Consider the following 143051-nt stretch of genomic DNA (forward strand, 5'->3'; position numbering starts at 1 on the left):
AAAACTTATTAAATAAAGAAACAATTTCATGAATTGATTCTAACCACTTACGAAAACAATAAATTAACTTTAAAAAATATAGATTAAAGCTTAAAAAATCCTTTAATATTAAGTTAATAACTTGTACTAAATATTATTTCTTTCTGAAACTGAACACACCAAATTTGAGCTTTGTTTGTATTCTCATTTAAAAAATATGAGGGTGTAGAAAGAAGACATGGAGATATAAAAAAAAATAACCAAGTGAGTCCAATGAGAATTGAAATGAAAGGAACTTTGATCCCTTCTATGCACAATAATCATGTTTCATGTCATTCCAAATTAATCATTCATACTTTATTAAACTCTCAAGAGTTACTTATATCAATGAATCATTAAATAAACATTAATACACATAAAATATAACATCCTTAAACATATGATATTATTTCATTCAGAATTTATTATTTCAATGTCCCCCTAAACAACAGAACACTAGAGAAATAACAACAACACCAATAATAATAATAATAATAATAATACAAGTTTAAGAAGAGAGAAAAATATATAATAATTCATTAAAATAAATTCGTGTATTATTTAAATAAAAAAAAGTTATATATAATAATATATATACAAACAAACTGAACAAAAATAAATAAATAAAATAATTAATTATATAATATGTATAATATTTAATTATATTTTAATCTTTAGTTGGAGAATAAATGTTGATGTTTCTAAACTTGTCAATGAAATTATTGAAAACAGTAGTAAGAATGACATTAGTTAATATGTCGAGTATTTAACACTTTTGTGTTGACCTGAATAAATAAGAGTGAAAAATTACATTTGAACAAACTTACAAATAAAATACCAATGAAAAGTTTACAAATATTGAATAATCATTGCAACCAAACCACTTCATTAGTTAATAATAATAAGGCATGATATTCTGATTATGCTAAAGATTTGGACATAATACCTTGTTTAATATATTTTCAAAAAATCAAATAATTATCAAAAAAAACACAAGAGCAAGTGATTGATCTCGTGATGTGTAAACATTTACTCTAGTATGCATCAATAGATGGTGAAAGATTATATTTGTTGTAAGAAAAGTGACATTGACCTGGAGTGGACTTTTAGTATTGTAACAAGTGATGAATAGCAGTCAAATGTGTGGTCAATTGATTCTTTTATGTATTGACTTAACTTGTGAAATGCAAAGGTAATAATAGTTAAGTGCATAAGTCTTCTAATTAATTTTTTATATATAAAGATATCATCAATGAAATTGTCATCAAGGTTAAGTTTTAAATTGAGATTCATAGGTAGTGTAATTGGTTTATTACTTAAGAAAACTCGTATTATGAAGCAAAGATAAAATATATTTTCTAAGACCTTAATCTCTTGAGCCATAACATCTCTCCATCGTGAGAAATTGTTTGATGATAAAATTGAGGACGTGAAAGTTTGATTGAGAAATGTTTTGTACTCTCGATTAAGGTTTCCCCAAAAAAAAAAATTTTTTTTTTTTTTTGAATTGGATAAGGGTATAAGGTGCTAAAGCACAATTAGTCATACAAATAAGATAGTTTCGGTCTAGATATGGTTTAGATGATCTTTAAACAAAGACTTAAAATTCATCAATATTAGATATTGATGTTTTAGATGCATATGAAATTCATTAATGAACAACAAAAATATATGAAAGAAAAATAATAGTGGTGGACAAAGGTGGAATTACATGAGAGAGGAAAAGTTCCATAGAAGAAGTCATTTCCTTGAAAAGAAAAATTGTTTCATGAAAAACAACATCCTTAAAATTTTAAATTGTTTGATTTTTAGGTTATACAATTAGTATCCTTTATAGTCTCTAACCAACAAAAATTGATGAAAGGTATTTTGAATAGCTCAAAACAATTTTAAAAAAAATGGGAGTTAAGAAGAACAAATAATTTTGAAGATATAAAGTTATGCCCATAAATAAAGTGTTTGTGCTTTGAAGACATTATGACAAACCATCTTATGGCCATTTATTTTATTATTGAATCAGTTGTAATTGCTTTTTGCCACAGGTGACATATTTCCACTTAAGAGAGGATCACATTACACTTTTATTTCTATTGTCATTACATCAGTTTGCTTTAGCTGACTTCATAGGTTTATGAGGCAAGAAGACACATTTATTACTTAGATCAGACTATCTCAAATAATGGTTCCATTGGATAATGTCACATGTCAAAGCAAAATTGCTTGATGAAGAAAGATTAAAGTGCTTTCTTACTCAAACTCAGACTAATTCTTACACATACTTCTTATACTGCCAAAGTCTAATTGAAAATCTCAACTAAATCACCTTCTCTACCTACAAATGACAAACTAATTTGGAGCAGATAACGAAACTCCAATTTCAAACATATGTTGATTGCTTTACAGAGTCCAACACCATTTTTGTTGCTTGTTCCATATTGTCCCCCATTCATACCAGCTCTGTCACAACACACTTCTCCACATGCACCCACTAAAATAATAAAACTGATATTGTTCGCTACACCATTCAAGCTTCTGATATTACTGCTGCAAAAAATTTATATATTCATACTATTCAAGTAACTCACAAGTAAATAAGTGAATCAATGGCCCACTGACCCAGTATCCTACCAGGTCAATCATCCAAGGTTTTAAAATAAAACATCACTGATTCTTGTCTTTTGCCACACTTCATATTCGAATCAAATCTAGTTATAAGACAACCAACAAAAACGAAACGGAATTTACTAACTAGTTCAAACTTGAAACTATCAGGAAGAAGAGAGAAGTTTAGAAGCATTAAAGAGCTGCAATAGTCACTATAAAATGAGGCTGAATATTAACTTTTTTTACACGCGACGAACTCAGATTTCATTAAGCACAACCTTTCCAGAAGGTACATCAGCGCATATAAAGGTACCTTTGAATTACCAAATACCAATACCCCAACAAATGACCAATGGCATGCAAACTATAACACAAATTAATTTTAAGCGCAAGCACAATAACTGATCAAACATAGAAGGGTTTGCCAACGAACCATTGGGTACTGGCCTTTTTTTCTTTTTTTCCCTTTTTTTTCACTTCACTTCACTCCCCTCCCCTTTTCTCCCCAAGCTTCTACACAGACTACCCTTGTTATGACCCACTCCCCTCCCTCTCTTCCTGGATAAAAAAATTAAAAACAAGCTGAACCATTGAATCGGACTTCTAGTCTATCCTTGCATAATCTTTTCTTGTGCGGGATGTCGGAGGCATGCTTGATACCGGAGGATCCATTCTGCGCCCTACAGTATATACCAGCCAAGTTAGACTGATATACATCATAATGGATTTCTTTTTCTTTTTTGTAAATTAATACTTAATTTTGATGAAAACCAGAAAACAGAAGTGGAAGTGGATGAAGATCCTCAGCTAGCTTCCATGTTACCACGAGTTTCCTTTTATTTATAACAGTACAACATTACGTTCACCTTTTTATTCATTGTTGATTCTCACAATAATCATTTGATGTTCACCAAGTAAAAAAAAGTAATAAAGTTTGTCATTTAATAGTATGTTTGGATGAAAGATTTTGAGTGATTCCTTGTGCCCGGAGTAATGTCATTTAGTAGTATGTTTGGATGAAAAAAATTTAGAAGTTGATTTATATTTATAGAGAATTTGAAATGCTTTGACAAAATGTTTATTGGATAAAGAATTTTAGAAGAAATTAATAATCCCAATAAACAGAGAAAAGAGAGTAAAATTAGGCAAAGATTATATACCCCATGTCATACTGTTGGTGAATGAGTTACCCCTAGGAGAACGAGGACCCACACTGCTGAAACCAGAAGGAGCCTGAATTTTAATTTGATTCCAATCAGCAGCCTGGGGGGGTCTACCATGTGTATATCTCTGAACAGATTGGTGTCCAAAACGGCTTGGAGAATTATGCAAAATATGAGGCATGAGATGAAACTGCTTAGACAGAGAGGGTGCATATGCTGCTTGAAGATCATGCGTTGGAAGGCTACCCATCTCGACATTAGTAAATGATTGACTTGGTCCATTTTGTCTGAAGCACAAGTTAATGACAGTGAAAAAGGATCAATGATAGTAAAACAACGATATTCAAATTATAAGGGAAGGAAATTATTCCAAGGATTTTAATTCCTCATTAAGTTAAACAAAGAAAAAGTACATAAATTGCAATACTGTCAATAATGTTCCCACAATTTTACAGCCACAAGAGTTACCAACATAATTTTTGCTCAAAATCACATTTAAATTCTTTGTTACGCTGATAAAGGGAAATAGTTTCCCCCTATTTTAAAAGCATGTCATATGGAGTTACATCTGCCAATCTTAATCGGATGAGAAAATAAATCAACCCACCTAAGGAAAGCACGAATATAAAAGCACTTCAACCATGGAAAAAGTAAAGCAAAATGATAACAAATTAACAGCAAACAAACCACCTTTGCATGATTATTGGAGTGTTTGAGCTGGACTCATGGTTGAACCTTCCAAATCCAGCCCATGTTTCAGTAGATCCAAGATTCATACTTCTGCCAAACTCATTTGCCAAACAGCTTTCATCTGAACCATCCTCTTGAAGAAGTAATTCATCACTGGAATTAAATTAAATTTAATGATGAGAACATAAATATCATCAATTATCATCAAATGCCCTGTTACTAATTAACTTCAGGGAATGACTACTAGAAGATTGAATCCCATAACTAAGTCTGCTTCATGACTATCAGCGGCCAAAATCACCTGAATTTCTTCAGACAGATTTAAGTTTGGTGTAATTCCATCTAGGAAACCACAACTATCTTTTCACCAGTGTATCAGTTTTGTTTCCCTTTTCAACCTTTTGTTTTATATATTTTGTTAGCATTTTGTTTTTGTGAAGTACATATCTCAGATTCAAGCCACCTTATTATGATATCTTTTGTTTTATATATTTCGTTAGTATTTTGTTTTTCTAAAGTACAGATCTCGAATTCAAGCCAGCTAATTTTAATATCCATATTTAAAATAAAAAAATAAGAAACAACACTAATTAGTAATTACACATTAGGTCAATTTATTTGGGTTAGGAAACACTAATAAATGTTGCTCACATGGATAACATTCTAATTTATTCTGTCAAACTTAGATGAAATATTCAATTATAATAATGTCTCCACAATGTTATTACAAAACTACACCCTTGTTTGATCTTTCATAATATACTTTCTCTTCTTTCAGTCCAAAATTATTATTTTACAACAACAAAAAGTATATTAGTAATCTAAGCTCCTACAAAGGCCAAAATTATGCCTAAGTGATAGAAAGGAGATAAAAGCACCAGTATGACAGGAATTCTATATTAATCTTCTGTGGATACTGATATCAGTTTGTAGGTACATTGTGGTGGAATAAGATGGAAAAAATAAGGAATTTAAACAGAAAAGTCCAGAAAGGGTATTTGAAAGTTATACCCCCCCTAAGAGACCTTGATACTCTGCATTACTTTGCGATATCTGCCTAATAGCAGCATTCATAAAAATAATTCCTCAAGGTAAAATGTTGCAAACCTTCCTGCAGTCCCATATTCCTAAGAGTTTTCAAAAATTTGGATGATCCTGCCTTTTAATGAGGACTATATTTAGACCCTCTGAAGTGATCATGTATTCCTTTGCAAGATAAACCTTGTACGACCACCCATTCTTATGATAGAATAACAGGTAATGGCTGACTCTCAGCTGGAGCAGAGAGACATGAATTACGGAACTTGGAGATGTAAGTTGAATTTAAAAGTAACCTGGCCAATCCTTTTCAAGGATCTCAAAAAAACCAGAAGTGAGGTTTTCAATGACTTATTTTCTTAATGGTAAGGCTGTAAGGTTAAATCTCAAGGTAGACTAAATCCCCAAGTACGAGCCTCTTAGAAAATGGACTTTAAGTCTAACTTAGTCTTACAAAATCAGCATGTAAGGTGAAATTTGCATCCACTTATAAACTATAATTTGATCATATTTCTAACAGATATTGGATCTAAACACACTCATCTCATATCGAAAACTAGACATCTCAAGCATGGACATAAGCCCAACAAACTTCACTAAGATAGGTTCTAATACTATCTTATAAAGTGGACTCTAAATCTAATTCAACCTCGCAAAACCAACTTGAAAGGTGAGGTTTTCATCAATTTATATACTATAATTTGGTCATATATAGTTGATGTGGAATCTTTGTTGAAGATCCCACGTCAATTAGAGATAAGGCCAAATTATAATATATAAGTGGGAGCAAAGTATGCTAGTATCCAATACTGCATGGTAATCCCCCTACCGTCCTAACTCTTCTTACTTGGGCAAAGTAGATCATTCCCCAACCCAATATACTTTCTCTGGTTGAGCAGTTCCAATTAATTCTTTGCCAGTGTACCATCACCAACAACTCTTCACCTTCGCTGATGGATCTTATCCACACCATCCCTACATGATCATGTCAAGCCTTTAGAGAGTGGCCTCTTACTGCCTATGGGTGGCTTAGTGTTGATTGACAGTCAGGGGTAGAATAGCTGGAGGGGCATAAGCCACACTAGCAAGGCAAGGAGGCCTTCCATGCAGTTTCCAACACCAATCAATTGTATGACTCAGCTGATGGTAGTTCTTTGATATGTATTGTCCATATCAAGGGCACCTCAAATTGTTGTTCTGGTAGGCTAAAACAAAGGTACCACTAAGAAAAGGAAAACTGGCTGAATAGTTTGGATAAATTAAAAGAAGGGCAAACAAAGTTGTAGCCATAATAGGGGGACCAAGGAGACCCTAAGATCTGGTCAAGTAGTAGAGTACTCTGGGGCAAGGCACAAAGGGCAAAGGTCATAAAAAAGGTATTATGATTTTCAAATTCCTTCTTGACCTCTACAAGATTTGTAGCGGTGGGGATAAGGGCTAATTGAAGTCCTAAAGGGTAGCTTGAACCTAGACAACGTAGGTGGACATAGGATATCGATGTTTGTAAATCTGCAACACATCTTTGACACTAGTTCAAGGCTTCAATTTTCGTCTAAACTGAACATGTCTTGTTTGATGTAGACTTCAAACATCTCCTTCACAATGTTTACAACATAATTTTTAGGATTGGGAATATATTTCAGTATATTATAGGTATTTTGAGTGAACTTTTCACAAGTTTAGGAGTCAAATTTATGGTGCTTTGGATGCCATGTTCAATGACACAAAAGAGATCACATAACTAGAGAAATAATAGGCCGGAAACTGTGTCAAAAGACACAACAAATATAGATATATATAGGCTTGTATTATTACAAATAATTAGAGGATAATTTGTATCCACTAACTAAGAGATTTAGTTGCCTATAAACATCTATTCACTAAATGTAAATATTCTATCCTGATTTTCAACATCAATCATGGTGAAAGGTTGTGACGTTGTAGTTGAGTTTTTCTTGCCCCCTCCCCTAATCCAGATTCCTCTTTATTCTGTCTCCATTCCCATATACCCCCTTTGTTAAATGCTCCATGTTGACCCTTAACCCATTAATCTTTTGCATGTTATAAAAAAAATATTCAACTCGTAGGCATGATAGTCATATGTAGAAAAATTAATGTTGCATGAGATACACAAGAAGAATCCAAGATATCAATTTTAATTAAGAAAATAATTAATGACAATTAACTGTTTGGGAGTCAATAGGGTACCTGTAATTAGGGTCCCAGTCGCCAGGATCGGGCAATGAAATGCCTGTCTCTGCATTGTCATGACCCAATTCTGTTGATTGTGAGTTCAAATTAGCACCGGGCTTAAAACATGAAATGTTCGGATTAGCAGAAAATCCTCCACTTCCTCGTGGTTTCCGGTTTCCAGGAATACAATTTGACTGTAGATATGATGGCGAACTGCCAAGAGGTTGTGATGTTCCCTCAGTATGGCTTGTGCTGTCAGGATATTGACTTTGCCAATTTGAAGAAAATGTTGTTTCTTGAGTTTGAGGACTTCCAGAATGTCCCCAGTTTTTTCTTCTATTAAACTGGCTAATTGCAGCTGTCTTGCCTAAAGGTGATCCGTGAGAAGTTCCTCTTGCAGGAGATGTTGGTCCAAAGTGTCCTGGAGAAACAACTGAAACCTGACTATAGGAACTTGGTGGAGTAAATTGAGATGGGCTGGCACCAAGGGGCAGGGGAGCAAAATTTCCAGCTGATGGACTTATGCCCAACCCATTCCCAGGTTGGTATTTAACTCTTCTCCTAGCATCAGGACTATTCCCAAGCATTGACATACTGCCCTGATTGTGCATGTTCATACCAGATGGAGCAATAGGTGAATAGTAAGCAAACATGTTACTGCTTTCTCCATAACTTCCATAGCTGCTTCCAAGCCCAATACTGTCATTATAGCTCCCATGGCTTCCTACACTCCCATAACTATTAGCAGGCTGATGTTGAACCATCTGAAAATGTGGACTGCTATAGAGTGAAGCTCGGCTTTTGCCCTGAACCTGTGGGAACAAAATATAGTCATCTAGAATTGGATATAATTATTTCAGAATTATATCAAAAGCTATATTCCACATTTTGTGATAACTCAATTAGAAAAATTAAAGAGGAGCTTTTATCAGAATGGCAAAAAGGATAGGATTCAATTTACAAATTTCAAAATTGAAGGATGGGCATTGCTCAGAAAGATGAGTTAGGTATTAGGAATTGGAGATTATTAGGGAAATACTTTTGGGTTTGAATATTCACTCAAGAAAACGTATATGTAAGGCCGCCTACTTCACTGAGAAGTATAATGTTGCCATTGTTTCCACTAATCTCACTTTGGAGCCTTGGGGCCTACTTAGAAATAGCAAAAGTCTTCAACGGAAAATTATCCTTTTTTTTTTCAGTTTATCAGTGTTGAAAGGACTGGTTGTAATTGTGTGTTTAATCACACAGGTAAATCCTCTATTTATAATCATTTAAGGTATAATAATGGCTAATAATGGAGAATATCCCTAATTATCAGCAGTACATCCCTAATTACTAAGATCAAATCATGTCTTTTACTTCATGTTTTTACTTTATTTACACAAAAAGGAGTTGCTACTGTTAGTATGTGAGTTGGTTGGATAAATGATGTGAATGTTTTGTGCTGTTAATTTACAATATACAATTCGGGAATATAAAATTATTTTACTCAATGTCTAAAAAAAGATATTAGGCCCAAACTCAAATTAGGGTCTATTTTAGCAATTCTTGCCACCTTATCAAACCAGCCGTCATTAAGCTGTTGTTGGACCACACGGATGTCTAGTTTTGCACACTTCCTACATTTAAGATGTTAACTTCTCAAAGTAAGGATGTGTGTTAGAGATACCACCTTTTGCTAGCCGACCTATTGGGAGGAGCTTCCTCTCCCATTTTCCTTCTACTCCATAATTTGATTTTAACTTGAATCTCAACAGTGAGTATACATGTGGATCATGCCAATGAATACTGACCCACAAACACCATCTAGCTACAAGTATTCCTACCTAACTCATGAAGCACATCAACATGCCCACTAGATTATGGTTTATCTTTATCACAACTCCACGATCATATTAATGGTGTGCACTAATAAACTTTTCTATGAAGCTGCTCCATTTTTATTTATTAATTGTACAATCATTAGTTAAAGTATACAAATCCACAGACTTTATTTTCTCTCTGAAATCCTTTTACCATGTTTTCTTGTCTTTCACAAGTTAATGTAATTTTAGGAGAGGAAACTTGTCTATGTTTTTTAACATTGAACATAATGAGAATTATATAGATAGTGCTGGCGAAGTGAAATCCTAACCACTCCTGTTTACAAAATAAAAACAAAGATAGGAGGAAAATCAACTAACTAAATTTTTTCCAACAAAGGAAAATAAAATTAAATCAGAATAATCTACTTTGGATCTTAACAACCTAAATCTTTGAGACTCTTATTTGATATTTAAATTTAAAATAAAAGTACATCCCCCTGTCAACAGTTAAAACAATTATCTTATATGTATCCAATTATACTTGAGAACATAAAGACAGCAATATTTAGTGTAGTAGCATGCTCACATTAGGTGATAGACCGGCAGCAAACCAGTGTCCTCCTCCTGGATGATTATCCACCTTGATATTTTGAACTACGGGCTGTAAAGTAGCCATAAATAAGATGAACTTTAAATGAAGACTTTGGAATTAATGTAATGATCTGATCAAATAACTAACAACAAGATACAACAGCAACATCCAAATAAAATAGACCAATTAAATGATGGGAATATAGCAATAAATAACATGAGAACAGAACTAAATGAATGAATTTTGCAAAGTATTTATGAATACTTTGGTCTTCAAGCAAGTTTGTACTCCTCTTATTATGACTGATGAAATAATAAAAGTTCAGTTTGTTATTCCTGTTTGTTTTCTCTAAGACTCACTTATATAATCTTTTCAGAGTTTATCTCTATTCAACATGAGACTTCAATTTTTCCCAATAATGATAGAGATACGATTCCACTATTGTCATTCTATAAAATAAATGGGATTTTTATATATAATACATAGACCCAAGTCAACATAAACAAGAACAGGTCCAGCTCTGGCATATTCCCCAAATGGAAAAATCTTAGAACTATCTGTGAAGCTTTTAATTTTTGAATTCGAGGATGGTGTAGGGACTTTCGTGAAACTGGAGAATACAGGAAGCAGCAAAGCTGCCAGTTGTAGGGTCCGTGAAAAGAGACGGCTTGTTTGATTCAAAGCAAAGATAGCTTATATTGTACTCCTTGTAATATATCATATTCCACTAAAGAAGGATATAGTGGGGACAGAAAAGATAATCAGGGAAGCAGTGAAATAAAAATTGCAGAATCAGAGCAAAAACAGCAAAATGCTCTTCTCACTCTAAAGCAACAAACTCTTCTTTAACATCACTCTACCTGTGGCTGTCCCACTTATCCCAGCCAAAGGAAGCCCGTTCTGCCCTGATAAATTTGGAAATTTGACTAAAATAGTGCATTTCAAGATATTTCAATGTTTTTAGCTAGTTCAAAATAATAAAAAAGGAAACACAGTTTGCTGGAAGAAATAAAGATGGACAATGGGAGCTCACTAAGATCTACATGAATCCTTACTTCACAATTTTAATTTTCAAACTGCATATATCACAACAAGAATTGTTAGCTCTCAAACGCAATTCCAAGGCATATTGCACTATCTATAATTCATTAGTTAAACATCTAAAACACGGTACCCAAATATTATTTTTGCTCAAGTAGCGAAGCATTCAAGGAATAATTAAAGAACAGTCAGTACTAATAAACATTTAACCTAAACATAATAATATAGATGCTTAAAATGGAGATTTACTTACCATTTGAGGAGTCTCAGGGGGAGGCTTAAAAGGATGTGTAAAAGGTTCCCCAGTTACAAAAGGGTGTTTTGAAGCCTGAAAGAAATCAAACTACCATTTTAAATTTTGCATTAACTAGAGACAACTATAGTTTGAAAGATGGGTCAATGTGGAAAATAAAACATTCAATTATTACCTGAACAGGTGACCAGCGCTTTAAAGGATCCAATTCAACAAGCCCTTTCAAAAAATCAATAAGAGCCAGTCGTATTTGACTTTCTATTACAAGTTGAGTATATACAGCATTCATTAGTTCAATTGAGCTGAATAAGAGAAATAAAACAAGCACAGAGAGCGTAGAAAAGAAATCAAGTTAAGGCCTTCTTGGGAAGCTAACCTTTGACAATATCTTCTTTAGGTAGGTTTTTTCTGTAAGGATAGTTGGCAACAATTGCCTCTAGATTCATATGATTAAAATACTCTTTTCCAATTGATGGCTTCTTCAATTCTCTCTGAACAGGAACCAGAATGGTTGATAGTCATGTAATATTAAAAAAAAAAACAAAAAGAGAAAAAAATACTGAAGAGATGCCATATTGTTCATTTTGGACGAAGACCCAAAAGCAAAAAACAGTAACATATAAGACTTACAGTTTCGTATTCTTCCACTGTCAATGCTTGATAAACACTTCTTCCATTTTTGGAACTCTCACTGCTCTCTATGTTCTGGAGACTCCCAATGCACTTAAAGAATTTACTTGAGTTTTTGGCATCCCTTAGTACATAATCAGGTGGTTGTCCTCTACAATATATTTGCAACATCTATAATGTTAATCAAAATAGTGAAAGAAAACAAAATAAACCAACTAATGTGCAGAAAAAAACTAAATCTAATATAATTTCATATTAAAAAATCTAAAAGCTATTCTTCATTTGTTCAGAAGAGAGAGACAAAAGAATCTATCGATGTTAAAAGACTTCTACTCAGCCAACACAGTTTTGAAAAAAAACTTAGATAGCATGCTAAACTCTAGGAAAGAGAGAAACATTTTTCTGAAACAACACAAGTGCTTTATTTATATTGAGAAAAAGGAATCAATACAATAAATAAAGGAGATTTGACATATATATATATATATATATATATATATATAATCTAGATATTATTGATTATATAGGATAAGTTCCTTATTTCAATATTTATAACAAGACAACTTTATACCTTGGATAAGAGAAGCAAATGTTGTAGCAAAATCAAATATTTAAATGGAATACGAGGTCATGGATTCAGTAACTTGTGAACACCTAGTTGAAATGGCTTCTTAGAGAACACAAATTTGTACAATCTACAAAATGAAGCTGATTCGTGATAACCAAGTGGTTTTGTATATTGCATCTAATTCAATCTTCTATGAGAGGACCAAACATTTGGAGGCTAGCTATCAAACATGACTCTGGCAACATTACTACAAGCTTTGTCAACTCTGGTGATTAGTTGATAGCTGTCTTCACTAAATCTTTGAGGGGTCCAAGAATTGGTTAGATTGGTATCAAGCTAGGTGCATATCATTTATATCCTATATTTAGGTACAATTAATGTAATATGCCTATATACACCCACAATTGTTGTGTATTAAAATACAGCACAATGTCTTTGTTTTTTCTCATATTTTAACAAATCCTATTATGCATTGGAATCCATCAAATTTTCTTCAGAATAAGTTTTTCAAAAAAAATTATTTATTAAGAATTGGGTCTATCCTAATGACCTGCACCAGTTTCTCCTCTGGCAGTGCTATGTCTTTGTTGTTTTCTAGCGTCTTTGTAACAGAATGGTATAACATTGAAGTGAACTTCATCTCAAGTCAACATTTAAAGCAATGGTTATTCATTCAGTCAGGCTGGTGTTTAGCTAATTGATGTTTTACATGTGTTTCTTTGTTAAACAGATTAGATGTCACGATTTAGAGGAAGAAAGAGATACCCTAGTTGGAGGATAAATGGTAACAAAATATGAAGTTATTAAAAGCTCAATCATAGGTTTTTTAATCAACTCTTATAAATGCATTTCACCCGTAAAAGTGCCCCCTCCACTCCCCTTTGAAAATGTCCAACCATTTTGCTTACATATATCCTATGATGCACAGATATGATTCGAGTATCAGATACAACACGTATCCGATACGAAATGGTCTCACCTCTAAAATTGTAGGATACAATACATTTAAAATATGCAATCTATATGCATATATATAATTCACAAAATAAAATAAATATTATTATAACTTTTTAAGAACCATATTAAAATTGAAAATCATTATTAAATATTATCAAGATGTATATATAAAGTGAGTGAGATTTGTTTCTATCCACAATTATTGTCACATTGCTTGTGTTTTTAACTGTGGTACTCAAATATCAAATCTTGAAAATGATTTCATGGAATAAATCACAATAATTATATATTTTATATATGTTTAATGTTTGGAATAACATAAAAATAAAAATGATGATAGTTAAATATAAGACCAAAAATTAAAAAAAAATGACTACAAGAAAAAGTTGTGATTGTTATTTCTGAGGCTATTTTAGGAAAAAGGGGTAGTACAGGATCTTGGGACGTGTTGTCTAATTCAGCAAGGGTAATAAAGTCTTCTATTGGATCACGGTTTAACCCAAAGGACAATGCCCATTCCTAAAACAGGATTATTCGTTGTACACCAATAAGTAACAGTACTAAACCAACTTCTAAGAACTCTTTCTTTCTACGTATATTAACATTTTTTTAATTTTAATTGTTGACAACCTGCAGATACGTTTAAAATACGTATCTGAACGTATCCATGTCAGATATGTCCTCATAACAGATACGCTGGCCAGATGGATGTATCAGTGCATCACAGCATATATCATTGCAGGGAAACCATTGACATACAAATTGTATAGCTATGTAATTAAAATGTTTCCTTGAGAGAAAATGCCATACCCAAGAATTTCAATCATCCGTTTCAAAAGATCAAATTCTGAAGCCCCAGGGAATAATGGTAATCCAAGAAACAATTCCGCCACTATGCACCCAAAGGACCACATATCAATAGCTGTTGTGTATCTGATAAGAGTTAAGGACCAAAAAGAAGCTAGAAGTACAACAAAACAACCTGAGAAATAAAAAAGAAAACAGCATTTCTATAGAGTATACAATAAAATGTGAGACATCCCAAAGATCTTAAGTGTCCGTAAGTATATTTGAAAGCATGAGGATAACGAAAACCACATTCAAATGTTAGTATAACAAACATGTCATAAGATTTTAACAAGATTGAAATGTTAAAACGTACTAAAGACAACACATCATGGAATCATTCATTGCCCCCACATCCCAAAAAATGAAAGGAAAATATGGCACAGATTGATGGATAATAGTTCCATTTTATCTATAATTTAAAAATTTCTTAAATGATTTTCCCCAACTAAGCCATGCAAGTAACATAAACCAGTAACAAGTAAATGTAGAAGCCATAAACTTTTTCAAAAACTTTAATTCCTTGTCTAAAGCCATAAGGCAACTCAACTATAGCTCCACCTGCTGCAGCACATTTTTACATTAAAAGTAATTAAGAATACCAAGCTATTTCCTCAAGTATTAGAATGTAGAAAGATGGTGAAGTAACAGAAAGGTAAATCAATAAAACAATGAAAAGAAACCCCAAAAGTGAAAAATCTTGAAAAGAAAAGGCATCAGTTACTGATTCCATAAGTTAGGATACTGATATCCAAGAAGAACCTCAGGTGATCTATAGTATCGACTCTGCAATAACAACAGATGATAAGGGTAGGTACCAGGACAATTATAATTACAATAGTGATTATAAAATCCTACATTCTACAGTAAATATAAACCTGAATATAAGAGTAAACAGTGCGGTTTTCCATGCATGCTGATCCAAAGTCAATAATTTTTATTTCTGCTGGCTTCACAGTGCTACATATGAAACATAAATACATAAAATATCACAATAAAATAGCTGCAGCATACACAGAAAATCTAAGGAAAGGATTTATTCCTATGAACTGACAGACTCGCCTTAGAGAGTAAAGTGAAGAGTTATAACCATTGACTACAAAAGTAACCCTGAGATTGTGATTAAATGCATGCTCATGTATATAATATATTATGTACATATTTAAAACACAACTGGTGTTTTTTTAATAATAGTTATAACTCTTCATTTTACTCGCTAAAATGAATCCTTCGTTTTATAGGTGTTAAATCCTTAACAAAGTAGCTGCAGCATACAGTTGTTTATGAGCACCTTTATGCAAGAAACCAACCTCGTACATAAAAGTATGTTTTCTGGCTTCAGATCACAATGAATAATTCCAGCCTCTTTTAGCAGAGCAAGTCCGCATAAAATCTTATAACAAAAATTTCAGAAAATTAATTATGAAAATTCGAAACTGGAAAAAGGACCAAGTTGAAAGGTCATACAACGAATTGTAGTACCTGCTTAGAGAATAGCTGAACAATACCAAGGGATAATCCCCTAAAATGATTCATCTTGATAAGCTCATACCTGTATACTACACAATGTCAACACTAAAATACACGAGAGAAAAAAAAAAAAAAAATCTAGGATAGCAATGCAAAACCAATCAAATATGCATTATTAAGTAGAATGTGAACACCATTCAGGCTTTAAATCCATTTCTCATTCCAATGATTATAAATTCTAAAAGGAAAAAAAAAATGCCTGGAACTTACAAGTTTGTGTCCAACAATTCAAAGCAAATGCACAAATGCCGTTGATATACAAAATAATCATATATACGAACAATGTGATGCTTATCCTCAGGATCATACTTCTTATTTAACTGCAGGAAAAAAAAAAAGAGCATACATGAGTAATTTCTCACGGACTAACAAAAAATAACAAGCATCTTGATAATATCAAGTCACAACAGGAGTTTACCGTTGTTAAGATAGTTACTTCAACCAATGCTTGTTGATAGTATGCAGGTTGGTTTTTAATGATTTTCACGGCAACAAAACTGTTGGTATCTGAATCCCAGACTTTAGCCACTTGTCCAAATGTCCCATGGCCAAGGAGATCTTTGACAATATATCTGTACCAATCAAAATACAAAGTTTATAAAGACATCCCAAGGTTGCCAGAAGAGTAAGGTGGTATCAACCAAAAATCAACATTTAGCTTTGGTATTTACAAAGAAATATATATAATGACAACATAAAAACAAAGGATATGTGTTACAAACCTTTTATTTTTCTCTAAATGGTTCAGGACTAAATTCACTGTCAAGATAAGATCTGAGTTTACATTATCATAGCCATCATTAAGCACTCCAACTGACGGGCTGGTCAAAAATCTTTTTGGATTTAGATCTTCAGAATATTTAAACTGTGGATTGCATATTTGGTATGTTTGAACTATTTCCTTGGTCAATCTAGCCACCAACTGTAAATTTGAAGGTGAGCATCAGTTCAATATTTAGGTATCATAAGCTCCAAACAGCCAGATATAAACGACAATAAAAATAATGTATAAAATTTCCATCTTATATCAACATTATGCTACTGCCATATATGTAATTAGAACTGGACAAGACAACAATTCCGAGAAAAACAAAAGATAGATACATCTCTAAGGGAGAAGCGTGATATAAGAGCAGTTACTCAATTGTTTATTGGCTAGTTAGTTATTTGCAAATGGTTAAGTCTGTTACACAGCTGTACTATAGGCATTTACCTAGCTGTCCCTATAATAACTGTACCTATAAATACCTCAGTGTAACACTTTGATCATTACGCAATAATATCTGATATTTTCTTCTTCATAATTATCTCTAACCATTAGCCTGGTATCAAGAGTCTAAGAAAGTGGAATTTAAGCCTCATTCAACTCTGATTCGTAGTTATTCATCGTCACCGGCTTTTCCATTGACAAATCCTATGTTAAATACACTAGCCTTGTCTTTGTCCCAAATGCATCGGCCCGTTTTTGTCCCATATGCACTAGCCCTGTCTTTCTCCCATATGCACTAGCACTGTCTTCTCCCATATGCACTAGACCTGTCTTTGTCCCAAATGCACTTTGTCTTTGTCCCAGATGCACTAGCCCCATCTTTGCCCCAGATGCATTGGCCCTAACTATTCCCCAGACACACTAGCCTCATTGATATCCTTAATGCACTAATCTATCATCGTCTTCGCCCTATATGCACTGACCTCATCTCTATCCCGAAAGTCATCAACAAACTTAGTTTCAAGTTAAAAAATTTGTGGGCCTCCAATAACATCAGTTTAAATCATTCAAATGTGATTTTGAGAAGGACGAACCTGCTTTGCTTGTCATGAATTTTCTCTGGAGTTGATGACCATTCCCAATTATCTAGCTAAGCTATTTTTCTCTCCAGCATCACTGAGTTGCTATTCCAACTATTATCTTTAGTGTACTTCAATTTTTACGTTTTTACTTTTATTTTTGCTTGCATGGAAGTAAAATATTTTCTTTTAACAAGCTAAATCTTAGTAATCTTCAACTTGAGGAGAGTGTTACAAATGACAAATATATGAAGATAATATATTGGAATATTTTAGAGTATCTTAGATGATCTCTGAGAATTTATTCTTGTTTTATATTTTAATTTATTTACTTATTTAATTATGATCTTTATAACTATAGGAAGAAGTCACAATTTGGGTTTCAACAATCCTTTAATAAGAATGTCACTTGCCGTGATGTCAAAATAAATGGCATACGAATGAGGTCCCCATCCACATTCACTTTAGAAAATGTCTACTAATTTCTACATGCTTCATCCAGTCATAGAACTGGATTATAGAAAATAATAATTACATTTGTGCTGTTACACAGTAGAACTTCATGGAGAGAGCCAGAGGAAGTTGTAATGTAAGTTGTATAAGAAAATTATAATTCTATTATGTAAATCTTCAAGAATTCTTTTAAATCATAGAATTTCACAATCTCCTTTTGTCATGGCCCTATATTTTATCCTATATACTACTAGACAACATTATTTTTACTGCTCCAAGTACAGTAGGTAGATGTTAACTTCCTGTCAATAATAGATCCAACCCAATCCACATTGTAAGCACTTCCATGCCTTTCTGCTCAGTTTTCCTAAGAAATAGTCCTCAGCCCAGAGCAATTTTTAAATACCTCAAAATCCTGAAAATTGCCTTAACTTGTTCTTTATGTGCTCATGAATTGGCTAACGAAATTTACCACAAAGGCTTTGGCTAGCTAGGTTTGAGGTAAATAAATCAATTATCCCACTAATGTTTGGTACCATGTTGTTTCTATTGGATATTCTATGTCTTCACTTCGAAGTTTTCTACAAAGATCTATAGGAATTATAGTTGGTTTGCAACCCATCACCGTGTTTGTTTTTGAAAATCGAGAATATATAAGAGTGGGACAACCCTCACCTCACAGGCTAGGTTTTAAGGGGTTGGATTAGGTCCAAATGCATTGTCTAAAAGTATTCAATAACCATTCTAGTACAGGATGTGTCAACTTGGTTGTTTATGTTAAAAACTTTGTTATTACAACAAGTAATGATCTACATGACATCACCCAATTATAGCAACAAATGTGCCACCATTTTCAAACACAAGATCTTCATAGACTTCATTACTTCTTGGGGACAAAGCTAGCACAAGCGATGAGTGGTATTGTCATTTCGCAAAGGAAATATGCAATGGATATTTTCAAGGAAACAAACTTTGTCATGCTAAGCTTGTTGACACACCTATAAATCTAAATTCCAAACTTCTACCAAATTAGGGTCCCCTTTTAGATCCAAAAGGGTAAAAAGATTGGTTGGCAAGCTGAGATGTCTCATTGCACCCAACTAGATACTTCCTTTGCAAATGGTATAGTGATTCAATTTCTTAATTCTCATCATGAAGGACACCAAGATGTTGTCATTCATATTCAGAAATACATCAAATGAGCTCAAGGAAAAGGTCTTTTTGATGAAGACAAAGATCATACTCACATTGTGGGATATTTGGATACAAATTGGACAGATTCTCCCACTTATAAGAGATTCAACTCCAAGTATTGCTTATTATTGGTGGTAACTTAGTTTCCTAGAAAATTGAAAAGCAGGTCCAGTGCAGAAGCGAAGTATTGAGCCAAGGCTTCAATGACTTGTAAACTCATTTGGCTTAATCAGTTGCTCAGAGAATGAAGTTTGAAGTTGTTGCTTAGATGACACTCCTTGGTGATTATCAAGTTGCCTTGCACAATGCATCAAATCAATCACATTGAGGTACATTACCTCTTTATCATGGAGAATATCTTGTTGGGTGACATTATTACTACTAGTTTTATTAATTCTAACGATCAATTTGCAAATGTCTTCACCACATCTTTAAGGAATCCTCAAATTGGTTATATTTGAAACAAACTTGGTGCACGTGATTTTTATGACCCAACATGAGGGGCAGTGTTTGATATTGTAGATATCCTTAACTGTGGTAATTAGGAAATTCTAGGATTTACGTAGTAATGCTAACTAGGCCATTTTTTTCTCCATAATTATTACCCACACTACATAATAATACATTAGCTGTGTACATTATAACACATACATTTAGCTAAGTCATTTTTTTCTCCTCTTGAGAGAAAAAGAAGGCCATGTCTTACATTAAATAGAACCCAATCACTTGATCTTATCAGAAATCAACTTCCAAGCTAAATGGAATTATAGGCTCCAACCAAATGCACTACCAATAGTAGAATAAGTTCTACTTTGTAATGCACATTTTCTATGCTTAAAGCCTTAACCCAATGCATAAAGATTTAGCCTCCATACAGCAAACCACTAAAGATAGTCAATAAATATTATTCCAAGGATATATGGCACAATAAGCATCAACCAAACAGGGTTATTCAACGAAGAATCAGTAGCAAAAGGAGGTAGGAACAGATGAGGATCAGATTCTGAACATGCAACATACATAACATGCATATTAGACAAAAAGTGACCACAGACCTGGAACGTATATCAGTAGCTCATTTCAACAAAAATCATCAATTGGAAAGGAATTTGAATAAAAACACTCCAAATGAGTCAATGGATCAAAATCTTTAATCCAAAACTGAAGACAAGTGAATATAATCAACAAGATCAAATTGCTACTCTCACTCAGGAATTTCCTATCATTTACAAAAAAAATGTGATAATTCCAAGAAAAATATAATTTCAACACGATCAAAATTGTTGCTTAAGGAACTAGGAACCTCTATGTTTTTCTTTAAGTGACATGAGCACTAGAGCACAGGATCTGGATCCAGTAAAAAAGGACAGCATGGTATGCCATTATTCAATTCACTACATGAGTTATAATCTTAACCCGCTTCTTCCTTTTCATGTTTTCAACTGTTCTTGCGGTCAATAATGGTGAATACTAAGAGGATGACAATCTAGACAAAACAAAACAAGAGTATATCTCTATAATGCACAAAGTCCACCATACCCAGAAATCATACTTAACATACCCGCAATGTGGACTAACCACAACTAAAGTGTGTAATCAAGGTTTTGTTTCACTTGACTATTTTCAAAGTATCCGCCTCCAGCATCCCTAAATCCCAACACCCCATACTATTTTACAGTCAAAAACTCTCACTGCACATGATCACAAAAACACAAAAAGACAAGTTCAATCCCACACTTGCTTCCGCACAAAAAAATAAAGAAATAAAAAACTCACGGGCTTTCTCACAACCAGGCGAAACGGTTGCGGCTTCTCAACAGCAGCAGCAGAAGCTCCTTCTTGAGGCTTAGGCACACAAGGCACGAACGCAGAGCCGCGGGGACGCCACTCCGAGGCCAAGTCCGTGGACGGAGCCTTGTCCGCACGTGCGACCCCATCCATGACCCACACAGAAAGTTAACAGAAAAAGAGAAATAGAGGACCGAAATTCAAGTCAGAGAAAGATTCAGTTTCCCCAATTCCACTTCCATTATAGCTCTTCCCTTCTTCTCATTCCCCTCTCTCCACTGCGCAACTGCTTGCTACCCTCCAATCCAACGGATTTCAATCCCATCACGGGCCCAACCTCCACAACCGTCCCACAATCACATCCACCCCGAGATCCATCGATTGCTTCCTTTTCCCTTCTCTTTGGAATTGAATCCGATTGGGGCAAAAGGGAAATAAATCAAAAGGGGAAAATTATTCAGAAAAGGGAGAAAACGGATCGATCCCAACTGGGGTTTTGTTTTGTCAATAGGGGATTGGGTTATAATTTAGTTTCCTCGCTTGCAACGGAACGAAGAGAGAGAAAGCGAAGAGAGAGAAAGAAAGAAAGAAAGAGAAAGATGCAATGGTTGGTCTCGGAGAGAGTCAGGGCGGAGAGGGCAGAACGCGCCGTCTTGGTTCGGTCGAAGCAGTGATGACAAATAATTTTGTGTTTTTTTTTTTGTGGGAACAAAAATCCTCTTTTTAATGTTTCTTTGTTCACTGCGACACAATCAATCACACCACTTGCTCATTCCAACTCTCCCTTCATTTCCCTTTTTACCTTTTAATTATTATAAATTAATAACAAATCAATTTTCTTCTTTAAACTATTCTTCACATTTTCTAAAGGATTTAAATGTTAATATTTTTTAGAGATTAATATGTTTTAAAAAGCATGGTCAGACAAAATTATTAATTTAAAAAATTCTGAAATGTTGGATGATGTAAGTTTGTATGTATAGTTATTTAATTATGGATTTTCTTGTATGATAAATTTGTTAATTTTATAATAATTGTTTTTAAAAAAATTTAAATATATTTTAATCAGATGACATGACATGTTATATATATATATATGGGTGTGAGAGAGAAATAGTTTCATAAATATATTATAGTTTAAATATTATTAAACACTTACATAATAATTTTATATGCATGTCAATCAATATTACAATAAAATTATTGTGATATAACTAAATTTATTGCGTTTGAATTGAATACAAGTTTATTGTTTGTGTTATGACTAAATTAAGTCAAATTAAAAAATACTTAAATTGTGTAAATTCATCACATTACTTCAAGACTAATTTTACATTTTAATTCTTATTTTTCTTTTGCAATTTTGTAAAAAAACACATTTTAACCAATTGTAAAAATTAGAGTTAAAATGAAAATAACATTTTTAAATGTAACTTGGTAGTTTCTTTAGATATATAAAATATACATCATAAAATTATGTGTAATTCCTCAAATTTAGACATCTCATCTCATGACCATCTTTGTTTTACACATTTAAGTTTAAATGATCACTTTCAATTCTTCATAACTTATTTAAATCCTTCTCATAAACATCATAACCAAGTAACATTTTGATTCATAAGCAAATACATAGTCACGACTTCCAAGTACGTAGTCACCGTTTTCATGATCAACTACTACTCACTATGTCATAACTCACCTCTAAAAAGTTATTAATGGTCAGTCACTCAAACTTCTCATGTAGATAAGGATGGAAAAATAGATTTTATCTAGTGATATCACTTTCACATGATGCGAGAGCATATTCATCTCATGACCTCATCAGTCTTCTTTTACTCGTGCTCACCTAGCTTGTCTGGTCACGAGGAGAATGAAGTGTATAGATTTTTTTATTTTTATATCTAGTGTATGATTTTGTTTTATTTTAAATGATTGTAAGTGTGCGTTATGTTATTTGAAGAATATAGATAAAAAAACACTTATAAAATTCTAATCATAATCTAACACCTAAAACCTAAATCATGTTGACATGACATGAGAAGGTTTCAAATTTAAGATTCTCAATCATAAAAAAAATATTTGTTTTTCTTTTTGTATAGTAAATATTAAGAACACGGATAAGATGGATTTTTGAGATATGGAAGATCATTGTCCATAGGGATTTATTTTGGTATGTTGCGCAAACCCTTTAGGGTGCAACATAAACTTCTCAAGTGGTATGTCAAGGATCATAAAACTAATAAGCATAAGATAGTAGAATCCAATATAGAAGAAAGGAAGAAAGTGACTAAGGGTGTTTTCATGGGAAAAAAAAAACAAATATTCATTGTATGTAAAGAAAATGTGAAAATCAATGCAATAAAGTTTAAAAAACAAGGAAATCAATTTTTTTTTTTCATTCAAAACTTTATTCTAAGAGTTGTGAAGAAAGTTGTAATTAAGTAAAAAAATATATATTTATTTAATTAATTAGTTTTAATTTACTTTCTTACCTTTTTATTTTAAATTTAAATTATTATTTTTATTTAAAATAAAATTACAATTTAAATATAAAAAATATAATCAAAATTATAACAAAATTAATTATTATAAAATAACATATTTAATCATATTATATATAATAAATTGTAAAAATATTAATAAATAAATAAATTTATATAATAATTATATTAATTACAAAAAGTAAAGATAAAAATAAAAATGTTTTTTAATATAAAAATAAGTTTTTATCAAATATTTATAATTATAATTTGTAAATAAATAAAAAATAATAATTTTTAACCATTTTTAAACCTAAGGGTAAATTTGTAAACTTACATTTTTATCTATTAAAAAAAATTATTTCAATCACACTCATCACACCATTCACAAATTTTAATAAACTTTTTCTACATTTTTTCACTTTATTTACCTTAATTCAAAAACTCTAACTTTCTTTACACTTTTTATTCGAATCATCTCAAAATCACTTCTTCATTTGATTTTGAAGAAAAGTTAAGACAAGTATTTATGGAGGGATGAATCTTAAACCACACAATGATAACATCCTAGTGCTATGAATTACTTATTTAGTAGTGTAATTTTCCATGCAAAGTTATATTGTATGTGAGGTATAAACTTTGGTATGAACTTTGTTGCAGATTTGAAATTCACAAGAAACAATTAAAGGATCAATTTTTCTGCACAATATTTCCATGGCAAAATCTGCAGAAAAATAATGAATTCCAAAAAGTATTTATTCCACTTAAAAACTCTCAAGGCATGTCTCTTATTAGCTTAGGCTTAATAATTGTGTAACTCAATTAACATTTGTTTTATTATTATTTACAAGTAAGGTAACTTCAAATAATTAATTTAATAATTTGTTTATACTTTTAATATATTATTAAATAATTAGATATTACATTACATATCATATTACTTTTTTATGTATATATTTAATGAATCTATCGTATAAACAACTTAAGAGAGATTTTTTTTAAGAAAATATATTATATTTTTATGCATATACTTTTGGTTTTATTTTGAAAAATCCACCACATTATTAGGTCCATTTTAAGAACAAAAAAATTGAAAATATGTATGGAATAGAAAATAGTTGGACTGTAAAAAACTAGTAAAATGGAACATGAATAGATATAATCATTAACCTTTGTTGATAGAACACAATGAATAACATAAAGTGATTTTGGAGAAATTTATTTTGATAACCTTAATGATAGAGAAAAAGAAAAAAAAAAGGTGAAAAAGAGGTTAACATGGATAAACACATATGCATGCACTCTCTTTATCATTACTACAATGAGCACTTGCTCCTGCTCCATATTTCTTTGGACAATCAACCAAACAATTATCACTTTCACAATGGTCATACAATTTCACTTCACACACTTTTCCTTCTACCATTGAAATTGCTCCTTCTTTTCCTGTTTCACAAAACATACATAATAAATATGAGAAAAGCTCCATTAACACCATTCAAAAATAAAACAAAATATAATAATTTATTCAATGTTAGAACATGACAATTTTGTTTTTAACCAAAAATCAACTTCAAAACCTTAAATGACATACCAATCTCAATGGAGACAGCAATTAGAAGGAGCAAAACCAAAGACATCTTCATCTTCTTTCTCTTAATTTTATTAATTTTATTTTGGAATAGTACACTCTTTACCTCTCACACACACATATATATGTGTGTTTTTCTCTAGGGTTTATAATCCTTTCATTTTCTATATTTGTTGATAGTTTATATATTTACTTTTTCTTTGACTTTTCTTTATTTTTTTATCATTATCAAGTTATTTATATTATATTGATAGACATTTGTTTTCATTATAAAAAAAATTATTAAATAAAAATTAATTTTAGAGAAAAAAATAACTAATTACTATATTTACTAAATAAGATACTAATTTAAAAATTTAAAAAATTATTTTAGAGACAAAAGATAACTAATTACTATATTTACTAAATAAGATACTATTTTAAAAATTAAAAAATTTATTAATATTATTAATAAAAAATTTAAATTAATTTTTAATTTGGTATCTAATCAATTACGAATAATTTGGCTATCAACTCTACCGTCTAACTAATTAGTATTTCTCTACCGTCTAACTAATTAGTACTTAAAAGTGATAGTTAATTACATATAAGTTTAGAAACTAGTTTATAAATTTTTTTAATAATAAAAACTATATTAAATACTAATAATTGTTTTGTTCTGTATAAAATAATATCTAGTTTTAATTAATATAATAATTAATTATTATTTTATGTATAAAATGAGTATTTATTTAATGATTTTTTTATACTATTTTTTTTTTCAAAGGTTTAGAAAAATAGTTATTTAGAAGTAAATTAATCTATGCATATGTTTTTAATTTTTTTTCTAATAATGATGTATCTAACTTTAATTTCTATACTTATTCCTTTATTGTATTTAATAAATACAGTTTTAAACATTACCAGTTAATGAATATTTATTTTTTATATTGAAAATATTGATTATGTTATACTTATTTAATATATAATTAAATTTTATCTAGAAGTAAAATTGACTTTCAAATAATATTAAATAATATGTTTAATGCTCCACAAGATAATTGTTTATTATATCAACATATTTTAAATATTTACTTTCGTGCTGTGTTTTTCATAATGTATGTAGAAATTTATCAGACAGAAAAGAAAAAGAAGAATCATGTAGTTGTACTATATAGAAATATATTCATTTCGTAAAAACTTAATTTCGTATATATTTTATGTTCTTATTTTATTTTTAATTATATTTTAAAATTTTAATATTTTGAATCTTAAAACTACCAGTACATTACATATATAACAATAAAGAAAAAGGAAAAACAATTGTGGAAATAAATTACCCTTCCATTTAAAATAATTACATATATCACTATTCAATAATAGAATTATTATTTTTTTCTTCCTTTTTCACGTATATATATAATCTATATTATTTCTTTAACACTGTTTTAGTCAAATTATAAATTATATGTGAAATATAGAAAATAATATTACATAGTTTTTTTTATTTAAATGAATATATAAAATTAAAAGGAATATAAATATTAAATTTGAACTCATTAAAATAAAATAATATAATAAAAATGTAGAAAGCGTCTATGTTTCCTGGTTGTAGTTTATTTTTTTGCTAAGAAATTTTCTTGCATCTTAATTACACGTGTGATAAAAATGGTAGTATTATGAGAAGAACTTTGATTCAACTCGTTTCAAAATTTGGTTGTTTTTAAATTAGTGATTTTTATATATTTTAATTTATCCTCATTTAAACATTGATCCATTTTATTTAATTTATTTTTAATTATATATTAATTTTATTTAATTATTTATATTTATATCATTATGTTATTTCATCTGTTTTTATGTTTTTCTATTATAATATTTATTAATTGTTTTATTTTGACAAATGATATGATAAAAATAGTTTTAAAAATAATAAAGTCATTAATAAATAAAGTTTTGAATACCCATTGAAAGTTTTTATTTTTACTATCGAATAACAGATTTAGGTAATCAGATGAATGGAGAAGAATATTTACAAATTTATTCTGAACAATTATGTGTTTTTTAAAAAAATTCCAGTGCTAGAAAATCGCAAATTCTCAACTGATTTTTATTCTAATTGCTAGGAACTTTATTATTGGAGAAGTTTTACTTTATCACTCTTTTGTGCAGAATTTAAATTCATCTTGAGTGGAATTAAATTAGTTAAGTTGATGAACACTTCCTGTTGCATTTTGTTGCAACGAAAAAGCTTTGCCTAAGATAATCTTATTTTTTATTATGGTTTGAAGCCGTTTACATTGATATTTTGCTCACTCGATTTAATTGGCATGATCCAGTTTAGGGTGATAGGTATCTCTATTTCGATGGTTGTTAGATAAGGGTTGTTGTTCTTTTTGCTCATTGTTTTGGTTGAGTTTGTATTGCGTTTGTTTTGAGTTTGTGCGGGTTTGTTTTGAATTTGTACGAGTTTGTGTTGAGTATTGTACGGGTTTGTACGAATTTTTTAGTGGTAGAATTTTTTGTCTCTCTCATTTTGTTTGGTTTGGGAGACCTGATATTTGATTCATATTATATAGGTATCTATAAGGTTGAACCACTCCTCAAGTGGTTTCTATTATTCAAGATAAAAAAAAACAATTTATCCGATTGAATATTTTATATATCAAGTTATTCTCGTATTTGTAAAAATACTTTGACGCTCATCTCAAACACCTCCTTTAACCTTTTTTTATGATAGTTTGTTTCATCATACTAATTATATCCCATTTTCAAACCATTATTTTAAAAATTCTACTGTTCTCCCCCTTTAACTTAGGGCAATATAGCATATAATATACCAAGATGTTAAAATAAATAAATTATTCATGTTTTTTTATAGTTTGTTTGATCATACTAATTATATTCCATTCTCAAACAATTATTTTAAAAATTCTACTGTTCTCCTTCTTTAACTTAGGACAACATATATCATATAAAATATACCAAAGAAATAAATTATTCATGGTTTTTTTATGATAGTTTGTTTAATCATACCAATTATATCTCATTCTCAAACAATTATTTTAAAATTATACTCTTCTCCTTCTTTAACTTACAACAACTTATAATATACCAATATGTTAAAAGAAATAAACTATTCATGTTTTTTTATGATAGTTTGTTTGATCATACCAATTATATCCCATTCTCAAACAATTTGAATTTCACAAGCAAATTATTCCTACAAGATACATGAGTATTCTTTCGATGAGTACTCACTCTTAATTAACCCGTATGAATATTGTTTGCTAATAAGTCAATCTTGATTAATAATAATATCCTTTTAACACATCACTCCCACGTAGATTATTTAAATAGGTCACTCCTAACCTAAGATAAAGAGATTGTTTGGGTGTGATTGAAAAATCACAAGATAGCTTAGTAAGGATGGACGATACGGTTTAAAAATATGTTGACAATGATCTTGCACTTTTGCAATTCAAACTCTTATATTTTTCTTTTTCGAAAGATAGCTTTATATAAACATTAAAGAAAAAAAAAGGTTACAGTTTTTTTAACCATTTAGTTAGCTTCAGACTCACTTGAAAGTTTTTCTTGCATCTGAGCAACTTCGACGTAATAGATGCATTAAATATTTTTCATGTATGCATTACATATTGATACTTGGTTGGACCTATGAAGTCTTTATAACATCCCATATAATATAAAATAAACATATAAATATTTGTGAAATACGATATTAATTTAAAATTTTGTACATATTGTCTGAGCATGTAAATGTTTATTAAATGTAAAAGTAAGAATATATATTGTATAGTAAAAACATTTGCATATTTCATAATTTGTTTACATCTTAATGATAAAGCATAATGATATTTTATTTTTGTTATTTTATAATTTATTTACATCTTAATGACGAGACATTATCGTAAAAAAGGTGGGGAGTTTGGCCATTAAATTTATGAGAAAAATGGGATACTAAAAGATAAAATAAATAAAGTAAAAAATCACTTTAATAAAATAAATAAGGTAGAAAGATCGTTTTAATTGATCTAATAATCTCAAGATGGAAGAGGGAGGGGAGAAGATAAAACAAATCCTCTAGTTAATTTTCAATATAATTAGTGAAGTCAATGAAAAGTATTTGAAGTAAAAAAAATGTTCTTCTCTTCTCTATCTTGGTTGGGCCGAAAATTGGAAGGGAAATTGGGCTGGGCTCAATTCTTTCTTGTATACTACATGTGTTTGGCAATTACTTTCTGCAACCCAATTTTAGTTTAAAAAGACGAAAACGCCCTTGAATAAAATGGGATATATTTTGATTTTTTTTTTCAAAACAAATGTTTTGTATTATCGTTTTTTTTATCTGAAATGAGATTTTGATTTTTTTTTCAGATTTTTATTTCTGGAACACAATAATCTTTTTTAGAACTAAATTTTTAAAATGTATTATTTTCTACCATTTTCAGAAATTTAAAACTATGTTGGGAGAGGTTAAAAAAGATTTGAGATAGAAATAATTAATGATAGATTTAATAAAAAAATTATTGATGAAATTGAAAAATAGCGACAAAACTTAAAATAATGTCAAATAATGCTTAAGTTGTAATAATTAACCCATTACACTAAAATGATTGACAATAATAAAATATTTGAAAACTAAATTATGAATCTCTATTAATACGTTTTCTCACAGGAACATTTAGTCCATACATTATGATGTTTAAAGTTTACACAAAATAATTTAATTCTAACTGATACTAAAGTTATTTAATTTATATCTATACAAAATAATTAAATTTATACAAATTAAAATATTAAACCAAGGATAATATCAACCTACTAGTTGTAAATAATTAATTTACATCAAGATTTTAGGATGTCACAAAAAATCAACATAATTAATTAACTAGGAACTTAATTGTAAATATTTAAAAAAATACTCAGACTAAACCATATATTTTAAAGATATACAGGGACTAAGTTGTAGTTAATAAAATTAATTGATGATCAATTCATAATTAATGTAAACTATTTAGGAAATAATTTACAATTTAAGATCATTCAGGACTTTTATCCAATTATAAACTTTATTTAGGAATGAATTGAATTAGGAAAAATTTAAGATAAGAAATCGCAACGCCTTATACGAGTAAAAAATTATTTAATTTTACACTTATCGTACTTTTGACATTACTATTTTAATAATTTAATATAAACAATTATATGATGAATACAACAATACAATAAACTAGACAAAAAAAGATAATGAAAAGAACATGGTAGCAAAAAACAATTTAATAAACTATTTTAATAATTTGTTAATAACCGTTATCAAAAGGTCATGTGATGATAAATTTTTTAATAATTATAATTTAAAGTCAAATGACAGCAATTCCTTTATATCCGTTGTTTAAAAATTAATTTCAATTATAAAAATATCACCACGTTCTTTCCAATAACCATAATTATGAATTACTTATTTTTTTAATATAATAACTAATTAGATTGAGAAATAATCGATAATGTAATCAACTATCTTAAAAAATAATGGATTATTTGATTTTCACATGTTTAAAAAGTTATTAAATATTTTAAACAATAATCCATTAAAATTATTTCATACTTTTAGAAAAAGAAAGGCTTTTTATTTTAGTAATAGAAAATCACCTCTATATTAATTTTAAAGTAAAAAGAAAAAAATATAAAATCGAGATAAAATTGAATTATTTGTGAATAAAGGGAAAAATGGTGAAATAAGAGATAAAAGTAGGTGAGTTAGATGTGGTGATGACCTAACATAACAGTTGAAGAAAACAAAGTTGAACAATAAAAGCAACTGTCACTATTCCAACCATAATAATCCATAAATATTCTCCACTTGTCACGCTTTCAAATTTCAACAAAATATTAATTCAATTCATTTTCTAAACTAATCCATATTCCATTTTCATTTATTTTAACTCCATCTCAAAATCGACTAGGAACGGTAAAGTGGGACAGGTTTTTAGTTTCTCTTCTTAATTTTTTTATATTTTTAAAATAATTTTATATTTTTTAAATTAAAGTCAATATTTTATATAAAATTTTATTTATATTAATTTTTTTATACATCATTTTATTCATTAAAGTATTATATTTACTTTACTTTGTTAGCTATTAAACTTTCTTTGATTATAATATTAAAATTTGATTCAATTTTAATGTTTTTCATTATAATTTTCATTGTTCAAAAAGTAATATAATAACTACAACCAAATAAATAAATAAATAATTATAAAAAAAGAAAAATTTAAAAAAATGGTGGCCCATCAACCCATCTCATGATGAGACTAATTGTTAATTTCAATATGTATAATCTTGACAAACCAAACAACTCGATCTATTTTTAACTAAAGAAGCTAATGACGTGTCCGGATAAAACAGATTGAGTTGACCTCTTTGTCACCCTAATTTTGAGTTTGTTAAATTTGTTGTAATAATATTTAGTTTATTATGATATTTTATTCAAAAATATATATGGTAAAAGTATATCTGAACTTAGTTTTATGCATTTTTAATTTATTAGTTATTTTATAATGTTGAAATTAATATATAATCATGTTTAGAATCTGGATTACTGAAATCTATACATTTTTTATTTAATTTTTTCATAATTATAATTTAAGTATAAATAAATACGCTAATTAAAATTCTTAGTTTTAAAATCTTAAATCTATTTTTCTTTGTTTCAAAGCTGAGTTTATTTTGTTTTTGCAGTAACAATATCAGTTAAATCCACATACGACCATTATTGCGTGTCAAGTTAAATGTTAAATATTTTTTTTTCTAACATTCTCAAATTTTCCGTTTTTAGAAGTTTTTGAAACTCGCGTTTTTTTCAGTTTCGCTTTCTATTTATGTGGAAAAGAAACTCACGAGAAATTGTAACTTTCAATTAATTATATCAATGAAAAAAATTCAGAAATACAATTCAAATGAAACTTGCATTCCTATTCTCTTTAATTATTCCACATAATATATTATTAAAAAAACATTTTTTTTTCTCTTTTCATGTGTTTATTCTGGTCTTTTTAAATTAAAACTCTCATGTCATCATATTATCCATGTGGTTAAGGTTTAACTAATTGTCTTATATAACATAAATAAAAATCAGATTATCCATTATGTAAAACACACACATATATATATATATATATTGAAATTTTCTGTATATATAAATTAAGAAAATTTTACACAAATTAAGAAAAAACTATTTACACCCTAGTTACGTTATAAATGTTTAACATAATTTTATATATTTAATCATCTTATTTGTTCTATTATAAATAAATTTATATAATATAGAAAAATAATATTTTTTATTAAATATTATAAAATAATATGTTTCAAATAATTAATGAATATGATGAAAGAAAAAAAAGGAGTTAGTTATATTTTAAAAAATTAATATTTTTTTTGGTAAGTTTCATTTGATATTGCATTAGTCATAATAACGTAAAAATTCTTGAGATTTTTAAAAGCTTTTTCATAAATTTTCATTAGCACACACTTAAAATATGTGGTCTAAAAAGTTCAAATAAGAATGATTACTCGTTTTAATTCAACCAATTTTATAATGTACAAATGAGTATTTGTTTCAATCGTAGTCACTTTTATTTAATCTTATACATGTATTCTTTTATATCACCAAACCATCACCCATTAATACTATTGGAAAAATCAGAACTAGTTCTTTTTTTTTGGTGTAGATACAAAATGGGTACTTGAAGAAGTAATAAGCAAATAATTTGGGAAAATCATAACTAATCCTCTCTCTTTGATGTAGATACAAAATAGGCACTTGCGAAGACAATAAACAAATAATAGAAAATATAGCAAAAGAGAAAATGACACAAAGAATTTTTAACTTGGAAAACATCTTCCATTCTGACAGAGGATGTAATACAAAAAATGTCTCTACTATAAAAGTAGATTACAATATTTTGTTTCTCTCACTCTGAATATAACATTCAATCTCATCCAACAACTATGCTCTAGCATCTCAATATGGTGAATAGATATTCTATCATTTCTCTCTATATTGCTCTTCTCCTTTGTTTGCTTTTCTCTTCTTCACAAGTTTCATTTATATAGAAAATGAGATAAATGTTTATCACATAAAAAGATAGTTGATAATTAATGTTTATCACATTTTCAAGAGAAATATAATATAATTCCAAGACTTTTGGAATAATCATCATTGAATATATTTAATTGATCAGTTATCAAGATTCATTGGTGATGATCTCTCACTAAATTAAATTAAATTAAATAGGAATCCCAACAAATTAAGCACCAACATTTTATGATTGCAAATTCAAAGCAATCACCCTCCTCAAATTCCACCATTTCATCTTGAATATATATGCAACATAAAACAAATCATTGACTGGTCCATCAATAATTCGTGCAAAAGAATGAGATTTAAAATGCAAAGCTTAATGATTTATTGGCTGTGGAAAGGGTAAATATGCAAAAAGGCATGCCCCACTCAAATTTAATACCTATTTCAACACGATATTTTTTAAATTATATTAAAATCATTAAAAGTTCAACAAATATTTTTTTTTAATTAAACAATCATATCCCTACATATATTACTAGTGTTAAAAGAGGAATATCCAAATCTTATGTCTCACTCAAAATTTGATACCCATTTTAACGATAACCACTTTCCAATCATTAAAAAAATTATTTTGTAGATAGTGTTGACACGATGCAATCTTTTCTTTCCTTTTCTTAGTAAAAAAGGAAACTAATTTTCTTTCCTTACACAAAATGTTATGTTATTCAAGATAACAACACTTTTCTACTATTTTAGACGTATACTTAACTATTATCTTAATAAATATTTGAAGAAAAATGCATTATCAATCTATGAGGTTTTAGTCAAATTATTTTTTATTTTTATATTTTTAATACGGATACATTTAATCATCCAAATCTAAAAATAAGTGAATTTCGGATTGTAAATAAATATGGAATTTTAATATGAAAAAGACACATTCGCATATTTTCAGGAAACTCAAACTATTGATTTGATATATAGGAAGTAAAACTAAAATTGATTGAAGCAAAAAAAAAATCAATTTATATTTACTAAAATGCATTTGTTAATACCATTTGGTTTGACTCAGATGAGTCATAATTCAGCGGAATTTCTAAATACAATTTTTATATAAAAAAATACTTTCATTATTATAATACTAGAAATAGTTTTCGGTATATAGATGTAAATAAACATTTCTATAGAATAAAATGGTAGATGTATTTTTTTCTACAATTACATCGCATTAAATAACCAAAACAAATATGAATGTGACCAAAGAAATTACAACCATGTCGACATATTTGAAAAATAAATAATTTATGCTGAATAAAGTAAATTAATATATATATTTTTATTTTCATAATTTTCGCTGTCTGTTAGATTATAAAGTAATCTGCTTAGAATATTTTATTTTGCATTTAAATTAACATGATCAAAATTATAATTATGGGATAAATAAGAGATATTGTGAAACAAGATGAGTATCACTAAAAACATATTATATATATATATATATATATATATATATATATTCTATAACTATCTGCATTTTCCTTTTCTTCATTTTCTGATCAATTTTTACTATATAGAAATTTAATATACATAGATAAACTAAAATTAAAAAGTAAAAAAATAATAAGTGATAAAATAATAATAAATTGATTAATAATTTTTTTTTCTTTAGATTAAGTTTCTCTCTTTCTTTTTCGATTGAGTTTTTCTTTTTCTTCAAATTCTTTCTTCAAACTTAATATAAAATGACAAAATATTTTTTTTATTAATAAAATGAGAAATATACTAAATAAGAGTAGAATAAGAAAAAATTTATTTTAAAAAAAATATTATAAAGATGAATATATATATATATATATATATATAATAAACACTAATAAAAGATGATATAATATGGGAGAATTTTAAGATGAAATAAAAAGGATGAATGTTTTGCACTAAATTAAATTGTGCCTAATATACCATTAGACATTTAATTAGAATTAGGGATTTAATTAGCATTAGACATTTAATTAGGGAGGTGTTTGGGAGAACCATGGCTGACTTGTTGATTCTGTGTTCCTTGCAATTGCCGTCCTTTGTCTCTCTACAATGCCTTTGACCTTTTGCCATATAGCACCACCCTCTCTTCCACCAACACGCTTCTTCCTCTGCACCCACAACCACCCTCACAATTCCACCTTCCCCACGTTACCCTTCTCTTCTCACACCCTTTTCCACCCAACTCATTACACCGCCACCCTCACTTCCCTCTCAACATTTCCCACCATCTCTACACACTTCTCGTGATTTCCGCTTCTGGGCACCTTTTTTTTTCAACGCTTTCTATTCTCGTCCAAACTCCTGCGCTCTTTCCGTTTGGGTTCTCCTTCTCTCACAATTCTGTTCCAGAAAATGTCAGACATACGTAAAATGTGATCAGGGGATTGGAGCCGTGTTTTCGCCACGTTGTGAGGACTAATCTCTCATGCGTGAGTCAACTGCACGAGGTTTTGGGAATTGTGTTGTTGGGTCTCATGTTTTCTTTTTCTCGGTGGTTTTTGGATCATGGGTTTTGAGGCTTGTCACCTTCTGATCCCTTATTCAAGACCAGCCCTTTGCACTTGAGTTTCCGAAAGTTTGGAATTTTCCAAGATCTAAATGAGTTAAAAAGTGCTGTCTTTCAAGGACCACTGTAATGGAACCGAGAACCCCATTAGAGAGTTCTTCCAATTTTGACTCTTTAATGTTGGATTCATCATCACGTAGAAGTACCCTGTCCACTCAGTCCAGGAGTTCTGGTGTTAACAACTCCACCAGGGAAGTGAGTTTTGGCTACTCGGGATCCAAGGCTGCGATGTATGGGTCAAAGGGTGCTGATTCCGAGGCTCTCAGTATGTCTCAGAAGGAAATCAGTGATGAGGATGCAAGGTTGGTTTATGTTGATGATCCCGATAAGACAAATGAAAGGCTTGAATTTGCAGGGAATTCGATTCTTACTGGAAAGTACTCCATCGTCACCTTTCTTCCAAGGAATTTGTTTGAACAGTTTCATAGAGTTGCTTATATTTACTTCCTTGCAATTGCCATTCTTAATCAGCTCCCTCAGTTAGCTGTTTTTGGGAGGGGTGTTTCCATTTTGCCATTGGCCTTTGTGCTTCTGGTTACTGCTGTGAAGGATGCATTTGAGGACTGGAGGAGGCACAGGTCAGACAAAGTTGAGAACAACAGGCTAGGATTGGTTTTGGTTAATGATAAGTTTGTAGAGAAGAAATGGAAGCATATTAGAGTTGGGGAAGTTATTCAAATCAGAGCAAATGAAACCATTCCTTGTGATGTTGTGTTGCTCTCGACTAGTGACCCCACTGGGGTTGCTTATGTTCAGACTCTTAATCTGGATGGAGAGTCTAATTTGAAAACTAGGTATGCAAAGCAAGAGACTCAATCTAAGTTGCCAGAAAAGGAGAAGTTAAATCTGTTGATTAAGTGTGAGAAACCCAATAGGAATATATATGGGTTTCACGGTAATATAGAAGTTGATGGAAAGAGGTTGTCTCTTGGATCCTCTAACATTGTCCTTAGAGGCTGTGAGCTCAAGAATACTAATTGGGCACTGGGAGTTGCCGTGTATTGTGGCACTGAGACCAAAGCCATGCTCAACAGCTCAGGAGCTCCATCCAAAAGGAGTCTTCTTGAGTCTCGCATGAACTCTGAGATCATTATGCTTTCTTTCTTTCTTATAGCTTTGTGTACAGTTACCTCAGTTTGTGCTGCTGTTTGGTTAAAGCGCCACAAGGATGAGTTGAATCTCTCGCCTTATTATAGGAAGCTGGATTTTTCAACGGGGGAAGAGGAAAACTATAAATATTATGGATGGGCACCGGAAATTGTTTTCACTTTTCTCATGTCAGTTATAGTGTATCAGGTTATGATCCCTATATCCTTGTACATTTCGATGGAGCTTGTCCGTGTTGGTCAGGCATACTTCATGATCGGAGACTCGAGAATGTATGATAAGGATACAAAGTCAAGATTTCAGTGCAGAGCTTTGAATATTAACGAAGATTTAGGCCAAATTAAATATGTCTTTTCTGACAAAACTGGCACACTGACTGAGAACAAGATGGAGTTTCAATGCGCAAGCATCTTGGGGTTTGATTACAGTTCAACGGCAGCCAGTCTTGAGAATGAGCAAGTTGAATACTCTGTTCAAGGTTCATTTCTATCTTCAAATGTTTGTCTGTTCAAGTACAATTTTACATAAGTGCTTTTATTTTTCTTTACATAATTAATAGGATATTTTATGTCATTTTTACTGTCAGCGGATGGGACGGTCTTTAAGCCAAAGATGAGGGTGAAAGTTAATCAAGAGCTTTTGCAATTATCAAAAAGTGGATTAACAAATGAAGAGGGAAAACAGATTTTTGATTTCTTTCTAGCATTGGCAGCCTGCAATACCATTGTGCCTCTTGTTGTTGACACATCTGACCCTATGGTCAAGCTGATAGATTACCAGGGGGAATCACCGGATGAACAAGCATTGACTTATGCTGCCGCTGCTTATGGTTTTATGCTTATTGAACGAACCTCAGGTCACATAGTCCTTGATATTCGTGGAGAAAGGCAAAGGTAAATTTAATTGCTTTTTCTTTTATAATAATTACAATCTGCTTCTTTTTCTTCTGCAGACAAACATGTTTTACATTGACAAACTGAAGTAATTTGGTGTTAATGGTTTACTAATAATAAATGTTGTTTCAGCTTACATAAAGATATTCTGAAATATTTATATTGTTGGACTCTTATGTATGTCATGATAAAATCTATATAGTTGTTGATAATGCAGTTAATTCTTTCATGTCTTCTAGTGATCCTTCCTCCCTGGATATGTAGTGATTTAGTGTACGATGCTTTCCTGTGTAATGAGGTTCCATAGCTATCTACTTCTAATGAATATTTCTATTATTGGTCATGCAGGTTCAATGTCTTAGGTTTGCATGAATTTGACAGTGATCGAAAAAGGATGTCAGTTATACTGGGGTACAGTGACAATTCTGTGAAACTTTTTGTTAAAGGGGCAGATACATCCATGCTTAGATTGATTGACAAATCATTGAACACAGACATACTACAAGCAACTAAAACCCATCTTCATTCTTATTCCTCTGTGGGTTTGAGGACACTTGTTATTGGGGTCCGGGACTTAGATGCTTCAGAATTTGAGCAATGGCACACTGCCTTTGAGGTAGCAAGTACTGCTTTGATGGGTAGGGCAGCTTTGCTTCGCAAGGTCTCTATCAATATAGAGAGGGATCTCTGCATATTGGGTGCAACTGCTATTGAAGATAAGCTGCAGCAAGGTGTGCCAGAATCTATTGAGTCTCTAAGGACTGCAGGTATTAAAGTATGGGTCTTGACTGGGGACAAACAGGAAACTGCCATATCTATTGGATACTCCTCTAAGCTCCTAACGAGCAACATGATTCAAATTATAATCAATACCAACAATAGAGAGTCATGTAGAGGACGTTTACAAGATGCCCTTGTCATGTCTAGACAACACATGCCTGTGCCTGGGGTTACTCCCAATTCAGAAGGAAGTTCAGGATCCGTTTCAACTCTAGCCTTGATTGTTGATGGTACCAGCCTTGTTTATATTCTTGACAATGAGCTTGAAGAAGAAGTAAGTGACCTTAAATTTGTAATGTGTTTTTAGAGTGTATTCTTTGCTTATACGTTCTGACTTAGCTCAATTCTGTTGACTCCAGTTCTTTCAACTTGCAATTAGATGTTCTGTTGTTCTCTGTTGTCGAGTGGCTCCACTACAGAAGGCTGGGATTGTTGCCCTTGTGAAGCATAGGACAGATGACATGACGCTGGCCATTGGAGATGGTATGAAATCTTCTATATACTTGTTTCAGATTGTCAATTACCTTTAAGAGAAAGAAAATTAATAAGGATACCAAAGAAAAAGAAAAGGAACTTACTGAAAAACTATGTTTATTATGACTTTGTTGTAGGTGCTAATGATGTATCGATGATCCAAATGGCTGATATTGGAGTTGGAATCAGTGGACAGGAAGGTCGGCAAGCTGTAATGGCTTCAGATTTTGCAATGGGGCAGTTTAGGTTTTTAGTGCCTCTCTTATTGATACATGGCCATTGGAATTACCAACGACTGGGTTACATGATAATATACAACTTTTACAGAAATGCTATCTTTGTTCTTGTCCTATTTTGGTAAGTTAAAATTCAGAAAATGAATATAATTTATTACACGATTTCTGCATATAACTTTGAATTTGTGTATGCCACAAGTCACCTTTTTTATTCTTTCTATATATAAAAAGATTTCTTAGTTCTTGATGTTGGAACTGAGGTACTTCTGAGCATATACTTCATCAAATTCGCTTCTTGATCTGTATAAAAAATAAAAAGTTCTTTTTATATTGTATAGTATGGTGTTGTTAATCTGTGCAAAGATTTACGCATCCAAATTTTGACATCTTAAATTTTGCTTTGTGTCTGTTTTCCAGGTATGTGCTCTTTACTGCCTCCACATTGACAACTGCTATAAATGAATGGAGCAGCATGCTATACTCAATAGTCTACACTGCGGTGCCAACTATTGTTGTTGGTATTCTTGACAAGGATCTTAGTAAAAGGACTCTCCTAAAGAATCCTCAGCTTTATGGGTCTGGGCTGAGACATGAGGCCTACAACAAAAAACTGTTTTGGTTGACAATGGCCGATACTCTGTGGCAAAGCATTGCTGTCTTCTTCACTCCCCTTATCGCATATTGGGGAACCAGTGTAGACGTAGCAAGCATAGGTGATCTTTGGACTCTTGCAGTAGTTATTTTGGTTAATTTGCATCTGGCCATGGATGTCATCAGGTGGAATTGGATTACTCATGCAGCCATTTGGGGCTCTATTGTTGCAACTTTCATATGTGTCGTGGTTATTGATGCTATACCAGCCTTTCCTGGTTACTGGTATGTGCTATCTTTTCCTGATCTCTCCCTTTGAATTTTTATGCAAATAGTTTAATGTAGTAGTACCATCGTATTATCATAACATGCATGAAAAGGATAAACAGATTTGTTTATTCTGTTGTATACATTATTAGTTTTTTCCATTTGATGGGTCACTTGATTTTCTTCTGTGTTTCTGTACTGTGTCTCCATTTTTCATGACTTATAGTCCATCTTAGAACCAAACCATTGTATGACTGCAGATTGGAATAAAAAATGGAAACAAAAACATGTTTGATTCTAAAGGAAAAGTAGTTCTTTTACCTTTTATGTCACAGGTAACTTAATCCACAGATTATGCCTCAGCTTAATTTGACTTTACCTTAGTAAGAACATATTTAAGTAGATGTTTAGGGATTAGGGAGAGTTATATTTCTGGTACTCTAAAAACAATCCAGTTCTAATAAACTCTTAATGACTGCTGAATGCTAGTTATAGTCTATAGTTGTTGGACAGTTAATTAAACATCTTGCAATTGTAAATCCCAAGCATGCAAATACTTATTTTTCTTCCTTTAGATTCTTTTCACACAATCAACTGCTGCTTTTGACACTGATCAAGACATAGTAATGTAAATTTAGCCAAAAATATCCTTAACTTACAGCTACTTTTTTTTTGTCTCTTTTAACACTATATTGATTACTCTTAATTATATGAAAGGGTATTGTTGAAAAATAGCTTAAAAACTAAAATGACCCTTATTTTGGAACTAAAACAAAATGATTATTATTTTAGAATGGAGGGAGTGTGTTTTAAGAGACAACACAGATTGTCATTAATTAAATTTATTTGAAATCACAAAATTTTGTGAGTCTGACATCTTATTTAATGAGTCTCATCTCATTTATGATTTTGTAGTTTTATAGCATTTGAGAATGTGTTGTTAGCTCTTCTTCTATGTTACTGTAAACCTACACTAAGTTTTCCTCTGGATGAGTTCCTTCTTGCCCTTCAATCATATGATTCAGAAGCCTTTGCAGCATCATTTCTGTATATACAATCTGACATTTAGGAGTGTTCAAAAATTTCTGCAGGGCTATCTTTGATATTGCAGGCACTGCATTGTTCTGGTTATGTTTGCTTGGAATTGTAATAGCCGCATTACTTCCCAGACTAGTTGTAAAATATCTTTACCAGTATTATTTTCCCAGTGATATTCAGATTTCAAGAGAAATTGAGAAGTTTTGGAATCCAAGAGACAATGGAGGAGGGCAGATAGAAATGCTTCCTGTTTCAGATGGTCAACCAAGATAGCACATGTTAGCTTGTTTCCCTTTACACAATATCATTTCTTTTGTAAAGTTACATATTCTTTTAGGCTAAGTCACAGCATTTCTGTTGGTTGTCAGATTTCATTGTTTCTATCCGAAGGATGGAGTTTTTGTTCAGAGGCTTCTTTTATTGTTACTTCTTTGTGTTGATAAATTAGCTTGTTGTAAATTAACAATATTATAGCAGATAAAATACAAAGGTTGATTACATGTTATAATTTATATTTTTACTTCAAGAGTTTAGTTCATTTCCTGCATGATGATGTTTGTTTTCTCCCTTAAGCTTGCTTGGTCCAATTTTGTTCTTCTGCAAGACTTCATGTTTTCTTAAATTATAATAAAATTACATCTTTTATAAAAATCTATGAATTACCCTTTTATGAAAAAGGGTGACTTGTTACTTACTTTTGAAGTGTACAAAAATTATCTAGAAATTGAGCTTCTAATCTATTAAGAAACACTTTTTTTATTTTTATTTTAGTTAGATGTAATATGTTCATATATTAAAATGAACTGAAACAAAATTTTATGAAAATGCTTCTATGAACAAGCTTATATATTTAATTCTTGGAAAAAAATCATTTTATTTTATTTTCTTTATTTGTTTTTTCTAAACCCTGCAAGTTTATTCAAATATATGTTAAGGATACATGCATAATTTTTCTTGGTGCTTGAAATTGAAAAATGTTAAGGATAGCATGACACTTACATTTTATGAGTCTCGGACACGTCTCTTAAATGGTATGTTTGTGTTACACATACGTATCAGACATCGATATTTGTAAGATACTTGTAGGACACGTATCGGTGAACTGTCTAATTCAAAAAATATTTGTTAGATTTCTAACAATTTTAGCACGGGTTTAATACAATCTTAAAAATAATAAATACATTAATTTTTTAAAAATTCTAACTTATTGTATACATTTTTATTATGATTATAAAAAATAAAAAACAAATCCTTTTGAATTAGTCATCAGAAACATATTTCTGCTAAAAAAAATTAAAATACACTTGTGTACATAAATCTTTAGTGTTAATTTATATAATTCATAATTATAATATATATATATATATATATTCGTGTCCTATATTTTAAAGATTATACGTATTACCATGTTTGTTCTGTGTCGTATCCGTGTCAATATTTACCTAGCTTACATGAAGAAATTATTATCATATATGGAAAAAAAATCACTATTGTGACATTTGTCATGGTTTTATGTTTCTTGAGAATGACTAGTTTGACATTTGGTCATCCACCTAAAAGATAAAAGGAAAAAAACAGAAAACAGCACAAAAGTCACAAGTTGGTCCAAATCTATTGTTTTAACAATAAATGGTGCAAAGAGTTCTTCCAAAAGGACATAAAGAAGCACTTGTCTTTTCTACCTTTTGTGGTGCCTTTATTAGTTATTTAGGTAACCTTTTGAAACAGACATTTTCAGTTTTCTTATGAATTAAACAATCTTCTTTGTCAAGATATGCCAATTGTTAGAAAATGGGGGAATTCTATCAACATTTATCATTAATAATTATCACACACCCCATAAATTTTGAAGATACATGTTTACATATTTTTTATATTGTTAATAAAATAATATTTATATTTTTTACAACTTTTAAATAAATGACACTTTTACGCCCCTTGTGTTTTAATAAAATGAATTTATCTTCTTTATTTTATTTAAAAACAACATACTCACCAATTTCTAAAGAAAATTTATAAAATTATAGATTTTTAATAAGAATTTAATGGTTTAATTATTATATATTGAAAGTGTGACATCAATTATAATGTTACTAAACTATATTCTATCTCAAAAAATATATATTTTGGAGAAAAATATTTTAATATATAAATAAATAGCTATAAAATATCTAATTAAAGCTATTAATTTATTATTATATTATTTTAACACAAATATATATATGTATATATATATATAATATAATATGGAGTACGGTTGTTATTCTATTAATAATATAAGGAATGAGAATTTTTATTTTAAAAATAAGAGTGTAATACCATTTTTTTTACTGAAACACGTTTACAAATTCCTAGGTAATAAAATAATCTCACTTGTTATTGTATAACTATTGTTAATCAAATAAGTTTTTGCACTTGACGAGTGTTGAACACTAATTTTTAAACACGGAGTAATCATCTTATGAATATTGAAAGAAACAAAAATTGTATGTAATGAGTTTTTATCTATTTTTCATTCTAAACCCTCTTTAGCAAACTTATCTATAAAAAAGGATAAATTAGGTACAATATGTTGAGTATTTTTAATAATATCTTATAATTAAATTAGATTTTACTTCATGAATCTATCTAAAATTAATTAATAATAAAATTTCAGTCATAAAATCTTGTTGTGTAATTTTACATAACAAGTGTAATTTTACAAAAATAGGTCATTTTTTATATTTATTTTGAATACAGGTCAGTTGTGTGAATAAGACACGATTTCTCCACACTGAAATTAAGTAAAGATGAAACGATTTTGCTTTGATGAATATGAAGTTATATGAAGGTGGAACAACTTTGATTACACATTAAAGTCGTATAGGGTTAAGACGAATATAATTAATATTTAAGTGAAGTCGTGAGAAATAAAAACAATTTTAGTTCATTGAATTATTGAAAAAATCGTGTTACCATCATACTACTTTAGTTCGAACAAATTTATATAAAAGTTGTGGAAGGTACCAACGATTTTGGGAGGAGGGAATAAATTATCTGTAGACCACCAAAGTTCCAAGCACAAGTGCATTCAAAGTGGAGAGGTGTTGTGAAAACGAAGAATAATGAAAATTGTTAGGTGTTTTAAGACATTGATGAAAATGTTTCAAGACATAAGGATGTTAATGGTTCACGTTAGTGGAAACTGAAATAAAATTAAATTTTATTCAATTACACGATTTTAATTATAATTCAATTATAATTATAATTTCAGTTCAATTAGTCAAACAATATTTAATATGTTTAAAAAATTGAAAACTTAAATTATTCCATTATTAACAATTAAGATTGTAGTGTCTTTCTCACTTGTAACTAACAATACGCAAATTCATTAAACTATGCATATTTTTTTTACATTGAATAACATTAAATGAGTTAGACATCTTGAAACATATGGTCGAACAATTAAATAAAAAACTAAAATCATTGATACTTTTCACAACTCTCGTACTTGTTGAGGTGTAAAAGAAGGTTTACTTTGTAAAATATTATTTTATATTGAGTTAGTAAAAATCCAAAACTATTTATAATTTGAGAATCGAAAGAAAAGACGACACATCCTTTAATAAAATTTGTATTATATATGTAGAATATTTTTTGACATTCTAGTTAGTAAAAATAGAAAACTAATAATAATTTGAGAATGATTAATTCTCCTCTTTCTAAATAACTATTTGAATAAGCTAAGTAAGGCTTTAGGGTTTAATTGTTCATTGTTTTAATTTTATTCTCTATTATGAACCTAATTTTTGTAGTTTTCATTTTGTTGGGTCCCTCATCCTTGATTTCGATATCTTTCTTGGTTACCTTGATCACAACCACTTTTGTATTCAGTGCGTTCTTGACCTCTCATGCATTGTAAATTTTTTAACAAAGTGAGTTAACAGTAAAATCTATGAGATCTTCAATTATATCATGGATCGACATGTGTAGAGGAAGAAAGAGGTGGTAAAACTAGTAACAACTTAAAATGAAAGGTCTCTCACAATATGACATTTTTATTGGTGTTGAGAAGTGTGTATATTTCAGACATTTTCATATGCCAACATTTTGAGTTTTGATTTGAGCCAATGGCGCAAGATGGTCCAATGCCATTCTTCCTCTTTTTTATGGTTTCCTCTATAATGATGTGTTTGGATGCTCATTTATAAATTACGTAAATAAGAGTGAATAAGAGCTTGTTGAAGAAAGAGAAGAGGAAACAATAAGAATAAACACAAAAAGCATGATAAAGAAGAATAAAGAAGGAGATTCCATGAAGACTAACAAGAGAAAGACTCCAAGCTTTGGAATAGGTAATTAGAGGACTTGTATTTGAGTAATTTCTTAGTTGTTAGATGAAATTAAGAGAAATAAGAACTTCATATGTTGAACTTGAGAGGAGAGGCGTTGGACAAAATTCATGTCTCTTGAAAGTTAGATGTGTCTTCTAGAGCTTCTAACTACCACATGTCACTTTCAAAGTAACATGTGATAGTTTGACTCTTCCACTTTCCTTCAAGTTTTTAAGAGTCATTTTGTGTTTTACATGTGTGACTTCTCCAAAAATTATCACTGTTTTTCACATAAAATCATTATATCTCATTGATTCAAGGAACTACTACTCACGTGTATTCTTTAATTTAAAAGGATTAAGACGTGCTAGTCTTTGTTTAGCTAAGTGAACTCTTGATTAACAAAGTTAATTCTTTTTTGTTGTCTCTTCCATTCTTAGGACAAAATCTCCTTATATATAGGTGTCTCCATAGTTTGTAAACACAAATACACTTGAAGATTGTTTGAAATTAGTGCTTGTAAGTTTTGTGAAAGTTTTAAGGTTTATCTTCTCTTATTTTGATTCTTATGTTAAATTTTTTTTGAAGTGGTAAATCTTCTTATAATTATCCATTAGTTATTGAATTATAAATAACGTATTGTGAGTTTGGTCCTTGTACATTTATTCTATGAATCAAAGGATGAACGAGTAATCATTATGATTGCCTTTACGTGCAAAAATAATTTATAATAATAATAATAATAATAATAGCAGTAATACTGATTAAGAAATAAAAGAAAAAAATTATTTTTTTTATAAAATTTACAATGGAAATACATTTTTATGCACAAATTAAAAAAAATCACCTTTCATATTCCCTGGGCAGGTTAGGATATGCCTCCCAAAACTAGCAGGTTAGGATTTGCCTCCCAAAAGTACTTTATGATATAAAAGAAACATAGCCATAGTCTAAAATCTTAAAAGGGTAACTCCAATATACCATTTTGCTCATTCTTTTCTTTTTTTGGCAAATAAAACAGATTGGTTCCCATGGTTGTGGGTTATGTTGTACCATCTTAAGACACTTTTTGGGTCCTAAGTGAATGGGTTAGGTACGAGGGAAGCATGTCCCAAGATAGAGATTCTGCAATAAAGCTTTTTGGAGCAGATATTCAAAACACTCATATTTCCATTAAGCCAACTACTCCATTCACAGATTTACACTCATTGACTCAGATTCAGCCTCTGCCTCAACCCATCATCATCATCATGGTCATGCCATTCAACCCTTCTTCTCTACTCTTTCATTTTCCATCTCCTGATTTCTTCCTCCTTCTCCCGTGCTGCTCTTTTCTTGTGAAAAAATTTCAGTAAGGTTCATGCTAAAGTTTGCATTTTTAAACTCACAAAAAGGCTGAATCTTTATTTGCCTTACTCAAATGGGTATATGAAAGCTATACATGATTTATTTTTTGTTTGTTTAAATGGTAGAAAACTCTTTTTTCTTGCACCTAGATGTATTCTTCCTGTTGCAAGCTTAGATTTGTATAATGAATATTTGGATGTGGTCCACATGCCCATTAGCCCCCAAAATATTGTGAGCCAGATTTCTGAAGATTTTTTACTTTATTATTTTGTTTGAAAAAAAAAAGTAGTTAGTGAAATGAGTGGATAGCATTGTTTTTAGCCATGTGAAAAAGGGTGGAGGAAAACCAAGAAAGACACTGAAGGAAATTGTTAAAAGGGATAGATGGTGAATAATATTTCTGAGACTTTGGTCTTTAATTGAGTCTAATGATACTGTGGGATCTATGAATCTGACTCCACCTAATGGAATAAGACTTTTGTTGTTTTTATAAAGGTGCTGAATGAGGCTGGAATTTTGTTAAAGGGAGTGATAAAGTACATTAAAGAAAACAGGTTTTGATTTTCTGGTGCTACAGTAGATATAAGAGGTTGAATTTGATTTGAATTTTGTATTGGATTCTAATTTTAACTTGGACTTCATGATTAACGAGTAATTAACATTATGCAGTTTAAATGGGCAAATTTGTAGGTTGTGTTATAACAACTGTAGCAATGGAATATGGATAGATAATTGGTGAATGGAGATTCTTATTCTTGGGTTATTTTAGAAGTTGAATGTTGATGGCATTTTCAAATTCCTATGTCCCATTTTTCATCTAATGCTTATCTTATTGCTGGAGGTTAACCATGAAATAAATACTGAGATGTTATTAGTGTGTGGCAGTTTGTGATATTATAAACTATATCGGAATGCATACTTTGTGCCAGTCCTTACATTCTGTAACAGAGTTAGTAGTAGCACCTTTGGTCTTAACTCTTAATGCAAGTTGTCTGTTTCATGTATTCCTAGTTGACACAAAAATGGTCCTCAATTGCAGAATGGACTTGAAAAATCAACTAATTATGAAGTGGATGTTCCTTTGAATGAAGAAGTTTCTAGCAAACTGACTGACCCTCAAGAAGATGGTAGTGATACTTCAAGAAACATATGTAAAAATCCTTCACTGAAACTGGTGACCAAAGTAGTTCATAGGACTAATGACCACAGGAATGCTAAAAGAAATATTGATGAAGAAAAAGTTTTGAAGAAGCCAGACAAGGTCCTGCAATGTCCTCGCTGCAATAGTTTGGAAACAAAGTTTTGCTACTTCAACAATTACAATGTCAACCAACCTAGACATTTCTGTAAAAATTGCCAAAGGTATTGGACTGCTGGAGGGGCAATTAGAAATGTTCCTGTTGGGGCTGGTAAGCGTAAGAACAAGCACTCAGCTCTGCTGTATTGTCAGAAACCTGTGACTCCTGATGGTGCATCTGCCATCCAGACACATTCCAGTGCTTCTAGTGATGATATGATTCTCTCATCCAATGAACTCTCTGTGACTTCAAGACAAGAAAGGGAGGAAAATCCTCTTAGTGAATCCTTAGAAACTGTGTTGAGTCTCAATGGCCAAAGAAAATTTGATGTGGACTTTTCCACTATCAAAGATGATGGTGAGGACCCTTCAAGCAACTCTATTAGATCTGATGAGATAGAGCAGGTTGGTTTGGCACAACACTCTAATGGTTTAATTCCCTTACATCCATTTCATTATCATTCTGTCCCTTCATGGTCTTATCAATGGAATCCATGCTGGAATGTGAAGGAGTTTAGGTCCAGTAGCACTAGTTCTAGTCCTCCTTACACAGGTTCTCCAACCATGATGGCAGTTTCTGGCTTCTCCATACCAACAGTAATGCTACCTGCAGCACCTTATTCGTATTCAGGTTTCATGTCAAGCTTAGCTGGTCAAAAGGAAGAGTCTTCATTGATTGGATCTGCATTTAGTGGCATCTCATTGTCTTCATCTTCTGTTAGCATCAGTACTAGTTCTGGTGATAGATCCCCAACCTTGGGAAAGCACTCTAGAGATGGAAGCACACCGAAGGAAGCTGCAATGAAACAGAATCTTTGGGTGCCTAAGACTGTTAGAATTAATGGCCCAGAAGAGGCTGCAAACAGTTCTATATGGACAATTTTGGGAAGAAAATCTGATCAGAGCAAAATCATTATAAAAGGAAGTGTCTTTAAATCATTTGAATCTAAGACAAGTGCTGATCATAATCAAATTCGAAGGACAAACCCTGCTGCTTTCTCACGCTCTGAATCTTTTCAGGAAAGCTTGTGAAGTCCTGTGTTTTTGTTCTAATTGTATGTTGTGATCAGACCAACCATGTCAAATTGGCATTTCTTGTTAGATGAGGCATAGAAGATTTCTAAAATTCCATTTCTCTACCTGGGATGGTTCCATGTATTGATGTTAAAGAAGACATGTATTCAGCAGCAGTAATTAGTCAATAAGAATCTCAAGCTTGTGTCACCATTTACTTCATGGTAAAATAAGAGTCATGAGATGAACATGAAAAACCTGACTGAGGTATGATATTTAGGCTTCAAAATAGATGCAATCAAGACATAGTCCTGTGAATTGATTCTCTTTCATGGATTCTTCATCTTTTTTTATCATTGTCTAGTCAATATTTGGTTAGAAATTTTGGTGTCATTGACATCTGTGTACTGTTTTTCAGACTTTTGAGGAATGTATTTTACTGTTTCTATCTTGAGAGTTGATTGTACCAAAAAGGGAACTGCTTTAGCAAATTTTCTTTCTTCAAGTCTTATATATAGATAAAGTAAAAATCATGCAATTCATGGAAATCTTAATTGCACAAGGTAAAACATAGACAATTGCTTCAAGACATCAGTGCATACTTTATGTTCCGGTATGATCAAAATATTGTTTTATGTCATTTAGGAGTCGAGGTGAATAACAATTTAATACACTTTTCTCCCTTAATCCACTAAGGTGTCTTTTAAAGACAAAACCGTGATGAAACTCAAAAACTTCAAAGCAGACAATACCTTAAATGCGGTGATTGATCCTAATGATGTTATCTCAACGGACTTGAGGTCGGAACATTAACCTTATTAACATTATCTATGAAGATTGTAAATTCTTTCTCATATTGCTTAGGAGTCTAAGTCAAAACCCGAAATGGATGGAGCTCAAAAACTACAAAGTGGACAATACTAAGCATAATACTTTTTATTTTTCACATCTTTATCATATCATAGTTGTTGTTTGTGATGAGTATGATGAAGCATGATATGCTGCCAAAACATTTTGGTACTTTAATTTTTTTTCCTGGGATTGCAATGGGTTTGTCCACACTATAATGAATGCGTAGTGAATAATTTCTGAACCTCACATTTATAGTAAAAGACATTGCTTATATAATGCAAAAATATAAGTTTTCTCTTTTGCTCTGGTTTTCTTTCCCTACTAAATAAATAATGTACTTATTTCATATTAATAATAGCATAAAATTCTTTATTGTCTTCATACGTGATATGATTTGAATATCTAATTTCATATGTTCCATAGTTTAAACATTGTAGGAATAATTTTCAAGATCACTTCAACTTTTCCATTAGAGGACTTATAAAAGATAATATATTAGCCACGGTTATGTTGTAGAAAAGTAAATTTATAATACTACCAATAAAACTGAAATCATTTTAAGTTTAGTGAAAAGTCCAGTATCAATATCACGTAATAGAATGAAAAAGTGGAGATTTCTTTTTTCTAATTATCTTGCTCATATGGGTGTTATTATTAGCAACAGAGGTACTATGTACCTTTATATATTAAAAAATATTAATAATAATGGTTATATAATAAAATATAGTGAGTGATTACATGAAAAAACTATTTGTTGTGGTTTTGAAGTGTATGTTAGTTTTAGGATTTGCATTATAAAAATTTGTGTTCAAGATTAACATAGACTAATGATTTGAAACTCTAACCAAATTTACACCTCAGCATTTTAGTTTCCTTGGTTCATATAAAAATCATAATTAATAATATTACTTTCTATGTTTCTTTTATATATAAAAATTTTCTAAGATAGTGGTTAAAGTAGGTGGAAGTTTTTATTATGTTAAAATGAAGAATTTTTATTTGAAAAAGAATAAAATAATCCAAAAATAAATTTTAAAAAATAATAATTAATCGTTATATTAATTAAATTAAATATTAATTTAGAGATTACAAAATTATTCCTATCCAAAAATCGTTTCTATTATTAATAAAAAAAATAGTTTCTAGATTGATATCTAAATTAGCTACCTAAATTTTAAATATTAATATTTAGATTTTAAACTAATCTTTACAACTATTTTATTATAGTAGGTAGTTAAAATCTAAGTAACCAATGGTTAAATACTTATTTGAAAATTATTTTATAAAATTTTATTAATAATAAAAATTCCTTTAGATACTAATAATTTTTTAATTTATAAAATAATTTTCAATTTAATCAAATAATAACTAATTATTTTAATTTTTAAAATTAGTTTTTCTTGTAATGATCTAATCCAAACAACAAAATATTAATGATATAAAATATTAAAAAGAAAATTGATTGAATGTATAATTTTCACCTTTATTATTCGAAAGTATAGGCAAAACTCTTTTACATTTGTTGAATTGAACAGCAAGTTAAACCACACCTCTGCACATCAAAATGTAGAGCAACCCAGAAAGAAGCACAGGGAAAGAAAGAAGAACACCTCTGTGCAGTGAATTAGATTCTTGCATTTCTTCTTCTACAATCGTTTCTAACTTCATAAAACTTGATCGTCTTGGAAGATGAGATTTTAGAATGGTTGGTGCAACTTCACCTAAATAGGGCATGGATTTTGTCTTTCTCATAGATAGAAAAATTCAAAGTAAGTGCAAATTGAAGAATGGTTGCAGAAAATGGAGAAAAGAAAAACTAGGAAGAAGAAGGTAGTAAAATGATATTAAAGTGAATGAGTTGAATATTGTTGACAATTTGGAAGGTTTAAATATATATGTTAGGGTGTTAACTTCAGATAATCTAAATATAGTTTTAGACTTAAAAAAAAAAAGACATTATTAAGGTTCAATAACAAAGAAAGTAACTTACAGATAATCTATTTTAAATATTTGGTGGCATTGGTAAAAATAAGACTCCTCTCAAAAGGATTCTTTAATTAGTGTGATATTTTAAAGAAAAATTAAATAAAATATGATGACGAAAAATTAGGTTAAAGGATGAAAATAAAAGATCAAAAAGCTAAATTGAAAATTCAAATTAAATTTGGAAAATGAAATTACAAATTTATTTAATTAAATTATTTACTCTAAAACTTGGTTTCATACATACCCAAAAGTATGAAAATATTTTAAAAAAAGTATTATAGAAATGCGGTTGTAATAAAGAGATTAATTATGTAAAATAAAATCAGATGAGATGTTGTATATAAAATTCAAGATACGTATGCGTACTTATTGGACTGTTCACAATACTAGAATATCCCATTTACACATAAAGTCTATGTAAAATAAAAATATTTATTTATGTAAGCTTTAATATAATCATTATAATATATATATATATATATATATATATATATATTATTCACATCACATTATCAGTATAGCACACTCATAACAAATTACAATTCAATAATCTTCAATAAACCCTAAATGATTGACATTTTCTAATAAAGATTACTTACATAAAAACGATGATAAAAATAACTAAAATCTTATTTATATAAGATTTTATAAAATTGAATTAGATTTTTTTAATATCATAAAAATAATATTTAGTCACATGTTTTTTTTATAAAAAAAATATATGAGTAACTTATTTTATCATATCAACATATAAATTTATTTACGGATTTTAAAAATCCACAAGTAGCAGTTAATAATAATTATCTTTTATAAAAAAATCCATAAATAACATGGTTTATGTAGAGATTTCTTATATTATTATAGATTTTTTTAATAGGTAATCTCAATCTTTTTGTTATGAATTAATTTTGATCTTAACTAGATTATTCTTATAGAAAATAACTAGATTATTTATTGTATGTGTTCTTAGTTGTTGTTTGCTCTTTAAGATTAAAAAATTGTCTTACATGTGAAATTTATGATCTAATTGGTAATATTATTGATTTGAATTCAGAAGATAACATAGTTAGATGAATCACGATATTTAAAATATTGTTTATCTGTCACGATTTTATTTTTTTATTATATATTTAAATTTGATCGATTTTTTTTTCATGTTTGGTTAGTGCATATTTGCTTCCTCATTTTTTTTTTCTTTTCAACAAAATAGCTATTGGGGTGAACATATGCTTCGTCACTAATTTAACTAAAAAATATTCAAAATCAAATTTCAACCCATCCATTAGTAATCATACTCTATCATCATGATCAAATTCATATATAATCCAAAATATTTTTTTACAACAATTCTTCTTTACCTTCAAATAATAATTAAGAGAATGTACGCATTCACCAAAATTCTTAGAAATATAGTGAAAATTACCAAAATAATAAATTGTAAATCATAGAATGAATTAATTTAAAGAAATACTATTTCTCAACTAACATGAAAAATACAAAGAAAAAAAAATTGAAAAAAAAAGAATTGTACCTATTTCTCATTATAGATATATTCCTTATAATTTTAATCAAATGTTATATAAGAAAGACTATTAATATATGATATATGTAATTTGATAAAAGCTCGGAATAAATAATGTTATTTACTATATATAATTTTTAACTATTTATATTTTTCAAGTAGATAAAAGAGAAAGCCTTCATTTTCACACCTTTCTCGTGTATATATATATATATATATATATATATAATAATATATATAATAATACTATGATAGAAATTTAGTGTTTTTTTATTTATTTTCAAGTGATGGTAGTGGTTAATGATGATTGAGGTACGCTTTGTGGTGCTTTTACGATTGATGATTGTGTTTTTGTTCGTTTGTTTATTTTGGACCCACAAAATCCAGAAAAAACAACAATGTCAAAAAATAAAGTATAAACTAAAAAAAAAAATTATCTTAGTATTGAAAAATGTCAAATACAATGAATTTTTTTCTAACACTCTCCTACACACTCAAATGATGAATTTGTTTATGATTGAAGAGAAATATATTTAAATTTTGAAAAAAATTAAAAGATTAAAACAAATGAAACTGTCTTACACATTGTACTTGGAAGGGAAATATAATATGGGACGCGGGAGTGTAGATGAAATTATTTAAAGATAAAGTTATAATTTATTTAGGGTTATTTATTTATTTTTAAAAAAATTAAAATATATTTTTATAATTAATATGGAAGTAATGAGGAAATTTATGGAGGTGAAGTGAGAATTTGTGAAGACAAATTCTTTTATATCATTACTATTTAACACTTATAAATTTAGTTAAAAATTAATTAATTAAAAATATTTTAAGACAATAATTAATATAATAGAATTTTCGGAAAAGACATTTATTGTATTTCTGTCTTACCTCTTTTCTCTTTCACTGTTCTTGTTGGTCTGGTGTTGCCTCAGTTTCCCCTTCTTAACTTCAACCTCTCTCTCTCTCTCTCTCTCTCTCTCTCTCTCTCTCTCTCACTCTCACACTCTGCACTCGAAGCTTCTTGCAACAATGAACGCACAAATCATTGGTTCGTTTTCTTCTTCCAGTTTCTTTCTCTCACGCCCTTTTTCTTTGTTTTAGCAACCCAGCATAATCTTTTTTAACCTTTGTTTTTTGTTTATGTCCATAACACTCAATTAGTTAACCTTTGACGAGTTTAAAATGCGTACCCAGTAAAACAACGAAAAAGAAGTTACTTTTATTTCCATTTCATGCTTTTCTTTTCATAAGTTTTAACATTAATGGGTTTTCTTGTGCAATATTGAAGACCCCTTGCAGGGAGATTTTCCGGAAGTGATAGAGGAGTATTTGGAACATGGGTGTATGAAATGTATTGCCTTCAATCGTCGTGGTACACTTCTTGCTGGTAATTCTCTCACATTCCCTTTTAACAAAGAACATTTTTTTTTTCAGTTATTTTGATATTTTTACTTTTAATTTTATGGTATTCTTCTTTGCCCTGGGACATATTCTTCACCCACCATACTGAAAAACAGTTTTTGAAATCTTTTTGATAAAATAATTTTGGAAAATTAAAAAAGAAAACACAATTAAATACAACCTAGGTCTGTCCGTTTTGCTTTGCTGTTTTTTCTGGCAATTGATGATACTTTGTGACAGGAATTATGATTACTTTACCAATTTATAATCGGTCGTGTACTGGAACAACGTGGTATGATATGGATGATGTGGTTTGGTTTTATTGGTTTTTAGAATGTTTTGATTATTGTGTATATGTATGTGTTAAGTTGGTATGTGCTTTAAGCAGTGTGTGATTTGGTTGAGTGGGGAATAGTCGTTTTTTTTTATTGAAACTAGTATGTTGACTCATGTGAATGATGTATCGAAATGGCTTGCAAGTTTGTAATTGAAACTTATCCTGTAAACCCTAAACCCTAAGTCATAGGTTAATGGAAAACATGGATATTGCAACTTTACCTTGTGCAAACAGTCAATCCTTTGGCAATAAGGCAGAAGAGATTCAGAGATAGAGTTGTTGTAGACTTGGAGATATGCCTTGTTTGAGTTGATGATTTATGGATTATGGTGGCAGTTATCACATGTTTCCGGTCATTATGGTCTAGAAAGGAAGATATATTGCTTTCGCTAGTGCTAATTATTTGAAGAATTTTGGTTTGTGGGTATGCAGAATGTTGTTGGGACTAATCTGTACATATATGCTGAGTGTGTGGGAGATTGTCTCAGCAGTATTGGCACCCAATGGGGTCTAGTGGAACCATGGAAGGTTGCACAATAAGATCATCACCACATTCATACTGAGTATCTCTTTCTGGTCTATGCAGTAGTTTCTTGTTTTGATGCATAAACTTGCATTGCATAGCATGTGCCTATTTTTATTTTAAATGTTTTGTATATAAATATAATAAAAAATTAGTTTTATGAATTATTAATTGGAGCTATTATACATTATCAGCTTTCTCACTCTTGCTTTTGACCAATTAAATCAGTTGGGTGCAATGACGGAAGTTGTGTTATCTGGGATTTTGAAACCCGGGGCATTGCTAAAGAGCTCCGAGATAATGATTGTTCATCTCCAATAACCAGTGTCTGTTGGTCGAAGTGTGGTAACCGAATTCTTGTATCAGCTGCTGACAAGTCACTTTCACTGTGGGATGTTATGAGTGGTAAGAGAATAACAAGAATAGTTTTACAACAAACGCCTCTGCATGCTCGTCTTCATCCGGGTTCCTCTAAACCATCTGTTTGCTTGGCATGCCCTCTCTCATGCGCTCCCATGATTGTTGACTTGAACACAGGAAATACAACTTCTCTTAAAGTTTCTGTCTTGGAGATATCTAATAGTGGAGCAACCCCTGCCTCACGTAATAAGTGTGCCGATGGAATTACCTCCTTCTCACCAACTGCTGCGTGTTTTAGTAAGAACGGAAACCTGGTTTATGTGGGAAACTCAAAGGGGGAAATTCTTATAATTAACTATATAGATAATGAGGTGCGTGCCATGGTTCCTATTCCTGGTGGTTCTGTAGTGAAGAACATTGTGTTCAGCAGGAATGGACAATATCTTTTAACAAACTCAAATGATCGAATAATTAGGATCTATGAAAATCTTCTACCTCTGAAAGATGAAGTTAGAGCACTTGACGATCTGAATGAGAACCTCAATGATCTAGATGGTGTTGAGAAGTTGAAGGCTGTAGGGTCAAAATGCTTAATTTTGTTCCGGGAGCTTCAAGATTTAATCACGAAGGTTCACTGGAAAGCACCCTGCTTCAGTGGTGATGGTGAGTGGGTTGTTGGTGGTTCTGCTAGTAAAGGAGAGCACAAGATTTACATATGGGACAGAGTTGGGCGTCTTGTCAAAATCCTTGAAGGACCTAAGGAAGCCATTATTGATTTAGCATGGCATCCTGTACGTCCTATTGTTGTATCTGTTTCTTTGAATGGCATAGTTTATATCTGGGCTAAAGATTACACAGAGAACTGGAGTGCTTTTGCTCCTGATTTTAAAGAGCTTGAGGAAAATGAGGAGTATGTGGAGCGAGAAGATGAATTTGATTTGATTCCTGAGACTGAGAAGGTAAGGTAGTGTTAGATAGTCATGCTGGTCTTCTTTATATTTCCCTGTTAAATTTTAGTCTTAAGTTCACATTTTTTTAGGTAAAAGAATCGGATGTTAATGAAGATGACGAAGTTGACATTGTAACCGTGGAGAAAGATCCTGGTTTCAGTGACTCTGAAATGTCTGAAGAAGAGTTATGTTTCCTGCCTGCAACTCCCACTTGTGATGCCCCTGAACAGATGGACAAGTTCATAGAAAGTTCTTCCAAGTTGGTGGATAGCAATAACTCAGGATCCCCACTTTCGGAAGAGGCTGGACCAAATGAACATACTATGAATCATAACTCAAGTCCTCTTGAAGGTAATGTCAAGCCTTACACTATGTGCTAGAAGCTAAGTATTTGGATTCTTAAGAAATCTGGTTTTTCAAATGAAGAAAATGAAGTATTGAACCCCCCAATTTGTAACTCAGGCAGCAAATTTATTTAAAGGAACCTTTTAGTATTGGTTTCTTCCTTGTGTTTCAAGCAAATTTACTGAATTTCACATGTCAAATATACATAGGGCATAATTGGTTTTCAATGTACATTCAAAAAGTAAAACTGAAAACTTCTTGTTTGGTTTTCAATTGTATTTTATTGTAAACTGGGTTGTCTAAATTTTGCATTGAAACTTAGTTTGAAATGGTCTAAAGGAGAGTTACTTTTGCAAAATGAAGATCATTCAACCTTAAGTATGCAAACTTTTAGTCCAAACATTCACAGACTCTGATTGCCTGTTACTGAAAGAAGGTTATATTGTGTGTGCAATTGTTACATAGTCTTTAGAATTGCTTTGCAGATGATGCTTGGGGAACACGAACTAAAAGAAAGAGGAAACCTTCAGAGAAGGTGTTGGAGTTGCAGGCTGAAAAATTGAAGAAACCCTCAAAATCTAGCAAACCATCAAAATTCAAAACTAAATCTTTGGTTGATGAGGATGGTAGTAATGGTTTTTATGGGGATGAGTTTTCTGATGAATAATGGCCTATTGCAAATTTATGCATGTAAAAGCATATTTTACTATAATTTCTTGTCTTTTGCTTTTGATATGAAAAATTAAGCTTGGACAACCTTCTGTTAATGGACATCTAGAGAGAGATAGAAGTGTAGATATGATATGGAGAGAACTGAAACTTGATTTGTTCCTTAGATTACATGCATCTGAAGGTTAAAATTTAAACCTTTCTCAAGTTCTTTTTTATTTTTTTGGAAAAATGGTGGGTTAGCAAATTCATGAGTTTGTTAAGATAAAAACTAAAATGATCATAAGTAAATCAGTATTGTTCTTTGTTTTATAGAATTTCTCCAGACTGATTTTTTTTAATTAAACTTCATAATAAATAAATATTTTTAAATATATAAGTTATACTATAATTAAAATTATTCATAAATAGATTCAATTAAATATATAAATTATGGTTTTTAATTATGATAAATAATTTTTATTGTGATGTAGAATTGTAATAAATTCATTAGAAATAATTAAAATTTAATTTAGAAGTAAAGATGAAAATGATAGGTTAAAAAACAAGTCATTAAAAAGGAGTAATAATATGTTAATACTGTAATAAAATTATACAACCATTATTTTTTTTTCTTTTTCTTTCTTTTTACAATTATAAAGATCTATTTTTTAAATATTATATTATCCTTGAAAACAAGTTGTGAGGTTGTTGTTTGGAATGTCAAGTTAATCATAAAAACAAATAAAGAGTGAGTTTAGATGACTTATAAATAATCTTTTTAGACTAATTGTTTGAAGAATTAAATTACTAAATATATGAAAGGAATATAAAATTAAAATAAACTAAATGGTCAATTTCTAAGATTCAAATAAAAGTATTTATAATGTGTTTAAATTCGTTATTTATTTTAAATTTGAAAATCTTATACTGTATAAGTTATAGATTTAAAAACTGATAAAAAATTGTACTCTTGTTTTAAAATTATTGAAGTGAACTTACTTAAGTCATTGCCTTGTATTTTACTCTTAATTATTGATAATATTTCCTCAAATGTTCCCATTTGACCCTTTTGCTTGTATTTGATCTTTTTTGTGATGAAGATTTGGGTGAATATTGATATGGAACTTCACGGTGTGTTACCTTTGGCATTATAATACTATAAAATTCTCCTTCGAACACCTTATTCACATCACAAATAAGATTTATGATTAAGGTTGATTGTTTCTTCTCTATACCTACTACACTTTACTACACTTTGTTCTTAAAATTTATATTTTGAATTTTACAATATGAAAATATATTTTTTCTAAAATTTAAATGATATTTTTGAATTTAAAGATATTTTTCAAATTTTACAATCTAAAATATTTCAAATTATACCATTCAAAATACAAATTACACACTAAATGTTACGAATTGTAGAATTTAATATATATAAAAAGAAATAAAATAAAATACGAACTCCAAAAATACTGTAAAATTTACCACAACCACAAACCACTAATCAACACTCATCATCACAAATAACCCTAAACAATCACCATATATATATATATATATATCCAAGATCATTTTAAAAAAATTTACCGTTCTTAAAAAAATTGTTCCTATATTCATCATATATATATATATATATATATATATATATATATATATTATAATAAGGTATTTTAATTCCTGACCTGAAAGTATGGAAAAAAAAATTCAACAATCACACCACTTTTGATTTAACTAAAATTTATTTTAAGAATTAAAAACATACCAAAATATAAAAAGAATTGGTGTAGTATTAGGCGAAAAATAAATAAAGATCTACTATGACACTTGTCATTTAAGTACAGATCTTATTAGACACAAAATAATTAAACATAAATAAATAAAGCAGTATTAAATTGATCTTAAGAAATAAATGAAAAATAATTTTTAAAATATAAAAATACGTGAACACTTTTAAATGTTAATTTTGTGTATATGTTTGTTTTATTATGAAATATTTATATTTTTGTTACGAAAATAAATTTTAAATAATGAATGTTGTTATTAAATATGACTATTATTTAAATATTCAATTTATAAATATTTTTGAAATAAAAATTGAATCAATGATATCATACTAAAATAAATTAATTTAGTTACTTTTCATGTATTAAATATTTACTTTTTACACGTAAGCCTAAATGAACCATTTTCCTCTGAGACGGTCATAACCAAGAAGACTTGAACAACGTTGTTGTGGCAGTATTCTGTGGCGGTAACTCATTTTCTTCCTTTCTTTCATTCATTTGTATTCAGTGGCAATAGTAATGATGGGGTTTTGCGTTGTGTATCTGATTTAACCATTTGAATGATACTGTCACATTAAGCGTTGTCATGATTATCTAGTGCGCTTTCTCACGCTTGCACGCCATTCGTTTGATAAAATTGTTGCGAGTTTCATAGTGTTGCTTTGCTATTCTGCATGAAAGCCGCGATTTTTTTTGTTTCAGATTTTGTCTCATGTAAGTGATTAAGAGAATGATGCGGTAGTCTTTTTCTTTTGTGTGTATTATGAATGGGCAATGTTAACTACTTGGTTGAATTTTCTAGAGTGTTCTTGGGAAGAAAAGAGTCTCCTTAAGCTGAGATTTGTTGACCCTTTGCATGCAATTCAATTTTTTTGTAGATTGTATGTGAAATTGGGAATGGTGTAAGATGTCCAACATTCTGAATCAAGAAACCGATAAAAGAAAAGAAAAAAAATTTATGAATCAAGACTTTAGTCTGATTTGGGCCCTAGTTTAATTAAATGCACTCAATATGTTTGAGAAAATATAAACTGCAGCTCTTTATATCTTTTGATTAGATTTCAAGTCTTGTAGCTTTAAGGTGTATGCGCTGCTGTTAGTTCTATGTGGTTTTCAAGTCTTTGCCACCCCGAACGAATGTATATGCATGTGGTTTAGTTTTATTTTGATATCGGGCTTTGCTGAGTGTGATTTTTTCTCTCTTATGCTATCTCCTACTCTTATTCAGGTAACATGCCTGTGAATCCACTGCTGGCCCTGTTTGAAAACTTTGAGCAAGTCTCAAATTTTGTTCAACATCATCTCTCTAATTTCATAGGTCCTCATCTTCAGTCATCAGGGCTCCCTGGTAGTGGCTCTCTCTTGTCTATCTCTTCCTCCACCAAAGCTCCACTTGCAAAAACTACATCTTCTGTACAACTTGGCGATACTGCTGTCAAGGTATCCATATCATCAATGTTAATCTTTGTTGTTACTCTTTTACCGGTGAGTGGGGTTTTGCTCTTTGTGCTTTTTGAATTGGATCTACTGTTGTCTCTACTCTATGTTCTAGTTGAATTTGAATACTTTTTACTTTCTTTTTTTAAATGTTTTCTTTAATTCATGCTTTGATTTGCTGCGATAAAGTTTATAATTTTCTTTTTTGTTATTATCGTCATATGATGATTGTACAATATGCAATAGATCTGTCATCTCCTTTCCCATAACTGGGAAGGATTAATTCTAATAGCAGTGTGAATGGTAAAATCGTCATCTTGGAAAGTCTTTGTTGATACATGCGTATATGAGATGTTTAGGGTTTTCTTTTCTTAATAAGCATTATTTTGCTACTTTGCAAACCTTATTTATCTAAGCTACACTAGCAATGCCTGCTTGATTAGCATCTGTAGAGTTCTAGATTGAGGCTTTTAACAAACACCCGTTTTTTCCCCTAAAAATATGTTCTTTGTGGTGGTGGTGGTGGTGGGGAGGGGGTTACTATATTGTTGGTATATATGTAAACATGGTGATTATTTGTAGCCTTGTTAGATCGTTGATTGAGTTGAATAGGTTCATCTAGGATTCATATGTTCAGGGGATATCTTTATGCATATGAAATTTTGTGAATTGCTTTACTTTTAAACATTGTTTTGTTTCTATAGGGAAAGTCTACAACCCCAGTGCCTAAAGAAGAGCTTGGAAGGGCTACTTGGACTTTACTTCACACTCTAGCAGCTCAGGTTTTATCACTGCAATTTATACTGATACTATTGATATTAATTCCTCCATTTCTTTTAATTATCTAGTTATGTCATGTATTATGCACCGAATTGTTGTTTCTTGTTGCATAAGTATTGAATTATTTTATGCGAGGAGACAATGTACAGGTGAGTGCTGACAAATGATGTTTTGCAATGAATGACCTTGTTCTCTTTTCAGTATCCAGATAACCCTACAAGACAGCAGAAGAAGGATGTAAAAGAACTGGTATCTTCCTTGCTTCCTTTGTCTGTAGATATAAATGATAGAATTTCATCCAGAAGTTAGTAGTTAGAACATGATGTGGTCCTATTTGAGCCTTTGTTGAAATTGTTAGAAGAAATCCTTGCAGGCAAATTTATATTGTGGTATTGTGTTACAAAAACTCTAGTGTCTGATTTATCATGTCAATATGACAATATATTATCCTGACATTAAGTGTGTGGGAGGAATGTTTTATCCCTATACTTAAACTAAGGTGGAGTATTGTTCTAAACTTATGATCTAACACAGATTCTAACCAGGGATTGACCTTAAGGCAAATAATGAACTTTGTCAAAATTCCATTCGTATGGTAGTAGGGACATTTAGTTATGCTATTAGACTGTAAAATCTTGTTGTAACAGGATGTAATTATTACACAGGTACAAATATTATCTCGAATGTATCCATGCAGGGAATGTGCAGATCATTTTAAAGATATTCTTAGGTATGTCAATACTCACTCTTTATCCTACAATTAATCACATGTGATTATAATTGTTTATTTTAATTTTTCTCTCTCCCCCATTTATTCATTGAATTTTTCATTTTATTATGGATATGGATGTGCAAAGTAATGAATTTGGTTAAAATTGTAAATTCATGACGGATAATAATCTACCAGAGTTTGACCATTGGCATTTAGTCAAGGGTTTTCTTTAAGTATAATGCCATTTTTGCCTCTCAACAGTGAATGCAGACTTCTTGTCTGTGTTTTACCTTTTCAACTGAACTACATAGCCCGTAAAATTATTCTTATTTTATCATTACTTTCCTATTTTTTTTCTAAAAGAGTTATTTAGTCATTACATTTTGTGTTTTATAACAAGGTTCTTTTGCAGCAATACTAAGTATATAAGATTAGTTTCATTTAGCATGCGCAAATCCATGCCGTATTTGCTGCAAGAGGACAGCCCCAAATACTCATTCATCTGAAATTCTCACATCACATGTTGTCTCTATTAGCATTGTTATTGAGTAATTTAGTTTTTTAACCATCCTACTGTAGATGACTATGATTTGACCTGACAACATAAAGGTCAAACTTTTCTACTACTATGTTTTGACCTTAATCATCTCCAACTTAGGTCTTATGGATCTTCATATCCTGTATCAAAGATTCATGTTAATGAATTATTTAATCTGCTAGAATTTTCAGATGTTGCTTAATTGCATCTTCATGTTAGTCTTCCAAAAGTTCTAGTTTAGTTAACCTTTTGCTTACGCTCTTTACATGTTTGGCAGAGCAAATCCTGTACAGGCTGGGTCACATGCTGAATTTTCTCAGTGGTTGTGTCATGTTCACAATGTTGTTAATAGAAGGTGAGTTCTGCTTGTTATGGTTTATGAGATGTAATTATTGCCACTGTATCCTTTAACAAGTGGCTCATCTTTTGCCCATGGATGTTGTCAGTCTAAGCCACTATTAGTATGTTAATGGGTATGCCCTGTTAAAACTTTCGGCCTGATTTTCTGCTGTTTGGACAAATATGCTTTAAAAGTGGGAAGTCTAGAGTTAAGAAATGCTCTAAATTTTTATTCCTTTAAAATTTGTGTAGTACAGTTTGCTAGTAGTTAAGAAGACCTTGCTATGTTGATACCTGAAAAGAAAGAATCCCTTCTAAGTATAGCTTATAAAAAACTGATAGGCGTGGTCAAAATTTTGACTTCTTTTTCTGTTCTGCTCAAGTTGTTTGATCCTTGTTGTCGCACCTTGTAAATAAAGTTAAATTTTTGACTAGGTAAAAATCGATTTGTCCATTGTCCATTGTCCATGCATTAAGCCCAAAAGTGTTTTTTTTTGTGATATATAAAGCGGATCATAACTCATAAATGAGTTGGTCCTTGATATCAAAGTAGCTGCAGTCAACCTTAGCAAAGCTAAGGAAATGGTTGGATAAACTTTTCTGTAGACATTTACAGGAAAGAAAATAAGAACATAAATTGAAATGAACTTTGTATAAGTTAAAATTGGTTTATGTGTAGTGTAAGTTAAATTAGCTTTTGAAGAAGTTGAATGAAATAAGTTTCTCATAAACTAAATTAATTTATATAAAAATTAAAATTAGCTTTTAAATGTCTTGAGATGAAATTTATGCAAACAGGACTGTCAGGTGTAAGTGCCAAAATTTCTGATCTGCATGAAACTTTATGTTCTTTTTAACAGCCTTGACAAACCAGTATTCCCCTGTGAACGAGTTGATGCAAGGTGGGGGAAACTAGAATGCGAACAGAAAGCCTGTGAAATTATTGGAAGCACATCACTTTTTGGGAAGATATAATAGGAATCTATTTAAAAATGATAGCTTACATATATGAGGTATGTACTAAATTTGGACTTCTGGAAACATGTTTCTCAATGAATATTTTTTATGCGGTACTTATAGCCCGTTTTTTCATAACTCTAGTCTGATTTGTTCATATTTTAAGAGTGTTGTTCATAACTCAGCTCAATTTACTTTGATATCTGAAATTTTAAGCCTGGATATTGATTTTTTTAGTTGGTAACTTCACTTGAATTACCAATTAAGAGTTTAATTGAACTACACCCACAATTTAAATGTATTGTTCTCTTTTCTTATTGTTCTTCAATCATCTATTATCCTATAACAAACGAAATAGTAGTGAACACATAACACCTACACCTTTTAACTTTGACCAATGAGCTTCCTACGTAGCTTTTACACCTTTTTTTTAAGTTCAATTTCTTCTTAAGAGCTATGAACTTCATTCTTTACCTTTTTCATTTCTTCTTGAGAGCTATGGATTTTTTTTCTCCAGTACTTCATTTTCTTCCGCATTTATTTCTTCTTAGAGGTTTTAAACATTAAAAAATATAACATGTAATTAAATTATTCATAAACATTAATAATATAATTAAATATATAAGATATGTAAACATGTAAAGATACAATTAATAACAAAAAAAATCTCATATTTCATGTTGAGTGTTATATCTACATATATTTACCACACAATTTAAGCAAACACAACCTCAAAAAAAGAGTAGTGTCGTTGGTGTGTAACTAGGAAGACTTTTACAATACTTCCAAGTAATATATAAGTCTTTTTTTTTTACTCACTATTGGAGGAGAAGAGGCTCGTGTAACAGAAGAGAAGAGATAGGTTCGTGTGGATACAATTTTGATATTAGGGTTTTTAAATTTCAATTGATACATATGATGAAATGGTTTTGCGATTCAACGTTTTTTCTTATGATTTTCACGATACTCATACAATATGATTATTCAATTGATTCATATTGGGAGAAGGTCAAATCGTATCGTTTCGTATACGTATTGTAAATCGCACGATACCATATTTAGTGTCATGGTGTCATGTATCTTTATAACAATAGCAAATTCAACTTGCATTAGGCCTAAGATTGTGTTTGAATAAATACATGATTACGTAATATTAAAAAAATTAAAATTTAATCTAAAAATAAAAGGTTTATTTAAATATTAAAAATTAAAAATTATTTATATTTTCTTTTCTTTTATATCTATCTTTTTTTCATATTCTTTAAAATGATTGTGTTTTAGTTGGCTAAAACATGAGATTCACTCTTTAAAATGATTAAGTTATTTTAGTAATTTAAGATGAAAATTTAATAAACTAAATGTTCTAGCTTGGAAACCGATTAACATTAATAATATTTTAGTTCACTAAAAATAATTTTAATTAATAAAATTAAATTAACATTTAAAAAAATTAAACACTTCTTAAAAATAGTTTTAATCAAAATTAAATAAAAAAAATTAAAAATTTACTTACAACACATAAAACATCAGGGTTACAAGTTACAACTAAAATACTAAACTAATTATAATAACTCTTCAAAATATCCATCATCGAATTCAAGTAGCTCACTTTATCAATTACTCAATGAAATTTAAGTGTTTATTAAATTTCAACAATAAATTCTCCAAATCTAATTTTTGTCCATGATATTGATATGCCAATTTGGTTCTAACGTTTAAGGAAGTTGACATGTTAATTTTAACAATGTCATATTTCAATATATTAATTAATTTGACTAGAATGGTTAATATGGAACCAATTTTACATCTTTAAGAAATATTAGGCGTATATAACACTGAATTTTTTTATAAATATTATTTTTAATATGTTAATTTTAGAATTACTAAAATTTATATAACTTATTAATATTATATATACTAAACACAGGCACATCAATGTCTCTCTGTCCATATTTTTTAAATATTTTTAAGAATTTGTTGTGTTTATATTTTTAAAAAAATTTAAAAGTTTGTTATGTTATCTTTATTATATATATTACACTAATGCATAATCTTACAATCTCTAACAAAAAAATTCTGCTTAAATAGGAGACCATAGATTTATTTGAGATTGTCTATAATTTATAAGAAGTAAATTTTTCATTAATAAATTTATTTATCAAATTATAACAATAATCAAGTATATTCTTTCTTAAAAGGAAAATTAATATATTTAAAGGTAAAAATTATTATATATAACCGTTATTTTTAAAAAAGATAAGTTATTTAAAAAGAGAAGAATCATAGATTGCATGCGCTCTTTATTCACAATGACTTTTGTTACAGTTTATGATTGATGTACAAGTGTGAGAAAGCATAGATTGATTTGAACATGTTTTAAGTTCTCAAGAGGTAAACCTATAAGATAAATAATATCCCAATGCAGCAATCACCAGAACTGCAGCACCAATATTTGCTGCTATTTTTTTCTCTTCCTCATTCAATATCCCTTCTACTTTTGAAAATACCTGGGAGACACCCCCAACCTTTTTCCCTGCATTCTCTCCACTCTTCCCTTCCTTTTTCTGACTACTTCTGCTGCTAGATACCTTTCCCTTTTTCTTCTCAACTTTTTTCTTCTCTAGAAACTTTTCTGTCTCAGTTTCTTTCTCTTTAAACTCAGCTTGCTCCTTATCTTTCGGGTGTCTTGACTCATAAGGTTCCTCTTTAACTTCATTCTTTGAGTTCCTTTCCTTCTTAGCAGCATCAGCACTTGTTTCTTCTATCCTCTTTTCCTCCAATTGCTCTTTAACTGTTGGCTTTCTGGAAACATTTGTTATTGCAGGTTTTGGCTCACCTTCCTCTTGACCCTTTGGAGGTTGCTCATCTCTTTTGATTCTCTGTTCCATGGTTGGTGTTGATTTAGGTTCAATTTCCTCTTGACCCTTTGGAGGTTGCTCATCTCTTTTGACTCTCTGTTCATTGGTTGGTGTTGATCTAGGTTCACTTTCCTCTAGACCCTTTGGACTTTTTTCAGCTGTTTTTACTTTGGTTAGCATTCCTGGTATTGGCCTTGGTTCCAATTCCTCTTCATCCTGCTGGTACCTTTCAGCTGTTTTGACTTTGGTTAGCATTGTTGTTGTTGGTCTTGGTTCAAGTTCCTCTAGACCCTTTTCAGGCTTTTTATCTGTTTCCATTTTGGTTGGCACTGTTGGTGTTGATTTTGGCTCATCCTCCTCTTGACCCTTTTGAGGCTTCTCATCTCTTTGCATTGTGGCTGACCTTGGTGGTTCTGGTTTTTTCTCCAACTCCTTTTCACCCATTTGAGGCTCACCAGTAGGACCAACTCTTTCTACAGCTTCCTCTTGACCCTTTTGGTCCCTACTTGGTTCTGAAGGGGTTTGAGATGGTGTGTCTTCCTTTTTTTGTGCCTGGAAGTCAGGGCTTGGTGGTGAAGCACTTTTCTTGTCTTCAATTGGTTCTTCCACTTCAGTTCTAGTTGAAGGTAGTGGTGGAGTAGCATCCTGAACTTTTTCATCAGGCTTTGATTCAGCTACTGCACCTTTGTCTTGGGATGTTACCGGTTCTTGTTGTTTAGGAGCAGCTTGTGAAGTGGTTGTGGACTTCTTTGGTATTGTAAGGGTGAGAACTGGAGCTTCATACTTGCCCTGAAGTGCGTCTGCTTCACAATAATCAGGAATGGGATATGATTGGTCAATTCGGTGCCATAGTGTACCTCGAATTTGTCTTTCTCCAGATATCCTCACCGTTCGTGAAGGGGCCTCATAGGTAATCTTTACACTTTCCCTTGGAAAACCTGTAAAATTAGGTGAGAAAGATAGTTACATTCAAGATTTGCCTGTTTAAGATAAAGCTTTTTTGTACACAGAATCAAGGAAAGTTGATTAAATGTGTACTACATTCATATTAATTGAAACTATTTTTCGTTGTTGAAAATATATGTTGCAAGTTTAAAATAGAGATGTGCATGCAGTGTTTGGCTAAGTTGAATTCCTATGCAGAAGTGATTAAACAATTACAACTCAATCTATCACTTTATGTTATCAATTACCATATATCACTTTAACACATTCCTCATTATCAAGTAAATCTAGATGCAAAAGAGTGAACTCAATCTATATCAGAACATAAAAGTAAAATTTGCAAACCAGGAATATAAATAAGTAGAAGATAAGCTTCTGGGAGTTCTTTAGTTTCTGACTGAGGCTGCAAAGTCTCGTACACGCGACTAACAGAAAGTTGTGGACGTAAAGATGATGTTCTCTGCCTGAAAGCCATAGCTCCAAATATGTTAAAGGCTAAATAGTTTTCTATTACTCACTGAAATTCTGTCACAATGCTTTGAATTGGATTTGTTTTGGTTGTTTTGTTTATATATATATAAGGTGTTGATAGTGTTTTCTTGTGAAAGAAACAATTCCTTGTTTGTATATATGCATGTAATTGGTAATTGGTAATTGGTTTGTTGATGAAAATGGGTTGGGTATTTCCTCTGCCTTTTCTCAACTTCAATTATATAAAAGGTATAACTTCTTTAACTTATTGTTCTTTGTTTTGCCCTTACACTTTAATTGTTCTTTTATGGTGTTGCCAACTTTTTTTTCATTCATTAGGTTTTTTTATGGTGGTTGATTTATGTCACAATGTAATTTTAAAATATTTCAATATAAAATTGCTTTAGTACAAAATTGTCAACATATTAACTATAATTTTTAGTGTCAATCACATACACATCTATAAACATTACAAAAAATCATTAAATAAAAATAAAAAAAACCTTAAAGATAAAAAATAATTAGTTATTGACTAAATTATATATATTTTAGAGACTAAAAAATTATTATATCTAAAATGATTTTTATTATTAATAAAAATTTATAAAATAATTTTTAAATTGGTATCTAAATTAGTTACCAAGGTTAAGTTATTAACTATTTTATATTTTAAATTAGTATTTAAAAGAATAATTTATAAAATAAAGTAATTAGTAGTTAAAATCTTAGTAATTAGTGATTATTATCAATTTAGATATTATTTTATAATTTTTTATTAATAATTAAAATTATTTTAAATATAAAGAATTTTTAATTTAATTAATATAATGATTAATTATTTTAATTTCTAAAATTAATTTTATTTTAATACTTTCTTGTAATGAAATAATCAATTAATATTAATATTAAGCGACAATTCTTTTAACTTACATTATATAATAACAACATTATATAAACATTAATCACTTAAAATTTTCCATAAAGTATTCATACATACTTTATTTTATTTTATATTATGTTCATACATACTTTATTTTATTTTATATTATGTTTAGTTCTTGTGAAGTCTCAACATACTTTTTTAGAAATAGTTCTTAATTTCCACTACCGAAATAAAAAATTGTTACTTAAACAAGTAAATGACACGGTTAAATAATATTTTCACATTTACAAATATTTATATTTTTTGTTCTTAAATTTAATTTAGATTCAAGATCTTTTTTAAATCTTAAACTTTTTTGCTAAGTTTTTAAATTCGCAATTACAACAATATGTTTATTAAATATTTTCAGTTACTCATTGAAATATTTTATATATGTTTTCATCATTGAACTTAAATAATTTATTTATCAATCCAAAAAATTATTGAAAGAAAATATAGAAAATTTTAAATATTTTACTTTCGTTGTAATTATTTATTATGTTTATTTAATGTTATATCTAGTAAAAATATTTATGAATCATGTTTTATTGTGATAAAAATATTTAATTAAATTTAACATTCTCAAAATTAAACATTTTATGTGTATACTTTAATATTTGTATACACTTTTATTATCATTAAAATAAATTTGTGTTACTTAAATTATTTTTGAACAACATGTTGAATCATATCAATATATTTTTGCCTAGAGTGAAGTAAATAGCCTTAAATAAATATTATTTTTTTACCAAACAATTTTTAATTTTAGAAAAAACTTAAAAGGTAAAAAAATAAAAAAAATAAAATCATCAAACAGACAAAATTCTTATTTTAAACTTTAACCTTTATTTAACTTGTAAGTGGACAAAAGTACCAAAGGTGCACTTAACATAAGCTCCAATGCAAAGTCTTGTATTGAGGTAAGCAAGAAGAGACTAGAAAAATGTTGGTACATGAAAAGCTCATTATTTTTCTTATTTAAGAGATTAAACAATTATTGATATTTAAAGCGATTTTTATTATTAATAAAAATTTATAAAATAGTTTTTAAATTAATATTTAAATTAGTTACTAAGATTTTAATTCCTAATATTTTAGTTTTTAAATTAATCTATAAAAGATTAATAGAGACTAATTTAAAATATAAAATAATAAATAATTAAAATTTGATAGTTAACGATTAGATATTAATTTAAAAACTATTTTATAAATTTGTATTAATAATATAAAATATTTCAAATACCTTTTTAATTTATAAAATGGTTTCTATTTTAATTAAATGAATGCATCAGCTTCTATTCAAAAGATTGTGCATGATATTGAGCAAGTTAATAGATACATAGAAAAGGCAAATAAAGATACTTCTTAGAACATTCTAATTCTCAAGCTTCAGGTGTCTGATGAGTACTGACTAATTTCTGTCCTATTTATCAACAAACTCAGCTTAGGATGAAGCCAAAATGCATTTCAATTTCAGATTCTGTTCATTAAGTGTGATTTTCTTTTCACAACTCTAACCAATGAAGGAGTGAGTGCTCTCTTCATTGTGAAGATCCTGCAGTTCATACCTAACTGAGAAATTAATCCATCTCCTTTCCTCCAGAATCTTGAGACAAGGTTGCATTACAAGGCCAATCAGAACAGCAATGAGGCTTATAACAAGTACTTTGTTGGTGGAAAAAGCCATCACAACACAGATCAAAATTGTGGGAGGAATGCAGATAGCAACTGCTCCAGCTGTTCCCCCTGGAATCTTGTAAGGTCTAGATGCATTGGGGTGCTTCATCCTCAACAATATGAATGCCACAAACTCCAAAATCATCCCAAAACAGTACAAGAAGTTTTCAGCAGCCACAATCTCTTGAAAACTCAGCCATGAGAGTAGAATCACACCAGAGGCAGAAAAGAGTATTCCTATGAGAGGAGTTCCATAACGAGACCTCTTGCCAAAGAACTCAGGTAACATGCCCCTCTCAGCCATTCCTAGAAGCTGGAAAGAGTCACTACTCATTTCAGCAACAAACATTCCCATGTTTGACATTGCAGCAGCAGCCTGAAGCCACCACCTCAACCACACTCCTCCAACAATCTCAGCAATATCTGAGAAGTACCCATCAGTCCACAACTCCCTATTGAGGGGAACAGCACCAGTGCCAATCAAAAGAGGGAAGAAATAGCTCAGAACTACAAGGATCAAAGCATAAAATAGAGCCTTGGGAAGAGTTCTCCTTGGATTCTCCACTTCTCCAGCAAGAGTACTAATAGAGTCCCAATAATTGAGATTCCAAAACAAAGTGTTCAAATACAGATTCCAATCAACATCATCAAGATTTGCCACACACCATCTTGAAGGTTTCAAGTCTGGAATTGACAAGAATCCCATGACCACAAAAGGAAGGAGTGAGAAAATTCCTAAAAAAACAGCAACAGTTCCCACAATGGTTAAACCCCTATAGTTCAAGCAAGTGAGAAGCAGAGTTAAGGCCAAAATAGAAATGGTTCTGGGAACCCCACCACCCAATGCAGGGATTCCAGCTTTCAAATAGTCGAGAAACAGAACCGGGTACAGAGCATTATCAATCACCCCACTTAGCCATTTCATCCACCCTTGCTGAAACCCCCAAAAGGGACCCAGGGCAGAAGAGACCCAAACCACATAACCACTGTTCTCTGGGAACATTGTACCCATCTCTGCAGTGATAAGAGCCTCAGGAACACTCCATATAACTGCAAAAACCAAGAACCCCAAAAGGGCTAATAGAGGACCTGCTGCATGCACAGTGTCCTCAACACCAAAGGGTCCCCCAGAAACCTCATAGAAGATGAGAAATACTAGAGGAAGAACAGAGACTCTCCTCGTGTGATTTTCCCTTGGGGAAAATAACTCCTCAGTACGCGTACCACTGAACCACCCCATTAAGAAATGTAAACTCGGAAATGTCATAAACCAGATAAGACGCTAGCTTTGATGAATTTACCAGCAAATTTTTCATTCACAAAATCGGAAAATGAAGGAAAACTGAATCAATCACTCATTTTGTATTTGTAGCATAGTAGAGATAAGGTGTGAATTGTTAAAGAGCATCAACAGAGAGAGAAAGAGAGAGTAAAAGAGATGATACCAAGCAAGAAATAAGAGGCAGAAGATGAGAGTGAAAGAAGAAAAGACGAAAGAATCTAAATCCTTAGACGGTGCAAACTGTAATGATGACGTAGTTGTCGTAGGATTTTCGAATCCAACAATGAAGCCAAATAAAATGTAGAATATAAAGGTTGTGTTTAGGATAATGCATGTTTGTACTGTACCATCATTCATCTCTTATTTTATTTTATTTCTGTTTGCTACTTCGTCTTCCTTAATTTAACAAAAACAAATTATCTTATTTTCTTTTGAAGTTCATTCAAACAAATTATCTTATTTTTCTAATGAAGTTTGTTTCAAAATTTGTGTATTAAAAATTAAGATGTTATATGTGAGGTAGTCTAACAAATGTGTCAAGTGGGTAAAGATAAGAGTTCTCATAAATATTAATATTTGTAATAATTTTTTTTAAATCTCTTAATAAAAATGCGCAAAATGTAAAAAGTTGGAATTTTTTTCAAAATTAACAAAATTATAAAATTTTAAAAATAATTAAAATAATAATATTTATTGGATTGTAGGGTGGAGCATGGTTGTCAATTAAACATTAATCTAAAATAATATGAATAAGATGAGAGAGAATCTCAATTCATGAAATTAATAATCTTGAATGAATTCTTTTAAACTTTTATCTTTCTCTTCAACACACTTTCTCCAAAAATAGAAAACCTAATAGAATACTCTTAAGTTTATGAAGATGTTCAAATTTTGGAAACTTCAACTCCCTTGTTGAGCTCTTATAATAAATATCTTTGAAGAAAAAGATTCACTCTTTGATCAATCAATAGATCCATTTTCACTAGAAGACCACATATCAATATGTCTAATTCTCTAGGATGGAACATATTCACTCTACATCAGAAGAATACCAAGTTAACATCGAAACCCTCAATAAACTCATCAGATATTGATAACTAGAAGGTTTCACGTATCTTCACTATGAAGTTGTTAGAGTCATTCTCTCCGTTCGTGAAAGAAGAGGCATTCTTGTCTCAACAAGAGTTTTTTTGTTGGACACCAATTATCTCATGTATGGGGATGCAATGATAGGACACGATTTAAATACACTACTTAGAAGCGTAATTCTCACTATCTTTCTCAATTACAATGTCAGTCTAAGAGATATCATTATCTTTTTTTATAAAGTTTTCGTGTTAGGCATCACTATGCAACTTGACATCTCAGTTAAGCTGACACCTCAAGTAACAACAATCATCTGCCATCACATGAAAAAAAAAAGAAAAAAAGATATCATTATCTTTCAAAGACTAAAAGTCCAAATTTAGATAACTAGAGAATAATATGTAGTTGAAGCATTATATGTCACACTTCATCCTCAATTCATCTATAAAGTTCAAGATCATGTGAGTAATCTTTCTCTACCAACTAACAATGATAAGACATTATTTGATCTTGCCAACCACAGAGAAGAAACTCCTTCCAAATCTTGTAACCAAAGAAGAAAAGATCCCATCAAGGGAGTATACTCAGACGACATACTCATTTATTTAGAAAGGAGTAAAGAGGACAACTCTAGGAGAAATGACTCTATATAGCATATTATAAAATACCTCCAAACCATAAAAGAATATTAGAGTCTTGGTTAGAGGACTACAAGAAGACTGGAACTCAGCTGGCTTCAGCAAGACCAAGTCAATGTTTTTTTGAGTTAGACTTTAGTTTAAATAGTTTTATAAAGTAGTTTAGGATTTTATTTTGGTCATGTATCAGAGTCTTGGTTTAACTTTGGGCCTTGTATTTGGACTAATAGAAGAATGAGTACGTATAGTAATATAGTGGGTATGAGAAAAGGAAACATGGTCGTGACATGAGAAGGATGAAGATCTATCTATATGACTCTGATGAGAGATTTGTCAACCTCTCATTTGAAAAGATTCTCTCAAAGTAGACATCATAAGTAAGAAACATGTAATATCACTTATCGTTATCGTCTTAGAGAGTTTTTATTTTATAATCATTGCCAGAGACGTGACAAATGTTATAGTTTCCAATTTTAAGAAGAACATTCTTACCGAATTGATGCTAATGTGAGTTTATATTAAAGTTTTTTCTTACATCAAATTATTCAATTTAATTTTTATTCTTAATCTAGACAGAACAGAGAAATAGACAATTTTTTTCACAAATAAAATTATAAAAAAAATCGTTCTCGAACCTCTGAAACTGCATTCAAATTCAATTCAAATACGATAGGTGCCTGCTCCCGCATAAGATGAGGGTGACTAATGAAATCGCTGGGTTCTCCAAAAGTTCCAACACATTTAAAATCAAAAACTTGCCAAAGCTCATAACCCAAAACGGAAAAAAAAAATTGTACTACCACCACTAGTACTTTGATCAGACGGGATCTACTGCATCGAAATAGAATATTTATTTACTGCTTTTTCGGCTTTTTGGGAAATCGGTGGAGGGATAAGCAGACCAAATTACAATAATTAAAATAGGATCTTGTTATTCTGACCAAAACACTGAAACAAAAAATAAAACTAATGATGAAATTTATAGACAAGGATTAATTGAATGGCCCAGACACAGCTCAGGAATAATTATAAACTGCTGCAGGAAACGTAGTAAAGAGGTTTGCAAAAAATAAATTTTAAAAGCCACCTTAAACACACCCCAACTCATCAAACTCTCTGATTTTCGTATCCAGCTATAATGCCAATATATCAAAGTAGTTATGCAAGAGACAACAACGAAGCAAAAAAAAAGATCAAGTTGAATGCCTGGAAAACATGCACACCAGCAATTAAAAAACACAACATAATGAAAGACCAAATCAAATAAATAATCATAACAAACCAGAATGTTAATTCGACTAACAAACTTGAGTTTAACAAAAAACTGTAAGAACCATGTTTTAAGACTGACGATCTTCCAAAAGCTAAGGGTGCAGAATCTCAAAAAAAAATTTCTCAGAACTATAATATGGATAACAAACTGGCTTCTCAAGGACCCTATTTCTTGTCTTCCTTCTCTGCTTCAGCAGCCTTCTTTAAACGGGCACCATAGTGACGTTGGTTGGTGCGTTCAAGACGAAGCTTATAGTAAGCTTTGAACGCCTTCATTTCATCTGTTACCTTAACAAGGTCAACAGTTGGCTTCTCCCTTACAATGGGCAAGAATGGACCCTGAACTTGGGTAGCACTTGCTAGTTCTTCAGCGCTAGAATCGCCAGTCTACAAAAAAATATTAGGGCCGTAAAAATCTCAAACTTTGGTATGTTTCCTACTTCCATGGGAATGATGATCACAATAAAAACAAATAAAAATTTCACATAATTACCTTGACCTTTCGTGCCCGTCTTGGGAACACAACCAACTTGGCCTTGTATGTTTTGAGCCTCTGCACATTACCCTGAAGACCCTCCAAAGAACGGTTCTTGCGGCGATGATCAACAGCGATTCCAATAGTTGGAGCAAGCTTTTTGGGAATTCCAGCACTCTACATATGTATGTATATATAAATGAATATTGCACTGTAAGGAGGAAGGAAAAAAGCAGAATTTCTAATGTTTGACACAGTTTTTATGTAATTTCAATATCAACTTTTCTTTTTTGACACTTTCAACATAAATCATGTAAACTTGAATGCAAAGAGAGATAATTTAGAACTTTCCAAGAAATCAAACTTTCATACAGCATAACTAGCAATCATCATGTTCAGTGTGGTACAATGTAAAGCTTCTGCATAAAAAGAATTATTCATTTTACCTTCAACTCTTCAAGAGAAAATCCTCTCCCAGCTCTGACTTTCATGTTGTATTTCAAAGTCTGACCATGAACAACAGGCCTGAGAGGTCCAGCAGTTGGCCTGGGGAAAATTTTGACAGCCTTCTTCTGCCGAGCTGAAAAAATGTGTCCCACGCATATCAAAATTACAAGACAAACACAGCAATCATTATAAACTCAAATCGATTCTTGTTTATTGAATAACAAGCATTAAACCAAAGTGATTAATTACGACAACAGTGTTCAAAAAGAGCAAGTAAGAAATTAGACAAAAAATACCCAATCGTCTTCTGGTCTTCCGCGCTGGTTGATTAAACCAAGTCCTCACATAGTTTTGCCAATGTTTCCGGAAGTGTCCACTGGGGATGACGTTGTTATGCTTCATTGCTTATCTTCAAATAACAAAGAAATAAAAGAACAACGAAAACAACAGGGTCAACAAAACATCATAACTAAAATGATTCACATTTGATATTCTTCATACGCAAACCATACGATAATGATAACAAAATAAAAAGACCTAATTCTCCATTGGTTGTAAAACCCTAGAGGATTCTATCCACCACAAACCCTTATCAATATTTTACACAGAAATCATTAGATACTGTCAATTCGTAAACTCGAGCAACCTAGTTAACTCGCACACTGTCAAATGGACATTAGAAAATAGGAAAAAACGACACTGGATTTGTTTGTTTCTAGGTCAGGATTTATGCAAAACTCACCTAGGTAACAATCTTGTGGTTCACTGGTTGTCTTTGGAATTGCGGTGGACTCCTCTGCAATCTCACTGCTCTCACGCCCTTTTTCCTCTCCGATTCACAAATAGGGCGGCGCAAGCTACAAATTAGTGGGTTGAGTCATATTAGGGTTTTAGGTTGTTTTTTTTGCAATTACTTTCTGCACCATATCACATATCACTACACCCAATTTCACTGGAAAAGACGAAAATGTCTTTAGATAAAATGGATGTATATATAAAAATACATTTCAGATCCAGTTTCTGAAATATGTTTCAGATTATTTTTTTTAACAATTTTTTTATTATGGACTTTTATTCATAATGGAATTTCCATTTTCATTTCTTATTTTTTTATTTTAAGAACACAATAATTTTTTTTATCTATTTCTACAGAATGTATTATTTTTAATTTTTGGATTTTTATTTTCAAAAGAATAATATTTTGCGAAATTTAAAATTAAGTAGGGTGAAGGTTCAAAATGATTAGGTATAGTGATGAATTTGCCTTTCTTTACTCCTCTGTTCTTACTTTGTTGGGCTTCTCTTTAAATCCAACGACTTTTTTTCTATCTAAGAGTGATTATAAATGTATAATAACATTAGCAAAATGTTAAGAAATTATTTAAAAATATATATAATTCGATCATTAATAATAATAATAAAATATAAAAATTATTTAGAATATAATATAATATTATTTATACTCTTATGAATTTACTATTTATTTGGACAACTAAACCTGATGTGATAATATTTATAAGACTATCCAATTGGATGTTTCTGTAAAAATTGTTTTACTGTGACAGTGTATATGTGAAACTCAAAGACAAATAACTGACAAATTTAGTATATTTTTACTGTACAATTATAATAATTAGTAAAAAATAAAATATTTTTATAACTATTTTTTATACATATTTTATTTTAATTTTGCTTTTTATATTTTGATAACTATTTTTCAGAGTAATAATAGTTATATAAACAAAATAATTATATTTATTATCATAAAAGAAATATTAACATAAAAATGTAATAAAGTTTATGTTTCCAGTAATACACAATTATAGTTTTTACATATACTAAAATCTGTTCTTTTTTTAATTTTTTTTTATTAAATGCATTTTTAGTAGATATATGAATTTAGGAGATTTTATTTAATAGATATTGATAAAAAAATGTTATTCTTATAGTAGTAATCTTTGTAATTTATTATTTGAATGGATGATGAATGAGATTTTATGAGCAAAAGTTTTATAAGAAACTCGAGGAGTTTTTCATGGTTTGAAGTGGATTTAAGAATTTGTGAGAATGAGAGATGAAGTTAAGGAAAGTCCATAATATGGTTTCCGAATATATTTTTTAAAATAGACTTCTGAAATAGGATTTTGGAATTACAAATTTGGTATCGTATCTCATAAAGTTCATTTTGGAAAGCAGTCTCAGAAAGCATATTAGATGATGCTAAACATAATTTTCAACTTTCACTTTTACATCATCATTTGTGGTAAACACGTAAATACATTCATGTAACTTGCATTCATTATTTAATGCTTTACAAGATATTGAATTTTGAATATCAACATCATCAATATTCTTCCACACATTAAACACATCTTTTTATAACTCTCGATAAATTCTAAGAAATTCTCCATACTCCTAAAAAATAAGATGTTATTAAAAAAAGACAACAAAACATTACAAAAGGTGTTCCCAAATTGAAAATCTGGAATAGAAAATAACCATTATGAAACACATTTTTGCATTATGGATTTACAATTCTGAAAGTCAAAAGTAATATTATGAAAAAAGTATTATAGAATGAATCTATTTTCTTTCGGATTTCCTATTCCAGTAACACCTATAATGTACAGAACACCCCATTTTGAAATGAGTTTTCAAATAAAACAATCAAGGGCAATTTGGATATTTCGAAAAACTGATGGAGTGCAGGAAGAAAAATGTAGGATTACAGGAAGAAACATCGTAAATGGATTGGGCTGTGCTCTCCTGGGCTGGCCCATTTGAGAAACCCTTCTAAAACTTAACACTAGTCCTTCTCTTCTTTGCCGAGCGTCTCTCCGCAGTTGCAGCCAGAGCCACACACAACAAGCTCCTTCGGCGTCTCATCGGAAGACTAGGTTTTTATCTGTGCTCCTTTCTCTCTTTTCAATTTCTTATGGTTTCGAAAAATGTGAGTGAGTAGGTCAGATTCGTAATTGTATACAAGAATTTATCAGATAACATTTTCCAGGGACGTGTAGTGTTGAAATATAAAAAATTGGAAGAGAACTAAAACCTACTGAAACAAAATTCTATGTGCGAGTTAACCAGGTTAGAGGATGCGAGAACGTAGACGAGTTTAAGTGTTGACAATATCTAACGTTGTCTGTGTGAAAAAAATGATAATGGTTCGTTGTTGATAGAATCCTCTTGGTTTAGACAACCAATGGAGAATTAGGTTTTTCTTTTGGTATCATTATAGCATGGTTTGCAATGAAGAATATCAAATGGGAATCATTTTAGTTATAATATCATAGTATGTTAATTGAAGTTTGAGGCTGATTTGTCTAGTTTATATGATGTTTTGTTGACCCTGTTGTTTTCGTTGTTCCTTTATTTCTTTGTTATTTGAAGATAAGCAATGAAGCATAACAACGTCATCCCCAGTGGACACTTCCGGAAACATTGGCAAAACTATGTGAGGACTTGGTTTAATCAACCAGCGCGGAAGACCAGAAGACGATTAGGTATTTTTTTGCCTAATTTCTTACTTGCTCTTTTTGAACACTGTTGTCGTAATTAATCACTTTGGTTTAATGCTTGTTATTCAATAAACAAGAATCGATTTGAGTTTATAATGATTGCTGTGTTTGTCTTGTAATTTTGATATGCGTGGGACACATTTTTTCAGCTCGGCAGAAGAAGGCTGTCAAAATTTTCCCCAGGCCAACTGCTGGACCTCTCAGGCCTGTTGTTCATGGTCAGACCTTGAAATACAACATGAAAGTCAGAGCTGGGAGAGGATTTTCTCTTGAAGAATTGAAGGTAAAACGAATAATTCTTTTTATGCAGAAGCTTTACATTGTACCACACTGAACATGATGATTGCTAGTTATGCTGTATGAAAGTTTGATTTCTTGGAAAGTTCTAAATTATCTCTCTTTGCATTCAAGTTTACATGATTTATGTTGAAAGTGACAAAAAGAAAAGTTGATGTTGAAATTACGTAAAAACTGTGTAAAACATTAGAAATTCTGCCTTTTTCTTTCTTCCTTACAGTACAATATTCATTTATATACATACACATATGTAGAGTGCTGGAATTCCCAAAAAACTTGCTCCAACTATTGGGATTGCTGTAGATCATCGCCGCAAGAACCGCTCTTTGGAGGGTCTTCAGGGTAATGTGCAGAGGCTCAAAACATACAAGGCCAAGTTGGTTGTGTTCCCAAGACGGGCACGAAAGGTCAAGGTAATGCTAAATTCTTTGATTAATTTTGGTAATTATGTGAAATTTTTATTGTCATCATCATTTCCATGGAAGTAGGAAACATACCAAAGTTTGAGATTATTACGGCCCTAATATTTTTTTTGTAGACTGGTGATTCTAGCGCTGAAGAACTGGCAAATGCTACCCAAGTTCAGGGTCCATTCTTGCCCATTGTAAGGGAGAAGCCAACTGTTGACCTTGTTAAGGTAACAGATGAAATGAAGGCATTCAAAGCTTACTATAAGCTTCGTCTTGAACGCACCAACCAACGTCACTATGGTGCCCGTTTAAAGAAAGCTGCTGAAGCAGAGAAGGAAGACAAGAAATAGGGTCCTTGAGAAGCCAGTTTGTTATCCGTATTATAGTTTTGAGAAATTTTTTGTTTGAGATTCTGCACCCTTATCTTGGGAAGTTCGTCAGTCTTAAAAACGTCACTCAGTTTTTTGGTGAACTCAAGTTTGTTAATCGAATTAACACTTTTTATTTATTTATTTATTTGATTTTATCTTCATAAGTCGAGTTTTTTAATTGCTGGTATGCTTGTTTTCCAGGCATTCAACTTGATCTTCTTTAGCTTCAGTGTTGTCTTTTGCATGTAGTATATCCGTGACTTGTTGCAAATTAATATATGATTCCTTATTAGAAAATAGGAAAGGAGCATGTTCATTTAAAATTATTCTAAATCAATTGGATACGTTTGCTACTAGTGAGACCATGATGGCAAATGACAAGAAGAAAAGAAAGCTATGAAGTAAAAGAGAGGTTTTATGATGAAGAAAATTCATTGTTTAAAAGTATGTCAGTGTTACACAGTAATTGTATTTAGTATAAAGAGCATGTAAGAAGTTATTACAGTTAAATTGTAACAGAGCAACAACTCCTAACTGATTAAGAGTTACACATCTAATATCTAACTGTATATGCATTATACGTATTAGAATCGTATTTAAAGGTTACAACCTTCAAATTTCATCTCCATTCCAATTATTCTTCACCATTGGACCTGTGGGTCCTTCCTCTCCCAGCACCTCACTTGGCAAACTCCTCAAAATCTTTTCCAATGCAGATTTTAGATTCTTAGGCAAGAATTTCTTAATCTTCTTCAGCTCAACATCTATATTATAATCAATTTTAGGACCCCATTCCCTGAAATAGTTCAGCCAAGGAGGCTCTATAACTGCAGACCCCAAATACTCACCACAAACCAATTCAAATATCCCCAAGTCCATAACATTGTTACCTTTAGCAGTATCATTCCTTATGCCTATGTTATCTTCCCCTTGCAGATTTAGGCCAGCATGTGGGTATGATGCATGGCCATGCAAGGAAGAATAGAATAGTGGTTTGTTGCCACCACTTTGGAACTCAATCTGTGAGGAATCAACCCATGTACCTTTGCTGTGTTGTGAGAAATAGACCTGCCATAGTTCACCACTAAAGTTGCTTACCCTTAGGGTCACATGCTCCCAGTCCCCAACATGTTCACCTATTTTCCCCAATTGAAAAGAAATTAACTTAACTTTTGCTCTTGAAGGGCCATTGAAAGGGTAGAAGACCCACATTGCAATATCAGTGAAGGTTCCTCCAAGCATTGGTTTCACATGTACATAACTTTTGGCACTTTGCAAGTTTCCTTTCTTGACCCTCTCTTTGTTGGCTGCATCAGCAGGCAGGTCCAACCAATAGGCACCATCATTGTTATGATCCTGAGGCAGGTTTGTGCCGTTTGTTGCTATTGGGACAGGATTTGACTCTTGCCCTTTCTTATATAGTAGTGCTCCATTAGAGAAAAACCAATCCACAGAAGATGGCAAGTATTCTTCACTAGGATGCAAGCACATAGTTGGAGAGTAAACTTGGAGTATTGCCTTTATTTGTTGTAGATTAGGCATGTATTTTGGGATGGTTTTGGTGTTCTTCAAACAAGCAATAGATAGAGGGTTGGTACTCCCATTTTGAACAACAAAGGTACCTACTCTAACACCAGGAGCTTGAATTCCCCTATTGCTTGGTCTAACATCATAAATACTGAAGCTGCCTGATTCCCAAATCAATGAATTTGTCTCACATTGGTCAGTGAGGTCTGACCTGACACACCTGATTTTGTCAAGGGAAGGCTTATCTGATGTGGTGGTAACAACATGCCCTACAGCTTTATATCCATCAGGTGCTGTTGGAAGCCAAACATAAATAGGAGCATCTTGGCTAATCTTCATAGATGCACTGTTCCATACAAGTGTGAAATCAATTGGTTGTTTTAGAGTGGGGTTTCTTGTATTTGGGCACACATCTTTTGCCGCAAGAACCCATCCAAAAAGTGGCTTGTTGTTGGGTTGGCTGTAGCAACCCAACATAGAGAAACCTTGAGGTATTGATGGTTCAAATATGGTGAAACCTTGATTGTCCGGTCCACCACCATATGTGCTCCAAACTTTGTTGAATGTTGATATCTGGGACACCTGTAGTCCACCCAGGTCAACTATTCCAGTGGCAAAATCACCACCTACATGTCACAGTTTACCACTTGCAATGATCAGCATGCATTCACTACACTATATATCACAACAAGGAGAGAATATGTTATGTTATGACCAATAAGTGAATGACATTATGGATACCTGGAGGCCAAGAAGATTTTGCAACAGGAACAGGAAGCTTGAATGTTGTCTCAATGGGAAGGGATTGTTTTTTCTTGAAGAAATTCCCTGCACAACAACATGCGGTTAAACAATTATCCATGGTAGAGTTTTTCACAGAAGAATGAGTGTGAACATATGGAGAATAAGGCTACTACTATATGATATAGTGATTTTAGCAAGTGGTGTTGGTATATTCCTCGTGGGTAATTTTGAAGGTAGAAAGGACATCATATATATATGTAAACAAAATACTATGGTAGTCCCTAGGATGTGTCGTACAAGGAAGCTAATATGGCTACATAGACAAGCGTCTAAACATTGTTCAACATCACTTACACACCAAGTAGTTGTTCATTAAACAAGTGACTTGCTTCTCTTGTTTACCTTTACATCCCTTTTCGTAAGGGCAATGTCAATTTGCCTATGTGAATGATGTCATCATTTATGACAGAGTACTGTGTTTGTCATGGATATAAAGTGTATAGTTTTGTTGATTAAAGTAACAGTTAATAAAATAACCAGAACTTGTCCAATAATTCTGGTACAAATGAAGACATATTGAATTGATGTAAAAATGGTTAATCCAGTTATAAACAATATCCATAATTGCTGCAGCTTCCACGATCCATGAAAAAATATTCAACATAAATCTCAAAAATTTCAAATACTTACTCTCCTCTTTCTTCTCAATTTGTCAAAGATGCTCGAATTCTATTCAAATGGTATTTTTTTTCAGACCTGCATCTTCATGTAAATAAGTGCAAGTCAAATTTTTAAAAAACAAGGAATAATTCTTTCTAGCATTTGTCTCACATTCAACAAACTTTGATTTATCAATGCACAAATAAAACATCTTATGCCTGTTGGAGAAACTCATTTTTCTTTGACATCAACACTTCCTCCTCCTTTGCTTTATTCAGTTTTCCCTCTAAATGGCTTTTTTCCAGAACTGTTCCAGCCTTGAGTGTTGCATTTGTTTTGTGTCATAAAGAGCACCTTCAATATTTTATTTTTTTCCATTCTTGGACACACTATCCATTCAGAAGCTTCTAAGGCATTAACAAATTCTACCTTGATATTTTAGAAAAAAATATTATTTTCCAGAAAGTTTTTACCCGAACCTTCGAAAAACAAACAACAGTTATCTCTACAACTTGTTGGTCAATACGTTGCTCACCAAGCAATCTAATTGTGTAACCACCTTAAAAAGTTTGTTCGAAAAATATTTGGCAGATTCAATTTCTTTCATTTTTGTGTCTTTAAACTCTCTTCTCAAGTTCAAAACTTGCATTCTTTTTGTTCTTTTACTTCCTTAGATGGCCTCCTATAACTTATCCCATGCCTCTTTTATAGTTTTAAGAATCAAAATCTTGATAAGTACATCATCATGTAGTCTTTATTGTTTATTAAAAAGTGCTTTGGCTTCTTTTGCCACTACATCATTGTGACTTCTCATTTAAGCTACTATTGGGTCTTCTAGTAATAAAGTTGAATTGTTTTTACTACTGAATCCTACAAACTTTGAGCTCTGATATATGTTCTTCTTTTTGCAGTCTGAAAATGGTAGTTTTCACCTCCAAATATAGGAGATGGAAGTAAATAACTAATGATGGAAACTCATTTTTGTCTTTTGAAGGTTTTTTTCTTGGTTTTCTTAGTTATTTTACTCTATTTTTCGTTTTCTCTTCCTCACAAGCCCTTATTGAGCGTACACGACAGTTTCTTGAGTGTAAGGTAAGTCTTTTGTATACGTCTCATACTCTTATTTATTCATTTGTTTTTTTCTGATTAAAAAAAAATCTTAAAGAAAAATGAAGTTCTTTATAAATTAATTCTGCACTCATTCTACACACTTCGTAACTTTACAATAAGAGCTTGAATAGAAAAACTATAAAATTCCTAATTGGGTCCAACAAATTATGGCTAAACTAAAAGTAAACATCATGAACCACACCCACATATAACCTCTCTTCTAACACAAACAAATTTTAACTAAACTTACAAACAAAATACAAAACTACAGAAGCATTAAATCACAGCTGAAAAATAAACAATTTTCCATATTCTTGAATTAAAAATATAGAATAGACTAATCAAAGTCTCCCAGGTGCAAGTTTTAAGGTTGTAAATTGTGGTATTGGTTGTTGTTTCCCCGTGATTCTTGATGCCATGAAGAGTTGTGGATGAATGCGGTTGCACTGTGGTGGTGAAGACCCTGCAAAATTTAATGTTGCAGACCGTTTTCTAAAGCATTGACAAGTGCCATCTTCACCACCTTCAGTTACATCATAATAGGGCTTCTTCTTCTTCTTCTTCTTCTTCTCATACTCGTGAGCTGGAATGTGATGTGACACTGAAGTTCTTCTTTCCATGGTTGCTGCTTTTTCTAATGCCTTTTGGTATGCTGTGATACTATATTTGTGGTTATACAAAACCTTGGTGATGAAAAAGTATATTGCAACGACTAAACCAGCTAAAACCATGGCAGTTACTATCACTACATTCAACAAAACCCTTATATTAATCGCCATGTTAATGGATGTTTGAATTGAGTCCGAGTCTATAAAAAGAAACTAAAACCAGCTTAGCTGCTACATCAATCATCTTTTTTTTATGACGGTGAATACAACACACCCTTTTTATATGTTTAATCTCTTTGTTCTCCACGTTTTGATGTAAACTTTTTTGTTTTTTTTTTCTTTTTCTTTGAATCACATACTTTAATTTTCAATTTTTTTTACGTGGAAACTTGATAGATTGAAGTAAAACAAAAGATGACTACGAGGCTACAATATTCCATTATTTTTTTATTATATAATAAATATGGTGTCTGAATTGAATATAATATAATTTAACATAATTATTTTAATTTTTATTCACTATAACAAGTCAAATTCTCAACTACAAATATCAAGTGTATAGAAAACTATCATCATTATAAAAAAATTATTAAATAAAAATTAATTTTATAAATAAAAAATAATTAATTGTTATAATGACTAGATTAAAAACCATTTTACAAATTAAAAATGATTGATTTGTAAATTAGTTTCTATTATTCATAAAAGTTTATACATTGGTATCTAATTAGTTACAAAAGTTTTAACTACCAATTATTTAAATTCTAAATTTGATAACAAAAATTTTGATTGTTAAATAGATACCAATTTATAAACTATTTATCAATAATAGAAACTAATTTATAAACCAATCATTTTTTAATTTCTAAAATAGTTTCTAATTTATTCATTATAGCAATTAATTATTTTTTTTTCTTGGTTTTTATTTAATAATTTTCTTGTTAGTTTTAAGATAAAGAAAAATAAAGAAAAAAAAGTGTTGGAGAAAGAAAATTAAACCTTGTGCTTTATTTTTATATATATATATATATTATCCAGCCTATTATTTTAGTTGTGATAAGATTTATCGGACTCTATGATTTTAACTCAATTGTGTAATTTACATTATTTATTATTTAGATAGAAACAAATTATTACTAATTTAATTAAGTTGTGTCTCACCCAAGAAATGGTGATGTAGAGATAATGGTAAACGATTAAAATTATGACGTAAATTTATAATTTTATTTCAATTTATACTAAAGTCATATATGAGTTGTAAAATCCAAGACACAATTTCAACATTAATTTATAAGTTTATGAAAGTTGTGTGCTAAGATTTGGGATTACATTGAGAGTAGTTATAGGATAATTCTGAAAACACAATAATAAGATGATTTTTTAATAGTGATTGAATATCATAATAAAATTTTTATTTTAACGTAGTTGAAGACTTCATCTTGAGTAATGTCTAAAACATGTCAAATGTGAAATATTTTTTTTTTTATTCTGATTAGTGACTAAATCAATTTTCTTTTTTAAATCTATAATAAATTATTGGAATTGTAGCATTTACTTGAAAACACACCTTGTATTGTATTAAGAAAATGTTCTTAATAGAGAGTGGCGCTTAGCCATTTTGAAAGCGAGCAATTTGCCTGATATCTATCATGTGATGCGCATTGGACACAGCGGAAGCAAACTCCGGCGAAGGGTGGTCCACCGCCGGCGAGGGCGTGGCATGAGCACGGCAAACGGGGCAACTGGGGCTGGAAGAGAGCCACGTGTCAATGCAGGCGACGTGGAAAGAGTGCATGCACTCCGGCAACGTCCTCAACTCTTCGCCCTCTTCGAAGTCCCCCAAGCACACGGCGCACGTGCAATCTTCGTCGTCTTCGCCCTCCGCCGCCACCTCATCATCGGTTTTCTTCTTCTTTTGGTATGTGTGGATCGGAATGGGGCGTGGCAGCACCGAAATGTTAACGGCGCGTGGTTGTTGTTGTGGTTGTTGTGGTGGTGGATTTTGGTTGGTGACAGGAAGACGGTTATGAGTCCGACAAAGGATAATGAGATGGAATATTGTGATGCCGAAACTTGCTGAACCCATGGCGATTAGTATGCTTCCCACTGTGCCACTCAGCACAGATTCATCATGCTCCATTGATCACTCTCACACACAAATGCTCCATCGCTTCAATTCAACCCTTATATACAACCTTCTTCCAAAAACAATTTAAGAGACACAAAAATGTAATTTTATAAGTAGAAATGTTGGGAGATCATTATTAGGCAAGAAGATTGAGAGGTCGTAAGCATGATAAAAACTAAATCAAAATATATAAATAATAAAATATTTATTAAAATTCAATAAATAGAATCAAAATATTTATAGTACATTTAATTATTACAAGGTGTGTGGAGTGTAAAAATCCAATTAAGTCAAAAGTCCAACAAGTGAACAATGTAAATAGGTGATATGCTTCAGAGGTAAGTAGATTGTTTTATTTTATAATTGAAGAAACTAATTTTAACTTTATTATCGGAGCTCCACATATATCTATCCGAAGGTAGCCTAACTAAGTAAGACAAGTGAGAGTCCATATCCTCCAACCAAGAACAAATCCAAACACAAACTTGTAGACCTTGTAGCCGAAAGTTCAAGATAGCAGTGAGAGTCCAAGATATCAAGAAGAAAAGAAGACGACTATTATTTCTTAAGACCTTGTAAGAAGAATTATCATTTTTCATAGTATATAAAAGTAATTACTTTTATATATATATATATATATATATATATATATTCCAAGATATCAAGAAGAAGAAAAGACTAATTATTTTTAAAACCTTATAAGAAGAATTATCATTTTTCATAATATATAAAAATAATTACTTTTATATATATATATATAAGAATAATTGTTTCTAAGAAAAGAAGAATTATTATTTTTAAGTAATTACTTATATATATATAGAACCGGCCTAAGGAATAACAATGCTATAGAATCCATTTTGTTTTATAAACGGTGAACACAAGGAATTGTTCTTGTTTCATGTTTCTTATCAATGGAATACCAATTTTCACATATCTTATAGGAAATGGTAATCCACCATGCTGATACCTTCTTCATTACTTTCTTGTCAACAAATTATTGAATTCAAAAATATCATTCTACTGTTTTAAAATTATAAAAATACATTTAATTTCCTAACTCTGTTGAATGCTTACATGTAAAAATGTTATAAAAATATATTTAATATTTATCATACCAAAGAGAAGTAGAAATATTGGTAGGAGGATTTAAAGTTATTCATCGTATAAGATTTTACTCTCAATACTCAAATATAAGCAAAACAAATTAATTTTACACTAGTTAAAAATTTAATTAGTATTCTTTATTTCTATTATCATATTTAAAAACAAACATCTTTATTTAACTATTTGAACTTGCTATCAATTATAAAAATATTTATTAAAATTGTATTTTTAATTAAACGAAGCGTAATTTTAAATGACTTAGTTATTTGGTTAAACTTAAAATAAATACTTCTTAAATAAGTAATTTTTTATTCAAAGATACTCTCACTGATAAAAATACATGCTATTGAGACAACAACCCTCACTGCTCAAATCCATTTTCTTTCAGCCCACTGTTACTAATCTCCTTTGGTACCAACATTGTGCAATTCAAAAACAATAATCTAACACCCTCTTTCATTCCGCATAGGAAAGAGTTAAACAAAGCTTAATATCAAATATGCCTAAAAGATATATATTTCAGCTATTATAATCCTACTAATTCATTATTATATTTATTCATTTATTTATTTCGATACATAATATGTTAATGTTGTTGAAGTTATTACAAATGCGTTTATGTGCCCGCTCAAGTACAACAGTTGCTTAGTGCTAACAATTTCCTTCAAAAGGACAAACACTAAGCTTAAAAAAATGAATGAACTTTATGTACTTGTAGGTGAATAATGCATTATCAAATGAATTTTACAGAAAATCCGTGGCTTTCAACAATGTAGAGGGCAGAATCAGCACTGCTCTCGTGCAGCTCCGGCATTGTTGGGGTTTGAATGACAGAAATTTTCAATTTTCTGGTCATTCAAATTATTAGCCACGGATACTTGATATGTATTCCACAGCTCAGTAACATTATTCAAGTAAGTTTTGAATTAAACCACTCAGAAAATTTAGCCACTGATATGATATTATGATACATTTTGTGTATCAATCCATGGCCAGGTTCCTGGATAGAGGTAATCAACCAATGGTAATCTGACAATGTGGAATTAGATAATGGCTCTAGAAACTCACACCTTTCTAAGATGTCTGGTGGAGGGGCTCCATCAACTAGGTTACCCTTTAGCTTTGGCCTACCATTGGTTAACTCGACGGGCACATTGGCTGAATGAACTTGAAGATGAGAGGGAGAGGCACCTGGGATCACCTCTTGCTTAAAGGGGAGAGCTCTTGCGGATTGCAGACAAAACTCAATCCACTGATGGATTAATGGGGACGGTCCCCTGACACGTCCACCAATCCGATTTGTTTCAATCCTGGATGCAGCCGGAATTGCCTGGGAAAACAAAAACAGAGGCAGAAAAAAGTCAACAAATAAAATTCTAGATGCAGCCGTCATTGAATAGGTATATCTGAATCCCATTCCACTATCAACAATTTCCTTTTGCAGTACTGCGAGGGTGCCACTACCAGTTTCCAGATACCATGTTAAATCAGTCCACATAATGTTTTAAAGCCATTAATCTATCAGATATGAAACCTAAAATGCAAGATCACAGTAAGTGAAATACCCAAAGATCTGCCCATAAGCTCGCTCCAGACTTTGGAACAACAACAGCCACATCAGACAGGCGTTTAGCGGCAGGAATAATATCACTACTCCATCCAACAGCTACCCACACGTCTCCAACTCCAAAAGCTTTTAGATAGTTTGAACTATCAAACAGTCGAACCTACAAATACACATAAAAAGAAATAGAAACTTCAATTATTGTTTGGAAAAGAAAAAAGAAAAGTTTTCTGTGTCCAGGTCAAGCATTGTTTTGTAAAGCTTTCCACCACTGTTCCAATAAGAAAACAACAGCATCAGTAGAGAGATCATCCAGTAATAATACCTGTTTTGCGAGCAAAGCCAAATTGTGTTTAACAGCGTCTCTCCCACCATTTACTTCCGCATTGATGTCAATTGTATTATAGGAAGTCCCCATATACTTCAAAACTGCACCAACAACTTCTCTAGGAGAATCAACCATTGAAATCCTCCCGGCAAGATCAGCCCGCCAAAGATCTGCCCAGTCCTGCAATTTCAGTTGATAAACTCGCATAACACTCTACAAGTAATTTACATGGTCTAATAAAAACAACGTACCTCTACTGGAGCCAACTTATGCTCTTGAAATTTATTTGTCTTGTATGCTATTACCATGCAGCCCCATCGATATGGAGCAGCCCATATATCACCTTTAGGATCTATTTCTCCCTCAGAGTTCCTGCGTAGGTATACCTGAAACTTCGTTAGAGAGTGTAACGTATGCTATCATGATACAACCCAAAAGGAAAACAACTAACTTAACATTGTATATGCTATAAACCTAGGCAAATGCAGCAAAAATCAAGGATATATATATATATATATATATATATGGATAGATAGATAGATATTATATACCATTACCAGGTTCTTACTATCATGACCATCTAAGATACATTCCAAAAGGATAATAATTAATGAGTTGAGGTGATATATTTATATTTGTAATTATAAAATCAGTGTAGTGATGTTTTTGTACCACATAAGCGGCTCATTTTTTATAAATATCCAGGTAGGTATCATAAAATACAATGGCTACTCTACTGAGGTTCAGAATAAATAGCTGTGTCAATATGTATAGCACTACAGATACTTCTCTGCCCAATACTACCCATACTCCGTTTCACTACTTTTTATTGTGATAGCTTATCCATTTTATACTTCCTCAGAACTTCAAATGTTTTCTATTAACCCTATTTCACATTCAGGCTTCCACCTTTAGCCCCAAAATTATTTTTTATTTTGAAAAAAATAAAATAAAAAAACGCCGTAGCAACAATAAAATCTTGTCCCCCTTTTGTGGTCTAGAGTTTCAATTTTTTGTTCCAGATCTTTCACTCCACTCTGTTAGATCATTAAATAACATATTATTATAAGATCGAAAGGCCACTGCATTTCAATGAATTCAAATGGAAGAAAGGAACAGTTGGCTGAAAGGCCAGGTAACAGAATACAGAGGAATAACCGCAAAAATAGCAAGGGTAACTAACTACCATCATAGGACTAAGCCCTTGAAAGAGAGATAACCTCTCATAACCACAACAACCCCTTACTGTCCAAACTTCCCTTTTGTTCCCCAAATTCCCATTTAACCTCACTCCCAACAACGTTCCTCTGTGGTAGTGTTTTGCATCCTTTTTTCCTACAGCTTCCCAACTCCCCTCTTTTTTGGCTGCACCCACTTATATTGCAAATAACTACACCTTACACCTACACCTACAGTCTCTTTCTCAAAATAAGGTATATAAGAACTCTCTCTGCTATGAAAGGAACTCACAAAAAATCTACTGTGATACAAATTCTGTCAGTTTAGCACAAGCATAGAAGTATGCAGACATAATGAGCATTTTACAAATATCTCACATAACCAAGTGTACACAAAGCATTCAGACAAGTTCGATGTCTTGGTTTGCACCTATATGGCTTTTAAAATGAAGATATTCATATTTCATACATGCTCGTCGAAGTATGCAGAAACATCAAATTTAAGATGAAATAAGTTCAAGAAATCAATGCTTTTGTTATAAAACAAGCATAAGACCAGTCGTGAGAGACAAGTTTGAAGGTGAAGAAAGATAAAATACAATGTTACCTTCCATTTGTCATTTAAGCTTTTAAACCACTCCTGATCTTCTACATCTCTTATTGGCTCAATTATAGCCTTATTAATAGCAGATTTGAGCCATGAATCGCCAATACCAACAATATCTGCTGCCAAAGCAGATGCTGGACCAATTTTTCCTTTAGTAAAGGGAATTGTTAGGTCAGAAAAGATGCTCTCAAGAGTTGCATAATACTTCACGTTAAACTTCATTCTCCTCCCTTGACAATTTATAAAGTCCTAAATTAAAGAAAAAATTAACATGATTAAATAAGTTAAAGCAGATGTAGATTAAATTAATTTAAAAACTATAACTTGCTTAAAATAACATGGTAGATTCACAGGACCTACAATATGAAATTGCGTATACTCACCCAAGGTAATCAAACTCAAGATTCTATTCAGACTCAGAAAGGGGATACAAAATCATAAAACAGGGAATCATAACACAGCTTAAAATTCTACAGGACATGTAAAATTCATATATATGCATATAAGATAACATAACATAAGACAAAAAAACACATGTAACACACCAAATATTTAATTAGGCTTAAATTTATAATCATAGATCAATAAGCATATGAAAGTCAATGACTAAACCCCATACAAAAAAAAACCCAATTCACAAGTCATAAATGACAAACATAGAAGTTTAAAATATTGTAGTAGTGCCGAGTGACTACTCCTAGTACAAAACACAACACTTGAACACCTGGACTAGAGCTCTAAAATAGATCATCCAAATTAAAATCGTAACCACTCAAAACATCCTCGTTTCTTCCACTGAAAGAGAATCAATGAACCACATAAACAGAGTAGTAGAAGCAGATTAACCAAACAGAGAACCGGACAACCTCAAGAATGGCAGAGAAGAGCTCGGGTTGCAGTGTTTCATTCAACACTTTTGGGGCTTTCGTAAGAAAGGAGGCAGATTTTGTGGTAGAGGTTGAAGAAGATGCAATGATGCCAGGTTAGCAAAGGTGTTTTCCTCTGTTATTAGTGTTACGGTTACAAAAAAAAAAGGTTTTGGGGTTAGGTTTACAAAAGCACAAAACAAAGAAAAAAGAAAGAAACTTGGCACACTGCAAAATGTTGGGACACAAAACATGATCCACACAAACTCGGACTACTTTTCAATTCCACCACTTTTACAATTCAACACGGTGAGTCAACCGATTCTGCTAAGCAGCAATTCTGAGCATGGACGAACTCGCTAGTTGGAGCACAATTCAGACTACAATGATCTCACCAAATAAACTGTTAATTGATGCTAGAGAAGAGTTTATAACAAGACATGATATTAGGATTTCAGAGAACTTTTGAGGAAACAATACACATCCAGATGGGAAAGAATACAGAAAGAAAATTCCCCGGAAAAAGCAAGGAGAGAAAATAAAGTGCAATCAATAATGTAACAGGGTAATTCATAACAGAAAACAAGGAATATGTGTCACAAACCTTGATCCATGAAGGAGGAATAGAACCACGAAGAGCAACAACTTTCAGGGGAACAGTCAACGCAAATGATTTAGATTTCCAGGTATTAAAAGCTTCTTCTAATTCTCTATCTACTGTAGTTTCTTTGTCATCTTGTTTTCTTCCATCACGATCATCTGTGAACATTAAACCACAAATCAAAAACATCAGCCAACCCATTTAGAGAGGGTGATTTTCTTTTGATAAAACTTCATGCAGTTCACCCTCCAGCAGAAACCTTAGACACCAAGAATTCTTAGACACCAAGAAAGAGGATAATTATGAGAGTATATACCCGTAACCAAGGTAAGCGGCTATCATTATAACTCTTCACAACCTATATGAAAACAGTCAAGACAACTGATAGGTAGCAAGTGCTATTTGAATTTAGTACAGATAGAATTAAGGAAAAAGAAATCACACTATCAGGGGACATTTTTCATAATTATTAGGAAAAATAAAAAACGAAAAAAAAAAAAAGCATTCAACTTTTACAAGATTAAAGAGAAAGCTAAAAAAACACGCGAGAAAGCAGTAACCAGCGAATCAAACAATAACATATCAGATAATAGAGAGTGTTGGGCTTCTTAGAAACCTTGAACAGTTTGCTCCTCTTGAACAACGGTAGGACCGGCAGGTAGATGCGGCGGCGGCGAACAGGCCAAGCACAGGCGAACGCCGAAGCAGAGAAACAGCACGGCGGAGGCGGCGAAGCCCGCGAAAGCCTTGAGAGGTTGCGTTTGTGGAGGTGGCGAAGAAGCAGAGGCAGCGCGTGAGGGCGGCGAAGCGCGTGAGGTAGTTGGGTGAGCAGAGAATGAAATTGTTGGCGCATGAAATGAGGATAGGGATTTGGTGGATGTGGCGGGGATTATGAGAAAGGGATTGTGATAATAAGGGTTTGGGAAGTGATAAGGGTAACGCGGTGAGCATAGAGAGAGAGAGTGACGCGTTTGTGGCAACAATGCCATTGTTGAGTTTCCGACAGGGTGGTGGAGGCTACCGTCGGATTTCACCGTCACGAAGCGTTTTGATTTTTTCTATTTGTAACCTACTGTTGACACTTTTCATTTTTATTTCTACCCTCCAAATAATGAAATCATATGTTGTGATTAGGATAAAAATGATAAGTTAGGTTAAGAGGGTAACTTTTTATTTGAACCTTGAACACTACAAACACTTCACTATCCCCGGACCTTCCTCACAAAGCTTTTGTTTAAACAAACATTAGTGTTTTTACCGAGACTAAGCCAGAATCATCAAAAGTGAATTGATGAAATTTCAAAGAAGTCAAACTAAATCCTACAGAGAATGAGTATAGAGTTTGTTGAGAAATATTAGTGCTTTAGTAAAATTAGAGAAGTTTTAAAAATATTAATGAGTAATAGAAAACAGATTTAAGGGAGTACATCGTGAGACCTATGAGGCTCGAACACGTCTCTTAAATAGTATAGTTTGTTTGTGTTAGACACACGTATTGGATCCTGATACTCATGAGACACTCCTATAATACATATCGGTGAGTGAAGTGTCTAATTCAAAAATATATTTATTGAATTTCTGACAAGTTTAATATGATTCTAACACAATTTTAAAAAAATACATTAATTTTCTAAAACCTCAAAAAACAATTTTGTTTTTAAACTAGTCATAAGAAACATCTTTTTGTTATAAAAAATATTAAAACATACTTTTAAATCTTTATTGTCAATTTATATAATTTATAATTATATAATATATAGATTTTTGTTCTCGTGTCCTACATTTTAGAGATTATACGTATTTTTGTGTCTGTATCATATTAGTGTCTGTGTTAGTGTATATGCGGCATAGTTTATAAGTGTATACTTATATGTCTTTGAACCTATATCCATATGTTGGTAAAATGAGTTTGTTATCAAGCGTTTTTCATTCGATCGATTACAACTACGTTTCGTACATATATCTCAGTTACTTGGAGGTGGATAGTACAACAATTTTTTTTTATAATTAAATTTTAATTTTAAAACAAATATTTTCCTTACGCGAGGCTATCTCTTATGCGGGACAAGTCAGTGAAATAAGTCTACACTTCTTGTACAAGATAAACCAACCCAACTCACATTTAATCGACTAAAAATGAGACAGACCTATACATGTCAACTCAACTCATTACCACCATAATATAACCTTGGCTTTCCAACTTTATAGTTTAAGTTTTGTCAATAACAATAGTTTTGTTTTCCTTCTTTCCTCCTTCCCTTCTTGTTTTCTCACATATAATTACACAATAATGAATAAACACTTTTTTTTAATAATAATATTCAATTAGATTTATTTCCTCTTTATGAAGAACCATAAATTCCTATCTCTTATATCTTGCTACAATCAGTGGGCTTAAAGGACAAAGTGCTAGACTCAAGGTCATACCCTACGAAGAAATTGGTCTGAGCCAAGTTTCCTAAAATACTTATGTCGCTTGCAAGCATGGTTAAACACACCACATTCTTCTCCACCCACGAAAATGTATTCACTGGCTGCAAAATCACATCCCCTCCCTTCAAATGTGCTGTGATAATGGGGAGTTTAATATTATTGACACTGCTCTCATAACAAAGATCAAGAATACCCTTAGGATCACGCACCTTTTTAGCCCTTATTATATTACCTAAAGCATGTACCAAACCACTATAAACATCCAATGGCAAAAGAGTAAATGTTGTTCCAGTATCAAGGACCACATTTCCTGTGGTAACATTACCATTTGATGCAAATTCAATCCTCTGTTTTCCCACACTAATGGCCTCCCATGTGAAGTAAAAGCCAGAAGGAACTATAGTAAGAGGAGTTGTTACGACTTCAGGTCCAGAAACCAAAGAATCGCTTCCAAAATTAATCTTGCTGGTGGAGTTCTTGTTCATGCTAGTGGGAATCAGACAATAGGAGAATTTCTTGCCACCATGAGGACCCAATTGAGAAATCAGTGAAAGGTTGCCACTTCCAAGTCCAATTATGCCTGAACCTGACGCATCAAATATTCCACCAGTATCGTGTGCACAACCAAATGCAACCTTTGGAAGAGAAATTGGGTTTGTGATGCCTAAGGTTAGTGTCTCAAAAGCAAGGTTTCCCGCAGTGTGAGAACCATCTGCATAAGAATACCTGTTAAGAAGGAAGAAAATGTATTTAGGATTGATATTACTGGTAAAACTCTTGAACCTAAACCCTAAACCATGAACCTGAAACATAAACTCTGAACAATGAAATCAATAACAATAATATAAACCATGAAGTTAAGTCTGATACATTCAACAATACCTATAACCACATGTTGTCGTAATGTCACATAGAGTATTTTCTGAGCCTAGTACTTTGCTGCAAACTGTAGGTAGGCATGGTATTGTCTGGTATGATTTGGAACGACTAGGGTCAAAGAAGGGAATAGTTTGATTGTAACATTCTATGCATGGCAAACACTGTGTCCATATAAGGTCACTACCCGTGTCAGCTATGCCAATTACTTCAACAGGTGGAGTTCCAATGAAGAGCTTCATGAGATACTCTCCACCACCAGGTTTCATAGGGGCCTGAATGCTGCCATGTTTAGGGTTATCAGCAGCAGCAACTTTGAAACGGTTGATGCGCTTGAATGAGCGTTGAAAAGCATTGTGCAAGCGATCAAAGGGGGTGCTTGAAGGGTCGTAGAGGGGAGATAAAGGGGAATCACGGTGAATGAGAACATGAGTGGTGGCTTCAGAGAAGATTAAGAAATCAAGGACTCCTAAGAGAATTAGGGCAAAGTGAAGGGGTTTTGATTTGGTGGTGATTCTCATCTTTGGCTGTGAAGTAAGAACAAAAGAGTGGTGCATCAAATTGTGTTGCTCTTGGTGCTGAATTTATAAAGACAAGGAGTGTGGGAAATCCATGATTGGAACGTTGAAAGTGCCATGGGAATGTGTTCTTTGACTTTAGTTTGGTGATTCTGACGTTGTAGTTAAAGTACACTCTAACTCATAAAGAGTTTAGAAATTATTCAGCTATTTAACGTTTTACATTCAATTGCTGTTTTTTTAAGGTAAGAGATTTTCTACATTTTTTTTAAGTGTCTCGTTTTATTTTATTAATTTTTTTATCAATAAAAAAAATTAAGTGTTAAGGAAACTTCAACAGTTTTTTTTATCACATTGAGCTTTAGCAATATATTATATATGATAAAAAGAAAATAGAAAAAAAATGGAGAATTTGATTCTTAAATGTGTGGAACACTAACAAAGTATTTATTTTAATTTTTGAATGTGTAAAAAATCATGCTTTATGTACTTTTAAATTTATAAAATCATTTTGTTATAAAAATGTAATTTTGAGGACCAATTTATATTCAATTAGATACTATTTTATTATAAAATTATGATATTATGGAATAATTTGATTTTTATTTTCACTTTTTTTCGACAAAATTGGTTGGATTTGAAACATCGAAGTTATTATTTACTTATAAAAAGATAAAATATTTACAAAAATTATTTAAAATTAGAAAATTATTTTGGATATGAAAGTAAATGTTTTCAAATAGAAGTAACCTTGGGCATGGCTACTGGCTATTGGCATATGATGGTGATGCTGCATGTTGAAGATGTAACAGCAAAATGGTGTTTCATCTTGTTATTTTCAAATAAAGAAATAGCAAAAAAAAAATTGTATATATTTTAATAAAAAATATTATGAATATTAATAAAAAAATTAATGTGAAATATTAACATAAATTTTGTGACGAGTATTTCTTCTTAATTATACATTAATGTAATATTTATTGTTTAAAAATATATAATTAATGTTAGTTTGACAAATACATTAATATATTTTGATAAATGAGTATTACAATAAAATTACTAAATAAAAATTAAATTTATAGACAAAAAATAATTAATTATTATATTAATTAAATTAAGTATTATTTTAAAGAATAAAAATTTATTAATATATAAAATAATTTATATTATTAATAAATAGTTTTTAAATTAATATTTAATACTATTAAAGTTTTAACTATCATTGGAGGAAACTCAAAGTTAAGATTTACTAATGTCTGACTGGAATGTGACTCTACCTTGGTTGCGTTTACGTTACTGCTAGGACAAATGTTTATTGGATGCTTCGTAATCGATGAAATACTTGTCTTAATTACTGTGGAAAAATCAAGTTTAGAGTTACTCATATTTTTCGTGAAGGAAATGTGTATGCTGATAAGTTGGCTAATTTAAGATTTATTCATAAAGAATCATTTCATTGGTATAATAGATTTTCATATAGTTTGTTCTTAAAATTCTTTATTAATAGGTATAGTTTACTTATGTATCGATTTTGTTAACATATGGATTTTGGTCTCCCATATTTTTATTTTTTTTAATAATATTTTTTTTCATGTGTTGACAAATGATTGTTTTTACTTGAGGTGGTTGAGATGTCAAGTATGTCTAACATGAAAGTTTTTTATAAAAAAAAAGTTTTAACTATATATCAACTTTAGAATTTAAAGTAGTTAATAACTAACTAGATAATAATTTAAATTCTGCTGAGTTACACAAATATTTCTTAATACATACAAACATTTGAAGTATGAATATTGTTTTAATGTAATGCATTTATTGTTCAAAATGAATAATTAATACTAGTTTGTAAAATATATTAATATATGTTGATAAGTAGTAATATAATATTAATACCAATAAATACAATACATTAAATTTCTAAAATTTAATAAATACTTTTTTAATTATACAGTTTCGCAAAATAGTAACGTAATATTTAATTAATGAAGTCAAAAAATGGATTCAGGGGAATAAATTTTTTTTAGGAAATTCACCTCTTGACTTCTGTTAAATCTATCTTTTAATTTTCTTGTTTTTTTATATAATTTGTTTAATTAATGCACAGTGGTTAGCAAATTGATACCACATATCGTTCACATTGACCCTTGGGAACAAGGCTCTGTTAGCTTCCGCATGAGTACTATTCACGAAGACGAAAATGAGAAGATGCTTTTTGTTTGCTTCTAGTGATGCATGAGGGAGATGAGGGAGAAGGGAAGTGAAAAGGGAAAGTTGGATGGGTTTTGGTGCTTCCCATTCATGAAGAGAAAGTTGAAGGGAAGAAGAGAAAGTCAAGTAGATTTCTCTAAAATACGTTTTTACCCTTAATATATATAATAAAAGATAATTAAAATCATTTAATTTTTCTAATATTTTTAAATAAATTGTACATAGCCAAATAAATAATAATAATAATAATAATAATAATAATAATAATGTAAAGTCTTATTAATACTAATAATATAAATATTAAAATAATAATAATATTTAAAATTAATTTATAAAATAATAATAATAAATGCAAATCAAATAATTTTAATAAAGAATAATAATAATAATATTAATTATTTTATTTTATTTTATTTTATATTAAATATTAATTATTTTATTTTATTTTATTTTATATTAAATATTAATAATTTTATTAATAATAAAATATATATATATATAATTATTTATAAAAAAATAAATTTATATAATAATAAATAATATTAATCATCTAAAATACTTAATTAATTTTTTATATATTAAATGAATTTATAAATTTTTTTTTTCAATCACACTCATCATGTTATTTATATTTTTTTATGAAAAAAATATAAGGAACTTGTATTTTTTATATTTCATATTTTATTATTTAAATATTTTAAAGATAAGGGTAAATTTGTAAATTTATATTTTTACACATTAAAAAAAAATTATCACAACCATCCAATCACTCACAAATTTTCCTCACATATCCACTTTAACATACCTCAATCCAAACACCTTCAACTTTCTTCACACTTTCACTCCCCCACACCCTCAACTTTCCACTCCCCACACCCTCTAATCCAAACAAAGCCTAAGAGAATTTTACTTTAAGATTGTGAAAGAACATTCTATAAATGTTGAGAATTAAATCTTCTTGTTTTTACAGAAACAAAAAGTACATCTTCTGAAATAAGAAAGGTGGTTTGTTTATGAAGTAGATTCTTATGAAGTTTATAACTTCACATGTATATTTATAGATTATTTTTTTTAATTTTGGTGAATAAATAAGAGATATGATTGATTATATAATATTTATCATTCAATCAATTAGTATTATATATATGTGAAAAAATATTTGAGTTATATGTTTGTATTTGACTTTATTCGATTGTATCCAATTTAATTGAATTTTATTTAATTTGATTGGATTTTATTATATTATGCATAATTTCATATATCTTAAATATAAATAAGTATATAGATCTTGAAACTCGGAAACCATAAATGAAATGTAGGTGAATCGATTAAATGAATGAACAAACTTTAGTTTTTAATGCAAATAAATACAAAATTATAATTTTCGAGATCGACCTTTTACAATCTTTCATGGAGCAAGTTTATTCGACTTGTTTAATATGACTTTATTTATTATTGGCATAACATCCAACGAACATTAATGAGGAGTTTTCAAAATTAATGATGGTTTTGTTACTTCTTTATATCGTGGCTAATGTTTCTTTATTCATGTCACGTTGTCTTAGGATATGACATTTGGATTTTTTTTTCTTTGCGCTCGAGTGAAATGGTACAAATCTTTCACCTTCCTTTACAAGGCTTTGTAAACCCTTTGCATTTGTATTTGTGCAAACACTCGCTTTTCGCCTTTCATTTTTCTCTTCAAAGGTACACTTTTAATGGCTTTCCCTTCTCTTTTTTTATTCTTCTAATAAGGATAGTCTTTTGTTCAATAGAGAGGTCTTAAAGATTGGGCACCCTTTTTTTTTATCAATACCATAGTGGTTTTTGTGCACCAGTGACCAAAAAGCGATTATATTATCAATGTTGATAGAAAAACCTTAATTTTGACATCACTACCTCCAATTTGGGTTTCTTTGCTTTGGGTATATATATTATAATAATCATCATATGACAAAATAGATGTCAAGAGCAAATTGACCAACATGTTTCAATTGTTTTTGTCAAAATTCCTAGTTTTCTCGCCGGAAATTTATGCCTCCGATTCTTGAAGTTGATTGCATTGTTGTCAATGATGAAGGAACACTTGTAATTTTGAGTTGTGTTGGTTTTGTCTTCTCATTTTTAGTGACAGTGGTGGTGGTTGCAATGATAGTGGAGAAACTCTTATCGTTGTTGCATGCTTTTAACATCTTTTATGAATGAAAAACTAGTATATATTGTTGCATGGCATAGCGTCAACCAAATCAATGCTACATGGAGTTGATATAGTGTCAACTTAGTCGTTCATTTGATTCCTTATTAGGGTACTTCATTTCCTACTCAAAGTTGCTACCTTTGGTCAAATCATTGTCTCTGATCTTCATTATGATTGCTGGATATGATTTTGCTCAATTATTCTTTGTGAATATTTGAATACTTTACAACTTTTGATATGTTCTTTTGAGCATAGTAGTTTCGCTAAAACAAACATTAATATTGTATCATAAAATATAAATTTGTATTCTAAATTGTACCACTCGAAATATAAAATTTATATTTTGAATTTAATTATCAAGATTTAATTTGTATTTTAGATTTTAACTTTCATAACTAAATATAGAACTGAAACTCAAAAATGCAAAAATAGAAGGGTAAATCTGGAATATTTAAATTTATGGAGGTGCAAGTTGAAATCATGGGCTGCAGGAAGAAAGACCATGTTTGAATGAAACTGAAGAAAAGGGTTTGTATAGCTTCTATTTACACCCATGTTTAAAAGTTTTATCCCCTATTCTCATATGCTTTAACTATGAGAGCACATGTAAAAGCCCAAACTGATTTTGTTATTCCCTTCACCCAAATTACTATTTCAAATTCCATATTTCATAAATAAAACAATTATTTTTTCTCTTCTAGTTCAGAATTGACCCCGCTACATTTTAAACACATGGTTAATTAAATTAAAGCCTAAGCATACTCTATATACAATTATCCTTTTAAATTGTTTTGCACACTTAAATTCAGAACTATACCAAATAAACACACACTTCTATTTCTATTATTATTATTATATAAAAACTATTTTGTAAAGAATTTTTTTTAATAAATTTATAATTTCATAATAATTAATGCACTACAAGAAAATCATTAAATACAAACTAATTTTAAAGAAAAAAATAATTAGTTGATATAGTAACTAAATTAGAAACCATTTTAAAAACTAAAAAAATTATTGGTTTCTAAATTTGTTTTTATTATTGATAAATAGTTTATAAATTAGTTGGTATCTAATTAGCTACTAAAATTTTTGTTACCAAATTTAGAATATAAATAATTGGTAGTGAAAACTTTGGTAGCTAATTAGATACCAATTTAAAAACTATTTATTAATAATATAAATTAATTTAGTAACCAATAATTTTTTTAGTCTTTAAAATTGTTTTTAGTTTAGTCACTATAGCAACTAATTATTTTTTGTCTTTAAAATTAGTTTTTATTTAATGATTTTCTTGTAGTGATGTATGTAAATTGATAAATTTTATGATAAATCAATAATTTATACACTTAATATTATTTCACATAATTATTATGAGTTAATTTAAATTCAATTATATATTTAAAACATATTATTCTGAATTATTATTATTATTAACAACTATATTTTTAATGTAAAAACAAATTGAAACGTAAAATACTGTGTAAATGTATATATTTACTGCATATAATTAAATATTATATTTAATATACATTTTTAACATAATTTTATTATATATATATATTAAATGTATGATTAATATATATTAAAGTTCAAATGATGAATAATTAATTGAAACCGATTTCTTGTGATATTACTATTATCCTTATCTTGCAAGATAATTTTTTGAAAATGGCCAAGGGTTACTAAATAAATAAATAAATAAATAAAAAGAGAGAAAAACCTTAAAAGAAAAGAAAAAGAAGGCTTAAAATTAGTCAAATATGACTCTCTCTTTTTTAGTCTGTTAATAAAATTATTAAAATTAATTTGTTCACATTTTTTAACTGTTCTTTTTTTAGTTTTTATAGTAAATCAGAGTTAGTTTAGTGTTAAAAATAAAAAAATATTAATTCATATAATTAAGGTAACACGATGTATTTTAAATTAGAATAATAATATTTTTTTGCTTAATTACGTAATTCACTTAAATAATTATTTTTATTTAATATAAATAAGATAATTATATGTATTATTAATAATTTTATTTTAAAATTTTATTTATAATAAATATAGTTATAAGTTACGCAGATAATTATAAAGTATTTTCTACATATTGATTTTAATATTGTAATTTCAAGAAATTGTATAATTTACTTTCTAATATCATAAATATAGCTTCTCAAATAACTAAAGTATAAACATTCATCAACTATTTTACTATACATATACATGACGACAATTTAGTTACCAAATTACCAACAAGAGGTTTATAAAATAAAATATTTTTAAATGGGATATATATATATATATATATAATATTCTAAATGTAAGTATAGAAGTGTTTCTTATAAGTTATAACTCTACTGTGAGTACTAAATATAATCACAAACCTAAACATATTATTAATCATTGTATAAAGATATGACCAAAGTAATTATGTATAATTCATTTCAAAACACGTAAGATCAACGAGGGAACTTTAATTTCTTAAATTTCAAGTGGATATATATAGATTGTACCAAAAATACTAAAGATCTATAAAAACATCATAAACAAATCAAAAGATGATTTAGTTAATAACTAATTTTTTTCAACTAATAAAGCGAATGAAGTTGTTAATTTTACTCATAAAATAAGTTAAAAGAAAATAAATTAAGAGGTAATAAAGTTTAAAAAAACTTATTTAAAATAAAATTATGTGAGAAATTATCCTACACCTCATTACCTTCAGATATGCAATATGCTTTGTTTATGAGAAAGATGAAAATTAGAGTGAAAAATTTGGTGGGAAATTAATCAGAAAGTTCTTGAATATATATGAATAAAATTAATTAAATAAAATATGTTTTTTATCAGTAAATAATTAATTAAATTAAATGAGATCATTTTAAGGTGTGTTTTGATTATTTTGTATATAAGGATTAAGATGCTCCTGAAGTGTCTGTATAAGGATTGGAACCTATGAGACTCGGACATTATCTTAAATAACGTGTCCGTGTCAGACACACGTATTAGATATCAACACTCGTAAGACACTTATTGGTGAAGTGTACCAAATTCAAAAAATATTTGTTGAATTTCTAACAATTCTACCACATCATTTTAAAAAAGAGAAATACATTAATTTTATAAAAAATCAAACTTATTGTATGATTTTTTATTACGATTATAAAAATAAGGAGCAAATCCTTCTAAACCAACCATGAAAAACATCTTTCTATCTTTCTGATAAAAAAAATATGGAACATACTTGTGCACATAAATTTTTATTGTCAATTTATAAATCATAAATTCATAATTATATAATATATAGATTTGTGTCCCCGTATCCTACATTTTAGAGATTATACGTATCTCCGTATATATATTTGTGTCGTATTAGTGTCTGTGTATGTAACACATAGGTTGAAACACCATTAATATGCCTCATTTTATTTTATTTATTCTTTGCTGATAAAAAAAATGAGTTATAGACTAACATGACTATTATATATTATTTTATATTTTTAGTACTGTTATAGAAAAACAATCATTACTTCTTTTTTTTATGTTTATACAATTTAAAACTAATAAAAAATAATGGTATTTATAATGTATTATTATTTTTTTCACTAATTATTCTTTACGTATAACCGATAAATATATAATATTTAAAGAAGCTAATTACCACTACAAACAAATAAATAGAAATCAATTTTAGAGACAAAAAATAATTACTTGCTATAGTGACTAAATTAGAAACCATTTTAAAGACTAAATTTTTTTTTGATTTTTAAATTAGTTTCTATTATTATTAAATGATTTATAAATTGGTATCTTATTAACCACCAAAGTTTTTGCTTTGCTACCAAATTTAGAATATAAATAATTGGTAGTTAAAACCTTGGTAGCTAATTAGATATAGCAATTTAGAAACCATTTAACAATATTAGAAACTAATTTAGAAACCATTTTTTTTTAGTTTTTAAAATAATATATAATTTAATTATTATAGCAAACTAATTATTTGTTGTCTTTAAAATTGGTTTCTATATCATGTATTTCTGGTAGTGTACTAAGCTAAAAAAAGAATTCAAATAATATATTAGAGATTAAAAAACTATACGTTATCAATTTTTTTACAAAAAAGTATTAAATATATAACTTGATTACACTTGAAAATAATGTAACTGTTGTATTTTGTAGGTTTAGTATTAAATGAATTACAGTAATATAAGAAATAAAAAAACACAAGCAAAAATAAATAAATAAATAAAATTTAAAGTAACAAAAAATTATAAAACTAAAACAAGAAATGTATAATAATGAACATGTCGCTTCATTTTAATTTGGTAATTATTCGATTTTTAATTGCTCACTTTTGATAAGGATACTATTAAGTATATTAGCCTTGCTCGATTAATAAAAATTTATTTTATTTATAAAACAATGAGTAATAATTTCATTATGGTAAAAAATAAAATTTCCAAAACATTTAATTCTGAGTAAATAATTTCCTTTTATTATTAAATATTAAATATAAACGGTTCTGAAACTTTGAATTTTGACAGAAATAATTCATTTATTATTATTATTATTATTATATCTATAACTATCAAATAAACATTCAATAAATTCATTATATTAATAAAAACTAATTAATGACAATATTCAAATCATTTTTGTTAATATTTTTATTTTATTTTAAAATATGTTCTATAAACTATTATAAAAAGTTTACATAAAAGTTTATTTACGAGTCAAAGAATATTAAAAATAATAAAATTTTATCATCTGTAAAGAGATTTAAAATTTAATAAATAAAAAGGTAAAAGTCCATATTTAAAAAAAAAAAATATGATTTGAAGTAGTGTTTCATAAAAGAAATCTACAAATTAGTAAAAAGAAATGTATCACACATTACTAATAATCAAACAATTTTTTCAACTATACAAAACGAAAAGTTGGAAGTTAACTTAATAAATCTCATGTTAAACATAACTAAATAATTTTTAAATTTTATATTAATAAATGTATGTTTATTATAAATTTCATGACAAAATGGATACTTTATATCTTAATTTATATACTTAATATTAATTAAAATAATTATTTAAATTAATTATATATTTAAGAAGTTATATTCTAAATTAATTTTTATTTATAATGTTAAATATTACTGTAAAACCTGATATTTAAAATAAGTTGGCATGAATCATAACATATATCATCACATAAAACATAATATTAAAAGAAAAAAACCACAAAGACTAAACCAAACTCTCTAAAGTAACCTAAACAAAACTATTACGAACGAAGATATATTTTTGATGAAATCATTGAAAAATAAAACATAACTTTTGCATTAATTATGTAACTATATTAATAAATATTTATTAGTTTATTACTTAATTATTAAATATTATATTTAATATATTTATTAATGTATGAACAGTGTATATTAAACTTCAATTAATAAATTATTAAAAATCTTACTGTTTTTAATATATCTATACAGGAAAAATAGGAAATAATTTATCACATTATTTTTGAAATATATGTTTACTTATTTTGAATCTACAAATGTTTATAAACAAAAGTTACTTTAGGAATATTATTAAAAAAAATTAATAAAAAAGATATCCCAGTTAATGGATTTAAATATAATATATTTTTTAACTATATTTGAAAAAAACATGCATAGTTGACACCATTATGAAACATTGATATTTTCGTTAAGATAACGCGTCAAAAACCATTAATAATCGATACAGGCGAATCATTATCATCAATGCTAAAGTAAATGTCATAAAAAAAAATGAAAAATACTAAAATCTTATGTAGAAACAAAAACTTCCGATAATCAAATTAATCAAATATAACTTAGGAAAGGTTAAACTTTTAAAAAAAAAGTGTACTGGTATGGCGAATCGACACCATGACGTGTCTCAGTCTCCCTGTCCGAGATGACCAAGACACACGCTGATGTGTTTCAGCCTGTCCGGCCAAGTCGGCCAAGATACCACGGACGGCAAAGCCGACCAACAAATATAATCATTAACGTTCAAACCAAGGTTAGTGAAGTTAAACTATCATTACGGATTAGGTAATGCAACCCTAAGTATGATCCATTTCACTGATCTGAGTGTCGATCTGTGTCCTATTTATTACTGTACACCTATCTGAGTGTCGATCACCCGCTTTACTGACTTGAGCGTGTGTCTTCTACAGGTACCCCCATTCAGTGCTCACCCAAGACCGAGAGTCAAAGAAGAGACACGAAGAAGAGAAGGATCTCAGCCAAACACCTACAATGACCGAAGTAAGAAGACAAAGACTTTAATAATTTTCTATATATTTTTTTATAAAAAAATAAAAAATAAATAAATAAAAGGTATTTCAGATACCCTCAATCCTTATGCAAAATATAAGTTTAAGTACGTTTTTGTCCGACCTCAATACACAAACAACTTAAAACTAACCTCTTTAACAAAACAAACAACTTAAAACTAACCTCTTTAACAAAACCTACATGATAAAGATGAAAATTAACATCATCAAAACCCCCACTATTCATCAGCTAAACTACCTAAAAAAATTTCACAGACTTCATCAGTTATATTCAACCATGTTATACATATTAAATATATTTATTGAGATAAATACATTAAAAAAATCACGAAATATATATACTTAATAATCATAAACTAGATTGATAATTTTGATCAACTATACATAAACCAAAATGTTCATTGAACTTTATGAAGTAGATATACATGATTCACCAGTAATAATTAGATAGATGCAACTAAGAAAATTACCTTGATCACTGTGAATGAAGATTATACATAATTAATAAATTAGTGAAAGCATTGATGAAATTAAAAAAGTGATTAATGAGGTTGTGTATATAAACTGAAAAGGAAGAGATGCAGCATTTCATCTTATTGCAGTGTGAAGAAGACAACATGGCCACAACCCCCAAATCACAATGCATTTGTTTTTTTGCCCTAATTCTGTTAGGAATAATCTTTGATCTGTTCATCTTCTCCGAAGCCACAACTCTCGAACTCATTCACACTGATTCCCCTCTCTCTCCCTTCTACGACGCTTCACTCACCAACTCCGATCGCTTGCGCAGTGCTTTTCAAAGCTCGTTGAAGCGCGTGAAACGTTTCAGAGTCCCTGTTGCTAACCTTAACCATGGCAGCACACAGTCTCCTATGACAACCGACATTGCATCATACTTAATGAAATTCTCCATCGGAACTCCACCGGTTGAAGCTTTCGGCATAGCTGACACCGGCAGTGACCTCATATGGACGCAGTGCCTCCCATGCAAACAGTGCTACAACCAAACTGCTCCTCTCTTTGACCCTTCCTATTCCAAATCATACACCAACTTGCCATGCAATTCCTCGTTCTGCAGCCCAAGATCTATAAATCATCCAGAATGTGACCAGAATGGGTCGTGTGTGTATCATTATTCTTACTATGATCATTCTCACACCGGGGGAAACCTTGCCACTGAAACCCTAACCATAGGCGAGGAAAACCCTATTACTTTTCCCAACACTGTGTTTGGGTGTGCACACGACAGTGGTGGCACGTTCAATCCCATGGCGACAGGAATCATTGGTCTTGGTCGTGGCAACCTTTCGCTGCTTTCTCAACTTGGTATCAGAAAGTTATCTTATTGTCTTGCTCCCAACAACATGAACTCCACCAGCAAGATTGTGTTCGGTGAAGATGCTGTGGTTTCTGGTGCTGAAGTGGTGAGCACTCCTTTTAGGGTGGATTTTGCTCCTGAGTACATAATCACGTTGGAGGGTTTGAGTGTGGAGGGAGATAGGGTTGAGTTTGAGTCTGCAAGCAATGTGAGTGAGGGAAACATGGCCATTGATTCTGGAACAACGCTTACTTTACTGCCACAAGCCATTTATGATGGTTTGGTGGGTGCTTTGGACAGGAGAATAAAGGCTCCAAAGGGGAAGGACCCAGATGGTGTTCTTGGTCATTGTTATGAATTTGCTGACCAGAACGTGTCGTTTCCCATAATCACAGCACATTTCAAGGGAGCAGATGTGCAGTTGATGGGGATTAATACGTTCTATTGGGTGAGTGAGAAAGTGGTGTGTTTGTCCATGATTCCTAGTAAAGTTGGTTTCTTTGGGAACATTGCTCAGACGAATTTCTGGATTGGATATGATCTTGATGCTGCTACTGTCTCCTTTAAGGCGGCTAATTGTTCCCTATGATTTCTCTATTTGTTATATCTTTTATGTCAAACTTTCTCTAAATTATTATTGGATCACCAACAAATTTCTCAATCAAATATCTTTTATTATGATTTTTTATTATGATTGATGTTTTGATCATCTGATTTGTTTTTTTTTTCGATTTAGTCTACTTGCGGTTGTTGTTGTCTGGTATGGTGAGTTGAGTAGGTATTTAAAAGGTTTCGAATAGTTTAGTTATCGTAATGTTTTCTATATGGATCTGTTTGAAGCGGTTTTGATGTATATATTGTTTATTGTTGATAAAAAAAATAGTATTTTGAACTTTTTATTTCATTGGATGACTCCACCAAATTGCAATTTCAACTCACACTCATCTAGTCTAACCAAGATTATAATCAAGATGTGCAATGTTGGGTTTGAATGAGGCAACAAATAATTATAAAAGATTTCACTGATTTAGTTAAACTTCAACTTTTCTTCACCATTGGTTGCTTGAAATAAAACTCCAATGCCATTAAAATTTAATTAATTTCACGCGGTTTGATTTCACATTACATTAATGAATAATTTATCTGCTCGCATCAGTTATCTATTACATAATTTACTATAAATTTACAATTATTTAAGATTTTAATTGTAAACAAATTTAATTACAAAATTAAATTTAATGACTACAAGAAAATCATCAAATAGAAATCAAATTTTAGAGAACAAAATAATTAGTTGCAATAGTAACTAAATTAGAGACCATTTTGAAAATTAAAAAAAAAATAGTTTCTAAATTATTTTATATTATTGTAAAATAGTTTCTAAATTGATATCTAATGCTATTAAGGTTTTAACTACCAATTTATTTAAATTTTAAATTTGGTAACAAAAACCGTAACGGTTAATTAGATACTAATTTAAAAATCATTTAACAATAATAAAAACTATACTACCAAGATCAAGAGGTATAACCGAGAGAATATACCGAAAAATTATACCGAGAACTATATATAAAAGATAAAATAAATATATATATATATATATATATATATATATAATCATGTAGCAAGAAAATTAATTAAACTTGTTAAAAAAACATCTATAACCGAAAGAAACTTAAGCTAGGAAAACAATTAACGTATAAATATGTTAAATAAAGAAATATAATATAAAATATAAACAAATATAACAATTAACATGTACTTATTATATATGTATTATATATAAAAAAAATTAAATTGATATTAGCTGGCAGTAAGATGTATGTAAAAGAAGAGGACCAAATTATTTCCGAAATTTTAATTTTTATACATAATAAAATATTGGTCGTTAATTAGACATCAATTTAAAAATTATATAATAATAACAAAAATTAATTAAAAATTAAATTTTTTTTAATTTTTAAAATATTTTTAATTTAATTATTATAATAATTAATTATGTTTGATCTCTAAAATTTGATTTTTATTTCATGATTTTTTTTAATTTATTTATCAATAATAAAAATTAATTTATAAATTAATAATTTTTTTAGTTTCTAAAATTGTCTCAATTTTAAATTTAAGTATTATTTTTATATTGCTTAAGTTTAATAAACTTGTAAAAAGAAAATAGATGAAGCTTGTATAAACTAAAACTTCATGATTTTGTTGTTATTAATTATTGTTGTTGAACATTATTGTCAGAATTTTTTTTGAATTTTGTTAACTAATTTATTTTTTATCTCTAATTACGTGTTTTTTAAAAATGATCAAACATCTATCAGTAGTTAAATGAAACAAATACATTTTATTAACAAAAATATTCGTAGGTAATTTTCAAAGATATATCTGTCATCCATTGCACCAAAATATCCATTTATGTAACTTCCGATTATTACATATCCGTTGATAGTTTCCAACATATCAATATATATTTTTACAATGTTTCCTACAAATTATCCAGTAATTCGTGATCAACATAAGTTTCATTTATAATATTTATTGACAAGACATTTATGGATGGGTTTTTAGTCATTGATAATCCGTTGAAAAAATATACTTATTGATAATTTTTTCTTATTATTAACAGATTCAATTGTCAATTTTTTTTATATTAATATAAAAATAGTGTGTGGGTCGAGAAAAGCAGTTATTGAAGATGATGTAAATGAAATATAAAAGAGTGAGAACAAATATAAGTGAAGAAACCTTTTGAGACATTTACTAATAATGTTTTAGTATTTTTGAGGCATTTTTATATATTTTAGGCTTTGTTTATATTTTAGGTTTAGGGTTAATACAATTTTTATTTTTTTTAAAAATTTTATAAAATTTGTTAAATCAATAATTCAATTAATTATTTCAATTTTTCTTTTAAAAAGTAATAATTATAACTTTAAAATAATTTTTTTACTTAATATCAAAATTGTGTCATATTAATACTACTTCACTGTATCGAAATAGTTCGACATAGTAAAAATTATATTATCATAACACGACTTTTTAATATTAAATTCGTGACAATTAATCTCACTCGTTAAAGATTTAACTTGTCTAGTGGGAAATTCGTCTAAAGCTTCAATGAAGAATGATATATTGGATTTCAACGTGATTAAGTTTTTTGGTATTAAGACTCGTAGTGGGAAAGTTCTTCATCCTCTTCCAGTTAGATGAGAATTTCCTTCACTAGGCTGGGTTAAAATTAACACTAATGGGGCTGCTAGGGGGTATCCTGGTCTTGCTATTTGTGGAAGTATTTTTCGTGGGAGTATGAGAGAATTTATTGGTGCTTTTTCAGGGTTTCTTGAAGTTCAGACTGCTTTGGTTGCTGAGTTTTATGGAGTTATACATGTTATGGAGGAAACTCAAAAGATGGGACTTACTAATGTTTGGCTTGAATGTGATTCTGTCTTGGTTTGTGCTGCATTTACTGCTATGATTAATGTTTCGTGGATGTTTCGTAATCGATGAAATACTTGTCTTAATTTCTGTAGGACAATCAGGTTTAGGGTTACTCATATTTTTCGTGAGGAAAATGCATGTGCTGATAAGTTGGCTAATTTAGGGTTCAGAGAATCATTTCATTGGTATAATAGACTTCCATCTAGCCTGTTCTTAGAATTCTTTATGAATAGGTATAGTCTACCTATGTATCGTTTTTGTTAACATGTGGGTTTTGGTCTAGTCCCCCCATATTTTTGTATTTTCTTTCTTTTTCCTTTTTTTAATAATACTTTTTTCATGTGATGGCAGATGATTGTTGTTACCTGAGGTGTCAGCCTAGCTGAGATGTCAGCCTAGCTGAGATGTCAGCCTAGCTGAGATGTCAAGTTGCATAGTGATACCTAACATGAAAACTTTCATTAAAAAAAAAAAAAGTGACCATTAGTCTCAGTCATTAAATTTATAAAGTTTGGTAAAAAAAAATTAACCAGATTGATAAAATAAACCCGTAGATATGTGTACTCAATTTTATATTCAATTCTCGTGATAGAAATTCGATGGTATATTTCTAAGCAAAGGCAGCAACACATGGTTTGGCTATCTTGAATATGTTGAAAAGAAAATGGTGGGAATAGGCCAAACTTTTGCTTTCAAATCACGTAAGCGTCAAACAGATTATAAAAGTCAAATTCTACATCTTCAAACCATTCATCCTCCTTATTTAGCTCTACTATTATTTCGTTTCTTAAGAGACCTCATTAAACTTCCACTTTCTGTAAATCCTATTTTAAAATTATATATATGTATATGTATGATAATGCTAAACCTAAACAATAATTATTGTGTGTATGAGTAAAGACATTTTAAAAATAATAATGTCAAAAATATTTAACAACTCATTGTGATTGTGATTGAGTTTCTCTCTCCATAATAAAAAGAAGAAAACTTAAGCAGGAATTCAGGATATTAATGATTCTTAATGTGAAGTTGGAGAAGGCCTAATTGTGGGTGCTTTTTAATACAGTTTCATATATTTTTCAAATACTTTCCAAATTGAAATCACATGAATCCGCTTTATAGGCTCAAAGAAAGGCGTGAGGAACGCAGTGTTGGAAAACTCAAACTTCACCCACTTGCTTCAGTGCGTGTCTACCTCCCCAATGGACCCCCTCATAGTCCTCTTCCCTTTCCCTTCACATTCATCACAAACATCAAAATTCACATAATTCCAACTACACCATCTCTATGCCCATATCCTCAGAACTCCCTGAGGAAATGGCCATCACCACCAAGTTCAGAAAACCCACTTCACCTTCAAACTTTTACTTCTGCACCACTCTTTTCTTCGTTGTCCTCTTCACTATACCTGTTCTTTTCCTCCTCCATACCCCAACCACCACCTCCATATGCACCACCCTTGCTTCCTCCCAAAATCAAACTTGGTCAGGTGATCTTCAGTTGGCTCAATTTGCATGGAACCACCTCTCCTTTTTTGAGCACAAGACACCACCCTTTGCCCTCAAAATTGCTGTCTTCTCCAGGAAGTGGCCTATTGGCACAACCCCTGGTGGCATGGAGCGCCATGCTCACACCCTTCACACTGCTTTAGCACGCCTTGGCCATCAGATTCATGTCTTTACATCTCCACCCCAAGATGAAAGCACTTCAGTCTCATCCTCTGAGGTGAACAAAAACAGCCATCAAGAAGGTGCACCTTCTTCCCCTTACATTCATTTCCATGAAGGTGAGCCTGGCAGGTGGCGCTATAACAAGGCATGGGAGCAATTTGTGGAAGAAAACCGCAGAGAACCGTTTGATGTTGTGCACTCAGAAAGTGTGGCACTTCCTCATTGGCTAGCACGAAACATGTCAAACCTTGCAGTGTCTTGGCATGGCATAGCCCTGGAGAGCTTGCAATCAAGCATTTTCCAGGACTTGGCTCGCCAGCCAGATGAGCCCATGTCCCCTCTTTTCAACCAAAGCATACAGGGTGTTGTGCCAAAGGTGCTGAATGAGATAAGGTTCTTCAGGAACTATGCGCATCATGTTGCTATCAGTGATAGCTGTGGTGAGATGCTGAGGGATGTGTACCAAATTCCTAACAGAAGAGTTCACGTAATACTAAATGGTGTTGATGAGGATGAGTTTGGAGAAGATGCAGAATTGGGAAGGGAATTCAGAAGAAAAATTGGCATTCCAGGGAATGCAAGTTTGGTGCTTGGTGTTGCTGGAAGATTGGTGAAGGACAAAGGCCATCCTCTGCTTCATGAAGCTTACTCAAGGCTTATAACCAAGTACCCTAATGTGTACTTGATTGTTGCTGGTTCTGGACCATGGGAGAACAGGTACAGGGATTTGGGGAGTCAGGTTCTTGTGCTGGGATCGATGAGTCCTTCCATGTTAAGAGGGTTCTACAATGCAATTGACATTTTTGTGAATCCCACACTCAGACCACAAGGGCTTGACCTTACATTGATGGAGGCAATGATGAGTGGGAAACCTCTTTTGGCATCAAGATTTCCAAGCATTAAAGGGACTATTGTGGTTGATGATGAATATGGTTACATGTTTTCCCCTAATGTGGAGTCCCTCTTGGAGGCACTGGAAGCAGTGGTAAAGGAAGGATCGCAGAGGCTAGCAGTGAGGGGCAAGGCATGTCGGGAATATGCTGCCAAAATGTTTACAGCAAGAAAGATGGCATTAGCATATGAGAGGTTATTCTTGTGTATAAAAAACCACACCTTCTGTACCTATCCTTGAAGCTTACACATTTCTTTCTTACATTATTTTTCTTCTGTTCATTATGACAAAATTATATTCAAATTTTTAAGTAATTATCAGATTTAGTTTTGAAATTATTATAATTTCTTGAGTTACTTTCGCACGTTATGGCTACCGTCGTCTTGGTCATGAATGGGCATATCATACATAAAGCCGTGTTTAAGTAAAAGTTGTAACAAAATATGTACTGATCGACGTGCAAATTGAGTCTCGTTAAATGTGGATAAATGGATGATCATTCACTGATACTTAAAAGTGACAGATACTTCGTCTCTTTTGTCTCAACACAGAACAGACCAATGATTCAGAACATAATAAAGATGACCAAATGAAGTATTGCTTGAAGAGTAATCAGAATTTAAAAGTCAAAATCTGCCTCCACATTAGTGAGTGATCAGAATTCTCATACAGAACCTGGGAAAAGCAAAGAGTCTCACTCAAGGTCATACAGTTGGATGAAGCTTGCTTCTTGTGATTCCCATTATACAAAATTGAACTCTCTGATGTCTGTTTTTTTCTCTGGCAATGGAAGAACTGAAGAAAAAGAAAACAAGAGGTTTAAAGTAACTTGGGCACTAGAGCCACGTATTCATTGGAAAGAGTTTAAAGCATTAACTAACTATAGTTTTTAAAATGTCCTGTCTAATTTGTTGAAAGAACTCATTTTCAAAGTAACTAAAAAGTGTATGGGAGCAGCCTCTTTGGATCCAACATGCATCAAACTCGGCTAAAGCATAGCTCCTGCTTCTACAGATGAACTGTCAGGTTGAACATCAAACTTATAGGAGCTATTTGCTGACTGTGAGCCAAATCACGGCTGCAAAACAATGTCGCTCTGTTTCAATGATTCATAGTTCCTCAGACCACTACTCCCCGTCTTTTCTCATTTTTGTGCACTGTGAAAGAGTTAAGCAAAATCTTTATCCTCTTTGTTCTAAATCTACAACTCTCTTCGAAGATATGACAATACATACATGTGTTCCTCAAGAATAGCTATAGCTTTGCTTCTCTAATCTCAACCTCCAAAGGCATATTCATCCTGATACAATTAAGTTTCCGCTACTGTACAAGTGAACCACACAAAGATCTTCATGGCCCATCAATAACAAAAATTAAGACACAATTGATTGTGTTGACATACGGTGTTTCTCAAAATGATCATATGCATGCTTGGTTCTTAAGAATAATAGGATGCTTGATGCTAGTCCAAGGACAGATATGCATCCCCACCAGACAAATGTCCAGAAGTAACACTCCCTTCCCATGCACACTACCGAGTCAGACACTAACAAGTTTCCTGGTGTTGAGTGAGAACTAGCATCATAAACCAGTGCAGCGAGAAAGCCATAGAGAAGAGAACCAATAGGTATATTTGTTATGAGGATGTTGTGGTTGACACCCACACTATTAGGTCCAAACAGCTCAGATGTAACTGACACAGCAGCTGCGAATATAAAACCAGAGCTCAATCCAATCAGTGCGGTGCCTGTCTGCAGTGCCAGAAGACTGTCTGATGCAGCAAGGAGGAAGAACGCAACTGGGGTTGGTATAAGTGCAATTGAAAGCCAACCAGTCCTTGCAAAGTAGAGCTTACTGCAATACAGAAGATACAATCATCATAATTGCTACCAATTCAAGACAAAGGCAAAAAAAGTAATATTTTGCTATAGAAAGCTCCAGAAGTATAATATATTAGCAGATTGAAGAGAATACTTACTTCCGAATATAGTCTGGTCCAGCTGAAAGCAGGCGACCAAAAAAGGAAAAGGATGCATAGAGCGTGACAAGCGTAGAAGTATTTGAGCTCTGGCCCAGAGACTGGGCAATCTGTCCAAGATTATTGCTATAGACTAGACCAAGTGTACCTCCACAGAAGTATGTAAGATAGTATAGCCAAAAATCCAATCTGCGAACAACTACTGCCACTGGGTGCTCTTCTCCTAGCACTGCCAACTGATCCTGGCCAATTACCCTCTCGCAACCTACATCACTCTCTTTTGCGTTCTGACTGCCGTACATGTATCCATTGTCACTTAGCAGGTCGTAAGTGTCTCCATTGCCAAAAATACCACTGTGGCGGCTATGGAGTTCTTTATGCATCTCGAGATCATCATCATGAACAAGAATGAAGCTGGAGCTTTCCATCCGAAAGCTGGAATGGATGGTCTGCCGAAACCAAGCCCGAGCATATATAATGCCAGGAATACATAATGGGAATATGAGGAGGATAATAGCTCCACCAAAACAAAGCCGAGCAGAAGTCACACCAGAACTGGAAGAGCCAAACAGGAGAAGATAAAGACCAGTTAAAAGGGCCAGGAAGTTCAATATTAGAAATATAACTGAGTCCCGGTTTACGGCATCAGGAGGGAGAGGGTCTAAAGTCGGTTGCCGAAGAATAGGAACAAGTGCTGCAATGCATATAAGAAGGGGAACGACAGCATTCAAAAGCAGATAAATTGCATTGGAGGAAGGGTCAATAGAATTGGCAGCAAGGGTGTAGAGTGCTGCACTAACGCCATTGAAACTCACAGTGAGCGATAGGGCAAGGGCTCGGTTAACTGGGAAATTCCTAATGCAGAGAACAAAACATACTGTGTTGAACCAACAGATGCTACAGCCACCTAAAAGGCACAAAAGAAAGACCTGACAATAAAAATTAAAGGTTAGTCAACTAGCAATGAGCAAATTTTCTGTATATTAATTACAGTTCAGTGATATTTAAGAGCTTATCGGCCTCGGTTTAATCACCATATGTAATCATAGAATGACTGAATCTCACCGTTTACATGTGTTCTTTTAAACTACGGCACTTTTATTATATGAAATACAGCACATCGTTGCAGATGCAGAGAAATTATGGAAGTATATTTTTTTTATTTAGTATGAGACTGAAATACTTCCAGCTTAAATCAGATAACTAATCAACTGTTTGTAGTTTTATAAGGAATACCATGTGAGATTAATGACAAAGAGACAAAGACCCGTCCTACAACTGAATTATCACCTCGCCACATGCAACATGTTGGAGCATAGATCTCAGAATGGTGAATAAGCAAATTTGAATTCAATCATAGTCTCATGCAATTTTTGTTCTTTTTTATTTTGCCAAAGGCTTGCAATGAAGGTCAAAGGAGTCTGGTTTTTATTTACGCCAATACATTTTGCAATCAGCAAAAGGAGCATATTGAAGACATGTATCAATCAATCCATTAAAAATTTGAAAACATTGAGGAATAAGAAATATAGTCCAAATATATTCGTCATCAGTCGGGTCTTTTCTGGTGAAGGTTGATAACAGAAGTACTATCTGTGTCTCCGTATGTTGCGTCACAATCATCTGTAGCTATCAAGAACATTCATTACATGAATCAGTTAGCCGTTTTAACTAGTTATTTTTTCAAATGTAAGGTGTGAAGCGGAAACCTTTACTAAGGAAAATTACACATATTACTGAAATAAAAATTGTGCAGAATTTGAACTGTAGAACATGGATGCTCTATTGTTTAAAAGAACTATTTTATTATTGTAGAACCATGAATATAGTTGAGATAGGACTACAACCAATGAAAACCGCAAACTGTATAATATTACTATAGTAATTAATATAATTTCATCCCTTTCAAACTGAAAAACCTGACGATAACAGTTTCCAATATATATGCCGGAGATACAATATTTTGTTAAACAATGACTTAATAGCTTCATATAAAATTTTGATGTTATTATTTACTCTATTTTATAATTTTAATTTTAATTAATCTAAATCTTCTATGCCCAAGATACAACATTTTGTTAAACAATAACTTCCTAGCTTCAGATCAAAATTTTGATATTATTATTTACGTACATAACAATTTATCTAATTATATTTTATAATAAATAATTGATTTTATCAATTTTCACATATTATAACAATATGCTAATTGTGACTATAAAATAATTCAAATTTACCAAACTACCATAGTTTTATTCAAAATAAAATAATTCATATTTGCCATGATTTTATGCAAAATAGTAGGTCAATCGGATACGGGTAATAGGTATTCACTATTCGTCCGTATAAAAAAAAACATCTTATTACATATTCTCTTGAAAAACATTCATGAATATTTATAAAAAAATTAAACTTTAAATAAACTATTTAAAAATGATTTTTTTTAAATATATTCAAATAAAAAAAATTCTTTTAAAATATAATCCACGTAAAAGTGCATAATAAAATTTAATACAAATAATTTTTTTAAAAAAAAAATAAAAATAATCGGTTACACTAGAAAGTATAAAATAAATAACTTTTTTTTATTAACATAAATTTATAAAATCAACTTTAAATATTATTATTAACGTTTTTTTTCATCATCTTCACTTTAGTGACTTAATTTAAAAAAGAAATGTTCAAAACAAAAAATATTAACCACATAGAGAACAAATTTCATAACTCATGCATATATATATATATATATATATATATATATATATTGATTAAAAATATTTATCTCATGCATATTTTGTAATCACGTCATTTTGTTACCAATGGCAAAATATAAAAGAAAAATTAAGCAACGAAACTATAATTGAATGGTAAAAAGTGTAATTATACTTAAATACTATAAAATCATATTAACAAATATCTATATATCAACGTTACGTTGTTAATATGTATGTAGACAACAAATTTATTACTGATTTTTATGATAAAATATACTAAGGAGCATGACGCATGACTTCTGATATACATCCACAGTATATAACCATTAAACTAAATATAGAATGCGTGAAAGAAAATTTGTTAAAAGCGTACTAATGTCATACTTTATTTTTTCTGTTTTCAGTGACAATAAAACAAAACCAACATTACCAGCAGCCAACCATGAATAATTACTATTGAAAGAAGTCAGAAATAAATATTAATTAAATTAATAACCACTCACTCCATAAATGAATAATAAAGGAAAATGGACGTCACTGAAAGAAGAAAAAAAAGGTAAAAGCGAATGAATAAAAAATTACCAGAAAATAAGGCAAATCGAGGACTCCGGTGAGGAGGAGCCACTGGAGGCCGTAGCCGAAGAATCCCATGGAAGCGGCGATGAACAGGACGAGCGACAGGGGAAGGTGCATGAGCGCGATGCCGGAGGACCAGCCGAAAACCTTCCCCATGTCGTTGGCGGTGGCGAGGTAGTTCAATTGCACCTGCGAGACGTTGAGCGCGGATTTGAGTGAGGAGGAGTACTGTGAGAAATTGAAATTGGTGCCGGTGAAGGCCTGAATCCAAATCGTCGCGACTAGGATCATCCATTTCCGCGATTGCCCCGCCATGAGAGCGAACAGTCGCGGCCTACGACGCGGCGATTCTGAGCCTGCTGCTGAGTTTCGCGATTCCGAAGCGAATCTGCGCCTCTCACTGTCCCTGCGTGGCCTCATGCTGAATGCGTGATGTGCGCCTTATATATAAATATGAGGAAAAGTGAGATTTCAAAGCGTCTGAGGGAGAAATGTGCGTGTCTCTTTTCGCATCTCTTGTCTCTTCCATTTTCATTCTTCTGCCATTTGCCTCTTTTTAAATTCTTTGAAACTCATTCAAATAATATCATAAAAAAAATTATTAATTAATTAATCTCTACAATTTAAATTAATTGACAATTTTGCAATGTTAATTTTTAGCATGATCACACCTAATACCAAATCAACTAAACCTAATGTTAATAAACGACACAAGAATGAATTTCATTTAGATGTCTTCATAAAAAAAGACCTTCAAGATTAAAAAATTATGTGGAAGCAACATTTTATTTTTAAGTCAAACTAAATTAATTAATTTCTTGACCTGGATCATACAATCAAATATTAAATAAAGTGCATGTTTCCTCCACTAGAATTAGTGAAAACTAGTAAATAATTAATCACCATATTAACTAAATTATATACTATTTTAGTTATTAATATTTTATATTTTAAATTATTTTAATTAGTCTTTTATAGACTGATTTAAAATCTAAATATTAGTAGATAATAGTTAGATATCAATTTAAAAATTGTTTTATAAATTTTTATTAATAATAAAAATTATTTCAGATACCAATTATTTTTTCAGTGTATAAAATAAGTGGCATAGTGATACCTAATATGAAAGCTTTTATTTAAAAAAAATGGTTTTTAATTTATTTTAATAGTAACTAATTATTTGGGTTTCTAAAATTGGTTAAAATTGATAATTATACTGTATAGTAGGTATTAGTCCATTTCTTTTATTGTTTATTGTTTATAGTTTGAGAAGAAAACTGTCATTTTTATTATATAATTAGATAGTATATAGTTAAGTTATTATATATTAATATCTAATTATGTTTACTTCTCTACTAATTTCATTATAAAGAAGGAGAAAATACAATAATATATATGATGATCAACACGGTTGTTAACATGGTTTATTTATTTCTTAACCAAATTTATAGTAGAGTTTGATAAGCAAAAGCTCAGAAAATGATGTTTTTTTTAGCAGGGACATGACAGAAAAGCTTTGAACTAAATTCTGAATATATAATCTGCATATAAAAAATAGTTATTACTTTTAAAGATAGAGTTTAATTTAAATGTCAAATATTCTATATAAATATGGAAAATGAATTCATTCACAGATATAACCTTGTTACTACATTATATTATTGAATAGAATGGCGTAATAAATTAGTCAAATTTCATAGCATGGTTGTGCGAAAATATTTAAAAATATTGATGATTTCTGAAAATTTCATAATTTTTCATTTATTTTCTTTTTCATACAATTTTCCCATAAACTATTTTCACTAATTTTATGATTTCAATTGATTGGGTCATCTGAGATTATTTTATAGAGAATAATTTCAAAAGGTTCACTGGTTATATTGGACAATCGTGTTGTACCAATTGTCTTATTGTTGGATATGATGATGCTTAGGTTAGGTGGCTAATCAATTATTATTAGACTTAATTATAAAATATGTTATTATTTTATTAATTTACCTTAAGAATATATCATTTTTAATTACGTATCGAGAGATAAAAAGACAAAAAGAGGGTGGCTTTTGGTGTGAAAAGAAAATAAGTCATTAAAAAAGAAAAAAAATAATAATAACCAGGGTGTCTTTGAAAAGCTAACTTAGGAGAATATGTTCTATATCAATTATTTCATGTATTTATTTTTTTTCTATTGTCTAGCTAGATATCTTTTGGAGTTTTTTTTGTTGTTATCTAGGTTTCTAAGTTTTTTATTTATATGGAAGTTTTCCTTCATGAAAATGCATCATATTGTTTTATCTATTATTATTCTCTAAAAAAAAATTATTAAGAATTAATTTTAGAAATAAAAAATAATTAATTATCCTGTGACTAAATTATAGATATTTTAAAGACTACAAAAATATTAATTTCTAAATTAGTTTATATTATTCATAAATAATTTTTAAATTGATATTTAATTAGCTATTAATATTTTAACTATATATAATAATTAATTATTTTTTATTAAACACTTTGGTTTGTTCTCTGAATATCGGAGATGATGATGGTATTCGAAACATTATCAAATTGGAATCTATTAATTATTTAATGTGAAAATTTGAATTGAAAAAATAAAGACATATATGATCTTATTAAAGAAAAAGCCATTAAACAAGCAAATAAATGGAGAAGATTCATATTTTTGTATTTTCTTACTTTTTTTTTTAATAATATTTTTTTCATGTGATGACAGATGATTATTGTTACTTAAGGTATCAACCTAGCTGAGATGTCAAGTTGCATATTGATGCCTAACAAGAAAATTTGTATAAAAAAATAAAAAGACTATTAAATTGATTTTACTTGTTTTCTTTCACTTGTAAAGATATTTATGCTATAAAGGTGTCGTTGTTATGAAAGTTTTGAAAATGTTACTATTACAAAAGTGGTGTTGTATCATAATGATTTAGTTCAACTCAAAGTGCTACAATGATACAATGATGCTGCAATGGTGTTGTGATGATTCTATTATTGTGAAGGTTGAAGAAAGTTTTCTTATTATGATATATAACGTAATAATAGATTATGTTATATAGTATAATTAATTTTGATTATGTCATGCAATATATATTAATAATATTAAAATATTTTAAAAGTAATAACGATAACAAGTAATTTAAAATAATAAATAAAAACAATTAAAAATCTATATCATTATATAGTGATGATATATCATTTGTTTTTTAGTCATCTTTTAATTGAATCATTTTACCCTTTAATAAATAATTTTGTTTATTTAATTAATAAAATCGTTAATCGAGTTATTGATTGTACACCTACATATTTTTTAATTATTTAAATGAAAATGAGAACTTTTATTTATTTATAATTATTCATTTTTATTGCTAATACATTTATATTATTGACGAAAACATTGATTAAAGGGTTGATGTTGATGGTAGATGACAAATAAAAAGTTGATGTTGATGGTAGATGACAATTAAAAAGTTGATGGGTGTATTATAAGTGATGAAAAATTTCATATATATATATATGTTAATTTGAAAAATGAGTTTTATCATGTTAATGACATCCTAGTAATATTTACTTATTTAAATCCTTAAGGTGAAACTTCAACTGCAATTTCATCAATTTTTAAATATTTATTATAAAAAATTATTAAGATAATTTTGTATTTAATGATTATATTTTATATGGAAGTATAAAGATTAAGAAAAACTATACGAAGAATAAAATATTTTTTAAAAAACCAAAGAAAAATAATGAATATTAAAATTAAGAAATATATATTTGTTAGAACTGCACAAATCTTTAAAATGTTCTAAATTAAAAATTATTTCTTAAATACTTTACACTAATTATAAATTGATCTTTAATTATTTTTTATTATTTGTAACTTAATTTTATGGTTAGGTCGAATTTAAGTTAAGTTTCACTCAACACAAACTTACATGATTTGAACCAAATTAAACTAGATCTTACCGACTTAGATCAAATTTGACCTATGATCAACATGATTCAGCTTGACTTTAGCTCGGATCAACTTGATATGATTGTGGTTTGACCTAACTTTTGAATTTCACCACATCTATATTGAAATAAGTTTGAATTTATATATTTTTTATTTTGAGTTCCTAAATATTAAAGCAATTAATTCATTTTTTTTCATATGTGTATAAGTAACTTGTTTTAATTCTTAGTTTTAAAGAATATTTTGTACTTTAAAAATATTTATAAATTGACTTTGATACGTAAATCTTTTATGAGTATTTTAGTCCATAAACCTTTTTTTATATAGACTTTTTAATCTTGGAAGTTGTTGCTTTGTCCCATAAAGACGAGGACCAAAGTAGTAGGTTGGACTAAATTGACAATTTTGAGCATCTCAAATTCATGAAATTCCAATTACTTGGTGATATAAGACCTAAGTTGAGACAAGTTTGCATTATCTCTTTCATATGTTGTGTTTGTTTAAATAAAATTATTGTTTACAAAAATATCCTTAATTTTATTTGTAATTACCTTATTGATTTTGCTAATTTATGAAGAAAGTGAGATTTTTTTTTTCAAAGTTGTACTTAATTTTATTTGAAGCTAATCAATTTCATTTGTAATTACCTTATTGATTTTACCATTAATGATGTGCATGGTTAAATTGAGTGGGAGAATTGTCGAGGCAAGTCTTCATAAATATAAGGTGCATATATGCACAGTTAGTTGATTGTGTACCTTTTTTTAGAATTAATGCAATTTTACTATCTAATGAAATTAATTTCTAATTACAGCAATTCAAAAATTCATATACAAAATTAAACTGGGTATTATACCAATTTAAAAATTGTAACCTATTTTTATTATTAAAAACTATATGTATTTCATAACTACATGCAAATTAATGGTATGTCATAATTCTATTATTTTCAACAGGAGTGTGACTGACGCGCCTGAAATTTGTACCCTGATGCAAACAAAGGTTTGATCTTGGATTTCTGCAAAATCTCGCACTACTTCGGTTTCCTTTTCTAGTTGGTGTTTGGAACATTTGGAATGTATGCGTTTGGTTATTTGATGGTTTTTAGGTTCTTAGAGTAGACTGTGTTTTTGCTTGTTTGGTTTGGAGAGTACTGTTAGACGTTGGATTATGTATTTATTGTATAAGGGAGGGTTGATCCACCCCTGAAGTGATTCACATTTATATATCTGTTATTGTTGATAAAAAAAGGATGCACTAGTCAATATGGTAGAAAATTACTATTCTATTTCATTGCTGATTTAATCCGATCTTAAAATTTTTGTAGGGATATCGTGTGCGGAAGCGTGATAATTTCAACCAAAGATTATGAGAAATTAAAGTAACAAGTAAAGTGAGAATGATACCAGAATTTTCAGGTGGAAAACCCCTTTAAATAGAGGTAAAAAACCACCGGCGAGAGAGCCAAAACTTTCACTATAATGATATTGGGAGTACAATGAATTTCTCTCAGACTAATAGATAAATAGCCCTAAAAAAAATCCTCTCTATATGGGTTAAACACTTACACCCAAGAACAAAAATAGAGAGTATATGAAAAGAGAGAGGAAGCAAGTGTGTGTTGCTTGTTTGTAGTGTGTTACATTGCTGGAAGGAAGCCACTATATATAGTGGTTCTAGGAGACAACAATAATAAATACAATTAATGGTAATTAACCTCCCATTGATGACAATTGATTGTGGCAATTAATCTCCCATTGATTGCAATTGATTGCGGCAATTAATCTCCCATTGATTGCAATTGATTGCGACAATTAACCTCCCAATTATGACAAGAAAACGGAAAGGTGAGTCATAAACCCACAAATCTCCACCTTGACTTGCCTTTGACTGGAACACTCTCTCGCCATGAAGCCTTGATTAAGTATGGATAATACCAGCTAAGTTCAGGCAATGATCGAACTTAGCCAATGGAAGTGGCTTGGTCAACATGTCTGCAGGATTGTCGGTCGTATGAATTTTTTCAACAATTATATCTCCTGTATCAACAATGTCTCGGATAAAATGGTGTTTGATTTCAATGTGCTTGGTTCTTGAGTGATACTTACTGTTCCTGGTCAAGTGGACAACACTCTGACTATCACAAAATATAACAAGAACATCTTGTTGAAGACCAAGTTCACTTACCAAGCCTCGAAGCCATATAGCCTCTTTCATACCTTCTGTAACAGCAATATATTCTGCTTCAGTGGTGGACAAAACCGCAATGGCTTGAAGTGAAGAATACCAACTGATAGCAGACCCACATAAGGTAAAAATGTAGGCTGAAAGTGACCTTCTCCGATCTAAATCACCACCATAGTCAGCATCAACATAGCCAACTGCTCCTCCGGGATCGGCTCTATGCTGATCAAATACCAACCCAAGATCTGGAGAACCTTTTAGATAACGAAGTATCCATTTAACGGCTTCCCAGTGTGCCTTGCCTGGATTATGCATGAACCTGCTAACAATGCTAACAGCATAAGCTAAATCAGGTCTAGTACATACCATAGCATACATGAGACTTCCAATTGCATTTGAATACGGGACATGTGACATGCGTCTTTTGTCCTCGTCTGATTTTGGACACTGATCTGATGACAACTTGAAGTGGGCGGCAATTGGAGTATTAACAGCTTTGCAGTCTCGCATTCCAAATTTGTCAAGCATCTTAAGAACATACTTCTTTTGTGATAAAAAAAGTTTTCCAGCTTGACGATCTCTGTTGATCTCCATTCCCAAAATTTTCTTGGCAGGACCTAAGTCCTTCATATCAAATTCACTGCTAAGCTGGGCCTTTAACTTGTTAACTAAAGATTTATCTCTTGCAGCAATCAACATGTCATCAACATATAACAACAAGTATATAAATGACCCATCAGATGTCTTTTGAAAATAAACACAGTTATCATAGCTACTTCTGGAGTATCCATGTCCAATCATGAAAGAATCAAACCTCTTATACCATTGTCTTGGTGATTGCTTCAAGCCGTAAAGAGATTTCTTCAAACGACATACATGGTCCTCCTTTCCAGGAACAACGAAGCCCTCAGGCTGCTGGATGTAAATCTCTTCCTCAAGATTACCATGAAGAAAAGCAGTTTTCACATCTAACTGTTCCAGCTCCAAATCATACAAGGCAACTAAAGCAAGTAATATACGTATTGAGGTATGACGAACAACAGGAGAAAATACTTCATTAAAGTCAATACCTTTCTCTTGATCAAAACCTCTTACAACAAATCTTGCTTTATTCCTTGTACTCTCAACACCAGGGATCCCTTCTTTTCTCTTAAAGATCCACTTGCAACTAATGACTCGTTTTCCTTCTGGTAACTTCACCAATTCCCATGTTTCGTTTTTTAGAAGACTCTCAACTTCTTCTTGCATAGCAGCAATCCACTTTGTTGAGTCGTCACCAGAGATAGCTTCAGAGTAATTCTTGGGTTCACCTTCTTCACCCATCTCTTGTGCAATAGTTAAAGCATAAGCGATGTTGGCAGATTCTGCAATTAATCTTTGAGTCGGTTTTCTTGGTCTCTGTTGTGGAAGTTCTTGAGCCATAGACCACGGCTGTGGTAATCCTCGTCGTTTAGGTGGACTTTGCTCACGTGGACTCAAATGTTCATTTGTACCATCAATAGCAGTGACTTGATCATCTTGAGTACTGGAGGAATTGGGAACGTCTTCCTCATGAGCGGGTGTTTTAATCTCAAACTCCACCTTCTCTCGAGCATCTTCCTGGTCACCTGTATCAATTGAGGAAATGACAGTATCTTTTGCAGAAGAGAGCATAGCATTTTCATTAAAGGTCACATTTCGACTATGAATTACTTTATGAGATTCTGGGTCATATAAACGATAGCCTTTAACCCCTGAGCCATAACCCAAGAAAATGCACTTCTTAGCACGAGGTTCTAATTTTCCCTCGTTTACATGAGAATAAGCAGGGCAACCAAATATTTTAAGATTAGAATAATCAACAAGGTTACCTGACCAAACTTCTTCTGGAATGTTGCAATCAATTGATCTGTTAGGAGAGCGGTTTATCAGATAACATGCCGTTGAAGCCGCTTCAGCCCAAAAAGATTTGCTCAAACCAGAATGGGAGAATATGCAACGAACTCTCTCCAGGATAGTTCTATTCATTCTTTCTGCAACCCCGTTCTGTTGTGGAGTACTTGGGATGGTGAAGTGTCTGGAAATGCCTTCCTTCTTGCAGAAATCATTGAATTCATTCGAACAGACCTCAAGGCCATTGTCTGTCCTTAACCTCTTTATCTTCTTGCCAGTCTGATTCTCAATCAATAATTTCCACTCTTTAAAAGTGGAAAATGCTTCATTCTTATGTTTAAGGAAATACACCCACAGTTTTCGTGAGAAGTCATCAATAATTGTCATCATATAACGACATTTACCTTTGGAGGGAACTTTTGACGGACCCCAAAGATCCGAGTGAATGTAATCCAAGGTACCTTTGGTTCTGTGTATGGCTTTAGAAAAACTAACCTTTTTCTGCTTACCAAAAATGCAATGTTCACAGAAATCAACCTTTCCAGTACAGTGGTTACCAAGGTGACCCTTCTTCTTGAGGATTAGAATTCCCTTCTCACTCATGTGGCCTAATCTCATATGCCAAAACTTGGTGTTATCTTTGTTGGGTGAGGCAACAGCTGCAGAACCTGTAACAGTTGAACCCTGCAGCACATACAAACTATCACATCGAATTGCCTTTAGTAACACAAGAGCTCCTTTAGACACTTTTAAAACTCCACCTTCAGCTGAGTATCTACACCCATGAGATTCAAGGGTGCCTAAGGAAATGAGATTCCGTTTCAACTCAGGGACATATCTGACACCTGTTAAAGTTCTAACAATTCCATCATGTGTCTTGATTTTGATTGTTCCTTCACCAACAACTTTGCATTGAGCATCGTTTCCCATCAAAACAAGACCATTATAAACTGGTTCATGTGGTAAACCAATCTCTATTGTGAGACATGTGAAAAGTACAACCAGAATCAAGAATCCATTCATTTTTAGACCTTTGTTCAGTGTTGGAAGCTACAAAACAATCCCCATCAGATTCAGTTTCAACAATACTAGCTTCGGCAAATTTTTCTGGTTGTTTACCATTTCCCTTATCTTCTCTATCTTGCTTATTTTTCAATTTATAACAGTCAGAGATCTCGTGTCCCTTTTTTTTGCAATAACGACAATATTTGGAGTTCTTGCCTCTAGATTTTGACCTAGATTTATACTTATTGTTCTTACCTTTCTCTTGGTTTCTCCCTCTAACTACTAATCCTTCACCAGAACTTTCAGAATGAATTTGAGTATTAAATTTTTCTTTGGCTAGTAAATTAGTCTTGACATCATCAAAGCTTAAGGTAAGATAATTACCGTATAACATAATTTCTTTGAATTGTCGATGCGAGGGTGGTAGAGAAACAATAAGTAGAACAGCTTTATCCTCATCATCAATTTTAACATCCAAATTTTCCAAATCAATTATGATGGAATTAAATTCATCAAGGTGAGATTGGATGGGAGTACCTTCAGACATTCCATCTCATCCCACTGCTCCTCCGTCATAGTGGTTGGTCTCATCATTTTACCTGCCAGAACTTTCTTTAAACCATTTTGGGTGAGAACAGCTAGCATCTGGACTCGCCAGATAGCAAAGCTGATTTTACCATCAAATTTCTCAATATCCAATTTTGACATTATTGAACATTAGATCCTAGTTGAATTATCGAAAAGCTCTGATGCCAATTTGTAGGGATATCGTGTGCGGAAGCGTGATAATTTCAACCAAAGATTATGAGAGATTAAAGTAACAAGTAAAGTGAGAATGATACCAGAATTTTCAGGTGGAAAACCCCTTTAAATAGAGGTAAAAAACCACCGGCGAGAGAGCCAAAACTTTCACTATAATGATATTGGGAGTACAATGAATTTCTCTCAGACTAATAGATAAATAGCCCTAAAACAAATCCTCTCTATATGGGTTAAACACTTACACCCAAGAACAGAAATAGAGAGTATATGAAAAGAGAGAGGAAGCAAGTGTGTGTTGCTTGTTTGTAGTGTGTTACATTGCTGGAAGGAAGCCACTATATATAGTGGTTCTAGGAGACAACAATAATAAATACAATTAATGGTAATTAACCTCCCATTGATGACAATTGATTGTGGCAATTAATCTCCCATTGATTGCAATTGATTGCGACAATTAACCTCCCAATTATAACAAGAAAACGGAAAGGTGAGTCATAAACCCACAATTTTTAATCACTCATCTTAATTTCATCTTAAATATGAGTTATATGGATAAAACAAAAAAGGGTGTTTTTCCCTTCGCCTAACAAATGGCTTCTTGCATATCAAGAAAGATAATTTTACCCTTTTTAAAAATGTGTTCCGAAAAGAATATTCTGAAATGGTTTTTTTGCCTTCTGAATTTTTTATTTTGGAAGTAGGGGTGCAGAGAGAAATACCCAACAAAAAAAGTTGATTGGGCCGGGTTGAAGTTTTTGGTGAAGCAGAGGGCCCACTTTTGAACCCCTCCTTCGTCTCAGTGACCCTCACGGTGTTCCCTGGGTTCAGAGGCCAGCCGAATTTGCTGCGTCTCTTTTCTTGACCACAATACCAATTCCAAACCTCAGGGAACCAACGTGACCCTTCTCTCTCTCTCAATCGTGGCACTCTCACACCCACTCACCCATGGCTTCCACACCTCAAATGCACTAAAAACCATTCCCTTCTCCTTCCCTCTAATCCATGCACTCTGCAATGGACTTCACCAGGTTCTCCTCTCCTAAATCTCCACCCATCTTCACGCGACCCCTAACCTGGGTCACCTCCACCGCCCTCCGCCACCAACGCCGCCACCTTCCTCCGCCAACCCCTCCGCCGCCGCCGCCACCTCACCCCTCTCCTCCGCAAACCACTAACCACGCCCTTCTCACCCTTCTACCCTCTCTTCTAACCACCGGGGTTCTAGACTCTTCCAAATGTAAATCCATTTTGCCCCATTTGTCCCCTCTCGAATTCGATCGCTTATTCTTCCCCATCCACCACACCGTTAACCCCATTACGACACTCGACTTCTTCCGTCTTGCCACTAACCGTTTTAAATTCCCCTTCACCTTTCGCTCCTATTGCCTCCTCCTTCGCTCGCTCCTCGCTTCTTCTCTTTTGCCGCGCGCCAGGTCTTTGGTCACTCGTTTGATCGACGGCCACGTTCCCACGTCGTTTCACGACCGCGAGAACCGCCTCCGCGAAATAGCTTCCTCGATGTTGGAGCTGAATCAGGTTTTGGATACACGACATGGCGAATTGGATTTGTTGCTCTACATTCTCTGCTCTCGGTACAAGGACTTCGGCTTCCGTTGCGCTTTTGATATTTTTATCATGTTTTCGAAGAAGGGCGTTTTCCCGTGTTTGAAAACTTGCAATTTTTTGCTCAGCTCATTGGTGACGGCCAATGAACTTCACAAGAGTTATGAGGTGTTTGATGTCACTTGTCAAGGCGTTGTGCCTGATGTTTTCATGTTCACCGCCGCAATTAACGCGTTTTGTAAGGGAGGGAGGGTTGGGGACGCTGTGGATTTGTTTCACAAGATGGAGAAGCTCGGTGTTTCGCCGAATGTGGTTACTTACAACAATGTGATTGATGGGTTGTCCAAGAGTGGGAGGTTAGAAGAGGCGTTTCGGTTTAAGGATAGGATGGTTAGGAGCAAGGTGAATCCGAGTGTGGTGACCTATGGTGCGCTCATCAATGGTTTGATGAAGATGGAGAAGTTTGAGGAGGCGAATGAAATGTTGGAGGAAATGTATAGCAAGGGTTTTGCTCCCAATGAGGTTGTGTTTAACTCGCTGATTGATGGGTACTGCAGGAAGGGAAATATGATTGAGGCATTGAGGACTAGGGATGAGATGGTATTGAAGGGCATGAAGCCTAATTCTGTTACTTTTAATACTCTTTTACAGGGTTTTTGCAGGAGCAATCAAATGGAGGAGGCTGAGCAGGTATTGGGGTACCTATTGTCTAGTGGGTTGTCTGTTAACATGGATTCGTGTTCGTATGTGATTCATCAGTTGTTGCAAAAATCTAGGTCGGATTCGGCATTAAAAATTGTTAGAGAGTTGGTGTTAAGGAACATCAAGGCTAGTGATAGCTTGCTAACGCTGTTGGTCTGCGGACTTTGTAAATGTGAAAAACATTTGGAGGCGGTTGAGCTTTGGTTTATGCTGGCAGATAAAGGGCTTGCTGCCAATACAGTTACCTCAAATGCGCTTCTCCATGGACTTTGTGGACGAGGGAACATGGAGGAAGTTTTCGAAATAATCAAACGAATGCTTGAGAAAGGTTTGGTACTGGATAGGATCTCATACAACACACTTATTTTTGGTTGTTGTAAATGGGGTAAAATCGATGTAGCTTTCAAACTCAAGGAAAAGATGGTTCATGAAGAATTCCAACCAGATACGTATACCTACAATTTCCTAATGAAAGGGTTGGCTGATAAGGGTGAGATAGATGATGTTCATAGGCTTTTGCATGAAGCCGAAGAATATGGCATAGTTCCCAATGTATATACACATGCAATTTTATTAGAAGGATATTGTAAGGCTGATCGGATTGAAGATGCTGTGAAATTGCTTCAGAAATTAGTTTATGAGAAAGTAGAGCTTAGTTCTGTTGTATATAACATACTTATTGCAGCCTACTGTAGAGATGGGAATCTGATGGAAGCCTTCAAACTGTGTGATGCTATGAAAAGTGCGGGCATGCCACCTACCAATGCCACGTATTCTCCTCTAATACATGGAATGTGCTGTATTGGCCGTGTGGATGAAGCAAAGGAAATTTTTGAAAAAATGAGAAATGAAGGCTTGCTTCCAGATATATTTTGTTTTACTGCTCTAATTGGTGGTTACTGTAAGTTAGGTCAGATGGACAAAGTGGGGAGTATACTACTGGAAATGTCTTCAAACAGTATGCAACCTAATAAAATTACTTACACTATTATGATTGATGCGTATTGTAAATTGGGAAATGTGAAAGAAGCTACAGAACTTTTAAATCAGATGATAAGAAATGGAATAGCTCCAGATATCATCACTTACAATACACTGCAAAAGGGATATTGCAAGGAAAGGGAGTTAGAAGTTACTTTACTGAGTGATCATATGTCTAACACAGGACTGCACGTAGAAGAAGAAATTACTTATAACACATTGGTTCACAGGTTGCATCCACATACAGCAGTTATCGATAAAGAATCCTGAGGAAACTTCTCAAACTTTTGATGCTTAGTTGATGCCAGGGCGTATATGGTTAAGCCTGCCATTGTTTAGTTTGATTCTAAAATGCTTGCTATTTGTAATATGAAGTTTCATATGCTTGATATCTAGATGGGTGGATGACTAGCAACAACTAAAGCAGCATACAAGAACTTGGCTTCCTAGTTAAAAAAGGAGTCATGGTTTTTAGAGGTTAGTCATTTCAGATTTTTTGTTTTCTTTACATTGTATTTGTTAATTTTGTTTTTCCTTTATTTATTTTATTTGATTTTTTAAACAATTATTTGATAATAGTATTATAGGAAGATGGATGTTTTAAGCATTTGCTCCATAGGCAAACATTTCCATTTGGTGTTATTTATGCGGAATGAATATATGATTTATTCTGAGCTACTTTTGTGACAATATCTTATTTTTGTCAAATTATTGATTTTAGGAATATAGTGTTATGTGTTAGATTAGGATTTGAGGATTTTGACCACCCTGTGGTTATAAATACTTCTTTAGGTTCCCTATGTGAGTCATGATTTCAATGTTGGTTAATTAGAGCAATTAATGGTGCTTTACTGTTAAACCCAAGCATTCCACGTTGTCTTCTCTTGATATTACTGGTTTTAATTATGTCCGCCATCATGTTCTCTGGATGTTAGAACCATTTCTACGCTGTCCATCTTGTATATTTTTCTTAGTGTTAAAGATCTATTGGTGCATTTGAAAATTATAACAGTAATATTACTATTTTGCCAGAACAATTTTTGATTATATTACATGATTATGCTTGGTTCTGTGAGGCCTGACGGAATGATTTCAACTTTGAACTCCTGTTTTATGGTGTGTTTGTTTTCACATATTTCTTCCAATTTCAAACTCTAGTTCAGAAAAAGTTGGAAACTAAATCCTGTAATTACTTTGGTTCAAACAATTTGTTTGGGATTTATGGCTTGCGATTGGTGTGTCCTACTTTTTGAGCCGATCATGAGATACAAAGGCAGAATGTAAACATTTAAAAGTGTAGATCTCTGCTACTCAATTTGCTGTAAGATGCATTGTGTTTATGGGTTCCGCAGTATTCCCTTCATGGCTGTTCCAAGGGGTTATAATTTTGTGAGCTTTATTGCATTCTTGTTATCTTCTGGCTCTCTTGCCTTTTCAGTTTTGGAGGATATCTTATCCTCCTTCAGGTGTACTTTTCTTTCAGCCAAAAAAATGTTTAACATAATACTGCATACTGATATTGCATAACATTTACTTCGTTTTACATAATAAGACATTTTTTATATGTGATTTTTATTTGATGGTGATCGAGCAGATGTAATAGGGCAGGGATTTAGTTTCTGGTTATCCATGTTTCAGGTTATTATTGCAGGTGATGTTTGGCAATCCACTTGTGCCAGTGGCAGACTTAACCTGATATGATGGGAACAACAGGAGTGATATAGCCAAATGGTCAAACTGATACGTTATCCATCTTCTTTTCCATTTGTTGTCTGGTGAGGGCCCTCTTAATTGGATAGTTTCATTCATATGTATGCATATCCAATCTGAGTTAATGAGCATTTGGTGTTGTTTTGTGTATATCTATTATATTTACCTTTATCTCTGAACCTGTCATATATCTCAAGGCATTGCCCGGATGGAAAACCTCAGAGGTATTGGAGACAACATAAAAGACTTCAAGAAAAACAGCCAGGGGAGCTTCAATACTAAACATGATATATTTACTTGATCCTCGGCAGAGCAATGACGAGGATCACATCTCAGATACAATGTCACAGCCAAAGGAAAATGTTCAATCTGTAGAATGGTAAATACTGTCTTTATATGCTCTTTTAATTTTAACCATAATTTTATGTAGTTTGTTTTCTCAACCACCATCACCAACTACCTTTCAAAAAGAAAATAATAAGAAATTCAACGAACAGGAATTCATCTCCACCGAATGATTTTGCCATATAGGGAAGGAGGGGAACATGATTTAGAAAAAGGCTACAGGAAAAAATGGCTAGACTATATTTGAAGTTTATACAGGACAAGTGGAGACACTTTCTGGCTTGAAAGTGAGCGTTTTCTTTTCCTCCCTCCGATTTTTTCTCTATTTGTGCAATTTCTATGTATTTGATCTTATGTATTTATGAATTCATATTAATTTCTTCAGGTACGTGCTGGTGGCAAGATTACTGGGTGGTGGATTTGGAAGCTTCAAGATGCCCCTGCATTTAAGGAACATGTGATTTTGATGATTAGAGTGGCTAGCAAATTTTCAACTTGGAGGTGGCCAATGATTCTTCATTAACTGAGCCATTTCTGTGGAATTCTGGAAGAAGACAGAAAGAAAGAACCAATAGAAATATGAAAAGAAAACCTCCCAGCAATATAGAATAGTGTTTATTTTAACGTCTTTATCCTTTAGTAATTAAAATACTGAGTGTTTTTCATATAGCTTTAATTATAAAACTATTACACATTATTAAAATTAATATATATTTTTTAAAATTCTTTTCCTAAGGAAATGTACTGTTAAATCTACTTAGTAGGGAGGAAAATAATTTAAAAGGTAAATTTTATAATGAAATATTAATATTCGAGTGGATGAAGCTAATAATCATTGTGAGACTGTATAACATGTTAATATTATAAACTGTTTAACACTTTTCCTTTAACTTGTGGACATAGCACATAAATATAAATAAACTTAATTATAAAAGTTAATGTATATTGTCTGTTATCGTTAAAACCTCGTAAATTTACTGATTCTCATAATACCATCTAGTAAATGCTACGTATGAGGCCATTTTAGTCCAATACACACTGCTGTATTGTTGGGGCTATTGTTTTTACCCTTTGTTTTACTAAGTTCACACCCTACCATTGTTGTTTTTTCTTTATGCGAAGGTACAAACGTGTGAATTCTATTTTTTATCACCACTGAATTTGGTGTCTCATTAGCCACTATTATTTTTAAAATTAATCGTCATTACTGATTCAGGATTTAATGGTTTAACGAAGACTAAACTGATTTTAATAAATAATAATTAAATCATATATAATATTTTAAATAAATAAAATATTGTAGTTTTAGAATACTAAAATAAAAATATCTTTGTATTTAATTCTTCACACTAGTTATTAACACAAAATGAATATAAAACCCAAATAGATAACAATGTTCATTAACAAAAATAAATTCACATAGAAATAAATAAATACAAATTATTTCAAAGTAAGACACAAAAAATTATAAACTGACATAAATAACTAAAAATTATATGCTTTATAAAAAAATAGTTGGTAAAATAATTCATGTCAAGTACTTAAATATTAATAAATCTAAATATTTATTTTATTTAAAAATTCTAAAAGAATAAATAAACCACCTGACTAAACGAGTTTCAATTTATGATCACATTTAATCTAACTATTTGAAATTGCAGATTTATTAATATTTTTTTTATGTTCATCTCAAATTCATTTTTGAAATAAAGAAGAAGTAGAAGTAAAAAAGCTTACAGAGTTTGTGAATTATATTCCATGTTGTAAAATAGTGTAAAGCAGAAATTGATAGCATGTGGGGTTGTTGCCAAACAAGACCAAATTGGATGACAGCTTTCAACTCAGACTGTGCATGCATGCCTTTTTCATGTAACCTCTTCTTTCTTTATCTCATTCAAATTAAAATCATTATTTTTTTAATGTAAATTTTTTAATAAATTAACATAGAAAATTCATAACCAGTATATAATGATAATTATAAATTAGTTACATTAATTTAGCATAAGAAGATAAATTAATTGAGTAAAATAAATAACAAAAAAGTAATTAAGCGATAATTGATGGGAGAAACATCAGCGTCAAACATGCATGTTGGTGGGTCCCATTAAAAATAATCACCGACATGTGCGTGTTCCAGTTGTAGGATTGCATAAAGACCATATCCCCAACCAACCTTCTTCAAACCACGGATTCATCGTTTTCTTAATCAGAACAATTGCTCATAAATGTTGACGTTGTGTCATACCTAGATAATAACTTCTACGTAAGTCTTCTTCCAGATGTCTTTTTTAGAGTATAAAGTTAAATTTCTAATTTTAGAGTGTTATTTTTTAGGTTAATTTTTTTATTTAATTTTATTTTGAGTTATAATACATTTTTTACGACAGATAATTGTTAGATACAAGTTTCAACTTATCTTGAGGTGTCAGATTTCATCTTAATGTCCAACATAAATTTTTATAAAAAGAATATAACTTTACATTTATTTGTTAATTTCGAAATATAATTTATATAAAAAAAATACTTCTAGAGTTTTTCTTCTTTACATTTTAAGGAAATTAAATACTTATTTATGTTTTTTCAAAATTCATAATTAAATACTATAATACTTATTTAAAATAATTTGACATTAGTCCTACCCACTGCTCTTATTCTTACATCAACATAGTTTAAGAAAGATTATCATAATGTAATAATTTATGTTAAAAAAATCACTCTACGTTAAATTTGTTGAATAAATATCATAATTCTTTTATTCATTATCACTTCATCCCTTTCTTTAAGTCTTTATTTTTTTCAGTCTTTTCTTTCGCTTTCTCAGGAATAAAGTCACAAAAAAAAAGTTTATATAAGATTGTGTTCTTGCAAGTTCCAAGTGAAGTGCATCAAAACCATATCTATTTTTCTCTGTGAAGACGTGTCGGTAGCTGAAGCATTTTACAGGCCACCGCTTTCCTCAACTTTCTTTCACTTACCATTTAAGGTATACCTCAATGTGTTTCATGTTTTTCTTCTTTATTTCTTCGTACTATTTTTTTCACCATTTTTTCTTAGTAGTTTGTGGGTTTGGAACTTTGTATCATGGGGCATTTTGAATGCTGGAAAAGTTATTAACTTTATCGGTGGAAGAGAGTTTTTGATCTAGGAAGTGTTATCTGTTTTTGGGCCTAGTCTGGAGGGGGAATGCTGGTGTATATATATTCTTTTAGTGTTGTTATGGTCTGATATTCAAATATGGAAATGCTAGTTTGTGGATTTTCCTTTGCAGTTACTTATTGGGGTATTAGAGTGAGGTAATATATGATATTTCGTTTAAGCTTTCTGATCGCCAAACAGATGAAGTTCTTAGCTGATTCTAAGATTGTTCAATTGATTTAAAATGTTTCATCTTCCTTTGCAAAAACGGTGCTAATAATAGTGTATCTTGTAATTTATTTGTAGATCAGATTCTTCTTACTTAAGTGTATATGTTTTTTTGTTTTTTCCATGTTCTCTGCGTAGTTCTTCGTTTCTTTTAATCTGCATTTCTTTCGGTGCAAGAATTTAAGCCTGAAAGCTCTCTCTGTTTAAGCTGAAGTCAAGGATCTCCTCAGGCTTTTTTCATTTTATGTATATAAAATCAAACTTATTGGGTTGATCATTTGTTGGTAACTTGAATGCACAACTGATGCGGTAGCAAATGAGAGGATAGAAAATTATATAAACTTTTCCTTGTTTTGTGTGCAAGGGTTTAATATGATGTCCCTTTTGTTTTATGTTTGTACGACATAATTTTTCTTTATGTTAAATAAATAGCACACCCTACAGATAGTTCCAAGGTGCAATATCTCGTTTTTTATGCATAAGTTTATTGTTTGCTATTTGTTTAATTGGTGCAGAATGGTGAGCAGAGGCCAATGGTTAAGTGTGTTAATATGTGTGGTACTATTACTAAAAGCAGAAGGGGTTCCCGTGGGAATCACTTTTGTTGAAAATGCTGTGGCAAAAGGAGCTGGTGAGAAATTTCTGCTATGATCTTGATCTCCTTGGTCACTATTTTTAGGATTAGCTTTGAAATTGATGTTTGACATGTTTTGCAGTTTGTTTGGATGGGAGTGCACCGGCTTACCACTTTCATAAGGGATCTGGAGCAGGGATTAACAACTGGATAGTTCACTTTGAGGTATGTCTCCTTCTGCAAGATGGTTTCAATATTATGAGTCTTTCACCAACTCAAAAAAACCTCCATTTTAGTTTTAACTTTGAGTATGTTCCTTTTATGTTTTGTGATTGTTAAACTGAAAACTGGATCAGAAGGTGCATTGGTAATTTTTTTATATGGGTTGTGTTTGTGTCAAGGTTTATGAAGTTCTTCCCACATGAATGAACATGGCATAATGTGTCATTTCTATATTTGGACTAGTTTATCTTAAAAAATATCCCATGTTTTTCCTTTGTTTTTAATTCAATGGTGAGGACATGGGCACCTTTCCATGTCAACAATTAACTTCCCTTGTTACTCCCACTTTTTATTTATGTCATTAGAATTTTGAAAAATATACCCAATAACAAAGTTATTATTGGTCATAATGTTCCAATAAATGTAATAATATATACCTTGGAACTTAGAGTCATATATTTATTTCAATTCTTAAGTCAAATTTGGTTATTGAAATTATTGGGAATTAACGATTTTTCTTAGTTTTCACACTCTCAACAAATCACTGATGACCATGTTTTGTTAAATATGTTGATTTTTGTAATAACTAGCTTAAAGTCATTTCAGAATGATTTGGTTGTTGACCTTGTAAATTTTTTTTCATAACATGATGATTAAACTCAATATAATGTTGATACATGATTGGTAAATTATTGGTCATTTTTAACTCTCTCACTATATATATAGATAGATATATATATACATACATATGAATACATTGATACATCTATTTTTGTTGATGATCTTTAATACAATTTCTTCTAGGGAGGAGGATGGTGCAACAACGTTACTTCTTGCCTTTCCCGTAGGGACACTCGATTAGGTTCATCTAAGAAAATGGATACCCAACTTTCCTTTTCTGGATTTTTTAGTAACAGTAAAAAGTTCAATCAAGGTAATGAATGTCTACAAATCAATAAACAGTTTTTTGGCTGTTTTCCCTCATAAATCTTTCCCTAAAAATGCTATATGTTCCAGATTTCTATGATTGGAACAGGATCAAGGTTAGGTATTGTGATGGGTCATCATTTACTGGTGATGTTGAAGCTGTTGATCCAGTAAGTTTTACAAATTCAAAGGAATTTTGTTCTGTAAATTTGCAGGGTAATATTAACTAATTTTCTTTCTGCTGAGGCTTTATAATATTATTTTGTAAATCAGAGAACCAATTTGCACTTCAGAGGGGCAAGGGTTTTTGCTGCTGTTGTTGAAGATTTACTAGCAAAAGGAATGAAAAATGCTCAAAATGTATGGGACATTGATAATTACCTACTTTTGTCTTCATCTTGAATGATTTTTAATTCACTAGTTGAAACTTGTAACTTTAGGCAATTATCTCTGGATGTTCTGCTGGAGGATTGGCTGCAATTTTAAACTGTGATCGATTCAAAGCACTGCTTCCTAGAACAACTAAAGTGAAATGCCTTGCAGATGCTGGTTATTTCATCAATGTGTAAGCTACTTTATTTGCTTTCTACTTGTCCTTTTTTCCCTGAATTCTTTTGGAGTTTGTTAAGTCATGTAATGTTTTTGTTTGTGCAACAGAAAGGATGTCTCAGGGGCACAGCGCATTGAAGAATTCTACAGTCAAGTTGTTCAAACACATGTATTTGTCCTTTCTCTCATTATTTTGCCCTGTACCATCATCACACAAGCTTATGCTGCTAATGTTTTCCCTCTTTCTGTTTAGAAGAAACTTTCATCAAATGGAGACTGACATTTTTTTATCTTCTTTATTTTAGGGCTCAGCTAAGAATTTGCCTTCATCCTGCACTTCAAGACTCAAACCAGGGCTGGTGAGTTTGTAAATTCCAAGAGTTTCTACCTTTGTGACTTCTTCGGTGTTACTAATACTTCTTCTGAACAATTGCGTAGTGTTTTTTCCCACAAAATGTGGTATCACAAATCAGTACTCCAATCTTCTTCGTAAATGCAGCCTATGATTCATGGCAGGTGAGATTATTCTCTTTCTCAGAAAACATCATTTTATTCTGAAATCGTGTTCCTTTGGAATGTATTGTTCCAACTTAAAACTGACACTATGTTTATATTCATTGATCAATTGGTGTTAGTTCTGACATTTATCTCACAAAGTTCATATATGAGGATGTATACAAAACAATGTGATTAATTTTGTTAATCATTCCTAGTGAAAAAAATATGATTCCTTGAT

General features: G+C 30.9%; 18 protein-coding genes across 33 annotated transcripts in view; 9 read left to right on the plus strand and 9 right to left on the minus strand.

Moving 5' to 3' along the window:
* Positions 1-2854: 2854 nt before the first annotated feature.
* Positions 2855-21945, minus strand: YAK1 (YAK1-like protein 1). The gene is made up of 18 exons (XM_068609758.2): positions 21143-21945; positions 16654-16853; positions 16350-16503; positions 16142-16251; positions 15884-15953; positions 15712-15794; positions 15280-15361; positions 15147-15187; positions 14366-14488; positions 12031-12181; positions 11777-11891; positions 11576-11658; positions 11401-11475; positions 10101-10175; positions 7722-8518; positions 4476-4628; positions 3783-4072; positions 2855-3302 (listed from the first exon to the last, which is right to left on the minus strand). Exons 1-18 carry the CDS (start codon positions 21305-21307, stop codon positions 3226-3228), a joined length of 2844 nt encoding a protein of 947 aa, XP_068465859.2. The 5' UTR covers positions 21308-21945; the 3' UTR covers positions 2855-3225.
* Positions 21946-35295: 13350 nt separating this feature from the next.
* On the plus strand, positions 35296-41817 carry LOC137808583 (phospholipid-transporting ATPase 1). The gene is made up of 7 exons (XM_068609761.2): positions 35296-37504; positions 37613-37919; positions 38268-38973; positions 39059-39182; positions 39311-39530; positions 39827-40285; positions 41359-41817. The coding sequence occupies exons 1-7, from the start codon at positions 35989-35991 to the stop codon at positions 41576-41578; spliced, it is 3552 nt and encodes a 1183-aa protein (XP_068465862.2). The 5' UTR covers positions 35296-35988; the 3' UTR covers positions 41579-41817.
* Positions 41818-46582: 4765 nt separating this feature from the next.
* On the plus strand, positions 46583-49824 carry LOC137808584 (cyclic dof factor 1). Of its 4 annotated transcripts, none has more exons than XM_068609762.2 (2): positions 46583-46871; positions 48005-49824. In XM_068609762.2, exons 1-2 carry the CDS (start codon positions 46725-46727, stop codon positions 49292-49294), a joined length of 1437 nt encoding a protein of 478 aa, XP_068465863.2. In that variant the 5' UTR covers positions 46583-46724; the 3' UTR covers positions 49295-49824. The 4 variants fall into 4 exon arrangements, with proteins under 4 accessions (XP_068465863.2, XP_090155969.1, XP_090155971.1 ...); XM_090299843.1 differs by having other exon boundaries at positions 46603-46969; XM_090299845.1 differs by having other exon boundaries at positions 46716-46974.
* A 4707-nt stretch (positions 49825-54531) lies between these two features.
* Positions 54532-58314, plus strand: LOC137808585 (protein RBL). The gene is made up of 5 exons (XM_068609763.2): positions 54532-54690; positions 54931-55029; positions 56132-57222; positions 57303-57564; positions 58044-58314. Exons 1-5 carry the CDS (start codon positions 54672-54674, stop codon positions 58223-58225), a joined length of 1653 nt encoding a protein of 550 aa, XP_068465864.2. The 5' UTR covers positions 54532-54671; the 3' UTR covers positions 58226-58314.
* Positions 58315-60378: 2064 nt separating this feature from the next.
* ERV1 (Erv1/Alr family protein) lies at positions 60379-73239 on the plus strand. Of its 6 annotated transcripts, none has more exons than XM_090299850.1 (8): positions 60379-60460; positions 61222-61433; positions 62135-62212; positions 62412-62459; positions 62876-62940; positions 63738-63815; positions 64660-64812; positions 71556-73239. In XM_090299850.1, the coding sequence occupies exons 2-7, from the start codon at positions 61227-61229 to the stop codon at positions 64772-64774; spliced, it is 591 nt and encodes a 196-aa protein (XP_090155976.1). In that variant the 5' UTR covers positions 60379-60460; positions 61222-61226; the 3' UTR covers positions 64775-64812; positions 71556-73239. The 6 variants fall into 6 exon arrangements, with proteins under 6 accessions (XP_090155976.1, XP_090155975.1, XP_068465865.2 ...); XM_090299849.1 differs by lacking the exon at positions 71556-73239 and adding an exon at positions 67581-68706; XM_090299848.1 differs by having other exon boundaries at positions 60460-60707; positions 71556-71690.
* On the minus strand, positions 67037-69116 carry LOC137808587 (uncharacterized). The gene is made up of 2 exons (XM_068609766.2): positions 68905-69116; positions 67037-68552 (listed from the first exon to the last, which is right to left on the minus strand). Exons 1-2 carry the CDS (start codon positions 69032-69034, stop codon positions 67141-67143), a joined length of 1542 nt encoding a protein of 513 aa, XP_068465867.2. The 5' UTR covers positions 69035-69116; the 3' UTR covers positions 67037-67140.
* Positions 71246-72896, minus strand: LOC137808588 (putative polyamine transporter At1g31830). Its single transcript, XM_068609767.2, has one exon. The coding sequence runs from the start codon at positions 72894-72896 to the stop codon at positions 71466-71468; it is 1431 nt and encodes a 476-aa protein (XP_068465868.2). The 3' UTR covers positions 71246-71465.
* Positions 73240-75879: 2640 nt separating the features above from the next.
* On the minus strand, positions 75880-77758 carry LOC137808589 (large ribosomal subunit protein eL13z). Its single transcript, XM_068609768.2, has 5 exons — positions 77572-77758; positions 77126-77238; positions 76829-76962; positions 76401-76559; positions 75880-76294 (listed from the first exon to the last, which is right to left on the minus strand). The coding sequence occupies exons 2-5, from the start codon at positions 77229-77231 to the stop codon at positions 76073-76075; spliced, it is 621 nt and encodes a 206-aa protein (XP_068465869.2). The 5' UTR covers positions 77232-77238; positions 77572-77758; the 3' UTR covers positions 75880-76072.
* Positions 77759-79622: 1864 nt separating this feature from the next.
* On the plus strand, positions 79623-81592 carry LOC137808591 (large ribosomal subunit protein eL13z). Of its 2 annotated transcripts, none has more exons than XM_068609770.2 (5): positions 79623-79726; positions 80223-80335; positions 80500-80633; positions 80902-81060; positions 81186-81592. In XM_068609770.2, exons 2-5 carry the CDS (start codon positions 80230-80232, stop codon positions 81405-81407), a joined length of 621 nt encoding a protein of 206 aa, XP_068465871.2. In that variant the 5' UTR covers positions 79623-79726; positions 80223-80229; the 3' UTR covers positions 81408-81592. The 2 variants fall into 2 exon arrangements, with proteins under 2 accessions (XP_068465871.2, XP_090155977.1); XM_090299851.1 differs by having other exon boundaries at positions 79658-79723; positions 80221-80335.
* Positions 81593-81827: 235 nt separating this feature from the next.
* Positions 81828-83928, minus strand: LOC137808590 (DUF946 family protein (DUF946)). The gene is made up of 2 exons (XM_068609769.2): positions 83697-83928; positions 81828-83581 (listed from the first exon to the last, which is right to left on the minus strand). Exons 1-2 carry the CDS (start codon positions 83815-83817, stop codon positions 82041-82043), a joined length of 1662 nt encoding a protein of 553 aa, XP_068465870.2. The 5' UTR covers positions 83818-83928; the 3' UTR covers positions 81828-82040.
* A 3758-nt stretch (positions 83929-87686) lies between these two features.
* Positions 87687-88217, minus strand: LOC137805709 (uncharacterized). The gene has a single exon (XM_068605644.2). The coding sequence runs from the start codon at positions 88215-88217 to the stop codon at positions 87687-87689; it is 531 nt and encodes a 176-aa protein (XP_068461745.2).
* Positions 88218-89834: 1617 nt separating this feature from the next.
* LOC137808594 (putrescine-binding periplasmic protein-like protein) lies at positions 89835-95593 on the minus strand. 3 transcript variants are annotated; one of them, XR_016519341.1, is made up of 7 exons: positions 95073-95573; positions 94460-94614; positions 92990-93238; positions 91456-91590; positions 91202-91374; positions 90878-91039; positions 89835-90642 (listed from the first exon to the last, which is right to left on the minus strand). XR_016519341.1 is itself a non-coding variant. In XM_068609773.2 (7 exons), exons 1-7 carry the CDS (start codon positions 95443-95445, stop codon positions 90223-90225), a joined length of 1677 nt encoding a protein of 558 aa, XP_068465874.2. In that variant the 5' UTR covers positions 95446-95593; the 3' UTR covers positions 89835-90222. The 3 variants fall into 3 exon arrangements, 2 of the variants coding, with proteins under 2 accessions (XP_068465874.2, XP_090155978.1); XM_068609773.2 differs by having other exon boundaries at positions 91202-91384; positions 95073-95593; XM_090299852.1 differs by having other exon boundaries at positions 91202-91384; positions 91456-91576; positions 95073-95577.
* A 1173-nt stretch (positions 95594-96766) lies between these two features.
* LOC137808595 (aspartic proteinase CDR1) lies at positions 96767-98345 on the minus strand. The gene is made up of 2 exons (XM_068609775.2): positions 97772-98345; positions 96767-97615 (listed from the first exon to the last, which is right to left on the minus strand). Exons 1-2 carry the CDS (start codon positions 98320-98322, stop codon positions 96826-96828), a joined length of 1341 nt encoding a protein of 446 aa, XP_068465876.2. The 5' UTR covers positions 98323-98345; the 3' UTR covers positions 96767-96825.
* An 11266-nt stretch (positions 98346-109611) lies between these two features.
* LOC137805710 (aspartic proteinase CDR1) lies at positions 109612-110907 on the plus strand. Its single transcript, XM_068605645.2, has one exon. It carries the CDS (start codon positions 109618-109620, stop codon positions 110905-110907), a length of 1290 nt encoding a protein of 429 aa, XP_068461746.2. The 5' UTR covers positions 109612-109617.
* A 4005-nt stretch (positions 110908-114912) lies between these two features.
* On the plus strand, positions 114913-116665 carry LOC137808593 (uncharacterized). The gene has a single exon (XM_068609772.2). The coding sequence runs from the start codon at positions 115047-115049 to the stop codon at positions 116559-116561; it is 1515 nt and encodes a 504-aa protein (XP_068465873.2). The 5' UTR covers positions 114913-115046; the 3' UTR covers positions 116562-116665.
* A 233-nt stretch (positions 116666-116898) lies between these two features.
* Positions 116899-122307, minus strand: LOC137808592 (protein NUCLEAR FUSION DEFECTIVE 4). Its single transcript, XM_068609771.2, has 3 exons — positions 121596-122307; positions 118300-119228; positions 116899-118175 (listed from the first exon to the last, which is right to left on the minus strand). The coding sequence occupies exons 1-3, from the start codon at positions 122007-122009 to the stop codon at positions 117695-117697; spliced, it is 1824 nt and encodes a 607-aa protein (XP_068465872.2). The 5' UTR covers positions 122010-122307; the 3' UTR covers positions 116899-117694.
* A 9892-nt stretch (positions 122308-132199) lies between these two features.
* On the plus strand, positions 132200-137415 carry LOC137808596 (Tetratricopeptide repeat (TPR)-like superfamily protein). Of its 3 annotated transcripts, none has more exons than XM_068609776.2 (5): positions 132200-135102; positions 136264-136400; positions 136533-136714; positions 136833-136967; positions 137066-137415. In XM_068609776.2, exon 1 carries the CDS (start codon positions 132382-132384, stop codon positions 134893-134895), a length of 2514 nt encoding a protein of 837 aa, XP_068465877.2. In that variant the 5' UTR covers positions 132200-132381; the 3' UTR covers positions 134896-135102; positions 136264-136400; positions 136533-136714; positions 136833-136967; positions 137066-137415. The 3 variants fall into 3 exon arrangements, with proteins under 3 accessions (XP_068465877.2, XP_068465879.2, XP_068465878.2); XM_068609778.2 differs by having other exon boundaries at positions 136277-136400; XM_068609777.2 differs by having other exon boundaries at positions 132206-135102; positions 136867-136967.
* Positions 137416-138865: 1450 nt separating this feature from the next.
* LOC137808597 (pectin acetylesterase 8) overlaps positions 138866-143051 on the plus strand; it is a 5590-nt gene continuing 1404 nt past the window's right edge. Inside the window, exons 1-11 of one of the 3 annotated variants that reach the window (XM_068609784.2) lie at positions 138866-138943; positions 139502-139663; positions 140559-140674; positions 140760-140842; positions 141644-141773; positions 141857-141936; positions 142040-142126; positions 142207-142331; positions 142424-142484; positions 142621-142674; positions 142754-142831. In XM_068609784.2, coding sequence (XP_068465885.1) covers positions 140560-140674; positions 140760-140842; positions 141644-141773; positions 141857-141936; positions 142040-142126; positions 142207-142331; positions 142424-142484; positions 142621-142674; positions 142754-142831 — 813 coding nt within the window. In that variant the 5' untranslated portion in view covers positions 138866-138943; positions 139502-139663; position 140559. Of the gene's footprint in view, positions 138944-139444; positions 139974-140558; positions 140675-140759; positions 140843-141643; positions 141774-141856; positions 141937-142039; positions 142127-142206; positions 142332-142423; positions 142485-142620; positions 142675-142753; positions 142832-143051 lie in introns of those variants that run through there. The other 2 variants (XM_068609783.2, XM_068609781.2) reach the window with 2 other exon arrangements.

The sequence above is a fragment of the Phaseolus vulgaris genome, chromosome 3, assembly GCF_051622355.1.
Source record: "Phaseolus vulgaris cultivar YP4 chromosome 3, ASM5162235v1, whole genome shotgun sequence".
NCBI classification, from domain to species: domain Eukaryota; kingdom Viridiplantae; phylum Streptophyta; class Magnoliopsida; order Fabales; family Fabaceae; genus Phaseolus; species Phaseolus vulgaris.

Coding starts and splice junctions, on each gene's coding strand:
- LOC137808589 (XM_068609768.2), bottom strand. CDS start 77,231: ATGAAGCATAACAACGTCATCCCCAGTGGACACTTCCGGAAACATTGG. Junction 76,963..77,125: donor GAAGACCAGAAGACGATTGG/GTATTTTTTGTC, acceptor ACATTTTTTCAG/CTCGGCAGAAGAAGGCTGTC. Junction 76,295..76,400: donor GACGGGCACGAAAGGTCAAG/GTAATTATGTGA, acceptor ATTTTTTTGTAG/ACTGGCGATTCTAGCGCTGA.
- LOC137808591 (XM_068609770.2), top strand. CDS start 80,230: ATGAAGCATAACAACGTCATCCCCAGTGGACACTTCCGGAAACATTGG. Junction 80,336..80,499: donor GAAGACCAGAAGACGATTAG/GTATTTTTTTGC, acceptor ACATTTTTTCAG/CTCGGCAGAAGAAGGCTGTC. Junction 80,634..80,901: donor TTTCTCTTGAAGAATTGAAG/GTAAAACGAATA, acceptor ACACATATGTAG/AGTGCTGGAATTCCCAAAAA.
- LOC137805710 (XM_068605645.2), top strand. CDS start 109,618: ATGGCCACAACCCCCAAATCACAATGCATTTGTTTTTTTGCCCTAATT.
- LOC137808592 (XM_068609771.2), bottom strand. CDS start 122,009: ATGAGGCCACGCAGGGACAGTGAGAGGCGCAGATTCGCTTCGGAATCG. Junction 119,229..121,595: donor TCGATTTGCCTTATTTTCTG/GTAATTTTTTAT, acceptor TTTTATTGTCAG/GTCTTTCTTTTGTGCCTTTT. Junction 118,176..118,299: donor GGACCAGACTATATTCGGAA/GTAAGTATTCTC, acceptor TCTGTATTGCAG/TAAGCTCTACTTTGCAAGGA.
- LOC137808594 (XM_068609773.2), bottom strand. CDS start 95,445: ATGGCATTGTTGCCACAAACGCGTCACTCTCTCTCTCTATGCTCACCG. Junction 91,591..92,989: donor GCTTAAATGACAAATGGAAG/GTAACATTGTAT, acceptor ACGAAGTTTCAG/GTATACCTACGCAGGAACTC. Junction 90,643..90,877: donor GCTTATGGGCAGATCTTTGG/GTATTTCACTTA, acceptor TTGTTTTCCCAG/GCAATTCCGGCTGCATCCAG.
- LOC137808587 (XM_068609766.2), bottom strand. CDS start 69,034: ATGGCTTTCAGGCAGAGAACATCATCTTTACGTCCACAACTTTCTGTT. Junction 68,553..68,904: donor TCTACTTATTTATATTCCTG/GTTTGCAAATTT, acceptor CTAATTTTACAG/GTTTTCCAAGGGAAAGTGTA.
- LOC137808595 (XM_068609775.2), bottom strand. CDS start 98,322: ATGCACCACTCTTTTGTTCTTACTTCACAGCCAAAGATGAGAATCACC. Junction 97,616..97,771: donor ACGACAACATGTGGTTATAG/GTATTGTTGAAT, acceptor CCTTCTTAACAG/GTATTCTTATGCAGATGGTT.
- LOC137808590 (XM_068609769.2), bottom strand. CDS start 83,817: ATGGATAATTGTTTAACCGCATGTTGTTGTGCAGGGAATTTCTTCAAG. Junction 83,582..83,696: donor AAAATCTTCTTGGCCTCCAG/GTATCCATAATG, acceptor TGTGACATGTAG/GTGGTGATTTTGCCACTGGA.
- LOC137808593 (XM_068609772.2), top strand. CDS start 115,047: ATGCCCATATCCTCAGAACTCCCTGAGGAAATGGCCATCACCACCAAG.
- YAK1 (XM_068609758.2), bottom strand. CDS start 21,307: ATGGATGGGGTCGCACGTGCGGACAAGGCTCCGTCCACGGACTTGGCC. Junction 16,252..16,349: donor AAGTAACTATCTTAACAACG/GTAAACTCCTGT, acceptor TTTTTCCTGCAG/TTAAATAAGAAGTATGATCC. Junction 4,629..7,721: donor GACTGGGACCCTAATTACAG/GTACCCTATTGA, acceptor ATTTAATTCCAG/TGATGAATTACTTCTTCAAG.
- ERV1 (XM_090299846.1), top strand. CDS start 60,668: ATGAAAGCCGCGATTTTTTTTGTTTCAGATTTTGTCTCAT. Junction 62,460..62,875: donor AGAAGGATGTAAAAGAACTG/GTATCTTCCTTG, acceptor ATTATTACACAG/GTACAAATATTATCTCGAAT. Junction 62,941..63,737: donor CATTTTAAAGATATTCTTAG/GTATGTCAATAC, acceptor CATGTTTGGCAG/AGCAAATCCTGTACAGGCTG.
- LOC137808584 (XM_068609762.2), top strand. CDS start 46,725: ATGTCCCAAGATAGAGATTCTGCAATAAAGCTTTTTGGAGCAGATATT. Junction 46,872..48,004: donor AACCCATCATCATCATCATG/GTCATGCCATTC, acceptor CCTCAATTGCAG/AATGGACTTGAAAAATCAAC.
- LOC137805709 (XM_068605644.2), bottom strand. CDS start 88,217: ATGGAGCATGATGAATCTGTGCTGAGTGGCACAGTGGGAAGCATACTA.
- LOC137808596 (XM_068609776.2), top strand. CDS start 132,382: ATGCACTCTGCAATGGACTTCACCAGGTTCTCCTCTCCTAAATCTCCA.
- LOC137808588 (XM_068609767.2), bottom strand. CDS start 72,896: ATGACATTTCCGAGTTTACATTTCTTAATGGGGTGGTTCAGTGGTACG.
- LOC137808583 (XM_068609761.2), top strand. CDS start 35,989: ATGGAACCGAGAACCCCATTAGAGAGTTCTTCCAATTTTGACTCTTTA. Junction 39,183..39,310: donor GACGCTGGCCATTGGAGATG/GTATGAAATCTT, acceptor ACTTTGTTGTAG/GTGCTAATGATGTATCGATG. Junction 39,531..39,826: donor TTTGTTCTTGTCCTATTTTG/GTAAGTTAAAAT, acceptor TCTGTTTTCCAG/GTATGTGCTCTTTACTGCCT.
- LOC137808585 (XM_068609763.2), top strand. Junction 57,223..57,302: donor TGATTCCTGAGACTGAGAAG/GTAAGGTAGTGT, acceptor ACATTTTTTTAG/GTAAAAGAATCGGATGTTAA. Junction 57,565..58,043: donor TAACTCAAGTCCTCTTGAAG/GTAATGTCAAGC, acceptor ATTGCTTTGCAG/ATGATGCTTGGGGAACACGA.